Source organism: Phyllostomus discolor, chromosome 12 (genome assembly GCF_004126475.2).
Source record: "Phyllostomus discolor isolate MPI-MPIP mPhyDis1 chromosome 12, mPhyDis1.pri.v3, whole genome shotgun sequence".
NCBI lineage: Eukaryota > Metazoa > Chordata > Mammalia > Chiroptera > Phyllostomidae > Phyllostomus > Phyllostomus discolor.
The window spans coordinates 66,270,064-66,414,242 of NC_040914.2; the positions used below are offsets into that span (position 1 = coordinate 66,270,064).

The 144,179-nt window shown below is 41.1% G+C and overlaps 5 protein-coding genes across 7 annotated transcripts; 2 read left to right on the forward strand and 3 right to left on the reverse strand.

Annotated features, from left to right (window-relative positions):
- The first annotated feature begins 1,963 nt into the window (after positions 1-1,963).
- GABARAPL2 (GABA type A receptor associated protein like 2) lies at positions 1,964-12,263 on the forward strand. The gene is made up of 4 exons (XM_028501900.2): positions 1,964-2,129; positions 2,455-2,510; positions 3,690-3,862; positions 11,654-12,263. Exons 1-4 carry the CDS (start codon positions 2,096-2,098, stop codon positions 11,742-11,744), a joined length of 354 nt encoding a protein of 117 aa, XP_028357701.1. The 5' UTR covers positions 1,964-2,095; the 3' UTR covers positions 11,745-12,263.
- Positions 12,264-34,258: 21,995 nt separating this feature from the next.
- Positions 34,259-57,925, reverse strand: ADAT1 (adenosine deaminase tRNA specific 1). 2 transcript variants are annotated; one of them, XM_036012236.1, is made up of 10 exons: positions 57,844-57,925; positions 54,020-54,210; positions 53,642-53,710; positions 52,637-52,691; positions 52,044-52,174; positions 47,987-48,599; positions 45,895-46,040; positions 45,297-45,396; positions 38,000-38,086; positions 34,916-35,048 (listed from the first exon to the last, which is right to left on the reverse strand). In XM_036012236.1, exons 2-10 carry the CDS (start codon positions 54,186-54,188, stop codon positions 34,916-34,918), a joined length of 1,503 nt encoding a protein of 500 aa, XP_035868129.1. In that variant the 5' UTR covers positions 54,189-54,210; positions 57,844-57,925. The 2 variants fall into 2 exon arrangements, with proteins under 2 accessions (XP_028357933.1, XP_035868129.1); XM_028502132.2 differs by lacking the exon at positions 57,844-57,925 and having other exon boundaries at positions 34,259-35,048; positions 54,020-54,188.
- A 3,720-nt stretch (positions 57,926-61,645) lies between these two features.
- On the reverse strand, positions 61,646-76,094 carry KARS1 (lysyl-tRNA synthetase 1). 2 transcript variants are annotated; one of them, XM_028501740.2, is made up of 15 exons: positions 75,950-76,073; positions 72,838-73,017; positions 71,122-71,281; positions 70,082-70,247; positions 68,952-69,045; positions 68,188-68,374; positions 67,981-68,106; positions 66,237-66,356; positions 65,094-65,256; positions 64,817-64,990; positions 64,574-64,659; positions 64,218-64,303; positions 63,517-63,643; positions 62,486-62,629; positions 61,646-61,923 (listed from the first exon to the last, which is right to left on the reverse strand). In XM_028501740.2, exons 2-15 carry the CDS (start codon positions 72,981-72,983, stop codon positions 61,825-61,827), a joined length of 1,878 nt encoding a protein of 625 aa, XP_028357541.1. In that variant the 5' UTR covers positions 72,984-73,017; positions 75,950-76,073; the 3' UTR covers positions 61,646-61,824. The 2 variants fall into 2 exon arrangements, with proteins under 2 accessions (XP_028357541.1, XP_028357542.1); XM_028501741.2 differs by lacking the exon at positions 72,838-73,017 and having other exon boundaries at positions 75,950-76,094.
- LOC114488186 (TERF2 interacting protein) lies at positions 76,073-83,917 on the forward strand. Its single transcript, XM_028501855.2, has 3 exons — positions 76,073-76,899; positions 81,637-81,761; positions 82,675-83,917. Exons 1-3 carry the CDS (start codon positions 76,227-76,229, stop codon positions 83,068-83,070), a joined length of 1,194 nt encoding a protein of 397 aa, XP_028357656.1. The 5' UTR covers positions 76,073-76,226; the 3' UTR covers positions 83,071-83,917.
- A 56,918-nt stretch (positions 83,918-140,835) lies between these two features.
- LOC114488392 (DNA dC->dU-editing enzyme APOBEC-3F-like) lies at positions 140,836-141,908 on the reverse strand. The gene has a single exon (XM_028502100.2). The coding sequence runs from the start codon at positions 141,880-141,882 to the stop codon at positions 141,181-141,183; it is 702 nt and encodes a 233-aa protein (XP_028357901.1). The 5' UTR covers positions 141,883-141,908; the 3' UTR covers positions 140,836-141,180.
- Between the last annotated feature and the right edge of the window lie 2,271 nt (positions 141,909-144,179).

Here is a 144,179-nt window from a genome sequence, read left to right on the forward strand (position 1 = left end):
CATTTTTTACCTAGATTATCATACTAGCCTTTTACAAACTGATTTGAGAGAGAGAGAAAAGGGGAGACAGAGAGAGAAACATCAATTTTGTTGTTCCATTTATTTATGCATTCATTGGTTGATTCTTATATGCGCCTTGAACAGGACAGAACCCACAACCTTGGTGTATTAGGAAATGCTCTAACCAATTGAGCTCTCCAGCCAGGGCCTCATAATGGCCTAACGCTTCCTCTTGCTTCCATCCTCAACCCACTGTAGCCTACATCTATGCAGAAGCTAGCCTGATCACTTAAAAAGGAAAGTTGTATCACGTCACACCTCTGCTTAACATGGAATTAATTCAAACACTGTTCTATTCAAAACACAAAACACAAGATGTAGAACACAAAACAGTGTTCTAGATCTTTTAGTCTCATCTCCCCACTTACTCCCCCTTGTTTATTCAGCTCCAGCCACAAGGGGCTCCTTCCTGCTCCTGGAACATGCCAACCACTTCTTCAAATCAGCATTCTATCACACCCCACTAGTCACCAACACTGTTTTATTTTTCTAAGCAGCACCTATCATTACCTGACATTTATTTTTTTGTCTTATTTCACTAGAATGTAAACTCCATGACAGCTGTTTTTCTCAATACCTAGAGCAGTGTTCCTATATACAGCAACAATAATATTTGGTAGGACATTTTAAGGATTTTTGACTTCTTTAAAAACTAGCAAGCAAACAAAAAAGTTTGGGTTGCTCAGAAACACAATTTAAAAATAACAAAAATAATTTTAGAATGAAACTAAGTTCCACAGCATCCATGAGGAATTTCAACTGTAGGAAATGATGACTGCCAATGTTCAAACATCCAGGCTTTCAGGTGCATCAGAAGCACAGGCATGTGGCAAGGATCATGTGCCCAATTAGGTGAATATTCTTGTTACGTATTCACCAACTCATAAACATGTGATGACCTAGAGCAGACTGCCCCGATGACTTTGCTAAGAAGGAAGGAATGACATCACTGGAGATCCTGAAATCTCAGGCAGATGACACATACACACAGAGATTAGGCTGTGATTGCTGAATCTCACACTGACTGCCAAGGAATTCCCCAGCTACCTGGGGAATTCTCCAAGTTTGAGAGTCACCTCTAACTCTGCTGCCTATTAAGATTAAGGGGTCTCTTTGTGATCAGTGTGAGGTTACAGTTCTCAAATGCATATTTCTGATAACTTTTCTTAAATGTTTATTCAAACACATATTCATGAATAAAGGAAGGAAACTGGGTTTGTTTAAATTCAACTTCCAGGTCCAAGGCAACCTATCATACCTGTTACAGAACCCCCCGGATTGTCATCTGTACCTCTCCCCACCCTGTTACTCCACACAATACTCTCTAAACTGTCAATGCTCTACCAGGGGTGTCCAACCTGTGGCCCAGGGGCCACATGCAGCCCACGATGGCTGAGAATGCGGCCAAACACAAAATCGTAAATTTACTTAAAACATTAGGAGATTTTTTTTGTGGTTATATGTCACAATGTATTTAATGTGTGGTCCGAGACAACTCTTCTTTTAGTGTGGTGCAGAGATGCCGAAAGGACACGCCGCTTCACGGAACACACGCCATCAGTAGTCTCCAGAGACCCCTCCTCTGTCATACATAACTCCAAAATCCCCCCCTCTTGTCACTAACGCCCCAGTCAGACTTCCCTCCCGAACAGTCCTCTATAAGAACTCTATCCTATCAGCCAGACCCTCAAACTCCCCTTCCTGGTACCAACGTCCACCGAGACACTACTATTACAATTCCCGAATACCTCCTTCCCAGTCGCCAATTCCCTCACAGAAGCCTCTGACGCCTGCAGTTTACACCGCACATCTACCTCTCTAGACCAATCGCTCTGCGTGCTGCCTCTCCCTGCCCGCACCGCGTCGCTGGGAGCGCCGCCGGAAACCCCGCCCCCGCCAGTTGCTAGGCGCCGCCAGCCGGAAGTCCCGCCTGCTGTGTAGTCTCCGCTGTCGCTGCCGCTGTCGTTGTTGTTGTGGTTGGTGCTCTGAGCTCCGCGGCTCCGAGAGCCGGCTGAGTCCCTTCCCCGCTGTCGCCATGAAGTGGATGTTTAAGGAGGACCACTCTCTCGGTGAGCGTCGGGCCACTGGCCGGGCTGTGGGAGCCGGCGCGGCGGGTGGTCCCCTCCCCCACTTGGGCCGCTCTGGGCTGGGCCGGGCTGGGCGGATGCTGCTCCTTGGGTTAGCGTCTCCGAGGCCCCAGTCCCCAGACCTGTTCCCCACGGACCCCGTGCCGCCTTCGGGAGGCCTTTCCCGGAGCCAGGGGACCACGGACCGAGACAGCCGGGACTCTCGAATGAGGGCCCGGGGCGTGCGTAGGTCGCGGGGGGAGGGACGAAGTGGGGCCGAGAACAGGTCGGTGGCCAGGCGCGACTGTCATCCCGGTTTCTCCCACAGAACATAGATGCGTGGAATCTGCGAAGATCCGAGCGAAATATCCGGACCGGGTTCCGGTGAGTAAACTCCCCGCCCCTTCACCTCACTGTCACCTCTGTCTTCTAGTACTCCTGATAGGGCCCAGACCATTCAACAGTTGACAAGTTGAGGTACCAGTCCCGGTACAGCAGCAGCCGGGCCAGACTGGATTAAGGGTTGTCCGGGGCCCGAGCGTGGGGGGCTCAAGGTGGTGCTGTTTAGGATGCTTGAGCACTCAATCTCCCGATCTAGGCCAGTGAGCTGCCTGAGCCTCCAGGCTCCCTCGGCAATTATGTAAGGAACGATATTCTAGGACAGGGCAACAGGTCACTAGCACTTTGGGGAACAGTGGTGGAGGGAGACCATCACTTTGGTCTTGGAAGTGGTACTTGAGTCTCAGGACAGTCTCATCTTTAACTTTGAACCCCCATCTTTACCTGACTTCCAGCTCACTTTTCTCACCCTGACCCTGTCATCCTTTCCTGACCAAAAAAAAAAAAAAGAAAGAAAGAAAGAAAAAAGAAAAAGCTGAGAAGTCTCTGAAAACTCCTTCTCCCATGTTTTTTCTCAATCAGTATTAAATATGATCCTATATTTCTTGCATGGTAAGGGAGGTGGTTTCTGTAATCCTTATTGATTTTTAAAGGATGTCAGGCCTGTTATTGTAGCTCACTGCTTGTGAGCACTTCCTGTGGAGAGGGGGCAGGAGGGACAAATCTGAAACCTGGTTTAGAGAAAAGCAACAGGCCAAATGAAGAGCTGGGTTCCTGGCTGGCTGGGAGTGCCAGCGGTTCCCATTAGTCCATCCATTCTCATTTCCTGTGTTCCTAGGATCCTAATTCCCCTGTAGTGCAGATCCATTCTGGGGTCTTGGAATAACAAGGCTGCAGAGGAAACTCCCACAGATATTGCCCTATCTGCCCAGACAAAACACTGAAGAGCTTTGTATTAAAGGCTGTGTTTCTCTTAATGCATGCAGAGATCAGGGATAAGAAATATTAATAATTGACCACTGAAAAGCACTTACTGTTTCCCTATAATACATTTATATTGGTTCTTAACTCCAGAGTGTGTGGTTTAGTAAGGGCATATTTCTTCATGTTGTGCAACTCCCCACCCACCTCCTTGCCCACACACTATTTTTCTCAGTTCCCTGACAGTGCAAGTCCAGAGCCTCACATGAGAAATCCAGTCCTGACCACTCTTTGCTTTTCCAGGTGATTGTGGAAAAAGTGTCAGGCTCTCAGATTGTTGACATTGACAAACGGAAGTATCTGGTTCCATCTGACATCACTGTGGCTCAGTTCATGTGGATCATCAGGAAAAGGATCCAGCTTCCTTCTGAAAAGGCAATCTTCCTGTTTGTGGATAAGACAGTCCCACAGTCCAGGTGAGAGATATTTACTGGTATGGGCCATCTGCTTGGCTGTTTACAGAACTCAGAATTTTGGGGGTGTGAAAATTCTTACAGATCCTGGCTGGAAATCTAGATTTTGTGCTATCTAACATCAGGAACTGAATGAAAATAAGGTCCGCAATATATGGGAGTATACTTAGGGTTAAGAAAATAAAACCAGATCTCGACTTAAAAAGAAATGATGAAATCCAGCCTTAGACCCCCAAGAACCCTTTAAAACAAGTTGAGGGTTTAACTTAGGCTTGAGCCACTAGTAGAACTGTAGCCTGAAATGGTTTTCTCCAAATGACTCACCAACCGGGTCCTGTCATTCTCCACCAGGAGCTTGTATGCCTTGCTGAGGTGGAGCTTTAGCTAGTCACCATCGTGCTTGCTCTCCAAACTTAGCCAGCTCTGCAACTGTGCGAGTCTCTCTAGCTGCACCTGATCTTCAGTACGCTGGAATGGCTGCTCTTCAGCAAAGGGCTCTGAGGTCTCTCTACAGACTTAGCCTCCCTTACTGCCATCTGTTCTTACTGTCAGAGTCTGACTGTGGAAAGAGGGAAATGGACCGGCTCAGTCTAGTTCCCTGGTCCTTCTTTCCCTTACTGATTGAATACTTCTCTGCCCTCTGCCAGATGCTGGCCCCTCTTCCCTGAGTGTGAGTTCCTGGCTGCATCTCATCTTTGTGACCCAAACTAAGTTTCATTTATTGTCCCCTCTTAAAAGTAGTACTTCTAAAAGCTAAGGCTTTCAGAAGCCCTGGGAAATAGTGTAATGTAGCCAAAAGAATGTTCCTTCTGAAAATCCTTGAAAGCTCCAGAAGAGGCCTAAGCCATATTCTAGTCCTTTTCCTATGAAAGGTAGAAAGCTCTTTTTTGATCTTAAAGAGGTTAAATCTTCATTCATATCACCTGTAATTTCTGCAAGACTCGGTGGCTTCTTGAGTGGAAGTACGTGATGATGACCTGTGGCACTGAGTTTATTTCCTTGGATTCTGATCCTCTGATACTGGGAGGAAATGGAGCAGGTTTCTGTGGGCCATTAAGATTACTCTGATGACTCAGTGTTAATCTCACCATTAAAATGGTAGCAAATTTTAGCAACTGCCCCCTCCTCCCATTATCCCTGAGATATAAATAGAATTGGAAATGAGCCTTGCCTGGTGTGGCTCAGTAGATTGAGCGCTGGCCTGTGAACCAAGGGGCTGCCAGTTCAATTCCCAGTCTGGGGCACATGCCTGGGTTACAGGCCAGGTCCCCAGTTGGGGGCACACTAGAGGCAACCACACATTGATGTTTCTCCCCGTCTCTTTCTCCTTTCCTTCCCATCTCTACAAATAAATAAACTAAAAATATATATATAAATGGAAATGAAGAGTGATTCTCAGGGCAGCAGAGGCTACTTCAGGGCCATTTCCTCTCCAACCTGGTAAGAATCTGCCCTAAAGCAGATTTATACCAGTGATCAGGATTTTAGAGTCACTAATGAGGGCCCCTTTGTCCATGCCCTGAGGGCCTTTAGCCCCAGTTTCTGACTCCGTGCCCTACACTTAAAGCAGCAGTATTTTGTTTGGGGGTTTTATTCTTTTTTTTATTCTTTTTTTAAATTTTAATCATTGTTCCCGGGGTTTTATTCTTAAAGACACATTTGTTTATAAATAAGAGACCTGTGACATCATGGGACTTTATGCAAATACTGATCACCTGATAACACAAACAGAATTACCACAGGGTCTCCTTCCTAAAGCTGCTGTGTGACTCGTCTTCTCCACATCCTTCCCCAAGGCAGTTTAGCAGCCTTTTTCTCAGCTCTTTCCAGACTCCTTAGGGAAAAGTCCAGAGTCTGTCTCTCTCTTAGCCTTCAGTGCTTGCTGCCTTCCAAGAGACTCGGGAAATGAGTCGAGAAAGGATGAACCCAACCCTGCAGGAGCCCTTCCCCATCTAGTAACAGACAGGTCTGCACCTGATCACTCATACCTGAGGCTTCCATTATCCCTGCCTTGGAGCAGAACTTTGAGGGAGTGTTCTGAACACAGGTGATCACTCTGTAGAATGTCGTGATTATTGTTTAGTATTAAAATGTTGATTCTAGAAATAGAAGCAAGTCCCTCAGAGTTTTACTTCCTAAATTCTTTCTGAGTTCTGTTTTTTAAAAAGGGGGAATCTCAACAACCTTCTTGCATTTATCATTGGAAAGTTCAACCTGCCTAGGTTCCTGCATCCAGAATCAGGCCAAAAACAAAAAGAAAACTATGGGTGGGTACAGACAGAACTTGAGAAAGCACATCGGTGTATAAGTTTCCCAGTCACGTCATTGGAGGGGAACCCAGGCCTGGCAGTGGTACTACTTTTTGGTCTTTGTTTAGATTTAGAACACAGACAAGAGTCTCGTTAATCTTGTTTAAATATAAACAGGAGTATATTATTAACAAAAGTGTCTCTAGGATGTGATGATTTAAGAATGTTACATTGATAAACCTGTGCTGTTTAATACTATGGTGTTTAGTTGCTTCTGGATCTTAAGGAAGTACTAAGTAAAATGAAGTTGTGATGTCTTATAGTCCATTCAAACTCTATGTAGAAATGTGCTTAAATCAAGCACTTTTGACCATTTCTGGGTAAATACCTCTTCAATAATGGGGTTTATTTCAGCCAATAAATAAGTTTATTTGTATCAGAGAAAAATCTGATAAAAGGAACAAGCAGTGGTTAATTTTTATTTTTGAGACTCTCAGGAGCCCTCAGGGTCACACTGACTTTCACTTTGAGGCATTATCGTGCCAGGATCCACAGCAGGGTCCTCTGTCCTCCCACCTCACCCCACCTACCTTCCCCTGCTAGAAAAGAGATAAATGTAGGTCCAGTGGAAACACGCGTGCTTCCGAGCAGATGGGTAGCCAGGTGTGCCTATTGGTCCAGCTAATTCATGAGTCAGGCAGGATCCCACAGCCTCCATGACCTGACCTTGGTTGTGCGGCAAGAGAAGGTTCTGCAGGGAATGGGCGTCCACACAGTTGTAGGTCAGTCTGCTAGTTCATAGGCTGTTGAATAGCTTAAAACTAATGTTTGCCTGAGCAGCATGGCCATTCCTGGATATGGATTCTCCGAAAGGCTATTGGTTAGTTTGTTTGGATCTGTGACCCTGAATGGAGCAGTTAGAGACAAGGTTTTAAGGAGCAATCTAGGTTCGTTCCATTCAGTACTTCAGGGTTCCACCATACCTCAGATTGGCTCTGTAGCCTGAATCTGCCATTGGCTTTTCCCATGTCTTTCCCCATCAGATTCGGAGCTTGGAAGGTGGGAGTACCTCTCGTCCTCAGCAGCATCCTTCTAGGATGAGTGCATGTAGTACTTGATGCCCCTGTGGTATGCATTAGTATTAGACTGGAGGCCACCTTTGGGTGTCTTCTGCAACTGGTGACCTAGGCAGGAAGCCTTGGAGTTGTGCTGTTTGCCAGTTGTGAGGTTATCCAGCGAGCCTGTACAGCTTAGCCAGGCACACGCATCAGAGCTGCCTCTGTGCTTCAGAATCCTCAGGCGTTCCAGCAGCAGGCGGCTCACTGCTGTGTGGCTCGGACTCTGCGAATTCTGAGAGGGAAGGTCATCTTGGAGGCTATGGAACTTGTACTGACACAGCAGCCTTCTGCAATAGACTGCCTGCTGACTATTCTTTTAATGGGACTTAAAAACCTTTTTTAAAAAACTATTTGTGGCCCAGCTCTTTTTGGCTCCAGGCCAAGTTACTCTGACTGTATGTCTGTGGTCTGGCACTACAGTGCTGTTTTCAAATCATACTGTACGCATGTGCCAGTCTTCTTTCATGGTACCCAGAGAAGCTTTGAAATCAGGTGTTCAGTCGGGATGCTGGATGGGGTATTTAGCTCCTAGCATTGAGCATTGTCAGTTTTCAAGTTCTGCCCAAGGGGTACCCGGAGTGTAAGGACACAGTGCTACTGCCAGCTAAAGTTTCCACACAAAGCTGCATGACAGAAAAGGAGAACTGTGAGAGGACTCTTAAAGTCATTAGGCACAGCCCTGTCGTTGTCAAATTACAAGATCTGAAGGAGAGAGTGCTAAGAGCTGGATACTCAGTGTGTGATACAGAGGCTGGTAGTGGTGGCCTTACCTGGGACTTGTTAACAGTGTCATGGGCCCCACCTTGGCCTTCTGGTGATTATGTATGTTTGTGTGTTTGTGTGAGGAGCACTGTGCTAAGGAAGATCTCCATAGAAGGTATAGGGATGCTGACATTGAGGCTTTAGATCTAGCTGTGTATGCACTTGGAGGGAGCACAGCATGGTGGTAAGAATGTCTCCTGGCTTTGTGACCTGGGGTAAATTATTTGACCTCTCAGCTTCACTTACTGTATGTATGTATGAACTATCGATTATGATAGTACTTGCCTCATAAGATTGTTGTGAGGATAAAGGGTTAATGTGTGTAATGCACTTAGAACAGTGCTTGGCACATTGGTGTTTGCTGTTATAGTTACAATTTTTATGATCAGCCTCTGTAGCTGCTGTGGCACTGGTTTAGTGAATTAAAAAACCCAAGATTTACTGTGAAGACAATGGAATCTAAAGATAGAAGGTCCCGTGATTTTCCCCACCTCCCACCTGAGAGTCTCAGAGCCTGCCTTAGACTGCAGTGGTTTCAGTGGTCACTGTTCACTGCAGACAGACTAGAGTCTGGGGCGGGACACTAGTGTTTATAAAGCTACTGAAGTATTTCTAATTCAGCAGGTCTTCCAACCTGCCAGGAAAATAGCAGAACTTAGTCTGTCAGATGGAAGCAAACTTGCATAGGCACCAAGGGGTGGCTGGCTGCCTTTGAATTTCACACAGTATCTGTTACTTCTGTGTCTAAACCCCTGTGGTAATAGTAGTGGGGAGATGGTTGGTACAGGTCTCATCAGGGTCACCCTAGATACTTAAACAGAATGGGGCAAAAGGAGTTGTGGTCGTAGCTGTAGCTGTTTTCCTCCTAGCCTCATTCTGAGGAGTCTCAAAGAAAAGCAGAGTCCCTTGGGGCATTCCCAAACACCAGGGTAAAAATCTTGACACACTCAGCTACTTGTGCAGGCCCTTTGCTAGTTGCTGGCTCCTTGCTCCACTTCCTGTCATGTCACTCTGCTTCCTGATCACGTGGCTCTTAAAGATAAGCATCTTTAAAAAACAAACAAAGAAAAAGGACAAGCATCTAGCCCTAGCTGGCTAGCTCTGGTTGGTTAGAGCATCACCATACACTGAGGTTGCAGGTCAGTCCCCGATCAGGGCACATACAAGAATCAACTAATGAATGCATAAGTAAGTGGAACAACAAATCAGTTTCTTTCCCTTTCTCTCTCTCTCTCAAAAAATCAATTTAGAAAACTATATTTGAAAAAAGACAAGCATCTATCTTCCTTTGGCAAAGGGACTGGTTCTCAACCTGGATGCACATGAAATTATCTTTGGCATTTTAAACATGCGGCTGCCTGGGTCCTACATCTCCAGAGATTCAGATTTAATTAGTCTGGCGTGGGGCTTATGCACAGAGATGTTTTTAAAGCTCCCCATTGTTTCTGATGTGCAGCTAAGGTTGAGACCCACCATTCCAGGTGTTCTCATGAGCAAGGGTTCCTCCCGTTACGCACTGCTCCCCAAGTCCTCATGTGTTCCAGGGTAGTGCTATCGATAGGAATGACATTCGAGCTACATTTGTTATTTAAAATTTTTAATATTCATATTAAGAAAGCAATGTGAAATTAATTTTAATGTTTTATTTATCCAGTATATCCAGAGTGTCATCATTATAGCACGTAATCAAAATTTAAATATTTTACATCCTTTTTCCATACTAAGTCAGGCTTTGAAATCTTGTATATGTTTTGTACTTACAACACATCCCAATTCAGTGAGCCACATTGCAAGTGCTAAATGTAGTTAGTGGCTACTGATTGAACAGTAAAAATATGGGACATTTGTATCATAACAGAAATTTCTAGCAGACAGCGCTGTTCCAGGGAGTCCTCGTTTTACAGATTCCAGGTTAAGAGATCCTCACAAGGAGCACTGTTTCATTGCACAAGATGCTGATGACAGGCCATTTCGTATTCCTACTTATCCGCCCCCACTTTGTTACTTAATAATTCTTATCTACCCACACAGTCAGATGGGTTGAACTTGAAACTGGGTAGGAAGAGTAAGAAAGGAAAAACTCCCCTTTACAAATGTAGCCTGTGATGGAGGTCACACACAGCCTGCCAGGAGCACAGTAGCAGAGGGGGGCAGTCCTTGCTTCACCAGCTTGAGGCCCTGGACCCCTTGTTATGCACCCCCAGTGGCCCTTGTTTCACTGAGTCCTGCATTTGGTGTCTCTTGTGATCTGTCCAGGCTGGTGACCTCGATGTCTCTGGCTGGCTCTCGGATTGCTGCTGCTTTACTGCTGGTTCTGTTGACCTCACCACTTATGGTTACCCTGATGTTTTGCACATGTCTTTGACTCCTTCTCATCTCTAATACTACAGTCAGTAGCCAGAGCTCACCCAGGGTTCCATGTGTTACTAGTCTTAACTCTGGAGCCGGTACAGCTCAGTTTCATGGCAGAGAACTAGAGTAGTTCTCCTCCACTGCAGTCTGGTTTATGGCTTAGGGAAAGCCAGCTTTCCCAGCCACGTGTTTAGTTTGAGCGGTGTCTATTTCTGGAGGGTTCTTAAGAAGGTTGGCCAGGGCTTCTGTGGATCCCGGATATAATCTGAGAGATGTCTGTATTACATGTGAGGAAAATAACTTCTCTTTGATGATGCTGACACAGATCTCTGGAACACAGGGGTTTTGGTGGGGGAGCTTCCACAGAATGAACCCACTTGTATGTACATGTCAGGTACAAATTAGAAATAGTAATAAACCAGCCTGAGGCAGAAGAAAGCTCACGTACTCTTCCTTTCCTTAATCCTTCACCCACATGGGGATGGGCCTTCTAGGCTCTTAATTTTGCTTAGTTTTTTTCCCGCTTGCCCTTAGCATTCAGAAAGCATTCTGAATGTACTAACCAGCCTAGGCCACTCAAGGAGCTAGATGGAGTTGGCCTCTGAGGGATTAACTTATGTGAGGGTACTTGCAAACGGCATTGCCCTGGGTCAGGAGAATGGAGATTTGATTTCAGTCTTATGATTCCCAGAGGCTTCATTTACCTTAATCTTTTGTGGCTCCATTTACCTTCTTTACAACAGGAATGTAGTGCTACTGAGATCCGAATTTCTTTTTACCACTTACCACCAGAGGTGTGGGAGAGGGTCGTCACATTCCTTATCCCTAAGTCATCTTTCTGCCAACACCTAGACTCAGTAACCAGACCCACTTCTCAGTGTTGTTTTTTCTTTTTAAAAACTTCATTGCAACATAACTTTGCTTACAGAAATACACTCATAGAATGGTTAATAGAATGCAATTTAAGTTTAACTTATTTTACATGATTTGGACAAAAAACGTGGTGCATGGTTTAAACATCAAACAAAAAAAGATTTGCAACCATTTTATTTCCATCTATTACAAATGTATATAAAAGATCCTCCATCAAATGCTGCTAAGGCTGTGGCAAGAACCTTGAGAAATTAATCTTTGGTTTGTCTCTGAAAAATAACATGTATTGTACTGTAAAATTTTCTAAAATTAGTGTAACAAAATAGTGTTGCAGTGTTTCAATGCCAGTTTACAAAGTTCAGTAACTAATGGATGCTGAAAATGGTGGAGAGAGCCTATATATACGTGTTCAATGTTGTTTTTTGTTTTTCCTTTTCAAGCCTAACTATGGGACAACTTTACGAGAAGGAAAAAGATGAAGATGGATTCTTGTATGTGGCCTACAGTGGAGAGAACACGTTTGGCTTCTGAGAGCCAGTGCGGGGCTAGGTGTACTCTACCTGCTTGTGTATCTTGTAAATAGGCGGCCGTTTTCAGTTACTATTCCAGATCCTCTTCACCTTAGACCTATTAGTGCGTTTGTAACTGGATTGATTTCTTAATATATTGGGAGGTTTTTGTTTCCTTAGCCTAGTAAATTATCATACAGAGTTTTATTTTGAGTTTTCTTTTTGTGCACTGTCCTCATGGCTATACTCTCCAGAGGTCTTGCTCCTCTGGGAATCATATTTAATGAAGGTATTTCCATATTGACGTGAGATAGGTGGGGCATTAAAGGGAAAGGGAGGAAAATGATGCATTTATTCTGGATTATGTTTGAAGTGTTAGATGGCTAAGTATTAAAAGCATCCAAATTAAATCCTTAGCAATCAGAACACTTGCTTCACTAGATTTTGCCAACTGCCAATCGGTTGGACTGAGCTAATCTGTTCCTCTTTCTGAAACTATTAAGGTAAATAATTAACAATAAAACTTCCTCTTATAAAGGCATTGCAGTGTGACCATGTCCTTTATTCACCAGCTATTTCATCAGAGAAATAGTTCCTATGTCTGCCGGGCCAGGAGGAAGGTTTGTGGGGACACGACAGCACAGCTGCGGAGAAGGAGCAGTGGCCTGTGTCATGAAGGGGGACTTTTTTTAAAAGTGGTTAATATGTTCACATGGTTCCAATGTCAGACCTCTATAAAAAGGTATACACGGAGCTCCCCCCACTGTCTTCTGACTGCCCTCACCCTCGCCTGTGGCCAACTACTTTCACTGCCTTCTTGTTTCTTGTTAGTATTTGTTCTTGGAAGTACAATTAAATACAAATATATATCCTTATTTTATTTTTCTTGTACAAAAAATACATATACTTATGTATATTGCTTTTTTCATTTAACAATATATCCTGGTGGTCTTTCCATAACAGTCCATACATAGCCTTTCATTCATTTTTACAGCAAATTGTATTGTGCTGTGTGGACATATGATTATTACTTAACAAGTTTCCTCTAAATGGCATTTTGGTTGTTTGCCATCTTTTACATACAGCACATACTATATACTATGTAGTATGTTGGAATAACTATATACATACAGCCTTTATATATACCTGTACTTGTCTACGGTGCTGCTCTTCTGTACCTTCTTTCTAAAAATCGAGATTTAAATTTTTCCAGGCCCATGAGTTTCATGATATTCTAAGAGGAAATGCTTACTTTCTAAACCTTCCTCAGACTGTATTGGAGGCTAGAGCCTTACATAAATTATTAGAATAAAGAAACCAGGGATCACCCATCGATCTAAAGACATGTAGTTAAAATGACTGTCAAATTTCTACTGGGGAAGAAAAACAAAGATCTTTGGCTTCATCTTTACCAAATTATATAAGCAACCCGTCAAAGCTCTCTACTGATGTCAGCTTCCCAGTTGGGATCAGAAGAAATATTCTTGTCATAAGATCTTGTGGGTCTTTCCCGAACCTGACCCAATAAACTCTGTGGTCCTCTTTACTGGTCCTTTCAAACTAGGAACAGAAACTGACCTGTGAGTGAGCAAGGTAAAGGGAAAGGAACAAGTTGTGTGTTTCAAGCAGTCTTGTTGGCAGTAACATAACACCCAACTCAAACTGGCTTAAGCTCTAGAAAGGCAATTTATATTTCAACTCTCAAATAAGGGTGGTTTACTGACTTCAGGCATAGCTTGAACCAGAGATCCAGTGATAACATCAAAACTCTTCATCTCTTGGTTTTGTTTTCCTCTATGTTGACTTCATTCTCAGGCAGATTCCTTCCATGTTATGGCAAAGATAGCCTCACCAGCTTAGTGACTCCAGTAGAAGGAGGAGCATTTCTTCTGAGAACAATGTCAGAAGTCCCTGGGAGGATTCTGACCTTGCTTGATGTACTAAACAGCCCCTGCTTGGGGGAGGGGCTGATGTGAAGGAATGGTAATGCCCTTCTTAAGCGTGTGAACAGAATAGGGTTATACCGATGAAGCTTAACAAGAGCCTTTTGACTTGTTTGTTTCACAACCACAAACCACAAATGCAACTGAGAAGAAATAGAAGGAAGAAGAAAATCAAAAGGCAAGTGTCATTGAAGCCAACTGTGTTTTTCTTTCTTTTAAAGTAATTTATGCCCTGGCTGGTGTGGCTCAGAGAATTGAGTGCCAGCCTGTAAACCAAAGGGACTGGTTCACTTCCCAGTCAGGGCACATGCCTGGGTTGTAGGCCAGGTCCCCAGTAGGGGGCGCATGAGAGTCAACCACACACTGATGTTTCTCTCCCTCTCTTCCCCTCCCTAAAAGCAAATTAAATAAAATCTTTAAAAAAATAAAATAGCTTTTAAAAAGGTAATTTATAGTTAGCATTTGTTGAGCACTCAACTCCTGGATATGATGATTTACACACGTTACCACAGTTAGTCTTCAACAGCCCTCAGAAGACAGGCAGTGTTATTCCCACAGCCATACTGCTACCAAGTGGCAGAATGGAGACACCCAACTTGAGAGTAAGAGGGAAGACAATATTAGCAGGTTCATATTCATGATGTTTGGTTTTCTCTCTCTACAGTGTGCCCCATGCTATGCCAGACACTGGGGTACAGATATTAATAAAGCATTACCCCATCCTCTAGGAGCTTATGTTCTGGTGGTAAACCAACGCATGAATAATTACAGAGCAATGTTGTAAGTGCTATAATAGTATTACTGGAACAGAGGAAAGAATATTACCTATTAAAATTATTGAAAGATTTATTTGTAATATCAATAAAACTGGATTTGTCAATCTTGCCTTAAAATGCAACATCTGAGTGAAACGTTTTAAAAATTATATTAGTAAATAAAATTCAGCAGTATACTTAATCATCCCCAGGTAGAGCTTAGCCCAAGAATGGGTTACATAGTTCATCATTATGTCTATTAATAGGATATGCCATATTAACAAAGGAGAATATATGATACCATAGATGAAGGAAAAGCATGCAAAATAACTCAAAACCCTCTGTGCAGTCAAACCTCTCCACTAATGAACTCATAATTCCTCTTAGCAAATTAAGAAAAGGGGACTTTAACTTGTCAAAGGCAATTCATAAAAAATCTACAGCAAGTACAAATATTATATAAAGCTATGGCAAACAGGCAGTGTGGCACTGACACTGGGATAGCAAGGCCACTGATGGAACAAAACCCAGAAACAGATCTGTGCATAAAACATGTCAGAGGTGGCATGACAAATCACTATGGAGATGATGAACCAGTCAACAAATATAAATGGTACTGTGACAATTGGTTACTTATATGGTAAAATTTAAGAGGCTTTCCCATGACAAATAGGAACTAAAGAAGGAAGTCTGAAGGGTGAGCTTTACAGTATGTAAATTTCATTGCAATAAAGCTGTTAAAGTCTGTCGCTTTTTACTGAACACTGTTCTGGCATAAAACCAATACAACAAAAGAGGAAAAGTAAATGAGGAGCATAAAAATAAAAAGGGAAGACTAAATGTACTTACATGCAGACAGTGATAGTCTGCATAGAAAAATCCAAGAGAATCTATAAAAATCAGAACAAAGTTCAGCATTAATGCTGGATACCAGATCAGTTACAAATATTGATGATATTTCTATGTACCAGTTGTAATCAGTTGGGGAGTATGGTAAGAATAAAGATCTCATTCTTAATAGGAGAAAATTCTATGAGCATATGGAAATACATTTAATATGTTATTAAATGTATGTCCTTCAACGATGTCCTTCAACAATGTTAAAGGACCTAAAAGACCTAAAAGGAGAGGTATAGTAATATACCATATTTAAGGATGAGAACAACCAATATCGTAAAGATGTGTATTGTCCCCAGATTAATCCAAGTTTAATGCAAGAATCTGATAATGCCAGAAGCCATCCAGAACAGCAAAAGGCCAAGAATAACCAAGGAGTGTCAAGATAAACGAGCTAGGGAGACATGTATTTGCAGTAATTAAGACTGTGACATACAGGGGCCCCCACCCCCAGCCCCAGAGCAGCACTGGTCTGTGCCTGTTAGGAACTGGGTCGCACAGCAGGAAGGGAGCAGTGGGTAAGCAAGTGAAGCTTCATCTGAATTATAACCGCTCTTCATCGCTTGCATTACCGCCTGAGCTCTGCCTCCTGTCAGATCAGCGGCAGCATTAGTCTCGTAGGAGCATGAACCCTACTGTGAACTGTGTATGTGAGGGATCTAGATTTCATGCTTCTTAAGAGAACCTAATGCTTGATGATCTGAGGTGGAGCTGAGGCGGCGATGCTAACCCTGGAGAGCGGCTGCAAATACAGATTATCATTAGTGGAGAGGTTTGACTGCACAGAGACCATAATAAGTCAATTGCTTGCAAATTCATATCAAAACGCTACCAGTGAGTAGCAAGTGACAATAAAGCTGCATCTGGTGGCAGACTTTATAGTGGGAAGTGTGTTGATGTACTTCAATTGTCCAGCTGCATCTGGTGGCAGGTCTTAAGTCAGAATCTGACACTTACTTTAGTATGTGTGTGGCCCGCCCATGATTTTATTTATCACCTCCACCCGCATCTCTTTCCTGCACTGCACACTTGTCCCAGTCACAGTTTTGGTAAGCCCACAAGCTGGCCCTAGCCAAAATGAGTAAAAACCAAACGTCACTGGAGAGCTTCTTTGAAAAGGGGGTCTCTCCCAATGATGAGACAGCAGAAGACTCTAATAAGACTGTCAACAAAAAGGAAGCTGCATTTAAAAGAAAATATCAACTCCTACTTAAATTATGGGTTCATTGCAACAGATGATTCACATTCACCACACCCACTTGGTATAAGAGGTGGTGACTGGCTATCCAGTGAAGCCACGAAACCTTCAAAACTGCTTCACCACATAGAGATTTGCATTAGAAGACAAGCCTTTTGAGTTTTTCAAAAGAATAAAAACGTGAACACAAGGAACAGAAGCAATTATTGAAGGTCACCACTTCATCAAATGTGTCTGCACTGAGAGCATCATTGTTAGTGGCTGGCTGCATTGTTAAAGCTAAGAAGGCTTTTACTATTGGTGAAGAGTTGATCCTGCCTGCTGCTAATGACATTTGTCATGAACTGTTTGGAGAGGCTGCAGTTCAAGAGGTGGCATGTGCTCCTCCTTCAGCTAGCACCATAACTAGATGAAATAGCACAGGATATTGAGACACAATTGTTAGGATTAATGAGTCACCATGCTATGCAATCCAGGTCGATGAGTCTACTGATGTTGACAACAAGGCAATAATGCTTGTTTTTGTGCGATATATTTTTCAGGAGGATGTGCACGAGGATATGTGTTGTGCACTTTTGTTGCCAACCAACATCACAGCTGCAGAACTGTTCAAGTCTTTGCACGATTACGTATCAGGAAAACTAAGTTGGTCATTTTGCAGGATGATTAAAACTATCAACCACATTAAAGTACATGCCCTTAACTCACATCTGTTCATGTAACTCTGGTAAGAGGTAGACACAGAACACACACACCTTTTCTTATACACAGAAGTGAGATATATGGCTCTCTAACGGCAGATCACTGGCCAGAGTTTTTGGGTTACAAGAGCTGCTCCAGAGATTTCTTTTAGAAAAACAGCCGCCACTGGCAGCACATTTCAGTGACACAGAATGGGACACAAAAGTTGCTTACTTGTGTGACATACTCAACCTGCCCAACAAACTCAATCTGTCACTTCAGCAGAGAATGACAACTGTGTTCAAGTCGGTGGATAAAGTGACTTTATTCAAAGCCAAACTGGAATTGTGGGGGTGATGAGTAAACAATGGATTTTTTACATGTTTCAAACAGCACAGATTTTGAAAGAGACTGAGCCAGGGCCTTCTCTCTCCCAGCTGGTGATTGATCACCTATCTCAGCTTTCAAAAGAGTTTGAGCATTACTTCCCAACCACAAAAGGCCCCCAAACTGGGAAGGAAGGGATCTGTGACCCATTTGTGAATAAGCCAGGTGAAACGACTTTGTCTGTGCTAGAAGAGGATCAATTGCTGGAGATCGCAAATGACGGTGGCCTAAAAAATATGTCTGAGACAACTTCAAATCTCCATACATTCTGGATTAAATGTATCAAGGTGGAATATCCTGAGATTGCCACAAAAGCACTGAAATGCCTGCTTCCATTTCCAACATCCTATCTTTGTGAAGCAGGTTTTCTGCAGTGACAGCAACCAAAATGAAATTATGGAGTAGACTGGACAAAAGCAACAGACTTCAGGTGCCACTGTCTCCCATCACCCCCAGATGGGACCATCTAGTTGCAAGAACACAAACTCGGCACTTCACGTGGACTCCGACCAGCGGTGTCCGTGTGTTGTGGCTTCATTGAACAAATTCACATGGACTGCAGAAGTCCTATGGAGAAAAAGGGATGGCATGGCCACTCTATGAGTGAGAGAGCGCCCTGACCTTTGCCTGGACAGGCTTTCATTGCTTTTCTGGGCACATTACATCAAGGATGGTCCTCCTTTATTATGCATGGGTTTGCTTTAGGTGGTTACCTTTTATAGATAACAAAGGAAAGGATGTTGCTGATTACTTCAAAGAAAAGGATGTTGCAAATGCAAGGGGAAAAGTGGTCGAACTGGTTACACTCCATCCTTGGGAGGATTAGCACAGACTTTAGGAAGTTACTTTAAAGATATACAGTAAACATTTGTTGCTCCAATTCAGGGTGAGGGAGTTTTAGCAAAAGCAAGCCTCAAAGCAGCCTAGGTACAATGCAGGCCTGGTTCCCTATGGGAAAGATGATCTGTGGGCCTGGCTCCTGTGTGCCACCTCATGCCTGTCGGTTTTCTGAACAAGGGCTGAGCTGCATTCACCACTGCCATGAGGATTGGTTCCCTATAAGGGCTCCCACTGATTCTGCATTATGGTGAGTTATTATAGTTATTTTATTATACATTACAATGTAATAATAATAGAAATAAAGTGTATAATAAATGTCATACACTTGAATCATCCCCAAACCACCCTCCACCCTGGTCCATGGAAAAATCGTCTTCTACAAAACCTGTCCCTGGTGCCAAAAAAGTTGGGGACCACTGCCACATAGCATAGAGATAAATAAACTAGGGAACACAACAGAAACTCAGAAACAGACCCATGCTTAAAATATAACATTGGTGGTGTGAAAATCAAGGGGAAATGATGAACTAGTTAACCCATGATTCTATAATTGGTTATATATATGAAAAAATAGATTCCTATATTACATCATGCCTAAAATAAATTCAAGGTGAATTAAAGATCTAAATGTAGAAAATCAAAACTTAAAACATCTGGAAAGGCATGCCCTCCTTGGGGCATACCCAGTCAAATCTCTTTTTTCGAGTGAATTTTCTTTCTCCTAAATTCTAAGGAACCCTAAGAGACTTGCAACCACGGGGGAGCAATGGGCAGCAGCAGCTGGCCCCAGAGCTAATCTCGCGAACCTGTCTCCAAGGCCCCTTTCCTCTGACTTCCCAGTGAGCTGACAGCAGCCCCGCCTGGGCTCCCTTCTTTCCCGTCACATTTCTAGGGAGCTGAGGCAGCCCACCTAGTCCCTCTCCTGTTGCTTCTTCTCTCCTAGGCCCTTCCTCATTTAACTGTCCCCAACTTTAATAAACGTACTGTCAACATCTTTTAAAAATATAGAAAAAGTTAGAATATCTGTGACCTTGGAGGAGGGGGGTAGCTCTTACACAAAAATACAAAGAGTAAGGAAAAGATTGATAAATTTAAGTACATTAAAATTAAAAATCTTAGAGCAAAAAAAACCCCACTTTTGTATATAAAAAAGGAACTATAAACAAAATTATGGAAGGCCATAGACTGAGTGAGAATGTAACAGATATCAACCAAAAAAGAATATCCAAAACAGATTTTTAAAAACTCTTCCAATGAAAGATAACATAAAATCCTTAACTTCACTCAAAGCCACTGAATATATTGTACATTGCACCGACTTTAGAGTGTCTTTCACAAACACTACAATGTGAACAGTGCCCCCTAGAGTTGTGCACTGTACAAACTCTACATTAAAATATACAAGCTTACACTATAGTGTTGGTGGCCCTCTGAAAATGCAAAGGAAAGTGAACTATGGGATATTGTTTCATATTCATCAAATTGGTCAAGTTAAAAGTTTCAACCTATGAAACATTAGGGAGTACGTGAAGCACCTGGACTGCACATAAACTGATGCTGTGAGTGTAAACTAGTACCATCACACTGGGAAGCAGTTGGACAATATCCAGTAAAGCCGAGATCCAGGTAACCCATGTCCTAGGAAACTCCTTGCCCAGGTGTACACCTAGAAATATCCCTACCCATGTATAAAACATGTCTAAGAATGATCACTGCATCCTGGTTTGTATGAGCAAAAAATTGGAAACCAACTAAATGTCCATTAACAGGAGAATGGAGGCTAAATAGATGGCATATTCACACAAAGGAATACTATACAGCAGTTAAAAGAGATGCCCTAGTGCTACACATATCAACATAAATAAATCTCCAAAATGGTGCTGGTGAAAGAAAAAAGCAAGATGCAGAAATATACTCAGCATATCATTCCTATAAAGTTTTAAACCATGCAAAAAATGGTATGTATTGCTTACAGAAACAAACTTATGTAATAAAAATATAAGCCATGTAATTCAGGATGATGGTTACCTAATGGAGGGAGGGGAATAGTACCAGGGAGGGGTAAATGTGAGATTTCAAACACAACTAGTATGTTTTATTTCTCCAGAAGTAACAACCTGAGGCAAATGTAGCAAAATGTTTACTGTTACTGTTGGTGGCTGTTATTTTTTCTATTTGGAATATTTCATAACTTTTTACTCTTACATTACACAGTGATAATAGAGATTGGGTCCTTCTCAAAGAAGAGCACGTGGTGCCTCCGCTTCCTACCTCCCTTAACTCCTCAGCCAAGGAGAGGCTAGCTCCCACTTCCCTGCCCCTGCTGCATGTGCTGAGGTTACCACAAATATCCTTGTCCTCAAACAGGGGAGCAGAGGGACGACAAGGTTCTTCATTCTTACCTTCCTGATTTCTCTCTCTTTTACTGTATTCTACACTTTAGATTACTCTCTCCTTAACGCTCCTGTCTGCCTTTTTCCTGATTTTCCTTGGGCCTCTTTCCCGACCACACTCTTTCCTCTGCTCCTCTGCCTGCTCCTAAACTCTCCATACTCCCTAGGGTTCAGTCCAGGGTCCCTTTTTCTTCTCATTCTATACACATTTTCCCTGTATGATTTTACTCTAGTCCATGTCTTCAAAGACTTCCTATACATAGAGAATCCAAAATCTCTATCTCCAGCCCACTTCTCTCTCCTGAGCCCCAAACTGGGTACCTCCAAATGCCTCTTCTAGGTCCTTATCCCATGGTATCACAGAAATTCCGAAGTCCGAAACATCAACTCGTGCCCTGCCTGCATCTCCTAGCCCTCAAGACCAGCTCCTCTTCCTCTCTCCCCTTTCCTGATACATGCTACCACATTCCACCCTATCACCCACACAGATCTACAGCCAAAAGTCACCCTTGTTCTGCTAGACTAGCAGTTATGAATTGAAGGCCCATCTGTATGTGGCCCTTAGACATGTACATCAAAATCCAATTTTGTTATTTGTCCTGAAAAATTTTGGAAGATCTGACAGTATCAGATAGAATGAAACAATGGCTCCTCATTGGATAAGGAATACATTTCTCAGTTCATTTTGCCTCCTTTCTTCAAGTTTCCTCCTTCCAGAAATATTTGCATTTGCAACCTTTGCACCACAGTTTATGCACCATCCTTTATTTTGTAACAGAATTTCTCAAAATTATATACAAACAAAATACTAAGCCAGGCTGGCCCTCATCATTCATGAAAGAGGCAAACAGCTGGGCTGCATGATCTGCCTGTGTCAGCACTGGTGAGTGCCCAGTGTCGTCTGGAGTCTGGGATTGTGCGGCCACTCTATCGCCCCCATGACCTTGTTTCTCCTGCTGTCGGCTGATTCCTCAGCCCACTAGGTATTGCTATGCCAGGATAGAGGGCATTCACGATGGCACTAGATAAGTGAAGAACAGAAGTAAAGCATGAAAATACCAGCTGGAAAGGTACTCACTGGAGGTCAGGACCATTACAAGTGGCAGCAATAAAAAAGGTAGTTGAAATATTGGGGTGGCTGCTGAAATGCACATTGAGAAGAGCTCTTCTTTCTCCCAATTATTAGCATCTAATTCGATGAAAATGGGCAAACTAGATCATGTGTATCTATTGTTGGGCAAAGCTTGGGTTGCCAGCGGTGTCATTTCTCAGAGATTTCCTGAGAGGTTGCACATAAAGGTTTCGTTGTTGAACTGAAGATGCTGGGAAGGGGCTGTAGTCGGGATGGTTTCATCACCAAAGGGCCCACCGTGCCTCTCCCCATGGAGACGCTGTGGGTTTCAATGTGCTTTTCATTCTCCGGGCTGCCTGAGCAAACAGCCATCACTGTTTCCATTGTGAGCTCTTCTCCTGCTGGAGCCCAGCCCAAGTTCGGGGAACATGTGTTTGAGACTACCACTTGGCAGCCTGGCTCCTCACTTGGAGCGACTTTCTGCCTTTGCCTTTTCCCCATCAAAACACGTCCCTGCATTTGGAGGTTGAAAAGCAGTGCTAAACACGCTTAGTTCTAAAAGCTGGTTCCTAATCCTGCTGGCTCATTGGGAAGAGAGACCAAAAATCCACACCCGAATACAGAAGCTAGGTTACTAATCTATGAATTATTTCCATCCCTTCCTTGTTGCAGGCATTACTTGAGGCCATGTGTATCTCAAAGTGTTAATGGGCTCAGTTTCCTGAAGAAAATTTCTCTTGTCTTATCTACCCTATTAAGAATTTTTATGAGAAAACTTACTTCACAGTTGAAAAAAAATTAAGCATCCTAGTAGCCGGGGCCTTATTTTGTAGAACAGGTGACAGGTTAGAAGTCAGAGATTACTTTCCCTACACCTACACAGGTAGTGGCAGAGTTGGTACTAGAATACAATTACTTGAATACCCAGACTATAAGGGCTAGTTTCTATCCCCTTTGATCAGTTTTGGGGCCTCACGTTTAAGAAATGAAAATTGGCCCTGGCTAGTGTGGCTCAGCAGATTGAGCACCAGCCTGTGAAACAACGGGTTGCCAGTTTGATTCTCAGTCAGGGCACATGCCTGGGTTGCGGCCCAGGTCCCCAGTAGGGGGCACATGAGAGGCAACCACACACTGATGTTTCCCTCCCTCTCTTTCTCCCTCCCTTCCCCTCTGTCTAAAAATAAATATATAAAATCTTTAAAAAAAAGAAATGAAAGTTGAATTCATGCAACTTTTCCTACAGCCCTGAACTGTCTCTTTGCAGAATTTTCCTCCCAGTTTTGGACCACAAGTACTACTTAAGTTTTGTTTTAGATCCATCTGAAAAGCCTTCCAGGAAATCAGTCTTAGTCCCAGTATAGACCCATTTAGGTTTAAAGGAATTCACATTTATAGGTTACAAAGGCCAATTATGGTTCCTCAATATGCGGTAGAAAAAGAATTCTTCTTTCTGGACAAGAAAGTTGCTTTCTCCAAAACATCTGCCTTCTGGCCTCTTTCTGTATCCAACCACTCCTTCGGGATAACTGCCTTTGTTTCTATGCACGAATCGCTTGAGCCCTTGAAAGTGAGCACATGTGCACACATCTTTCTACTCGGAAGCCGTTTCCTGGTGTCAATAACCTTTCTGCGGCAGTGGGACTCCTTTTAACAGCTCTCACTTCCCCAGACATCACTAGAGGACAGTGGCGGCTGAAAACACAATAGCCAGCAAGGGAACTGAGAAACTGGAAAATGGGTCCTACAAACTGGAAAACTTTGAGTAAAGCTCGCTCAGAACATTGTCTTAAAGCCAAAAAATGTTGCCAAGGTCCGGGTGAAGGCAGCCTTCCTTCCACTAGCCACAGACACAACCAAATCACATGGGGTTTGCTCCTCTTCTAACTGGAGTGCTGGCAGCCAGACTGGGTCATTTTCTCCACAGAAGACTCGTCTCCCCAGACAGTGAGCTAATGCTTGGCACTGGCCAACTCCATTAAAAAAAGGCATTTAACTCCATGCTTTGAGGAATAAATGACTACATGGAATATATATATACACAAAATTAAAGCAAGCCAAGTTGTAAAAATTCTAAGGAAAAAGAATAAAAGTGATGTGAAGCACACAGTCACTGCATTAGAACCTACTTGTGAACACAGAACAAAGAAGCAATCCTGAAAGTGTCAACTTCCCCAGAGGAGCCAAATTCCAGATGACATTTTGTCGGTAAAGAGAAAATTCTGTGGAATTATAAGCTGAGCTGCTGAAAACATGTGGTGAGCCCTCCTTTCCTATACAAATGTCCCTTCTGCATATTGTCTGGTATTGTTACAGTTTAAAATAGGGAAATGTTTTCCCATTTTTAAATTTCTAGAATATATTTTTAAAGTAAGTATTATATTAACATGGTTCAAAATTTTTTATTTTTTAAAGATTTTATATTATTTATTTTTAGAGAGATGGGAAGGGAAAGAGAGAGGGAGAGAAACATCAACACGAGAGAGAAACAATGATTTGGTCCCACTCCAACTGGGACCAAACCTACAACCCAGTCATGTGCCCCGACTAGGAATTGAACTGGTGACTTTTCGCTTTGTGCAAAGATGCCCAACCTGAGCCACACTGGTCAGAGCAGTTAAAAAAAATTGTTTTAATGAACCATAACCCAATTAAAAAATGGGCAAAGGACCTGAATAGACACTTTTCCAAGGAGGACATACAGATGGCCCACAGACATATGAAAAAGGAATCAACATCTGTGGGGGAGCTTTCCCAGCAGAGCCCAGCAGCCATCATGGATGAGAATAAGTCCACCAAGACATGATCTTCATGGGGAGGAAAGGTGGCCAATCTCTCAAAGGAGAAGGGCCCTGAGCCTGTTCCTCAGTGGGCTTCTATTGGGTTCAATTCACACAGGAATACAGGTAAAGCTCATCAATTATTGTCAGGCAGTAATGATCAAACAATAGATACCATTCAAAGAACTATGAGGGTTTATTCTGAATCAGGGTCAGTTAGCTAAAGGGCAATAAAACTTTGGGGAATAAACTCATTTCATGCTTGGACCCTTATCAGAAAATTGAAGGCATTCTTAGCAAAGCAGGTTTCCTAGGTTTTTATGCCTTCTTTCTTAGGCCTGATTGCCCTGGGGAACCGCCTGTTCTTGCCAAGGGATGCACAGCCCTCCAGCATCCTTAAGTCAGGCAGGGGAAGTAAGGTAGCCAATAGATTAGGAGGCTTCTTGCAGACAGAATGAGGACTCACACTATGTCAAAGCCTAGGGGTGAAGGTCCATCACCCCCTTTTTCTATAGCCCCCCAAGACCTTCCCTGAGGGCCTCTTCACTACTGTGCTTGTCTCAGGTCATCCCTCCCTTGAGGAATCTTACCCATCATTCATTGGCTAACCAGTCATCCACCCAGGGGCTAAGCAGGGTGAAGTAAAAGGGGGCAGAGGCAGTGCCCTTGCTGGGAAGATAAGCTTTGTCTCCTTAGTGGCTTATGGTCCCAAGGTCTTTTATTCAGCCTTAGCCATGGGGGGTTACAGCTTCTGAAACCAGGCAGGGCAATTCCCAACAAATATCACTAGCCATCAGAGAGATGCAAATTAAAACCACAATGAGATACCACCTCACACCTGTCAGAATGGCTATCCTCAATAAATCAACAAACAAGTGCTGGCAAGGATGTGGAGAAAAGGGGACCTTAGTGCACCGTTGGTGGGAATGCAGACTGGTACAGCCACTGTGGAAAACAGTATGGAATTTCCTCAACAAATAAAAAGTGGAACTGCCTTATGATACAGTGATTCCACTGCTGGGAATATACCCTAAGAATCCTGAAACGTCAATTCAAAAGAACTTATGTACCCCTAAGGGTCATAACAGTGTTATCTGCAATAGCTAAGTGTTGGAAACAGCCCAAGTGCTGTTCCATCACCAGTGCTAATGGAAGTGCTAATCCATTCACCAGTAGATGAATGGATTAAAAAACTGTGGTACATTTACACAATGGAATACTATGCAGCAGAAACAAAGGAAGAATCCCTACCTTTTGTGACATCATGGATGGAACCGGAGACTATTATGCTGAGTGAAATAAACTAGTTAGTGAAAGACAAATACCACATGACCTCACTTATAACTGGAATCTAACAAACAAAATAAACTAACAAGAGAAGTAGAACCACAGACATGGGAACATGGAACAGACTGATAGCTGTAGGTGGGGAGGAGGGTGGGGGGAATGGTGGAAGGAAGGGGCAGGGACCAATCAAAGAACATGTGTGGATGACCCATGGACGCGGACAACAGGGAGAGCACTGACTGTGGGCTAGAGGGGTGGGCTGGGTGGAGGGCAGCAAAAGGGAAAAAATTGGGATGACTGTAACAGAATAAACAATAAAAAATTAAACTAAATATAAACATGAAATATAAAGGGTCTTCAGGGACAGGTGTCCTTCCTCTTCCTGGGCCCTAGCCATTTCCTTTCCTTCCCCATAGGCCTATGTTAGTGGTTTCTTGGTGCCTATCTCTTCAGAGATAGTTGAGCACATGTAAACAAAACATAGAGGTCTGTCCAGAAGGTATCCAGCCATGTACTGTGGAAAATAGAGACATTTATTGAAGAAGAGACAAGATACAAGAAACATGGTATATAAGACAATGACAGCTCCGTCTCCTTCAAATGGACACCTTGGGACCTCACATAGTTCTCCCTGTCGCCATCAGCTGTTCCATCATATTTTCCTGACTCTCACCAACAGTTTGAAATCTCTTCCCTTTTAAAGATGATTTTAGTTTTGGAAAAAGCCAGAAGTCACAAAATGCCAAGTCTGGGCTGTAGGGGAGCTGAGTCACCTGGGCGATTTGATGTTTCTCCAAAAAGCTCTTCATGAGATGTAATGTATGAGCGGGTGCATTGTGTGATGAAGCTGCCAATCACCAGTTACCCGTAGCTTCAGCCTTCTGGATCATCTGAATAGTTTCTGTGAGAAATGTTCAAGCTTAACACAAAATTTGATGCAGATTAGTGGTTCTATTCCCTCAGTCAATGGCCACACAGTGCATGTGCTCACTCAATGCCATCTACCAACCTCAACTGACTAGTACAGTGAAGTGGTCATTGTTTACACATGCACATTCCAGTCCATTCTCCTTGGCTGCCAGGTTACACTGATGTCGTGCAAACCATTCTCATTATACTGACAATGGCTGGAGTTTTTCCAGACAGGCCTGGGTATACCTTTCATTGTCTTTTTTTGTTTTATTGTTGTTCAATTACAGTTGTCTGCTTTTCCTCCTCACCACTCCCCCTGACCCCAGCCAAACCCACCTCCTTCCCTTGCTTCTACACTGCCACCTTGGTTTTGTCCTTGTGTCCTTTATAGTAGTTCCTGAAAACCCTTCCCCCCATTGTCCCCTCCCCACTCCACTCTGGTTACTGTCAGATTGTTCTTAATTTCAATGTGTCTGGTTATATTTTGCTTGCCTTTTTCTTTTGTTGATTAGGTCCAGTTATAGGTGAGATCATATGGTATTTGTCCCTCACTGCCTGGCTTATTTCACTTAACATAATGCTCTCCAATTCCATTCATGAGGTTGCAAAAGGTAGTATTCCATTGTGTAAATGTACCATAGTTTTTTGATCTATTCATTTACTGATGGGCACCTAGGCTGCTTCCAACACTTGGCTATTGTAAATTGTGCTGCTATGAACATTGGGGTGCATAGGTTCTTTTGGATTGGTGTTTCAGGGTTCTTAGGGTATAATCCCAGCAGTGGAATTGCTGGGTCAAAAGGCAGTTCCATTTTTAGTTTTCTGAGGAAATTCCATACTGTTTTCCACAGTGGCTGCACCAGTCTGCATTCCCACCAACAGTTCACTAGGGTCCCCTTTTCTCCACATCCTCTCCAGCACTTGTTCATTTGTTTATGATGACCATTCTCATCAGTGTGAAGTGGTATCTCATTGTGGTTTTAATTTGCATCCCTCTGATGGCTAATGATACTGAGCATCTTTTCATATGTCTCTGGGCCCTCTGTATGTCCTTCTTAGAGAAATATCTGCTCAAGTCTTTCACCCATTTTTTAATTGGGTTGTTTATTTTCCTGGAGTGGTTTTGTATGAATTCTTTGTACATTTTGGAGATCAAACCCTTTTCTGAGGTTATCATTGGCAAATACATTTTCATTTGTCTTTTTTTTTTAATCCTCGCCTAAGGACTTTTTTTTTCATTGCTTTGTATAGAAAAAGGAAGGGAGAGAGGAAGGGAGAGACAAAAACATTGATGCAAGAGAGAAGCATCAATTAGTTGCCTCTCTGATACACCTGAACTGGGGATTATATGTGTCCAGGCTAGGGGTCAAATGCGCCCAATCCAGGGATCAAACCCACAACCTAGGTATATGCCCTGACCAGGGAATGAACCCACAACTCTTCAGTTATGGGATGATGCTCCAACCAACTGAGCCACACCTGCCAATGCTCATTGTTCTTTTTTATAGAAATGAAGTATTATAATGCTGTTCTGCATTTTGCTTTTTTTGCACTTGTATTAAGAAACAGAACTTTGAAGATATATTTAAGTAAAGCAAAATTAAATGTTCAATGACCTTTGGACACAGCATATTCCACTTTGAAATCTATCCAAAAGATACACTAGCAAAAATAAAAATATTTTATGTATGTTATTCACATTGCCTTTCCAAAAGAAAGAGTGAAATGTCCACCAAAACGACCAAGAATAGTTATGCTAGGGGAAGGAAAAAACAGAGGGGAGAAGGTAGGATGGAAGACCTTTCTAAATGTACCATTTTTTTTCTTCTTGCATAATAACAGAAAACAAAATGAAACGAAATTAACTGTGTGTAGATTTGGAGCAATAAAAGAGAGGAACTATGTCAAGTGACTTTTACAACTCTCACAATCCTTAGACCAGGGTTTCTCAACCACAGCACTGTCGACACTTTGGGCCAGATGACTCCTTGTTGTGGGGGGTTGCCCTGTGCATCATAGGGCATTTAGTACCCAAAGATCAGGTGAGCTTCCTTGGTTGGCAACACTTTGAACGTACTGTTACACTTTGTTGCTGATAGAATTAAGTGCTGGGTGTGCCGACTCCACTGGAGAGTTGTAAAATGCAGGAGGAGGGGGCACGCTGTGGTACAGGGAGCAACACGGAGAAGCACAGGGAGCAAGAGCCATTAATGTGAAGGGGAAGGAAGGGGAGACCAGGTTGAGATTGGCTTGTTTGACTAATTTCAATTTGACTAATTTCCTAGTCAAATTAGGAAAAAACTAGGAAGCTGTTCCTAGTTTTCTGCTACCTGGCCCTGAGGTGATTAGGACAGGTGGAAGGTGGCCCAGGGTGTGAAGCCCCAGAAAGGAGATGGTTAGAGTATGGGCTCTGGGTTGGTTGGTTTGCATATGAAAGATGCGCTCACAAGTGAGTCATTTGCAATCTCTAGGGTTGGGTTAGTCCTGGGAGGGGCAGTCTCTCCCTGGCTGGAAAGGCCTCTTCTGTCAAAAGCATCAGAAGCACATGGTTAACACAGAGAGGACACCTAGAAGCTTGTACCTGCTTTCTCCAGGACTTCGCCCACGGATCTTCCCCTTTTGCTGACTTTAATTCTTTCACTGTAATAAATGGTAATTATAACAGCCTTTCTGGGTTCTGCGAGCCTGTCTAGTGAATCACAGAGCCTGTACATAGTCTTAGAGACTCCAACCCAGCTGCTAAAACCATGAGGTGAAAGGGTGATGGGGAACTTCATAATGGCATAGGTCAGGCTGATACCATCTCTTAGCAACGGAAAGTGGGACTACCAGATGCTATGTTCTTCTTGACGTAATGCAACAGAAGTACGCAGAATCACCTCAGAAGTATTCATGTCAAATTAACTGAATCTGAATATAAATCTAATCAGGTCTCTCCATATAACTGCAAATTTATAAGAAATATGGGGACCTAAGGAACCGTTATCAACACTGGAGGAAATATACAGCTAAACCAGGATGGGGGAGATTTCACAGAACAAATGACATATTTGTTCAACACATAAAAGGAGAGTGAACTGTTACAGATTTAATGATACAAAAGACAAATCATTCAAATGCATTGTGTAAACTTTGGATCCTAATTTAAACAAATCAACAGTCAAGACATTAAAAACATTTTTTGATGTATAGAATGGAATAAAGTTTCCATCTCTAGCTCATCTTAAGAGTTTTTTTTTTTCCCACTGCTCAAAGCATTCTTTTATGGAAGAACCTTCTACTAATCCTGTCAATATGAAACCCAAGCATTGCATTCTTGGAAACATCTCATGCATTGCTCTCCCTACTCCTCCTCGAGCGAGAGAATTGGAAGAGAACCCAGTCTGGTGAAACATCCTACCTAAATGTTGATTATTCCTTAACAATACCAGGAAGGAGTGTGTACAAGCTGTTTTAGGGTCATTGAAACCAACACCTTACACAGGCTCATTGATTTCAAGGACTGGGTAGATCTGCCCGTCAGGCAGTGAGCACATACTTGCTGAGTACCTTCTATGTGTGCATGCTGTGCTAGAAGTAGTGATGCATAAATGACTACGGAGAATAAAATACAGAGCCCAGAATTAAATCCTCACTTATATGGTCAATTAATCTATGACAAAGGAGGCAAGGTTGTACAATGGGGTAAAGACAGTCTCTTCAGTAACTAGCGTTTTCAAAACTGAACAGATACATTAAAAAAATTAAATTAGACCACGTTTTTACACCATATACAGAAAGAATTAAAAATGGATTAAAGACTTAAATGTTAGACCTGAAACCATAAAACCCCTAGAAGGAAACATAGTGGTAAACTTTTACATGTTGCAATATCTTTTTGGATATACTTTGCCAAACAAGGAAGCAAAAGGAAAAATAAGCAGATGAGACTACAACAAACTAAAATGTTTTTGCACAGTGAAGGATACCACCAACAAAATAAAAAGACAACCAACTGAATTGTATCCACAAATGATACATTGGATAGGGGTTAATATCCAGAATATACAAGGAACTCATACAACATCTAAAAGAAAGGAACAATCTGACTAAAAAATGGTCAGAGGACCTGAATAGACATTTCTCCCAAGAAGACATACAGATGGCCCACAGATGTATGAAAAGATGCCTAATGTCACTAATCAACAGGGAAATGAAAATTGAAACTCACCCCAGTCAGAATGGCTATCACCAATAAATCTGCAAATAACAAGTGTTGGCGGGGATGTGAAGAAAAGGGAATACTTGTACATTGTCGGTGAGATTGTAAATTGGTGCAGCCACTGTGAAAAATAGTATGGAGATTACTCAAAAAATTAAAAATAGAGCTGCTATTTGATCCAGCAACTCCACTTCTGGTTATTTATCTGGGTAGTGAACAAAAACACTAATTTGAAAAAAATATATCCACCCCTCTGTTCATTGTAGCACTACTAGTAATAGCTAAGATATGCAATCAACCTAGATGTCCATAAACAGGTGAATGGATGCAAAAGATACACACACACACACACACACACACACACACACACACAGAGGAATATTTTTCAGCTGTAAAAAAGAATGAAATCAGCCCTGGCTGGTGTAGCTCAGTGGATTGAGTGCGGGCTGCGAACCAAAGCATTGCAGGTTTGATTCCCAGTCAGGGCACATGCCTGGGTTGCAGGCCACAGCCCCCAGCAACCGCACATTGATGTTTCTCTCTCTCTCTCTTTCTCCCTCTCTAAAAATAAATAAATAAAATCTTTAAAAAAAAGAAATTGTCCCATTTGTGACAACATGGATGGACCTAGAGGATATTATGCTAAGTAAAAAAATTCAGACAGAAAAAGACAAATACCATATGATCTCACTTAAATGTGGAATCTACAAAAACAAAATAAATAAACAGAGACAAACAAACAAAACAGAAAGAGCCCCATAGATATAGAGAACAGGCTGATGTTTGCCAAAAGGGAGAGGGTGCAGGGATGGAAATAAAAAAATTAAAGGCTGTGATGGGCATCAAATTAATAATATATGTTAACTGGCAAATACTTTTTGATGACCTACTACATACCTAGGGCTGTGTTAGGCATGCAGATAAGGTATAAATAAGACAAAGTTCCCATCCTCAAGAAGTTTCTTGTCAAAAGAAATTTTTGAGACAACAGAAGAAAACTGAACACAAATTGCATATTAGATATTAAACATTTATTTTCAATTTTTGGGGTGAAATATGATGGTTAGGGTTTACTTTAAAATGCTCCAAGAAAAAAAACTGAAGGGGGGGGGGTGGGGAATAGATCAGAAAACAGGATAAAGCTGATGGTAGCCTGGGTGATGGGTACATGTAGGTTGTTTGGGTGATGGGTACATGTAGGTCTACTATTTTTAGTGTCTATTTAAAAATTTCTATTACAAGTTTTTTAAATAAAGATTTTATTTATTTTTAGAGAGGGGAAGGGGAGGAAAAAGAGAGGGAGAGAAACATCAATATGTGGTTGCTTCTAGTGTGCCCCCTACTGGGGACCTGGACCACAACCCAGACATGTGCCTTGACTGGGAATCAAACTGTCGACTCTTTGGTTTGCAGACCAGCAGTCAATCCACTGAGCCACACCAGCCAGGGCTACAAGTTTTTTAAAAAAGTATTTAAAGATTAGAAGTGGTTGTCAGTAAAAACCCATGATCTAATTGAACAGATGAAGTTTTAGAACCTGCCAATGTTGCAGAGATGTGGTGTTAAGGCACAGGTAAGATTCTAAACTTAGGTTTTAAAACAATAAAGTAAAATTAAAATGTAGAAATTTGATGTCTAATAACCACTCTCAGCTCTTGATAAAAAAGGCAGAGCCCACGGTGAAGCTGTCTTTCATCTCTAGCTCTCAGGATTTTCCCAGCCTCTGCTCTGAAGTCTAAATTTAGGGGTTTATATTTAGATTTTTTTGGTGCAAATTTGACAAACTTACCATAAAATTGAGGAATAAAAGTTACCCCCTTACATTCTCCTATTAATCTTTATCCTTTGAAATAGAATCTTATAACAGAGAGATGCATACTCTTCTGTGGCTAAAAGTTCCTGCCAGTCGAGGTATCCTAACTGCTATTATAACATGGGATTTAAGGTCCAGCAAAGGGTCTCTCCGATTAAAGCAGCATGTCAGAGCCTGGCCTTCAGGTAGGGAGTTTCTACCTTTCTTTCCTGCTATGTCACAGGATTTCTTATGAAAAAAAAAATCAAGGATAACTTGTTATGACAAACATATTACTTCTGTAATTTTATTTTATTTTTTCAATATTTTTAAAGATTTTATTATTTATTTATTTTTAGAGAGAGGGGAAGGGAGGGAGAAAAAGAGGGAGAGAAACATTGATGTGTGAGAGAGATATCCATTGGTTGCCTCTCACATGCACCCAACTAGGGCCCTGGCCTGCAACCCAGGCATGTGCGCTGACTGGGAATCAAACCAGAAACCTTTTGGTTCGCAGGCCGGCACTTAATCCACCAAGCCACACCAGCCAAGGCACTTCTGTAATTAATAAAAAAATGTAACAACACACACACAAACTTGCATGTGAATGTTCACAGCAGTACTATGCACAATAACCAAGAAGTGAAACAAATGCCCAAGAACTAATGACTGGATAAACAAAATGGGATATACACACATAACTGAATTTTATTTTTTATATCATGGTACCAATTCATGTTACAACATCATGAATCACAAAACATTATCACAGGCACAAAAGATCATGTATTGTATGACTCCATTACATGAAATACTCAGAACAGGCAAATCTAGAGACAGAAAGTGGACTGCTGCTCGCCTGGGGCTAAAGGGCTTGAAGGGGAACGGGAAGTTACTGCTGGTGTCCGCACGGAGTCGAATAGTGTCCCCCCACATTTAGAACAAAAAAAAGTTTAAAAGTTGATTGTGGTGAGGTTTGCACAACTTTTTGGATATACCAAAACCACGAACATGTATACTTTAAGTGGGTTAATTTTATGGTATGTGAATTATAACTCAACAAAACTTTTTATTAAAACATATTTAAAGCTATAAAGAAATGCTGAAGAGCTGACAAGGGCCTTGACTAATCTCAACAGGGCGAGCTTCTATCGTCAGGCAATAATTTAAGGTGTGAAGGGGTGAAGAGTTTAACATTAGATGTTAGTTAAACAGGCTTGATTGCTAAGTCTGTTGCTGATTTACTCTACGGACTTTTGGCTTTTTAGACCGAACACTTTCCATTGAAAGTCACAGAAAACCATCTCAAACAGGCCCACTCAAAACAGCAGGAATTTATGTCCTTTAATTGAAGTCCAGGGTGGGCACTGGCTTCAGGCATCTGTTTCATTTGTTGCTGCCTTCATTCTGAAGCCGACTGTCTCTATGTGGTAGGCAAGGTTCCAAGAATATGTGGCCCTCCCAGCTCCTGATACAAGAGGAGAGAGAATCTTTCCTGATAGCTCTATCAACAGTTCCAGGACTGTCCAGGGCTTGATAGCTCACATTCCTGGAGGCAGGAGTAAGGTTTGCTTCAACCAAGTCTCATGGCTACATGGTTTCCCACTGAGCAGGATGGGATGGCTCTTTGAAAGAAGAGAGACTGGGTATGCCAGGCAGACTTGCAGAGATTTAAACATCATTTCAGCCCAACATATACTTGCTGAATTAATGTAGGAACACACAAAACAGAGCATCACTTTTAAAGTACCATATTTCAAATTCTTATTCCATAATTTTGAGGAGTAATAAAACACAGGTTAGGACAGATGCCAAGGTCATTAGTGAGATGCCATTTTAGCAGAGAGCTACATCAATCAAGTATGGATTGTTCCATGTTCTGAGATTCCATCCCTCTTACAAAGAAGAGATATGCTGCTCCGGTAGATGGCAGACTTTTTGTCCTGATTCAGCCACAAGAAAATCTAACACTTGTCCAGCACAAAGGAAGAAGGTGGTCTAGCAGGAAGGGCTGGAAAACACCGTGCTACCAGTAAGCTCTTTGCAAACTGTCCCGTCTCATTTAAACTGGTGATAATCTGGTGGGTTTCTGATCCAGGATCCAAATGCATGCTTCCGGAGTGTGCTCCAGGCTTCCTGGTAGGCAGCTGCAGCCTCCTTGTACTCTTGATACGTCTCTAGCTTCTGCACCCTAATGCACACAACACCACCAAGCAGTTTCTCATTGAACAGCTCACCACCAGGGCCAACAAGACACAGGAGCAATCATCTGGACAGATTCATTACAAGAGACTTAGGAACAGGAGAATTTTGGTATGCTTGCTTTCCTAGAGAGATTCTATCTCCTTTGTAGCGAATTCACTACAAAATAACATGGATTAAAACAGGCAAGAATGAAAAGAATGCTAGTTTTGTCTGGTCCTGGTGAAATCAGTTAAAAACAAAAATAACTATCATTTTTTTTGGTTGAAAGTTTTCTAAGTGTGTATAATTTCCACCAGAGGATACAGCCATTAGAAACTCCTTGGCCTCATTTTCCCTCACAAAGCAAAGCACTTTCCATTTCATCCGTATTTGCCTCCTACCTACGGACAGCCAACACCCCTCCCAATCCCTTAGTTCTGACTGCTAAAAAATGGTTGATATGTTGAATAATATTTGCAATACTTGTATCTAGTTTTAAAAGATTTTCATTGTAACAAAGACTCTTTTGACCAAACTTGAGTCAAGCTCCTCCCAGCTCTCTTCTCCACTTGGACCTTGAGTTCTGTCCTTGTATCTTATAGTTGAAGAAACTGATACTCATGTCTTATTGATCCAATTTTATCCTGCTTCTTAGCTCACTTCAGCAAAGTTGCTATTTGCAGCAAAAATTGATTTCAGTTGTTTGATCAATTTCCTACAGCTTTTTGTTGGCTGATGGGTGGGACCTATACATATGACAATGTTAAACTTTACCTGAGCCCCAAGTTCCTAAAAAACAGCTATGGGTAAGGAATTGCCCTGCCACCCTTCTGTGTTCTGGGGCATAGCTGACTGCAAAGAACTGCCCTTCTCCGTGACTTAAATAAGACTCTTGGATGCCCCTTCCATTCACCTATCACAAAGCCAGACCCAGACCCTCCAAATTCCCATTCTTTGTCCCATAACGATTAGCTGAATCCACTGACCAATCTTGACAAAATACCTGCTAACTTGACCAAATATCAGGTGCACTTCTCTCCTTATCCCAGGCCCCAGAACTCTGATCCAGCCTCAGAATGTGTAACAACCCCTGAACAGCCAGCCCTCCTGAGGACCGACTGACAGCAAGAAAGGACATTTCCCTATTGGTTCAATTATCCTATCACACCACCTGCTCACCCCACTCCCCTGTTCCAGGTGCTGTTCAGCCTTCTTTACCTCTCTGTATAAAAGAAGACCCCTTTCCATGTGCCCTTTGGGAAGCTTGTAAAGCTTATGCTTGGAGTGTTCTTGCTATCGCATTAGTCCTCTCCTATCGTAATAGACTCCTTCTCTTGCTACAATAGTCCTTTTGAGTGAAGTTCTCTCCTTAACTAAGTCCAGATTATTTTTAATACACAGAATGTACAGAAACCCACCCAGGTCCAGTTTGATTCATTTTTCTGGACACGACACAAGCAAACCAACCACGAATGACTAGAGGGCATCGATACTAACCACAGTATGTATGATGGTGATAACAGTGGCTAGCCTCTTCATATAATAGTTTCTGGATGCTCCTCTGCTTCCCTACTGTATATAATAAAGATTTTGGCTGGTCTTTGTCACCAGTTCCTGGGAGGGAACCTCCACACCCTTAGAATTTCCCAGGGGATAGGACTGACTTTGTTATTCATGGTGGACCCCTCAGATCACACCTAAGTTCATGTTTAACAAGGTGACTCATGGTGAGCCCTGGCGAGTTGCAAGGATGGGGCAGGCCATGCCAGGAAGCCCAACCGTGAGACTGGAGACTTGGAGCACTGAGCCACCTGATAGCACTATTACCTCGTAGGGTGGGAAGGGGAGATAAGATTGAGTTCAATCACATTGTGTGAACTGCAATTCAATCAATCATTTTTATTAATAACCTGCCCCCCAAAACTCTGAAGCTCAAGTCAACTTTCTGGTTGGTGCTGAAAGGGTGATGCATCCTGAGGACATGGAAACTCTGAGTTTGGGACCCTCCCAGACCTCCCCCTACCTGTCCCTTCTTTTAGCTGGTCCTCACTTGTACTCTTCACAGCCAAAGGTAATTGTAACTACAGATGCTTTCCTGAATTCTATCCGTTTTTCTAGTGAATTGCTGAACCCGAGTAGGTAGTGGGAATCCTGAGTTTGTGGTCAATTGGTCAGGAGTGTGGGTGGCTGGGAGCCCCTAAGCTTGTGGCTAGCATCGGAAGTGAGGGCAGTTTCTAAGGACTGTGCCCTCTGTTCTCTAAAATTTGGCCCAACTCTGGGTAGTTAAGTGTCTGAATTGCACCCACCCACCTGAATTCTCTATGTTCCTGTTTGGAGAGTGATTTCAATCGTGGAGTTGCAGTTCACAACCAATGATGTGAACAAAAGAAGAAGAGACTTGAGCCCTGGCTGGAGTGGCTCAGTGGATTCAGCGTCAGCCTGTGAACTGAACTCAAACCAGTGGGTTAGACTCCTGCTCAGGGCACATGCCTGGGTTATGGGCCAGGTCCCCATCTGGGGACGTGCAAGAGGCAACCAATGGTTGTTTCTCTCCCTCTCTTCTTCCCTCCCTTCCCTGCTCTCTAAAAATAAATAATAAATGAAATCTTAAAAAAAAAGAAAAAGAAAGAGACTTGACATTCCTAATTATATTGCTCTCCAAGCACTCCTATTTTCACAATGCTTTCCATCTGAAGGTGAAATGAAAGGAGGGCCTGGAATGGTCCCAGACCCAACTCCACCCTTAGTCTCTTGTGACTTCGTTCTACCAAACTGCCCATCCTCCATACCTCACACGTATCTGCAAGCAGAGCCATGGGGATGGAAGAGCGTGTGGTCAGTGATAAGTGCCCACTGGCCTACTGAAACACCACTTCTGCTGAAGCTTCCTGGTACTCATAAGCCAGAAATAAACCAGAAGTCTTCCTAAATATGAAAAACATGGGTCAACAACATCACCTGAGGGAATCTGGCCACTTGTCCTCTGAAATACTGCTTAGCAGCTTCTGGAATGATCCGAAGAGTTCTACTTTGCTGATTCGAGATCTGTTTAGAAAAAGGCGAAGAGGATTTATTAAGTGTTTGCTATGTACCAGATCCCTACCAAAGTTACCAAGCTTCAAATGCTATTGGATGTGCCTGAGCCCCCATTTTCACCTGTACTGGTAAGGAGAAAATCTAGACCCAAGGGTCTGACTAGGTAGAGGCAAAGAAAGGAATCTCATCTTAAAAAATGACATCAGGGGGGTCCCTAGTGCACTGTTGGTGGGACTGCAGACTGGTACAACCATTATGGAAAGCAGTTTGGAACTTCCTCAGAGAACTAAAAATGGATCTGCCTTTTGACCCAGCAATTCCATTGCTGGGACTCTATCCTAAGAATACTAAAACACAGCCCTGGCTGGCGTAGCTCAGTGGATTGAGCGCGGGCTGGGAACCAAAGTGTCCCAGGTTCGATTCCCAGCCAGGGTAAATTCCTGGGTTGCAGGCCAGAACCCCCAGCAACCGCACATTGATGTCTCTCTCTCTCTCTCTCTCTCTCTCTCTCTCCCTCCCTTCCCTCTCTAAAAATAAATAAATAAAATCTTAAAAAAAAAAAAAAAAAGAATACTAAAACACCAATTCAAAAGAACCTTTGCATCCCGATGTTCATAGCAGCACAATTTGCAATAGCTAGGTGCTGGAAGCAACCTAGATGCCCATCAGTAAATGAATGGATCAAAAAACTATGGTACATTTACACAATGGAATTCTATGCAGCAGAAAGAAAGAAGGAGCTCATACCCTTTGCAACAGCATGGATGGAGCTGGAAAGCATTATGCTAAGTGAAACAAGCCAGGCAGTGAAAGACAAATACCACATGATATCACCTTTAACAGGAATCTAAACAACAAAACAAAACAAAACAAAAAACTAGCAAAATATAACCAAAGACACTGAAATAGGGGATAGTCTGACAGTGGCCAGAGGGGAGAGAAGAGGGAATTTCAGGGGGGAATGGGTAGGGATTACAGGAACAAATTTGGAGGACACATGGACAAAAACTAGGGGTGAGGGGTAATGGGGGGAAGGGGGGAGGGTTGGGTGGGTGGGCTGGAACGGGAGTAGGGGGGAGAAAACTGTACTTGAACAATGATTGAAAAAAAAATGACATCAGGCCCTGGCTGGTGTGGCTCAGTGGATCGAGTGCTGGCCTGCAAACCAAAGGGTCACTGGTTCGATTCCCAGTCAGGGCACATGCCTGGGTTGTGGGACAGGTCTCCAGTAGGGGGCGCTAGAGAGGCAACCACACATTAATGTTTCTATCTCACCCTTCCTCTCTCAAATACGTAAATAAATAAATAAATAAATACAATCTTTTTTTAAGATGTTATCAGCATGAAATCATCAAGGTGACAGGTTCAAAGGGGATAAAGGCAGAGATGAAATTACTAACTTCCCCCCAGGGTGCCTATCAGCCATGTTGGCTACCTCCTTTCAAGGGAGCTGGCCCCTTGGGTAATACTACTTACAAGAAATTGAAAGTTTTGTTTCAGAAACTTGAATGGTTCTACCTATTTCCATGAGCCACCTGAGGCAGAATCTCCAGATTCTCCCTTTGGGCATCAAAGGCTTTTGAAGGCCAACCTATTGCTTCAAACATCAAGCTTCACAGAAGTCGCAGTTGGAACAAGGAAGGAAGTGAGTGTGGATTCCTTCCCAGCCCACCTGTGCCTTCTTGGTTTGGCCCATCCAGTTTGGCTGTGGCCTGGACCATACAGGCCTCCTTCCTTCCTTCATATACACAATTCATGAGCTGATCTAGAAGTTGGGAACCATTGTGAGTGCCCACAATGTGTAGTCTCATGTTTACACACCATACCCTTCACTGTCTTCTCAAACTGTACCATCAACTTGGATACAGTGGCCGTACTGCTACCGATGATATAAGGGATTGCAGAGTCTGTCAAGAAACCACCTTTCCTGGCGGGGGGCCTAGCCTACGGAAGGAATCACTGCTTAAAGCAGAACCCTAAGCCCTCACAGGCTGCTCTTCCTGGGCCCAAACTGTGGTAAGTGGCTGTTTGCACTCAGGAACATAAAGCTGCTTTAACATTTAAAAACCTCCAAAGCCAAAAAAACTAATGGAACTCATGAACAGATTAAAGGAAAAAACATAACTATGGAAAATGTATAGAGAAAAATCATGCTAGAATTCAATATCAAATGATTTAAAACCTTTTACAAATGAGGACTAAGTAAGGTATTTAAATTCATAGAGGGTATCTATAAAAACCTACAGTAAATACATGTCCTTAAAATCAGGAATAAGACAAGGGTCTTGCTTTTACTGCTTTTATCCAACATTATACAGAAGGTTCTGGCCAGTAAGACAAGAAATAAAAGGAATAAGGATTGAAAAGCAAAACCCAAAGCCATTATTTACAGATGAGGGTAGTACTGTCAGTTCTAGCCAGCAGAGTAAGTCAAGAAATGAATGGAATGGAAGATTAAAACGAAATGCTATTTGCAAAATATTATCTATATTAAAAACTTCTGAAAGTATTCCCATATAAATCAGCAGAATAATAAGCATTAGTGAAGTTGCTGGATACAAACACTGGCTGCACATAGAGAAACAAAAAACTGGTTGCAACAGCAATGCTCAGAAAATGAAATAAAAATTACTTAAAATAGCATTGATAGTAGCCAACCTGTGAGACATTGATTCTTGCCTTCTGCAATTCATGCCTCTGTGCAATCCCCCTGTGCCCCCACACTGAGTAGGGCTGACCTGTATAACCATTGGGAGGTTGCAGGTGCAGTGTGACTTCTGAGGCTAGGTCATAAGAGACACTGTGGCTACTGCCTTGCTCTCTTGGATCCCATGTTCTGGGAAAGCCAGACCCTGTGTTGTGAAGATGAACACTGGTAGCCTTATGGAGAGATCCAAGTTGTGAGGAACTGAGGCCTCCTGCAGACAGCCAGCACTGACCTGTCAGCAACGTGAGTGAGACATTTTGGAACTGGATCCTTCAGATGCACTCAAGCCTTCAGGTGACTGCGCTCCTGGCTGACATAAGGGCCTGTAACCTCATGAGTCCCTGGGCCAGAATTACCACTAAGCTCCTCCTAAATTCCTGATGCATAGAAACTATGAAATAAATGTTAACTATTGTTTTAAGCCCCTAAGTTTTGGGGGATAACCTGTTATACAGCAAGAGATAACTAGTATAACATTTAAGGAATAACTCTAATAAAAGATGTGAAAGATTTATATGAAGAAAATCAAACTTTACTGAAAAAAATATGTACACACACATATACCTAGGAAAGCTATACATATATATGTAATTAAAACCCCCCATTTATTTATTTATTTATTTATTTATAGAGAGAAGGAAGGTAGTGAGAAAGAGAGAGAGGAACATCCATTGGTTGCTTCTTGTCTTCACCCTGATTGAGGACCAACCCAGAGCCCAGGCATGTGCCCTGACCAGGAATTCAACCGGTGACCTTTTGCTGTGTGGAATGACGCCCAACCAACTGAACCACATAGGTCAGGGCCATAATTTTTTTAAACGTTATACATTCACATTGATATTTTCAGTCTAGCACAATCTTTACTCTAACATACTTAGATATACTTAAATTTATTTTTAATCCCTTCATCTTTTCTTTTATAATCCAATGGGCCATATAGTAATTCTCTAGGTTGTTTGGTATCTGGACAAGGAGGGGAAGACAATTTTCTACTTTAGGGCAAAGGAATTTGCCTGTAACAGGCAGAATAAAATTAAGCTTCTTAAAAATAAGAGTCCTGTTATCTCATTATTGGTAACACACACACACACACACACACACACACACAGGATTTATACAAAATAGCTCCTGTAGTGTTGCACTAGTATATTAAATGTCTATAATGCCCCAGTCTGAGTTCATATTCCCTGAAGTTCTAAAGAGGTGGTCCCTGGATGCTGGCACTCAGGAATGAGCAATGAGAAAACCTGCTTTCTCTCCAGCAGTTGCTGGTCTTTAGAATAAAAGTAATGGACTCATAAATAATATGAAGCTTTCTTTGACAAATGAAGAGGAAATCAATCTTAACAAGATATCTCCTGCAAGCCCTGCACCACGTTAAAGGCTCTCTCGTTCAATTCTTACAACATTCCTGTGCAATAGGAACTCTTGGTTACCCTTGCTTTATTGCTGGGAAAACAGAGGTGCAGAGAGGTATTTTTTCCGGGTTCACACCTCCAGGGAGAAAGGGAACCAGAAACCACGAAGCGTCCACTCTTTCCACCATATCCTTCCTCTCTGTATGGAGTCTGCCTTCTAGATGGAAAGGCATCCACCACGTGTGAGATCTCAGATCATCTATTCCAACATCCTTGTTTTACAGATAGGAACACACTGAAGCCCAGAGAGCAAATGGACTTGTTTGAAGCCACCTGGATAGCTGGAGGCAGAGCAAGGGCGAGAGCAGGAGGCACTCCCAATCACAAGGAGAGCAATGATGTATTGGGAGGAGCTGGAGAACACTGCTATGGGGATTTAAAGAAAAGATGGTAATTTTGAGCCAGAAGGCAGCAGTGGCTGAGCTGAGTTTTTAAAATGAAAGAAGGTGTGGATTCATAGTGAAGAAGAGCATTTTAGACTTAAGGCAAGGCAGCAAACCGAAACCACAGACAGGTGGGTAGGGCCCGTATGTATGAGTTGCTCTAGCCTGTCAACACAGCTCAGCAGGAAACATGTGGTTCCTGTCCCTGTCCCTCGTGACCTGCTCTGCTCACACAGCCTCGGTCCCCTGAGAGGTGCTAATGGTGTTGTGAAGCCAGGAAGGCACATGCGGAAAAACGTCCAAAAGTCTCTACCCACAACAGGTTTGTAAATATTGCTCAAGTCAATATGCTGGGCAACCAGGAGACAGGCCAAGTCTGCCATTTAGGCTGTTTTAAAGCTGGTTAGTGGCTACAAAGAGCAAATTTTTTTTTAAAGTCTAATAAGATGTAAGTTGTTGTTGTTTGTGTTGAATCAGGCAAATAACCATGTCAAAAAAAAATCCACCTGTAAAATTTAATTATAACTCTATAAAGGCATAATACAAAAAAATGGAAAATCAACTTAGAGTGAAAAAGACGACCTGTGAATTGTGGGGGTCCTAAAGAGTCACTCAGCGCAGCTCAGCCCAGCCTGAGATGAAAATGCCTTTGGTGGGGAGGCCACCCCGCCACAACCCGTCCCACCCTCAGGCTATTGCAGAACACCTGTGGCTCAGTGGGAGGGAAAAACAGGGTAGATGAGACCAGCATGGCAGATGCATGAACCTCCAAACACTCAACAATGAAAACCATGTCATGTCCAGCAGCTCTTAAGCTCTACACTTCAGCAAAAGCCAATCTGAAGACACAGTTTTCCATGGTGCCCTTTTTGTCAATGCAGTCACCATGGAGCTTTATGAGTGATTCTTGGGCTCCAACCTTGACCTACTAAGCCAGAATCCCTAGTGGAAAAGCCCAAGCAAGTGTTCCTTTCAAAATCTCCCAGGGGAAAGAATAGTGTTTCCAAAAAATAGTGCGGGGACAACTGGATGCTGAAGAATGAAGATGGACCCCATCTCACACCTTATAGAAAAAGTAACTCAAGATGGATCAGTCAAAACATAAGAGCAAAAACTATAAAACTATTAGAAGAAAACATAGAGTAAATCTTTGGGACCTAGGATTAGGCAATGGTTTCTTAGGACACCAAAAGCACAAATTGTGGGAAAAAAAAAGATAAAATAGACATCAAAATTTTAAACTTTTAAAACACTCTCAAAAAGTGAAAAGACAACACACAGAATTGGAGAAAATATTTTTAAATGTATAGCTAATAAAGGACTAGTGTCTAGAATGCAGAAAGAAATCTTACAACTCAACCATAAAAGAGAAATAAAACAATTTTTAAAATGGGCTAAGGCGCTGGCTGGGTAGCTCAGTTGGTTAGAGCATCATCCCAATATGCCAAGGTTGTAGGTTCGACCTCCAGTCAGAAAACAAACCGGCAGCAACCAATGAATGCATAAATAACTGGAACAACAAATTGATGTTTTTCTCTCTCAAATCAGAAAATAAAATGTTTTAAAAATGGGCTAAGATCTGAATAAACATTGCTCTAAAGAAGATATACAAATGGCTAATGAGCATGTGAAAAGACACTCCACATCATTAGTTACAAGGAATGTGCAAATCCAAACCACAGTGAGACAGCACTTCACACCCACTAGAATGGCTTCAATAAAAACACAAAACAGACACTAACAAGTACTGTAAATGATGCAGGATAACTGAAACTCTCATACATTGCTGGGGGAAGTTTTAAAATGGTGTTGCTGTTATGGAAAACAGTTTAGCATATCCTCGAAAAGTGAAACCCGAGGTTATCACATGACCTAGGAGTCCCACTCCCAGGCATACACAAGAAAACTGAAAATGGGTCCAGGTGCTCTCCCTCCTGGGAGCACTCCCGCGCACCTCCCTTCCCCTTCTTCTTCCCCCACAGGCGTGCATCTCCTAAACTCTAAGGGATCAGACTTGCAACCACGGGGGAGCAATGGGCAGCAGCAGCTGGCCCCAGGGCTAATCCCACGAACCTGCAGCCAAGGCCCCTTTCCTCTGACTCTCCAGTGAGCTGACAGCAGCCCCGCCTTGGCTCCCGTCTTTCCTGTCACATTTCTAGGGAGCCAAGGCAGCCCCACCTTGGCCTGCTCCTGTTGCTTCTGCTCTCCTAGGCCCTTCCTTGTTACACTGTCTCCAACTTTAATAAATGTATCCTTAAAATAAAAAGAAAATGTCCACCTCAAATCTTGCATACAAATGTTCATAGCAGCAGTATTCACAACAGCCAAAAAGTAAATAACCCAAACATCCATCGGTGGATGAACAGATAAACAAAAGGTGATATATCCGCACCATAGCATATTATTGAGCCATAAAACGGAATGAAAGACTGATAAATGCTACAACATGGATGAACCTTGAGAACATGCTAGGTAATGAAGTTAGACATAACAGGCCACATAATGCATATTCCATTTATATGATATGCCCAGAATAGATACATCCATGGGGATAGAATATAAATTAGGGTTGCCGGGGATGGGGAGAGGGAAAGGTGAGGAGTGACTGCTAATGGGTATAGGGTTTTCTTCTGGGGTGATGAAAACATCCTGGAAGTAGTGGTGAGGAGTGAGCACATGGCCACCCCTCCATCTGCCCCGCTGCACTGTACCTGGCCTGAAGGCTCCCCATCCTCTTCTTCGTTGTGCCCTGTGGAAAGCCATTGGCGGTGACATCCAATGGCTGCTCAGGAACTGCACTCCAGCTGATGGCTATGAAAAGATAAGGTTCTAGAGTTAACACTCTTCGGTTTTCTGTAAGTTCCAGAGCTGTTTTAATAAAAATTTCTCCCTGTCTTTGCAGACCCATGAGTGCTAGATAGAACGTCAGGCACAATGACTGTCACTCTGGCAAAGAGTACACATGGTTTATTCATGATTAATCACCATCATTATCATCATCATCATAACAACTAACAATCACTGAGCATTTATGAAACAGAATTTCTCATTTAATTCTCATAACAATCCTGACAAATAAATGATATTTTTATCTGGAGATGAATAAATTGAGGCTGAGAGAGACTAAGCAGGTTGCCCAGGGTCACAGAGAACATGAACTTGACAGAGTATGGGTGTCTCCAAAGCCCACTCTATTGACCATTTGGGTGGTAAACTGCCTCCCCAGGCTGGGAGGATGTGGCCCACCCCAAGGCACTCCATGGTCTGGGGACAAGGCACTCCAGGGCAGGTGGAACCTGGATCCCTTACCTGCTCCGCAAGGAACGAGTCGGCCTGGCCCGTCAGCCCTTTTGGTCTGCACCGCACAGCGGCTCTGCTCGAACAGTAAATCCGACTGCTGTATTTTCACTTCTTGAACTCCGAAGCCTTTGGGTAAAGCTGAGATATTCTCACACCTAAATGGGAGGGGGAAATCATTCAGTTTAGGCACATTCTTCGAGAAAGAGAGTATCTAGGACTGTGGACCCCACTGCTGCCACTGTGTCTCAGTGGGAGGCAAAGGCCTTAGTGGGTGTGTGGACTGGGGTGTTTATGGGGAGGGAAGTCCAGGAGGGTGTGGGAGAATGGAAACGAAATCACACGAAACTTAGGGCTGGAGGAAGACCCCCCTCTCATTACTCTGAAGTGGTAACTATTTGAGTCACCACCCCTCAGTGATTTCGGTAACACTGAACTCTATTCCTGATATCACTTTGAAAGATTTGAAAACCGTAAGAGGAAACATGAATTTGTTGGCATCTGCTTCCTAGCAAATCCTTCAAACACACCAGAAACCAAAGTTATCCTATAATATAAAACTTCATTTGTTTCTCTTGTATCTTTCACATAAACTCAGTGCCAACAAGACATTGGTTTAGACCTACGCAGACAGCGATTTAAAAGTCTCAGGGTAAGGAAAACATGGAAAACACAGAAAACATCTTGGGCAGAGTGGTAGGGTCACTTTTATTTTTTTTTTAAGCATGTTTATTGGGATATAGTTTATATATCAAAAAATTTGCCCCTCTGCAGTATATAATTCAAAGGTTTTTTAGTATATTCACAGAATTGTGCAAGTATCACCACATTCTAAGTTTACAACATTTTCATCAGGCCAGTAAGAAACCCTGCACCATTTAGCAGTCACATCCTTTCCTCCAGCCCCTGGCACCACAAATCTACTTTATGTCTCTACAGATTGCCAATTTGGGGTATTTCATTATGTGAAATCATATATTACGTGGCTTCTTTCACTTGCCATAAGGTTTTCAAGGTTTATCCATGTTGCAACATGTATCAGTCCTTCATTTTTTGTGGCTGAGTAATATTCCACTGTATGGACATACCATATCTATCCATTCGTCAGCTGGTGGACCTTTGGGTTGTTTCACTTTGGGGCAATTATGACGAATGCTGCTGTGAGCATTCACGTACAAGTTTTTACGTGGATATGTGTTTTCATTTCTCTGGGGTATGTATCCAGAGGTGGAATTAGGGGGCCACATCCTGGGGCTGCTTCCTGGAGTTGGCTCCAGGAGCGGTTTGACACAGGCTCACAGGCTGCCACTGGCCAGGGCTTCACCCTGCCCACAGCTATCACAGCATTTACTGGGTCTGGCTGCCTTCTTTAGGAAGACCACACTTGACTGGTCATCCTTTGTCACTTATCCTTTCAAATATTAACACTAATGTTTGAAGGTTTTAAAAAAAATTAACAGTAATATTTGTATACTGTAGAAAAATTAGAAAACAGTAATCACAAAGAAGAAAAAACTACCCATAATACCATATCTCAGAGGTAATAACATTAATACCTTTGTGTATATCCTCCCGCAATTTTTCTATATGCATATATACTTGAAGACCAACATGAACTCATTTTATCTTCTAAATTGCCCTTTAGACTCATAGATAGAGAGAAGGATGGCAGCTATGGTGGGGGTTAGGGGGTGGAGGGATCTAGCAAAAAGGAAAAAGGACTCATGGGCATGGACAACAGTGTGGTGACTGCAAGGGAGAGGGGGTGTAAGGGGAATAAGTGGTAATGGAAAAAATAAAGAAAAATAAAATAAACTGCTCTTTAGACATAACAAGCATCTTACCATATTAAATTTCTTCTATAGGAGTCTTAACAAAAATCACTCGATCTATTGCTGGCCATTGTAGTGGTTTCATTTCTTAAAAATGACTACACACAAAGCTAAATGTTTGAACCTTTCCTTAATTACTTCTTTAGGGCAAATTCCTAGCAGTGGAACTGCTGGAGCAAAATGCATGGATATTTCGAGGCTCTTCAGACACACTCTCAGCCTGCTTCTTGGAAAGGCTGTTCCAGTGGAGCCCTCCCTCCCGGCCCCCTCACCTCCCAATTAGCGCTCTCCGCATGGCTTCCTGGCTGTACGGGCACTTCCCGATGACCACGGCTGACAGGTAGATGGGCTCTTCTAGGAAGTGCATCAGCAGTGACCCCTGGCATCCGAGGACGTTCCACCGTGCCAGCTTGTCGCTGCAGGACATGGAGCAAGTCCTGTCTCCCCGGCCTGGCTTCACTCGGAGCAGCCCCACCTGGTGGTACTCGGCACCAGGCTTTCCTGAGTCTCCAGCTTCCCCAGGCACACACTTAGCTCCGGTTCTATGAACATCCACCACTTTGGCACCACTGGGGGCTGGTCCAGTGGCCAGTTCCTCTGAGGGGAGATCAGAGCTGCTGGCTTTTGGTGGGACTGGGCCACTTTCCTGATTGCCAAAACGCTGATGGTCAGCCTCACCGTTGGCAACTTTTCTGGCAGGAGTCCTGGGCTCAAGCCTCATTTTTTTGGCCACAGGACTGTCCGGGTCTTCACGTTTTCTTTTATCTCCAGTGGCTTCCAGGTTACCACTGGCTCCTACTGATGGGTTATGGGCCCAATCTCTACTGACAGGACAGCAAGGCTGGTCTTCAAACTCAAGCATGGGAATGATGGAGGCATCCCCGCCTACAGGAGAAGAAACCTTCTCAAACCAGTGGTTCTTAGCAGTGAGACCACCCACACAGCAGCATCCCTTAGGAACCTGTTAGAAATGCAAATTTTGGGGACCCACACAAGACTGGCTGCCTCAGAAACTCTGGAGGTGGTATCCAACAGTCCGTGTACTAATCAACTCTCCAGGCTCTGATGCAAGCTCAAGTTTGAGAACCACTGCTTTAAACACAGCTTAATATGTCTACGGCCATACCACCCTGAACACAATTGGTCTCATCTAAACAAAGCTTAATATTATTCTCCCGGCTGACATGAGATGAATTAAGAACAGTTGCCCACATTCTCCTAATATGAATCATCTTGTTGATGACCCCGGTCCCTCTCCTAGACTCAGTGAGTTAGAATTTCTGGATGGGAGGGGTCTCGAAATGGAATATCTTAATAAAGATCCCAGGGAATTCCTAACAAAGGAAGTTTTGGAAATACTAGGGTTAGGGTTAGGGTTAGATACTAGTTTAGACCAGAGTTTCTTAACCTCCATGTTATTGACATTTTGGGCCAGATAATTCCTTGCTGTGGGGTCTGTCCTATAAATCACAGGATGTTTAGCAACCTCCCTGGTCTCTACTTACTAGGTTATTAGCAGTCTCTAGTCTGACCATCAAAAATGTCTCCAGATGTTGCCAAATGTCTCCTGGGGAACAAACAGTCCTAAATTGAGAACCACTGGTTTAAAATGAGCAGTTCCCACGTGCATTTTGTGGAATGTTATCCCACAAGATGTACTGGAAAACGAAAGTGGGTGGCTGATTCCATGGTTAAATATTGGGTTGGCCAAAATTTCTGTAAGATGGCTCTAGTAGCACTTAGTTGTCCTTAACTTCATTCAAAACAATTTTGCTTGATTATATTTTGACAGTTGTCATATCAGGGTACATTTTTCATGAGCAATAATCACACCTTAAATAAATCTCATTGGCTACAATACTGCCACTGCACAAAGCTTCAGTGTGCATTTAAAACAAAAAGTATCAAAATTGGTGAATTTTTGTGTAGCCGTTTTAATATTGAAGATGAAAGAAAATAAACAACACTTTCAGCATATTATGCTTTATTATTTCAAGAAAGGTAAAAATGCAACTGAAATGCAAAATAAGATTTGTGCCGTGTACGGAGAAGGTGCTGTGACTGATCAAATGTGTCAAAAGCGGTTTGTGAAGTTTTGAGCTGGAGGTTTCTCAGTGGATGATGATGCTCCACCGTCAGGTAAAGCAGCTGAAATTGATAGCGACCAAAATGAGACATTAATTGAGAACAATCAATGTACATTCTCAAAATATCCAAATCAATAAAGTTACTGGTGAAAATGAAAAATGTGTCTTTTGTTTTACAGAAGAACACTGTACAGACTTTTTGGCCAACCCAATAAGTTTGGCAAACAAAGCTTACAACTTCCCCATCTTAGAGATGCATGTGCATATCCTTAAACTCTGCAGTGACTTACACGGCTGGTGTTTCCCTGTGCTGGTTTGGGGATTTCTGACCTATTCTGCGCTTACAGGGAATCAAACAAACAAACAAAAAAACCCAGAGGTTAGTAAAAAGCACAGCTTCCTGTTGAGAAGAGAGCTACTGCTTCAGACACTAACCTAATGTGTGCTGCTTTTCTAGAATGTGTGAATAATGCATCTGCAGCCTTATACCCCAAGAGTGGGAAAGGCAAGAGATGGAGAAGTGGGAGTGTTGCCAGAGAGGCCGGCTGGCAGGCTTCCAGAGACCTCACAAGGTGACAGTGACTTTGAGAATTCACCAGGGCTCGCCTCCCACTCTGCAGGCTCAGAGATTTGATCTTGACAGATGCCTGAACTTGAGAGGCTGACTCAAGCTAATAAAACTCATAAGTAAGAGTCTGAAGTAGCTAACCCATGCACCAAATTATCAATTAGTAATGAGGAATAAATGTCAAGAGAGGCAGAAAGTCACACTCTCTATGTGGTGTTTTTTCTTTCTGCAGACAAACCATGGGTGGACAGCACATTTAAAAAATTTTTTTTAAATGAGCCAGGGAAGTTAGATCAGTGGTTCTAGATTTTGATTTCACGGACTAGTAAAATTTCCAGAGGATTTTCCAGAAGGTGGTCAACTTTTTATTCCATAAAGTAAGATCTTTAAAAATTCCAGCTAATTATTAAAAATGACTAAACTCTCATAAATCTTAAATGGAAAGAAATTGGCATTTAAAACAATTTATTACATAGTACTTGTTTTTCTTGTAGATCAGCACCCTCTCACAGAGCAGTACCAGCCTGTGGATGCGTCGGTTGATTAGGCAGTGGTCAGGCTAGTTTGATCCCCAGATGGTCTCTGTCTCCACAACAAAACTACTGAGTGAGCCAGGCCCTGGCTACTCAAAGTGTGGTCCACAGGCCAACACCACTGGCACCAACCATGAGTTGATTAGAAATGCAGAACCTCAGGCTCCACCCCAGAATCTGAACCTGCATGCATTTTAGCAAGATCCCTGGGTGATTCATACAGCATACTACAGTTTGAGAAGCACAGAGTTAGGAAGCATCCTTTGGCCCCTGGAGCAGAGCACTCACTACTGAGGACACTGTGGATGATCCCTGCCTACCTCTGTAACTCTTTTGTGTCTTAAGCTATATTATATTTTTGATTTATGATCAAGTCTTGACAGCTATTCTGTCTCTTAGAGTGATTACCTATCTCTGCCCTGATGTTTAAAGTTTAACTTAGTTTTAGTCTTAAAGTTTAATAGTCAGAGGATAATCTTATATCCTTATTTCAAAGTTTTTTGGGGTGAGAAAATTTTACTGCCATCCCTGAGTTGTTGTCTACAAAGGGCAGAAATTATTCTTAATTTTCAAGACAGGAAAACAGAGGATCAAAATGACTCTCTGCAGGCTAGGTCTGGTCTTCCTGCCTAATGCAACCACAGCACCTGAACACCCCCTTAAAATTCATGAAAATTTACCTTAACCAAAGGTGACTGTCAACATTCCCTAAAAGACTCTATGAGAGGAAGCAAGGGACTAGTCTTATTCCCTGCTATGTACCCAGTATGTCATGTCATATTGTCCCTGACAAGTAGTAGAAAATACATGTTTAATGAATGAATGAATGAATGAATGAATGAATCAAATGAGTTTGGACTTCTAAACCTCACTGCTGGTTTCAGGCCTGGTAGGGTTTCAGTTTTATGTTTCCCAGTCCTGACTGGGAACTGAAAAGTGAGTCCCTGCCACAACATCCCCAACCCTGCCTTTTCTTGGCAGAGAAATGATCAGGCATACTGGCCTGTTCACAAAGAGGCACTGTGGCCAGTTGTAGTTATACTTCAGCCAGAAGTGCTTTTGTGAGAAACGTATCTATGGATAAGGCGAATATAAGGAAGAAGACAACACAACATTAATCCGCAGGCTTGAATGTACTTACAGGGCGTATGGCTGGAGAAAAAGACAAACGACAGGTCTGGTTTGAGTTTCCACTGTCCTCTCTGAGTTCCTGGCACAAAGATGCTATCCTCTTTCAGGGCGGCCGCCAAGTAAAGTTGATGGAGAAGGTACCTAGTGGGCACAGGGTGTTATCAGAATGAACACCAGTCTCTATGGTAAAGGGGAAGATTCTGGCTGGGTGATTACTAAGAAAGAAAGATCTACTAAAGACCAGTGGGATGGACAGTGACTTAGAATTATGAGAATGACCTAGACCAGTGATTCTCAAAGTGTGGTCCTTGAACTGACAGTGTAAGCATCATCTGGAATTTGATAGAAATGCAACTTCTCAGGCTCCTCCCTTGACCTGCTGAATCAGAATCTCTGGGCGTGGGCCCAGCAATCTGGATTTTAGCAAACCCTTTAGGTGATTCTGATGCACACTCAAGCATGAGAACCACTGTATAGAGCAGTGCTATTCAAAGTTTAGTTCACAGCCTAACAAAATCAGTTTAACTCAGGAGCTTACTAGAAATGCAAATTCTGGGACCCCCAAACCTGGCTAAATCAAACTCTCTGGGGATGTGACTTTACCTTTGGAAACTCCTTCTGGCTATGACCTCAGCATGGCTATCATTGAGGATGTCTCCTGTGGCAAAGACAGGACAGCAATGAAGACATATGGAACCTGGAGAAGCTCTGGTGTTTGGAAGCAGACCACAGCAATTGCTCTCCTCCAGCACCCAGGATGGCCATGTAGCTCTGGAGGGCTTTGCCAGAAAGTATCACAATCACTGATGGCAATGCACTTGCAGAAGGGTTCCTCAACTCAGCACTACTGACATTTTGGACAGGAAAATTCTTTGTTGTGGGGTCTGTCTTGTGCACTGCAGGATGCTGAACAACACTGCTGGCAGGCCAGCAGCACATTCTCCTCCTGCTCTTGTGACAACCAAAAATGCCTCCAGACATTGCCAAAGTCCCTTGAAGGGCAAAATCTCCCCCCAGCTGAGAACTACTAATTTATAGGGAAATCTTTATCTGGGGGACAAGGGTCCAGATCGCTTGTGCCCCGCTGTCACCCTGGTGCTCATGGGGAAACAACCTCATGGAATTCAATCCATAGTGGTCCTGGAGCAGCTTCCTCATACACAGGAGGCGAAGCTAGGAAAATGGGGGAAGCCAACTCCAGGAGGCTCTGCTAACTGGAAGCAGAAGGTGAAGATGCCAGATCTCTAAGGAATTTCCATATTCTTTTTGGTGCCAAAGTCACCATTTAATTCCAGATTGCTTTCTGGGGCTTCAGTAAGATAATGTGGATTAGCTAAGCTCAGGAAACTTCTGGTTTGAGTGTGAAAATACTGGCCAACTTTCAATCCATTCAGAAAGCATGTTCCTGGCAGCCTCTGCTTCCACTGTTTATTTTCATTCTTTACGTGAGTTCTGTCCTTCCAACTGGAGCAATAGCAAGTGTGAATTGAAATGGCAGCCACCTCAGTAACATGACCCCTTTGCCCTGAAGAGGAGAGGAAAGAGCAACATGGACACAGTTTCCAAAGCTCTCTAGACACCCGCTGTTTAGGCCCCATGTGGGCTTACCGCTCTTCCTCATTTTGGACTGGCCTATGCATTTTGTTCCTGTTCCCATTGAGACAACTTCCTTTGTCACTGAGGGAGAAAAAACACAAATCGTTAAGTGAGCTTTCAGAAACTGAACGGTCCTCCGTCCTCAGGTTTAATAAGTCTGCACATTCCTCTAGACTAGAGCATTCCCCACAGGCTGACCCATCTGCGAAGACCACTGCAGTTCCAGCAGGGCTCTCCCCCACGACTTACATCACTGCTCCACCTGGTGGAGAGATGGGGAACATGCCCAACATCGCAGTTTGTACCTGGCGACAACGGCCCCTGTAGAGCCCCGTATATTCTACCATCTCTGACAAGGAGAGGGAGAGTTTCAAGGAGAAAAGGTCTCACCTTGCACCTGTTTGTCAGGGCAGTCATAGGTCTGGCCAGCTATTCGCTGTATCTTCACCACGGCTGCCAGTAACGTCCATTCACGATTGGGCTCTGGCTTCCCCTGCTTGGGCAGCCTAATCCTATAGTGCTGATAACACAGGCTTGCAATCTCATCCGGGGTCCACATGGTCTGGGCTGGTGCTGAGACCCTAATTAAAAGCCACAACCATCAGAAGTACAGGAGCCTTTCCCTTCCCCCTCGCCTTCCCCCACAGATGTGCATCTCCTAAACTCTAAGGTACAAGACTTGCAACCAGGGAGCAATGGGCAGTGGCAGCTCGTCCAGGGCTAAACCCCTGAACCTATCTCCAAGGCCCCCTTTTCTCTGACACTCCAGTGAGCTGACAGTAGCCCTGCCTCCACCCACTTCTTTCCCTTAGTAAGTGTACTCTCAAAATTAAAAAAAAAAAAAAAGACAGAAAGGACGGTCAATGCACAATGCTACACCCTGGCACCGTTGTGCTTCAACAGGCTTTCAACAGGTTTTCCAACCACGTTTGTACTTAGGTTTCTGTAGCTGAAACTCCATGGGGAATTTTCTCCCACTTCCCTGATGTTTTTCATCTTTAAGGAAAGATCAAAGTCCCAGATCCCACCAACACCAGAAGATACATTATTTCTTTAAGGTGTTTTTTAATCCTCTTTTTCAGGAATTTTATTTTTCTCTTTTCTCCCCCACACATTGATTCTTCACCTCCCTGTAGAAAATCTCCCACTGATCCCCTTATCAGGAAAGCAACCCTTTAATTTCTCTGATAATGTTTTTTCATGACGCAGAGGGGAAAAGTGATGAGCCCAGTGGTTTCTCAACAGTCAAGTGTTCTCATAGGAAATTTTGAAGGTTGTGGGCTTTAGAGTCACCCTTTCTGGGTTCCGATCATGGCTTTGCTTATATTACCTGTGTGGAATTGGATAAATGAGCCTGTGTCTGTTTCTTCAACTGCTAAAATAGGAATAACAGTAGTATTTAATCTATGAGGTTATTGTGAGGATTACATAATATTTATAAAAAGTAACTGTTGCCCTGGCTGGGTAGCTCAGTTAATTAGAGCATCGCCCCAGTAGGCCAGGGTTCTGGGTTTGATCCCCAGTCAGGGTACATACAAGAATCAACCATTAAATGCATAGATCAGTGGAACAAGTCAATATTTCTCTCTTCCTCTCTCTCTCGAATCAGTTTTTTGTTTTCGTTTTTCCTTTATTTTTTCTCTAAATTCAATTTAAAAAATTTTAAAAACTGCTCTAATATTGAGCATACTTACTGTCAACTGTGATTAATATTATTAAAAAGAAACTTTGATTTCCCTGATTGATTTGCCTTGAGCTCCTTGAAAGGGAGGGGAGCTGTAAGTGGGTACATAAAGGCACGAATAAAAAACATTCATCAGATCAGACCTAGGATAGAGGCCTGAAAGAGGCCTAGGATACTTCGCTAGATACTCTCCCACTCCTGACTATTGACTCTATCAATGAAGTCACTTGGACTCAAATATATGAAATCTTCTTTGTAGAAAATGGGATCATGTGGTGGCCAGGACAAAGCTAAACATTTAAAATGAAAAAAGACACTACTAGCCCTGGCTGCGGGTAGCTCAGTGGATTGAGCTCGGGCTGCGAACCAAAGTGTTGCAGGTTCAATTCCCAGCCAGGGCACATGCCTGGGTTGCAGGACATGCCCCCAGCAACCGCACATTGATGTTTCTCTCTCTCTCTCTATCTCCCTCCCTTCCCTCTCTAAAATAAATAAATAAATAAAATCTAAAAAAAAAAAAAAAAGACGTTACTGAGCCCCAATGGATACACTTCTGAAACTTGATGTTCTCCAATAAGCTCCTTAAATTAACTACATACGGAGGACCTTAGACCAGTGTGGCTCTAATGGCCATGGTGGATATGTAAGCAAACCAAGATCTAAGGCTGTAAATACTTCAAGGTATGGAGGAAAAAGGGGCCACATACTGAACCTGACAAGCTTAGGGGAGGCCTGCATGGCAGTCCTACAAACTCAGAGACCAAAAGTAGCTACATGGATGGTCTGTATACAAAAATTCCTAACTGAAGCCCTGACCAAAGTGGATCCTTTGGGCATTGCTCTGCAAAGCAAAATGTTGCCGGTTTGATTTTTGGTCAGGGTACATCCCCAGGTTGCTGATTCTGCCCCTGGTCAGGGTGAATACAAGAGGCAACTGATTGATGTTTCTCTCTCACACTGATGTTTTTCTCCTTTTCTTTTTTCCTTTCTTTCCTTCTCTCTAAAAATAAATCTAAAAAACCTTAAGAAAAAAAAGTTTAAAGAAATCCTAACTAAAAGTGAGTTATGGTGGGTAGTAACAACCTAGGCCTATAGCTTCCTTGACAAAATTCAATCTTTACCTTAAGTGAAACTGTCTATTGTCTTTCGAATCTAAGATAATGTACTTTTGAAATATCAGAGTAATCTTTTCCAGAACTCTCCTTGTTATCTTGTTCCCCATATACTAACTCTATGTGCTATAAGCGCTACTTATTAACTATCCTGTACCCACCAATGTAAAAACTATGTGTTCCTTTTGCCTTTATTATCCAATCCCAGAGATTTCCCTGCTTAGCTTTCTCCAGACCATTTAATCTACATGGATTTCATGTAACCCTCCTTACATCTCCTTTTATTCTAATATATAAAAGGAGCTGCAGAACTGCCATTTTCCAGACTATTTTTTCAGTCCATCATGATAGTGTTTCTTGGCAATTGTTAGTTTGGCTCAAATAAACTCGTAGTGATTTAAAACAAGGATCTGACAGGAACTGACAAATTGTTACTTTAAAGTCAGAAAACCAGCATAAATCTTGCATATATTGGAGCAAAAGAAAAGTTTGGGAGATGCTAAACTCCTCCATTCGGATTTCCCTCTCATTTCTGGGAGGGATGGAGGGTGGCTATCACAGGGCAGTATATTTTATGAAGGCAGATACTCAGGGAACCGACCTGTACTGAAACCAGATACATCACGAACCATTAATAGCAGACAAGGAAGACGGAACTTGCTAGAAGAAACGTTGACTCCCTGAGATGAAGCATCCCAGAACTATACCATCACCTCATTCACATAGTTAAGTCGGCTTGAGTGTGCACAATGGTTGAATGTTTTTGATGTACTGGGTCCACTAAAATTCAAATCCACTCTGTCCTAGATCTTGAATAGCGTCTTTCAGTTCAACAATAACTCAGTTAAACAGGCCTTCCCTCCGCCCCCCAGTACCCCGCCCCCCACAAAACCACTTGTTATGACAACTGCAAAAGGCTTAAGAACCCACTTCCTTTTCAAATAAAAATGAAGGTAGATCGGCTGCCTGCGGGGGGGGGGGGGGGTGGGCTGGCGTGGGGAGGTTTTAAGCGATGCCGGGAGGACCCTAAGCCTACTTCCCTCAGGCCCCCTCCTCAATACCCTAGGAGGCAGGCTGTCTTCTCTACTGGCCCTAGAGGCCCAGGCTGGGGCCCATTCGGCTGGCTACAAGAGCGACTCAAGGTTACGAGGTAGACTCCGGTCCAAGGAGCCGGGACAACGTGCGCTCCTGCCCCTTGGGTATCGCGGCAGGCGGCTGCGAGTGCACCATGCCCCGCGCTCGCTCTACACGCGGCGTAGGCTGGCACTTCCATGAAAAGCAGCTGCACTTTCCCCGTGCCTGCATCGTGGGTGGCACGGCTCTCAACTCCCCCCACCCCAGAAGCTCCAGAGTCCCCCAGCTCACTCCAGGTCCTTCCGGAGCGTAAACCCCCCACCTCACGGACGCTCCCCGCCCACCTTTAGGACGCACGCCCTGGAGGCAAGGAGCGGAACCCCGGTAGCGTTGGGAACGTGATGTCACAAAGAGGCTGTCCCCAAGGCCCCGCCCCAGAAGTGCGCGGTGAACGCTGGCTCCTGTAGTCCTTCGCTGGAGAGGCGAGGGGAGCCGTGCTTGGTGCTTAGAGCTCCGCGGCTTGCAGAGCTGTGCGGCGGTGCCTGTGAAATGAGCTGAAGGACGCTGACTGTGTGGTAAAACATGGTTCAAATAACTGTAGAATGATATTGTGTCTTGGAACACTAGTTTAAATTTCTGTATAAAACAGCGCTGCCCAGTAGAAATATAATTTGAGCCAGGTATGTAATTTAAAATGCTTTAGTAGATATATTTTAGATGAGGTCGGGCGCGTTCAGGGTGCTATGGTAGTACACAGTAGATATATTTTTAAAAGTCAAACGAAATAGGTAAAACTAATTTTAATAACATGTTTTATTTAACCCACTAAGTCCACATATTATTTCAACATGTAATCAATATGTTAAAAATATTGAGCTTTTTGCCTGGCTGGTGTAGTTCAGTGGATTGAATGTGGACTGCAAACCAAAGGGTCGCTGGTTGGATTCCCAGTCAGAGCACATGCCTGGGCTGCAGACCAGGTCCCCAGTAGGGGGCACATGAGAGGCAACCACACATTGATGTTTCTCTCCCTCTCTTTCTCCTTCCCTTCCCTTCTCTCTAAAAATAAATAAATAAAATCTTTAAAAAATATTGAGGTATTTTACACTACTTTTGTATGTAGGTTTAAGAAAGCTGGTGTGTATTTTACACTTAACAGTACATCTCAATTTGAACCAGCCACATTTAAATGCTCAAGAGCTAGTGGCTGCTGTATCGGTTAGCACAGGTCTAAAACCTTTAGAGTGCCAGAAATGGGCAGAATAAGCTGGACTGTTCAGGAGCCCATACAATCCTACAACTGTATACCTCAATTTCTGAAGATGAGAGAATTCACTTTTCTTCTTGTTAGCCCTCAAAAGTTAGACAGAAGTTCAATTTACTTGATCCCATCCTTCTCTCTAGTTCAGAGGACAAGGATCAGAGGCCTCCTCTGAGTCTAAAGACCCTGATCTTCTTTCTGTGTCTCCATCATCTTTAATCTGCATCGGACTTCCCCTTTCGTCTTTAAAAGAGAGCTGCTCGTAGCAGGGGAACTATCTTCTAGGGTTCTTTGCCTCAGGGATTGGTACCACCATCAATCTAGTCCCATAAGTTAAGAAGTGAGTCACCCTCCTTGTTATTTCCCCTCTCTTAACCCTAACTTTTACCTTCTCTTGCCAAACTCCAGTTCTTTCAGAGAAGCCAAAATGCGCACGGAATGTCATTCCCCTGCTTAAGTATTTCAGTGGCTTCCCAGCACTTGAAAAAAAAAAATCTAGTTTTCAGTTACAGTTGACATGCAATGTTATATTAGTTTCAGAAGTACAACATAGTGATTAGACAATTAGATACCTTATGAAGTAGTCACCACTATCCAGCACTCTTAACATACAAAATTCTACAGCAGGGCTCACAGTCCTGCATGACCAGCCCCCTCCTGCCTGATCTGGTGGTGTATTTCTTTGGGCATCTGTATTCTGCTGTCATTGCCTTCTCCATGCTCTTTCTTACTTCAGGGTCTTTGCACTAGTTGCCATGCCATGGAAAGCCCTTACTCTTGTTCTTTGATTATCTTCCTTCAGCTCTCTGATCTAATGTTCTCAGGGAAACCTTCCTTAACTAGGTCCGTGGACCTATCCTTCAAAGCATTTACCAGGGTTGCCATTTTACACATTTGTAATGTGTATTAAATGTCAATTTTCCTTACACCTCTAGAAGCTTGATGAAGCTTGCGACCATGCCTTTGTGTTCACCCCAGAATGGCAGTTAGCAAATTGTGGGCCTTCAACTGTTTAAGGAGGTAACGACTTTATAATCCTTCTAGCTTTCATCCTATTTGTCATTTTTCCTGACCCCACAAGCAGTAGTAGTTGTCTACTACTGCTTCAGTTCTGTCCCCAGCCTCCTTGAGGCCAGACAGCTGGCTTCTGCCCACAGCCTACTACTAAAAAGCTTTTTCATACTTGTGACCTCATTAATCCTTATTGTCTTTTCCAAAGGTGCACGATAATAGTACAATGTTGCCTGAAGTCCAGGCCCTTATCTTGACCCTACACCTTCTCCCTGGTGAGATGATTGTTTTCATTTTATTTAACCCCACCTTCGCTGAAGGATGTGTCAGGTGGAAGTGTTTCTTCTGAAGTGCCACCTGGTTACTATCGGTGCCAAGTTTTTCTGGAGCCTATGCTTAAATACATAACAGCAAGAGGGCCAGGTGCTCACCTCTCTCTGAAGTACCTCTCAGTTGGTAATTTTGCATGCTTACATCATTTTACCAGGTAAGGAGAAACCTGTGGAAGTAGAGTGGCACCTTCCTTCCACACCAGGATGCTTACTTGCTGTTTTCCTGAGGTACAGAAGACAAGTCCACTGTTGTATGACTGATTGGAAAAAAAAACAAACAAACCCAGCTGCCTCCCTATGTCAGGGATCGTGGACTCCATTAAAACAGCAGTCTCTCAGCCATACTCTTGTCATTCTTGAATTGAGCTGAAAATAAGAAAATTCTAGCCCTGGCCAAGTGGCTCGGGTGGAGTGTTGTTCCAGGCACTGAAGGGTTGCCTGTTGGATTCCCAGTCAGGGCACATGCCTAGGTTGTGGGTACAATCCCCAGTTAGGGCACATGTAGGAAGCAGATGAATCGATGTTTCTCTAAAAATCAAAGGAAACGTGTCCTCTGGTGTGGATTAAGGAAAATTAAAAAACTCTGGATTGACTATTTAACATGCTATTCCCATTCCATGTCTAACAGGCATGTCAATCTTAACCAAATGTTCAACCTTCCTTTTCAAACCTGGCCTTCCTCAGTTTTTTCCATCTCTGTTAAGTTAGGGCACCTTTCCAGTTTAGGCCCCAAACCTTGAAATCATCTTAGGCTCTTTCTCACAAGCCACTTACCATCAGCAAATTTTGCTGACCACAGGAACACAGGCAGAGCCCACTGACTTGTGTTACCTCACACCCCCCAAGTCTAAGCCAGCATGTCTCCAAACCCACTGCAATAGCCTGAGTCGTCTCTCTGCTTTCACTGTTGCCTTTCATACGCTCACTAGAACAATCCTTCAAAAAACACTCCTTTGCTGGAAACCTAATGGCGCTCCATCTCATTCATAATAAAATACTCCTTTGCATGGCTTACAGGCACCTGTGTGATCTGGCCTTTCACTGATTTTCATCCTCTCCTCATCACACCAGAACCTTTGTGCTTCCTCAAAAATGTGGTCCTCTAGTGTGGATTGCCCTTTTCTCTTAGATCTCTATCGCCAGATTCTTAGTTACCTACAAGGGGTCCTTGCCTGATCACATTTTTGAAGCAGCAGTGTCCCCACACACCTCTTTCTAAAACAGCACCCCATCTCCTTACTCTATTTTTCTTAGTATTTTTTTTCTTAGTATGTACCACTACCAGAAATAATATGTACTTACCTGTCTCATTTGTCTGCTCATCTGAACCTGCCCACCCACCCCCTCTGCCCCAATAATGGAAGTTCCACGAAAGCAGGGACTTGGCTGTTGTTCACTGCTGAGTCTCTAATCTCTTAGAACAATGCAAGGCATTAATATAAATTTGCTGAATAAAACGGTATAATCCTAAACCTTCATCAGGCCAGGAACCTGAGAAAAAAGTTGACATTCCACAAAGGTAAAAGAATGACAAGGCAGGAGTAGAGATAAATGGTTTATTTGGTAACAAGGAACAGAAGAATCCTTAATTCCCTTTTTCTCTATGGTGACTGAACCGCAATAGTCAAATGGAAAGCAATATACAAGAACCCTCTTGCAGTCCTTGATCTTTTGCAGAAGCGCAAAGGTGCCTGAGTGATGTGACTTGCAATTAACGTTTTCTAGACAGAAGTGCCAGCTGTTGTGCTTTCCAGTGTATTAGCAGTGGCTACATTTTCCTTCTTGTCCTCAGGTTTCATGGCAGGAAACAGAAGTACTTCCTACAAGAGATAAATGCATTTTGAAGCAAGAAACACCATTTTTTTCACAGCTGTCCACCCATTCCTTTTGCCTCTGGTTATTGTTACAACAAAAACCCAGAGATTTGTACATCCCAGCTGGAAAGACAGATGTGTTCTTTAATTCAACTCAGTTCCTTTCAATTACGGAGGATGGAAAAGAACACATGCACAGCACTGCCCAGGGGCAGAGTGTCAAAACAATCAATACACATAGGGGTTCTCTGAAAATTTGGCTCCCTCATCTATAAAACTAGGATTAACAACTGTCTGTACACCTCAAAGGGTGGCCTTCAATGAGATAATGCATATAGAGAACTTAACATATTTCTTGAATCCTCAAGAAATGCAAGCACTTAGTATTCCTTCTGCCTCAAATCCTATAAAGTTAGATGCTCTGATCTTCTGCCCGTGGCATTGCATATAAACTCCTTTGCCGCTCCTCCCTCCAGCCCAAAGCCTGCTCCTACTGTTCAGGCCCACCAAGTCCCCTGTCCAACACAGTGGAACTCTTCAGGGCAGTGTGCATGCAGGGCTGCTGTACCTTGATGTTATTGGAATCGGTGAGAAACATGGTGACTCGGTCAATGCCCATGCCCCAGCCAGCTGTGGGGGGCAGCCCGTATTCCAGGGCAGTACAGAAGTTTTCGTCTATGAACATGGCCTCATCATCACCAGCGGCCTTGGCCTAGAAGAGAAGGACCAAACAGAACACCATTCTGGGTTGCATCATCTCTCAGGGTCTGAGTCATCACGTTAAAACACTCAGAGGGATAACCGTGCTTTGGACACCCAGCAATCGCTGGGAATTGGGTTTCCTCGTAACTCTAGGATGGAGCCTGGAGGTCAGGACACATGCAAATTTCTCTGAAATGAAAACAGCTCCACTGCGTGGGGCTCTGTGAGCCCAGTGAGACTGATTTCAGACTCTGATGATTCTCAAGTGTCCTATCCATTTCCTGAAACCACCTGTCAGTGACAGTGTTAGTGCAGGATGTCTATGCGGGCTTTGTCTTCATTTTTTTTTTTTTAGATTTTACTTATATATTTTTTAGAGAGGGGAAGGTAGGGAGAAAAAGAGGGAGAGAAACATCAATACATGGTTGCCTCTTGCATACCCCCCACTGGGGACCTGACCCACAACCCAGGCATGTGCCCTAGACTGGGAATCGAACCAGCGATCCTTTGATTTGCAGGCCAGCACTCAACGACTGAGCCACACCAGCTAGGGCTGTCTTCATTAATTTTTATCTGCCTCTCACCCCTGCCCCCAAAGCCACTTCAATAAATGTACCATCTGAGAAAAATAATGCTCTTGTTAGGCAAACGTATTTTCAAGACAAATGTCACACTCCCCATACAGATGATCAAGCCTGAAGTTCTTATGTGGAAATTCTAGGGCCAAACTAGTCCAGCTCTCAATCCTGAAATGTGAATTCCTCCAGTGAAGCCAGTGGCTTTACCCTTCACTTCTGTTGAAGTCACCGAGATGCAGACAATGACACAGGCCAGGGTTCAAGCTAGTGAGTACAGCCAACGATGAAATACGTGCCTTTGCTCACTCTCCTTCCTTACCTTGGCCTGTTCTTCGAAAAGCTGCCGCTGCCTCATGGGGTCATTCAGCTCAGTGTAGGCATTGCATATTTCCTTCTTCATGACAAAAAGCTCAAAGCGCTCAGTCAGACCCTCTTTAGAGCGGTGCCTGGGGACAAGAGAGTAAAGGGGAGGTTCACTAATAACCTAACATCTGGTGAAAACATAAGAGTTCCTGAATTTCAGCTGACTCAAAAGTGTTACTGAAGCCTGCATGCATTCTCAGCACCAAAGTATTTGGTACAATAGTGAGGAGGGTTAGACAGAGAGACAAGGAACTTCTAATTATCTTCACAAGAAGCCTGTGTGGTCGACTGTTACAATGAACCACACCTCCTGCAGTCATGCCTTCTGTAGTCCCTGTCACAGGTACCGTGGGTTGCCCATATGACTTGCTCTGGACAATGGGACATTGGCAGAGGCTTGATATGTTTGCACACTAGGGTTTATCCTTGTGGAATTGCTTCCTCCTAGAACCCATCTGCTACATAAGAGAGCCCAGGCTATGCTGTCAGAGGCACATGCGGAGGAGACAAAGGTGCCTGGGCAGAGTTCCCAGCTGAAAGAAGCCACCTGAGTTAACGTAGCCAACACTATGCAGAGCAGAGAGACTACTTTTATGCTACCAACTTCTGGGTCGGTTATGCAGCAATGGGTAACGGACACACCATGCTTTATCTTACCATTTTGCCAAAGGGCTCATTATCTGCGGGTGATCACAGATGAATGTAGGATTGATGCACGTCACTTCCAGGAAGTCCCCTACGAGCTTAGTGAGAAAGAAAAACAGAGCTAGAGATCCTTCCAGAATAGCAGTTCGATTGTTTCAGCCTAGGCGGAAGAGGATCAGCTTCCCCTCAAACCTGAAGCTGGGCAGGGAGGGTTTATCATAACCCCCTCAGGATTATATGAGGTAACGTCCATAAGTATTTTACACAGCAAAGATTGTTTATTCTCTTATCTCTAGTTCACCTTCTTAAGGAGCAGGGGGCTGGTTGCCACCGGATGAGGGCATGTACTAAAGTGCATGGCTTTGTACCTTATCAAGGAGCCTGGCTGTGGTTCGAGGTGGAGGGCATTCAACAGCTTTTGCCACACAGATATCATCAAGGATTTTGCGAGTTTCTGTAATATAAATGTACAGGTTAGAAGGGAAGACATTACACTACTTCAGCAAAAAAGTATACAAAGACAACAGTGGGGGAAATGCTAGCCCTGACATAATCTAATCCAGAGCTCAACAGGGAAGGGGGGCATACAACAGAGGAGTGTGTCACTTTACCTTCAGTTTCAAAGAGCTTGGTTTCCGGCAGCTTCACCCCCAGGGCTTTCTCAAGCTCTTCTACCATGCTGATTTTCCGGAAGGGTGGGGTGAAATCAATCTCGTAGGCTTGGCCCTCTGGCCCATCTGGATGGTAGGTGACTTTGTAACTGCCTGTAATGTGCTTTACCATACCTGGGAAAGACATATCATTTAAACAGGACCCACAGGAAGTCCTGAAAGAAGCACACCAGTCCCTGAAACTCCTGTGAAAGACAAAGGAAGCAGGAGGGGTCACCTGAAATCATCTTCTCCGTGATTTCCATGAGATCGTGATAGTCTGCGTAGGCCATGTAGAACTCACAGGTGGTGAACTCAGGATTGTGAGTCATGTCGATTCCTTCATTCCGGAACTGGCGCCCAATTTCATACACCCGGTCAATGCCACCAACCACCAGCATCTAATAACAACACAGGGCATGGTCACGGTGGCTCATCTTAATGGCTCTAGAGAGCTTTCATCTATAAAAACTACAACTTGGTTTTTAAGGCTCAGGCACAATCTCAGGTCCTGACCTAAATGCCAAGTACCTTACTCTCTTTAGGCCTTTGCAGTGGATGGCCATCACTTATTTTGGCTGCCTAGGACCTCTGAAGACAGTTTCTTCCCATCTTGTGAGTGAGCCTCCCCAAGAAAGAAACCTCTATTGGGCGTAGACGCAAGCACACAACTAAAGCTCCCCACCAATCAGACACAACTGTGAGACTGCAATAGGAAGCTACTGAGAGATGCAGACTTTGCACAGAACTCCTCCTGACCAAGGGGGCCAGAGCAATCTAGCTTTTAGAGGCAGTAACTACAGAGGTCCTAAGGGCAGTGACCTGTGCCTAGTGCCAGGGTTATGAGCATGGTAACTGTGTCTAGTGGAAAAGACACTGGGTTCTCCATGGGATGATCTTAGAGCAACTCAGAACCCTCATGATCTCCAAGCCTGATTGTTTGATCCTCCTGGAAACTGAATTTCCTCATATATTTTAATATTTTTCTTTTGCTTAAACTAGCTATAATAGATTTTGTTGTCTGCAACTAAGAATCTTGAATGATAGTCTTTAATATTTACTCTGGTAATCTGAAGGTAGTTATTTCGAACTTCTAGACACAGGTTATTTAAGAACTATAAAGTATAATGGGAACTAAGGCATGTTAGAAGAATCTGTAAGATTCTTCCTAAGAAGGACACTCCCTTTGCCCTCTGACCTGCAACACTGCTGATCTTGTAGAGAAATTCTGTCAGTCTTAACACCCACAAGCCTGACAAAAGTAGGACATTCTCCTGGCTGTTCTACCCTCACTATTCCTCTTATTGCTGACTGCACCTGTCTAACCAATGGTTTCCCAGCATTCTGCTGTTCTAAGGGAACAGGGCATCTTCTTGATTACCTTATGGTAGAGTTCCGGAGCGATTCTCATATACAAATTCATGTCCAGCTCATTGTGGTAGGTGATAAACGGCCTGGCCACAGCTCCCCCCGGGATGATGTTCATCATGGGAGTTTCAATCTAAAGGACAGGGGGAAACATTTCTTAAAGGTACTCACATTAGAGGCCTTGAGGAAAGCTCATGTTATATCCCCAAGTAAAGGTGAAGTTCAAAAGTAACGTGCAAGTACTTGACAAAAAAGTAGAGATAGCTTGATTTTCCAAAATAGTTTCAACTTCTATTAAGACCAAACACCATTACCATAGTACCACAGTTCCTTGCCATAAGAACTCTTGTTTTTTATCAATTAGCTTATGGTAAAATTGATCTTATATGTAGTTTCGCTTTAAGTCACAGAATCTATTGATGATGTTAAGGAAGGATTTACTATACCATAAACTTTCATTAGCTCTAAGTGGGAATTTAAATGGGGAAAAGCTTTTCTCGAGTGCAATTTATTACCTTTTCAGTATTTATTAAAAATTTAACTGCTTATATCCTTTGACTTACTCTACTTCTAGAAATTTGTCCTACAGAAACACTTGCACACGGGCACAAAGATGTTCATTAAAATATTATCAGAAAATCAGCAGCTTAGAGAGACACATGCAAAGGTTTCAGAACATATTAGGTGGGAACCCCCCCCCCCCAAACAGGTCCATCATAATATATATATGTGACTTAATTTGTGTGTATAATTTTTTTTAATTTATTGATTTTTAGAAAGAGGAAGAGAGAAAGAGAGGTTGGGGGACACAGAGAGAGAGAAGAAGGGAAGGAGTGGGGGAGAGAGACACACACACATATCAGTATGTTCTTCCACTTTTTTTTATGCATTCACTACTTATTGTATGTACCCCGACCAGGGATTGAACCCGCAATCCTGGTGTATCAGGACGATGTTCTAACCAATTGAGCTACCTGGCCAGGGCCATGACTTCATTTATATTTAAAGAAAATAAAACCCTTCCAAAATGTGTACCCCATCTACAACATGCATTGGCATATATGTAAACATGCATAGTAAATGGAGAGGAAGGATACATATCAAGTGCAAGTTTGGGGAAGAAAGTTGGTTGGGAGAAATAAAAAGGGGACTTCCAGTTTTGGTTCTACTTACTTCTTTACTTTTTGAATTTATTCTACAGTAACATACATTCATCTTTCTCATATAATTAAAAAATATTTTTCAAAAATGTTTTTCCTGCTTTGGCTAGCATGGCTGAGTGGATTGAGCATCAGCCACAAACTGAAAGGCCACCGGTTTGATTCTCAGTCAGGGTACATGCCTGGACTGCGGGCCAGGTCCCCAGTTGGGGGAGTGTGAGAGGCAACTAATTGATGTTTCTTTCTCTCTCACACTGATGTTTAAGAGAAAAAAAAAGTTTTTCCTAAAAAATATATTTTTTAGTTTAAATAAATTCAAAAATTTTTTAATGCTACCGGAAAGCAAAATGAGTTGATTACACATTGCATGTGGTATCATTACAGTATGGATGGCCTTACCCTGCCTTTATCTTAGAAGTCTGCCTTCCTAATCAGGATACTACATAAACAAGGTGGTATGTAATGCTGGCAAGAAAGGGGACTTTTCATTGAGCATGAAGGATACTGACACAGGACATGCCTTAAAAAAGGGAAGGGAAGGAACAGTAAGAGGCAAGCATAGCAAGGCAGTCTATCATGTCGGGAACTCTCCATCACCTCTAGGAATCCCAATTCATCCAAGAAACTTCTTATATACGTGATGATCTTTGAGCGGATGATAAATTTCTGCCTCACAAAGTCATTCAGGATCAAGTCCAAGTATCTCTGACGGTATCGTGTTTCCTAAACCAAAAGCAACAGAGATCACTAACACATCTGATTCAATGGTATGATAAACCACACCGGAAGGTCACGAGAGCTTACCTTGTCTTTGAGGCCAAAGTGAAGATGAGGTAACATATGCAAGCAAGGAGACAGCAGTGTGATCTCATAGGGAATGATGCTCAGCTCGCCCTTCTTGGTTTTCCCAGGATTTCCCCGAACTCCAATTATGTCTCCCCGACGCAGTTTGTTATTGATATGAATAAATTCTTCTTCTGATTTATAATTCCTGAGTAAAAGGAAAATGTAATTCAGTATACAACATTCTTAGTTAAAACTAACCACTGGTTTACTCTGGAACCTTCACTAAACTGTTAATGTCTAGTTAATGCGAGCCCAAGAAAAATCTCAGATTCAATATCAACTATTAAAAAGTAGTATCTGCCTGGCTGGCGTAGCTCAGTGGATTGAGCACGAGCTGTGAACCAAAGTGTCCCAGGTTCGATTCCCAGCCAGGGTACATGCCTGGGTTGCAGGCCAGGTCCCTAGTGGGGGCCATGTGAGAGGCAAACCACACACTGATATTTCTCTCCCTCTCTTTATCCCGCCTGTCCCCTCTCTAAAACTAAATAAATAAAATCTTAAAAAAAAGTAGTATCTTTCATTTTTAATTGCTACACAAGACAAAAACAGTCATTATTCTCCAGGTGACCACATGGCCTTCTCTCTCTTCAGCTTTACCCAACCATATCCCACTTCTTCTAACCTTAAATACCAAGAGGAAAAGAAGACCACACAGAACTTTTTCCTCAACTTCATTGTTCTAGTCCAACCCAGAAACTATATAATTGGATACTTCTATATACCTGGAATTGGCCATGACTTGCAACTTGACCCCCTCTCCCCGAAGGTCATAGAAGATGAGCTTTCCCCCAGATGCTCTTTTGGCATGGATTCTACCTAGAAAAAGAACAGCAAAAATACTAAGTGCCAAAAAGGTTCCCTCTATATTTTTTTTGTATCTGGCACAACATATACTGGAACTATTTGATTTTAGACAGAGGCCTGAGCCCTGCCTTTGTCTTTATGACAATGCTGGATCCCCATTCCAACCAGTTAAAGATGTTCACTGGATTCCGACAAGATGACACTGTGGTGGCGGCATGGATATTTTTGGATCTCCTATAATTCTCACATAAAAATAGGAAGTAGAACTAGACAGGCAAGGCCAAAAAGCCACTGACAGAATTTATAACAAAATTATGTGGAAAAATATTTCCAAGAATCCCAAAATATAAGCAATGGGGCAAATCACCGCCAATGGAGCAACAGAGTCCCCACATCTCTATGTGGGAGCAACGGGGGGTGTCCAGTGGGTCTGAGAACTGGAAATCTCCCAAATACCCACAGGTATTCACTGGAAAATGTGGCAGGAAGACAGCAGCCAATACTGGGAGGGGATCTGCCTACTGCCTATGAGTGAGTATAATGGGCTGCATTAAGGTCGAGGGGATGAAGCCCTTTAGTGTAGCCTGCAGGAACTCTCTGTTTAACAGCCAAGGATCCCTTCTAGGACAAAGCCCCACAAAATTGAATAAAACCAGGGAAACACACAAAGGAAAGAAAAGGTCCAGCAAAAATGAAGGGGAAAGGGAATCTGGAAATCTCAGAAAGCAAACTGCTGTATTTCTGAACATTTCACTAAAACAAGAGAAGAGAGCCCTGGCTGGCGTAGCTCAGTGGATTGAGCTCGGGCTGCGAACCAAAGCATCGCAGGTTCGATTTCCAGTCAGGGCACATGCCTGGGTTGTAGGCCACGGCCCCCAGCAACCGCATATTGATGTTTCTCTCTCTCTCTCTCTCTCTCCCTTCCCTCTCTAAAAATAAATAAAATCTTTAAAAAAAAATAAAAATAATAAAATCATTAAAAAAACCAACCAACCAACCAAGCAAAAACAACAGACAAAAGAGGTCAGTGAAGTTGGAGTCTTCCTACCTGCTACCTTTAAGGTAATGTCACTCAGGTGGTCGCCAGGCTGCAGGTGACTGTATTCTTGGATGAAGTGAGTCAGCGAGATGTCTACATGGAACTTGTGTGGGTATGGGTCTTCCCCATTGACCTTTAGTTGCTGGACTGCTTGGCTGCGGATCTTGTAGTATTGCTATTTAAATATAAGAACAAAAATGAAAATGCCTTTGAGAAGCTGAACCTGGTCAGACCAGTGGCCCATCTAGCAGAGTACTGTATTCTGCCTCGAGTGCCCCCAATACACTAAGGTTTCTTTCACTGCCCCACCCCAATAACCTTGAAATCACAAAATTGGATATGGAGTGAGATTTGCACCTAAAAGCAAGATTCAACAAACAGGAAAAGTGGAGTTCTATCTAAAATAATAAGCCTGATTGGTACAGGTGGCCTTATTTACCAGTTTTGTGGACACATCTGCGTGGTGAGTCACTTCTTTCCCACTTTCTCACTCACATCAGACTTTTCCCTAAGGCAGGCCCATAGGGCTTGGAGGATTGTAGAAAAAGAATATTATGTAATGGGGGGTCAGCAAACATTTTCTGATGTAGCTCTTCAACTCTGCAACTTCAGACATTTGTTAAAAAGTAGGCATGGCTGTGTTCTAATGCAATTTTATTTACAACACCAGGGAGGAGGGATGAGGGGGAGTGGACCTGGCCTGCAGACCAGCTTACCAATCTCTGGTCTAAAGTATACCCTAGCCCATCTTTAGGGAGACACTTTCTCTGGGGCTGCATCGAGGCCCAGCAAATTCCAAGAGGAAGATTAATCAGTCACTCTGAAGTACTAGATTCTTCTAAGTGCTTGCTGACATCTGATGAGAAAGGGCTTGTGTTTTTAATCAGATGGAGGGGCAGGCTCTCCCTGATCCTATGGTCCAGTAACTTATGGTCCAGTGCCTATTCCAGTCCTTATTTTATCTTCTTAGTCATTGGTTCCCAGGGATTTGCAGAAGCCCCATCAAAAGCCTCCCTATGCCCGTCAGGGTGGTGGTCCAGGGGACTCACGTTTGGGTCCAGGCCCTCTTCCTCGGCACCCACATCATTGTCAGTGGTGTGGTTGGTGGCAGCAGCATTGGCCTGACTTAGTTGTTTCTCACTGAGCTCCTTCTGCTTGGCTTCCTTCTCTGCTATTTTCTTTTCAGCTTTCAGGCGTCTCTTGAGCTCACTGTTGGGAAGATGAAAATGTTCAATGTGATAGCTGCCTGAAGGGCCCTCTACTATGTTCTGCCCCATAGCCCCTTGTCAAAAATATGAACAGCCTGGGGGAAATGCTCTTGCTCAGTTTTCCAACCTCACTTCTAGTCTCTTGGTTGCTAAATTCTATACATGAGAGAGATAATCTACTTTCCAGTCTGAGGTCCATGGTAAAAAAACAACAACAAACCACTCCTACATATTAGCTTACAAGCTAATTAGGCTAGGGAGTCCCTCAAAGCTAGGTCATCCCCCAAGTCAGTGGTAGAAGGCATTTTAGTTGTCTGGTATCTATCCTTTGTAGAATATGAAGTTCCTTGAGTACCAGACCTGATATGATAAGGCACAATCTCCAGTTTGCCACTCCTCCCTACCACTCCAAGGAGTGGGCTAGTGTGAAGTGGGAAAGGGTGGCTTTTCAGAGTTCAGGGAGACACTCCACTGATACTCTCTCCCTGAGAACTGAAGGAGAGATTAGGCCATTGACAACAGCCTTCAGTATTCATTAGTCCCACTCTGCCCACTGAAGCCTGGCTCTGACAACAAACTGGATAGAACAGTATACAAAGTGGCATAGCATAGGGGGTAATATACCATCTTTAGAGTTAGACTTCCTGAAACTAAATTCTGACAGACCTACCTGTCAATTATGCAACCTTGGACAAGTGACTTAACTTCCCTCCACCTTGTAAAATGGGTAATAGACAACCCCTACTCCTCCAAATGTTATTGTGAGGATTGAGATAATGTATGTAAAGAGATGACCCTGTCCCTAACATACAGCAAGCATGCAAAAGTGAGCTATTACAGGTATCCCTCACTATCTTAACCCTTTATTCTCTGTATGCAGGACAGAAACCGTACAGATTTGGTCAAACTCTTGGTACTTGTCATCTGAGAATCAAAAAGTAAAGCAATTAGCATAACTTGGTATTTCTTATGATCTGACACCTTGCTATGTGAACCCAGAAATCAAGTAGATTTGGGTGGAGAGGGACCTCCTCATTAGTCAAATAAAATTGATCATTCTTTTAAACCACCAATGATAATAGTGTGTTGGGCCTATTGTACTATAATTCAGTCAGGGACCAGGTAGTCCTGGTTCTCCCTAGCATTAATATAATAAACCCATTCAACTATGTGTTGCTCTTTAAATCAAATCAATCCTAAGGAGAATCCAAAAAGGTTCTGAGGCTAGAAATAAGACTGCAAGCCAAATTAATCTCATCAGCAAACAAATTCCAGAAAGACAGGAAAGGGAAAACAAGTTGAACTAGAAATTCTTTATTTATACAAGGGTTTTGTTTCAGCACTGTTCTAGAATAAGAAACACAAGTCATCTCAAGAATTTAAGGACAGAAAATGGGAATTTATTAAAGAGAAAATGAGAAAGGACTATTTTTTGGTAGTAAGGTTTTATTTCCTTAGCAACAAGGCCAAAGACTTAGCCAGAGGCTTAACAGAAAGGACCTAAGTAAGGGGAGGACTTTTGCTCCCAGAACAATAAAGAAGGTAATGGGCACCAACCTTCTTTTATTAGAAAGTGGCTTGTCCTTGTGAAGCGCTGTTAAAGGAGCAAGTAGACCCAGTCGCAGCTCCCTCTGCCCCCACTGTGCCCAGGAGGTTTGGCGCAGGGACCCCCTAACAAGCCTTATAGCAGCTTGCGTCAACATGGCAGAACACTTTGGAACTAACGATTACCACCACCTAACAGGAAACACAGAGATGTGGTGTCAGATGGGACAGACAGTATACATAAATGCAACCAGCACTCCTACTCCTATGGGTTGGGGGAGGGGGAGGCTGCAAAACTTTTTTGTGTCCCATTTTACTTATGTAACAGCAGCCTTTACTCTGCTGCTACTGGACCTGACAGTGTTCTCAATCCTGTCTATGGTAAATACAGGCATAACTGGGGTCAAAAGTCAACAGCAAGTCAATCAATGGCTCACAGGTATAAATGATCACAACATTCTAGAAAATGGGAGACAGGATCTAAAGCAGTGTTTCTGAAGCCCCTGACGTGGTTTCTCTTTTGGCAGTGGAAAGCACATAAAATGCCACTGTCAACTGCAAACTCTAGATGAAGCTAAAAGCAAGCCACACAAAAGCATCTGAGTCAAGGATAAGACTTGTTTAAAGCTCTAGGAATAGGAGGAAGGGAGAATTTCAAGAAGGGACTTAAACTGCATTATGTTTATATGTTAACACTGGACAGCAACAGAATTACAGGGATCATGTTCGTAACTGCATTCAAACAAATTTGGCCATTCATTTGGAAATGAGTCACCTGTCAGGCAGCCCATCTGTTTTTTAAAGTTGGAGAAAGTAACTGGCACGGAATGATGCTCACTAAAGATTTAAACCAAGAAAGTTGCAAAAAGAATAAGAATAAAAAAAGTTTGCATAGTTCCAGCACAGTGCCTGACACACACAAGTTGCTTTAAAAAGTGGTAGCTATGATTAATCTAAGCAAAGTCAGTAGATAGGAACTGGCCAGTTTCCTCAATTTATCTTTAAATCATACTTTCAACTGGAGACCTTGCTTAGGAAGTATCTGTGATTTACAACCCTAAAGTTCAATTGCTGAAGTAACAGATCAAAGTCCAGTCAATCTTCCCAAAGTCAAGTCCAAGACCAGGTTCCGAACATTGGAGATCCATCAGGCACTCCCAGGACAACATATTAGGGTGTTATCAGACCATAAACTGAGGTATTTCCTTTTTCATTTTTCTAGAATATTTAAATAAACTCAAAGGACACAAAACCCCCCCCATCAATTTTTACTAGTTGAGTGCAATTCCATCAGGGCTCAGAAGAGAATTGAGCCTTAATGCACTAAAGCAGCCATTACATGTAATGAATGTTTTACATGTAATGTATTAGGAGAGAATACTTCTCTCCTAATGCTTCTGGAATGGTTCTATTTTATTTTAGAGAGGGATAGGGAGGGAGCAAAACATTAGTGTGCAGTTGCCTCTCACGTACCTGCTACTGAGGACCTGGCCTGCGACCCAGGCATGTGCTTGACTGGGAATCAAACCGGTGACCCTTTGGTTTGCAGGCTGGTACTCAATCCACTGAGCCACACCAGCCAGGGCTGGAATGGTTCTATTTATTTTATGTCCCATTCTTGGGAATATTGAGAAAAGTCACTCAAATCGTTATCTGTGTTCTGTGAAGAACCCTGGTTAAGAGGGAGTGTGTGTATGTAGAGAATACAAGACAGTTAAAAAGGATGGCTCATCTGGATTTATTTATATTTACCTTTACACTCCAAGGATTTGGGGTGATTAACAAAGTTATACTCAGCAGCTTGGTGTGCCTAGTTGAATAAGACAGTCCCCACTGCAAGACATTGGTCATCCCCTCAATACTCACAGGCCCTTTGAATAACCCCTGTGGGTAGGATAGAACTGAATACTTTAACATTGGGTTAGCTAGAAAGCTTGTTTAGTTTTTTTCCATACAATGGTTCTACTAGTGCTTAGTTGTCTTTAACTTTATCTGAAACAATTTTTTGTATTGTGACAGCTGTAGTATCAGCATGCATTAAAAAAATTGGTGAATTTTTGTGCAGCCATTTTAATACTGAAGATGGAAGGAAATCAGCAATATTTTCAGTGTATTATACTTTATTACCTCAAGAAAGGTAAAAACCCAACTGAAATGCAAAAAAAGTTATGCAGTGTATGGAGAAGGTGCCGTGACTGATGGAACATGTCAAAAGTGGTTTGCAAGGTTTTGGTACTATTGACATTTTGGCCAAATAATTTTTTGCTGTTTTACGCACTGGAAGACGTTTAGCAGTACCCCTTTCTTAGCAGTAAGAAGCTAAGAGCGGGAAGCCCAGATTCAAAATATCCAAATCAATAAAGTTACTGATGAAAATGAAAAATGCCTTTTATTTTACAGAAAAAAACTAAACGGACTTTTGGGCCAACATACGGTTCAGAATGGCCTAGTGAGGCCAAGGAAAATTAAGATCTTACTGAAAAGGTAGAGTAATTAGCCCTGGTTGGTGTGGATGGAGCGCTCTCCTGCGAACCAAGGGGTTGCTGGATTCCCAGTCTCTACATGCCTGGGAGGCGGACCAGCTGGGGCGGGGAGAGCACGAGAGGCAATCACACAGTGATGTTTTTCTCCGTGTCTTCCTCCCTCCCTTTCCCTTTCTAAAAGTGAATAAATAAAATTAAAAAAAGGGAAAAGCTAGTGTATTTAAACCAACATTTCTCCGGCCTTCTTATTGGAGCGTAGCTCAATAGTAAAAGCCTTTCTCAGGACCAAGTTTCGCTTTCTAACCACCTTTCAGTTCTCCGCCTTCTCTTTTTTTTTTATTGTTGTTCAATTACATTGTTGTTACATTGTTCAATTACATTTATTTTTGTCCCCATTTCCTCCCCATCGGCCCTTTCTTATTCCAGGAGTCCGACAGGTGGGGGGGACCTTACCAGCCCCAAGTCCCATAGCAAGCTGGGGCGTGTAGTTTCGGGGCGTACCCGCTAAGTTCCTAGCGAGCCCGCGCACAAGAGAACCAGCAGGAAGGCCCCAGGCAACACCGCTTCGGCCGGAGCCTAGAGACACTTCCTAGTCCAGACGTTCCGGCTGCAAAGGCCTTAGTGACCGCAGCGACACTTACTTTTTGCTCAGTTTTTCCTCGCCGCGGTCCGCGTTCACGTCAGGTCCCTGCAACGTAGCCATGCCTCCGCTGGCCGGAACTGAAAAGAACGAAGAGCACGGCGCAATTTGTAGGTCACGACCGGAAGCCCCGCCTCTTCCGGGGAGAGGGGGCGGTGCTCTGTGCGCTGCCGCCTGGCGGGGGCGGTGAAGGGTTTCGCAGCTGCCGCCGGGTCGGAGTAGCACCTCAGGTCTGTGAGTTTTCGGGGCGCTAGTTCTTCTGGCTCCTGGCGTCAGCTATGGCGGAGGCGATGGATCTGGGCAAAGACGTCAACGGGCCTACTCATTCCTCGACTCTGTTCGTGAGGGAAGATGGCAGCTCCATGTCGTTCTACGTGCGTCCCAGCCCGGCAAAACGCCGGCTCTCGACGCTCATCCTGCACGGCGGTGGTACCCTGTGCCGGGTGCAGGAGCCCGGGGCCGTGCTGCTGGCCCAGCCCGGGGAGGCGGCTGCCGAGGCCTCGGGAGACTTCATCTCCACGCAATACATTCTGGACTGCGTGGAGCGCAACGAGAGGCTCGAGTTGGAGGCCTATCGGCTGGGCCTGGCCCCGGTAGCCGACCAGGCACCGGAAACGAAGCCGGGTGCTCAGGCTGAGGGCGCTGCCCCCGAGTCGGAGCGGCAGCCGCCCACGGGGCGGGTAGCCTTCACCGATGCGGACGACGTGGCCATCTTGACCTACGTAAAGGAAAATGCCCGCTCGACCAGCTCTGTCACGGGCAACGCCTTGTGGAAAGCGATGGAGAAAAGCGCGCTCACTCAGCACACGTGGCAGTCCCTAAAGGACCGTTACTTAAAGCACCTGCGGGGCCAGGAACATAAGTACATGTTGGGGGATGCCCCAGTGAGCCCGTCCTCCCAGAAACTCAAGCGGAAGGCGGAGGAAGACCCGGAGGCTGCCGATAGCGGGGGTGAGGCCTGCTGCCGCGAACGTGCGGTCCCTCTGCCTGCACTTGTGCTGGTCGTGGCGGGTCGTCTCACACCCTTCCTGTCTGGCGTCCATTTTCGCTCCTTTGGTATCACCCGCCGGCCCCTCCCTCTTTGACATCGGGGTGCAATTGCACTGTTTCCTAATTTCAGTTTCCTTTTCCAATAACTGAGATATTGCCATGGTCTGATAGTCAAATAGTACAAAAAAGTACCATAAAGTTCTCCCCTTCTAACCACCATTTAGCTGTCCAGTTTTCTTTCCCAGAGGCAATTTGGGGAACCAGCTTCTTGGGTATGTTTTAAGAGATATTTTAAAGACTCATCCTGTTTTGTTTTAGTAAGTCTAGTCATCATACAAAATGATTATTACTTCTAGGGAACAGGAGGGAGGGAGAGAAACATGGAAGAGTTGCCTCTCCCACGGAGCGGGTGGCAAGATTACACCTGCAACCTAGGCTTGTGCCCTGATTGGGAATCTAACCTGTGATTTTATCTGCGACCATCTGCGGGTTTCAACCAACTGAGCCACACTGGCCAGGGCCAGTTATAATACTGACTATATTGTCTATGATAGCGATTTTCAACCCTTGTGGGCATACGGTGTTCAGCAAGAATTTTTAGAACAATTTGTGACTAGTCAGGAACACTGACGTCTTTTTCCCTTAGATTGTGAAATTAAAAAATGACAATAGCCAATACAACGATAGCCAGTGAGTGTGAATGAATCAAAATTATACCTACTTTTTGGTCAGATTGGCAAAAAATAAGTTTTTTGGCGTGCCGCAGAATTTTAGTAATTAGTTTACGTATGGCATGAGATGAGAATGGTTGAAAATTGCTGCCCTGTGCTGTACAGGACATCCTGGCAACTGACTTTTGAACCTCTCAATCTCCCTTACCTATTTTGCCTGTGTCTCCCATTCCACTCCTTTCTGGCAACCACCAATTTAAAAACATTTCTCTTGTGGTCAGGTAGATTCAGTATAAATTATTTTAAAGGCATGCCAGATTAGTTTATTTTCTTGTTTTTGTTTTAATTGGTATTCGCACAAGAGGGTTCTGGTCAATTGGAAGTTATTTCCTGGTCTCATGGGTGAAATGAGTTTCTAACACGGTTGAAAACGTTAAGATTCAGGTGTGGTTTGTACTCAGTGCAAAACTTTGAAGATACTTCCTTTTATGTAATTATGGCTATTGACATTTCAAATTGATAGACCCCCTTTTTTTTTAAAGAGGCATGCTCCCCCCCACTTTCCTTCTCTTCCTAATATGACTATTCCTTGTAACAGTTGAAGTCTGGGGAGTCAAAGTCTGTTTCTCCTGTTCAGTATGCTTTAGTAGGAATTTTGTTTTTGGTAAAAGTGACATTTCAGATTTATTCATTCAACAGATATTTGAGTGCCAGACACTGTTATCCTGCTGGGATGTAACAATAAGTAAAAGTCCCTGTGGTCATGGAGCTTAACATGCTAGCTGGGAAGTGGTAAGTGCTATAGAGAAAAATCAGGGTAAAAGTTGGGGAGGAGGTCACTTTCTGTAGGGTGTTAGGGAAGGTGTTACTTGATAAGCTGTTACTTGAGCAAAGACAAATAAGGAAATGAAAGTAAGCCAGGTGGTTATCTGAGAAAGTGTTCCAGATAAAGTGAGTAAGTGCAGAGGTCTTGAGGTGGAGATAGGTTCTTGGAGAAACAAAGAGATAAGTGTGGCTGGAATGGAGTAAGCAAGAGGGGGAATTCTAGGAGAGGACAGGCCTAGGTGTAGGGGTGAAGTAGATCATGTAGGGACTACTGGCAAGCCATTTGTGACTTGGGACAAAATTAGCCTGGATCCACCCAATTCAAAATGGTGTTTTGATGATAAGATATGTAAATATAAAAATTAAAATCCTAAGATGACTAAGTGAATTTACTTTTTAATATTAGCATAGTGATAATCCTGAAACCAAGAAGACTAAGAAAAAGTTTTCTATTAATTATTTAAAATTAAAAGCTTCTCATGATAAAGTCAGAGGACAAACTGGAAAAATAGTCCCAATACATTGCAACAGAGTTAGTTTCCTTAATGTCCAAAGAGCAGAACTTAGTAACTAAAAGAAAAAAATAGTAGAAAAATGAGCTAAAGAAATGGAACAAGAAGTTTCCAGAAAAGGAAATAAGTAAATGCCAATAAACAAACACAGAAATGCTGTTATTAAATAAATGTAAACTAGACCCTGAACAGAGGACCAGATAACTGATGCCTGGACTTCTGACCCATGGAAACTGGAATAATTAATGTGTCTTGTTTTTGTCTTTTTGTTTGTCTTTTTTTAAAAACAAAAGTAAACCAGAACAAGGAAATGTCATATTTTATGAATCAAATTGGCAAAAATTAACAAAATGGGTAATATTCAAAGTTAGTGAGGTATATGAAAACAAGTTCACACATACATTAATAGAAGGAAATTGGTACTATTTCTTTGGAGGGCGTTTTGAAAACATCTGACATTTAAATTGTATGTTCCCTTAAACATGGCAATATTGCTTCTAGGAATTTGCCCTACATGTATACTCTGTACATAGAAAAAGGGTACACAGTGAAAAGTCTCCCTGCTACACACCCTTTCCCCTAGTTCCCCTCCCAGAGGCAACCACCACTCCTATCCTTGTTATGTGTCCTTTTTGCTCATAATGGTGCTAATACACTAGAAGTCAGTTTTTCAATTTGCTTTTTATTTTAAAGACTTTATGTATATATTTTTAGGGAGAGGGGAAGGGAAGGAGAAAGAGAGGGAGAGAATGCATGGTTGCCCCTCATGTGCCCCCAACTGGGGACCTGGCCCAAAACCCAGGCATGTTCTCTGACTGGGAATCGAACCAGTGACCCTTTGGTTGGCAGGCCTGCGCTCAATCCACCGAGCTATACCAGGCAGGGCTGCTTTTTTTAACTTAATGGTATATCTTGAAGTCTTTGTGTCTGTGCATTGCTTTGACTTATTCTTTCCCTGTTGATTTCATTACATTATGTGAATGAACCATAATTTGTTCATTTATTATAGAAAATTTCAAACATTTACAAAAGTGGTATAAAACCGTATGTTCCCATTACCTAACTTCACCTGATTATAGCTGATGGTCAGATTTTAAAAAATATTTATTCCTTTCAATCTAGACTTTTGGGATTATTTTGAAGCAAATGCCAGGCATTATACCGTTTTATCTATTTGAGCATATAGCTCTAAAAGATAGGTGTTTGTTTTTTTAATTACTATTACAAGATTTATATAAAAGAAAATTGACTTATTTTTGTGTAGAGTTCATACATTTAAAAATTTATTTTACTTTTTTTATTGTGGTAAAATATACATTACATAAAACTTACCATTTAGCCAGTTTTAGGTGTTCAGGTACATTCATATTGCCAGGCAGCCATCACCACCATCCATTTCCAGAACTTTTTGATTTTCCAAAACTGAAACTCTTTATCCATTAAACACTTTCCTCCATTTTTCCCTCTTCCCAGCCCCTGACAAATAGCATTCTGCTTTTTGTCTATGAATTTGATCTCTCTAGGTACCTTACATAAGTGGAATCAAACAACATTTGTCTTTTTGCATCTGGCTTATTTCACTTAGTACAATGTGTCAGAATTTCATTCCTTTTTAAGACAAAAATATTCCAGTGTATATCTATACCACTTTTCATTTGTTCATTGATGGATGGACAATTGGGTTTGTTTCTGTCTTATGGCCATTGTGAATAATGTTGCCATGAATATGAGTATAGTAGTATTTGTCTGAGACCCTGCTTTCAATTTTGGGGGTAAAAACCCAGAAGTGGGATTGCTGATTTATAGGGTAATCTTGTTTAATATTTGGGGGAATTGCCATACCATTTTCCAATTATGTGTTTTAATACATGTGTAAATTTATATAAAAAAATCAGGATACAGAACTGTTCCATTACAAAAACCTCCCTCATTCTGCTCCTTAGTATTTTTATTAAGTGGAAAAGAGCTTAGTAAAATCCTTGGAGAACAAAGAATAAAGGTGAATCAGGAGGAGGTTTAGCTTTAGGGGGCTCTCCTTTGTGTTGATGGTATGGTAGATTGTGGTGCACCCCTTCTGTCCAGCTCTGTCTTCAGTGGCTGGGAGAGCTGCCTTGCCCAAAGTCCTGTCATTTGAGGGCGACTAGTATCCAGTGACTGATCTATATACAGCTGTAAAATCTTGGCTTCCTTGCCCCAACTGGTCAACTTTGAAGGGCCTTCCTAGCTTCAGTTGGGGCCTTGGTATTCTTTCAGAGCTCAACTTTTCTCTGCCCATCCTGCTTTCTTCTCTTCAGTGGGGGGTCTTCCCAGGTACACTCCCTAATGAAACCTTATGTAGTAACCTTAATCTTGGGATCTGCTTCCTAGAGAACCCAGTTTATTCCACAGTTAATTTGCAAATTCATCAATATAAGACAAAAATGAGTTAAGCTTGAAGAATATTTTTATTTTACATACCAGAACCTGGAAAAATTATTATTGGATAGTACAACTTTTCAGAAGCAAGAGTAGAAATTATTGAGCATGCATATATTGTGTTTTTCTTATCTTTTTGATCAGAAACAGATGTCTTCTAATGGAAAAAAAAGTACAGGCTCACTTTTGATCAAAAGCTCACAAAGTATGCACTATATTTTTGTTTTCTGTAAAAGAGACCCATTCTAATCTAGTGCTATTCTTCTCTGTAATAGAACCACAGAATAAGAGAACTCCAGATTTGCCTGAAGAAGAATTTGTAAAGGAAGAGATCAAGGAGAATGAAGAAGCAGTCAAAAAGATGCTTGTAGAAGCCACCCGGGAGTTTGAGGAGGTTGTGGTATGTTAACTAGATTTAACTTGTTTTTTCTGTACCTCCATTCTTCTTTGAAATTGTTCACCCAATCTACCCTTTTTATACACCCAACTCCTGAAAGGTAAGAGAAGTTCAAGATGGAAGAAGAAAGTGGAAATTGGGACTGACCTATGTTCTAGGCATGTAGATTTTAATTTTTGGCAGGAGAAATTGAGGGGGAGAGTTAGAAAAGTTGGGGAGGAGGATTCTGAAACAGTATAAAGCATTCCATTTTGAGTACTTTGATCTCAGTATAAGTTTTTCAAAGTTAAGAATGGATTTATCTTTTAAAAATGTTTTTATGCTTCTTTTAAAAGATTAATTTTTTTAACCAAACAAATTTAGCTTTTTGTGTGTTTAGAGCTTCGTGGGAAATTTTTAGCTCTTCCATATTCAGTCTAGCTTCTAATACTCTGTTGGAATCCCATATTTAACCACTGTTATAGAGAAAGACAGGAGCCTTGAGTAAAATAATGAGTAATTGGAAAAAAAGCCAAATTATATGTGCATATCTTCTCCAAGGAAAAAGATATGCATATACATATATTTTTTCATATTCACTGTAGCTTCTAATGTTCTATTGGAACATCATAGTTATTTATACATATACACACGCAAAAATGCACATATGCACCCCACCTGCACACACACTCTTCCTTACCCTATCACATGCATGCATACATACATATATACACACATCCAAGATAAGAATAAAGATAAGAAGGAACATAAGATAAAGAATAAACATAAGAAAGAACATGGCATGTTAGAGGAACCGAAGGAAGTCTAGTGTGATTGGAGTGCAAAGGGCATGGAGGCGGTAGGTGGGAGAGACCAGATATTGCAAGAGTGTTTGTAACTGGGTAGTTAGACTGGTTTTGTTTATCACTTTCTTTAGGTGGAGGAAAGCCCTGATTTTGAAATACACATAACAATGTGTGATGATGATCCACCAACACCTGAGGAAGACTCAGAAACACAGCCTGATGAAGAAGAAGAAGAAGAAAAAGTTTCTCCACCAGAGGTGGGAGCTGCCATTAAGGTTATCCGACAATTAATGGAAAAGTTTAACTTGGATCTATCAACAGTTACACAGGCCTTCTTAAAAAATAGTGGTGAGCTGGAGTCTACAACATCTTTTTTAGAGTCTGGTCAGAGGGCTGATGGGTATCCTATTTGGTCCAGACAGGATGACTTAGATTTGCAAAAAGATGATGAGGATGTCCGAAATGCATTGGTGAAAAAATTTGGTGCTCAGAATGTAGCTCGGAGGATTGAATTTCGAAAGAAATAATTCACAAGACAATGAGAAAAGAGAAAAGATGTGGCAGATGAGGTGGTAAAAAAATTTTTGTGACCATTGAACTTTAGAGATTCTTATATTGGAACTGACAGTTGTCTTCTGACCAATGCTGTCATTACTCTGTGAGTCCTAGATTTTGCAGCTACACAGAGTTGTGTAGGAGGATAAAAATAAAAGATACTAGATGTATTTAGAGCTGTCCTTGGCAGTATCAGTGTGTTTCTGAAAGGAAAATATAAACCAGAGAGAGGCTGGTCAACATAGTAATCTTTTTTTTGGAATGGAACCTGTATTATATTGGTGACAGGAGCTAGTGACCAAGTCAGAGGAGAATAAGGAGACAGGTCTTTTCTGGAAGTGTGAATAAAGAGCCTCCTGTCCTTTGGCAGATGCTCCTCTAGATTGTGACAGATTCTAAATCAAGAACCTAGAAATATGGAAGGATTTCATTACCAGGCCTTGAACATGGGCCATCCCATACCCTTGCATCTTTTAGTGAGCTTGGGTTTCTAAACTGCTTTGAAAACCCCATGGGTTTTTTTTTTTTTTTTTTTTGCTGACAATATTTGGGGACCCTGTTCCTTGACGGTTCTTTTCTTTGAGTCCTATCAGTCAAGTGTCTAGCTTGTGTTTCTTCACTTACTATCTGGTTTTGTTTAAAATACAAAACAAGAGTCTCAAGAATAGTCTTACTTGGGTATTAGTAATAAGTTTTTATTTATTGAGGGTAGTTTTGTGCTAAGGCTGTGTTAGATTTAAAAATTAGTGGACTAATTCCTCTTTGTTGTGTTGTTTTTTATTATTGAAAATAAATGGAACTTTGTATTTGAGTCTCCAACAAGTGTTTGATTGTATTCACAAAAACTTTAAAGGAACTTCATAAAGGAACTGACATTTTTGCTTGTTAATTAGATGAATAATCAATAAAGTGCTTCTATTTTGGAACTAATAGACCATTAGAAACATGCTAGTTCTTCTGGATGGAGCAATGAGAAGACCTGTGTCAAGGACTGTGAAAGATGGCAAAATAAGGTAAATTGCTGAGAGAAGCCAATCAGGAATAATCAGGAACCATCAGGTGTATAATAGGTGGTGTCATTGTGCCACCCACATCCTCTTTCATGCACATGTACCAACAGGTGGCATGTTACCAACAGGAGTCCTGCAGGCACCTGCTTGAGGCTCTCTCTGCTTGAAGTGCTGTGGATTAGTTGGCTTTCAGCTAGTGGTACGTGAGAATTTAAGGATGTATACCCAGCTTCCTTGCTGACTAGAAAAATGACACAACTGAATACGTATTGGAGCAATACCCCATGAGTTGGATAATGGTTTTCATGCCATCTTTCAAAGGTCCCCAGTAGAAATACATAGTTTCTCACAGTGGTAATTGGGTTATGAATTCATCCTACATAGGCGTCCTTCCCTTGTCTCACATCCCCTCTCCCTCCTAGTATATCCTTGAAACACACAAATTCTGTCTTTAGAGTCTGCTTCTGGGGGATCTCAGCCCAAATCAACATGCTTAACCTTTCCCTGTTCCTCAGTCTGTTGGAAGGTAAACCACTCCCAGTAGTAACTACTTTGCTACTGTGTTAATTCTTCAGTGGGGAGGGTGATGGGCATTTGATGTCATCTAGGATATCTATACTATAGTAAAGCTACCACAGCCTATTGACTTCACAGGACAAGCAATTCTAGTTTCGTCAAAGGCGAAAAAGCGTCTGGTTTATTATAACCACACTCAAGAGACATATTTAAACAAAACACATACCAACTTACAGTGCTTCTAATAAACAACTAACTTTCAAAATATCTGGTTTTACAATTTTTCTGGTTTCATTTCTTGGACTGGGAGATACATGTGGGAAAAAGTTATGAGAAATATTTTTGGCAACACAGATTTAAGCAAGGAAACTTAGTTGGATCTTAATGGTTAATGGCATTGACTCCAAAGATAAGCTGTTCAAGTCCTGAAGTTGGGATATCTCTCCCTTGAGTTGGGTTTTCTTTTCTCGACTTCATGAACCTGGCCTCACTTTTCTGCTTGTGCCTTGGGTGACATCATTTCTTTCTTACTGTAGCCCTTAAATTTTGGGCCTTACTGTTCCTCCCCCACCATTCCACCACCTGACCCCATACTTTAGCCTTTGAAATTTTCTAGGCCTTAAATAACTTGTACAACTTTATTAGTGGTAGGAACATTTCCTTTCTGCCCCTTTTTTTCCTGCAGCAATGGGTTTTGCTCCTGGTAGTTTTCCTCTTTCTTTTTCCCCTATTCCTTTTAAGCAGAAGCAGTTGAGTTTTAATGCTGCGGCTCTGGCCAGGTAGCTCTGTTGATTTGAGCGTTGTCCCTGTATGCCAAACCTGCAGATTCGATTCCGGGTCAGGGAACACACAAGAATCAACCAATGAATGCATAAATGAATGGAACAATGAATTGATGTTTCTCTCTTTTTCCCTTACTCTCTTTCTAAAATAAATAAATAAAATAAAAAGTGTAAGTTGTTGCTTGAACTGTTCTGATCCTCTCTTATTTTTGGTCTAATGTTATTTGCTGGATCATATGCCCACTTGCCCATGTGAGTAAGATGTATTTAGTTGCATGTAACAGAAAACAACCCAAAGGACTTTAAACAATAAGGGGATTTATATCCTGTGTGTAAATACACAAGATATAAGAAGTCCTGGGGTAGGGTGGCTTTGGGGTTCTTTTTTTTCTACTTTGTCATTTTTAGCTTATCCTGTGGGTTGTTCCCCCTCGCAGTTGAAAGGTGACTGCTACAGTTCCAACAGCAGAACAGGATTTCCTCCAGGTATTTTCTTGTATTGGTGGGCAACTTTTCCCAGAAGTCCTCTTAGACTTCTCATTGGCTAGAATTATGGTACATACCCCTTCATAACTGTTCCTAAATGAAATGGACTTGATAGATGTAGATTAGTCAAGGTCTATTCTCCTTGGGCTACTTGTGTAACCTTTCCTGAGAGAGTGGCCTGAAAGGGGAGGGGGAGTACCCAAACAAGTCAGGGAATTAAGGTTTTTATTTTGTTTTTTAAGCATATTTTCTTATAGCAAGTACAGTTTATGCTTCTCTATCAATAATAATCATCACCTTGAAACTTACTCTGCTTATCTTCCTGGTCTTTTCCTCTGCGGGTCTGCAGCTACCACTGTAGTCGTGTCTGTCAATAGGGAGAGTTTTCCCTAGTAGTTCTTTTGATTTTTCTACCTGCAGCTTTCAGTTTTGATAATTTACTGGCACTAGGATCTTTCTGGGGAATATATCAAGTTGTTTTCTGAGCGTATCACTTGCCACCTGGGGCTGCCTCAGGAATGAGGTTATAAGTTGGTGTACAAAGATTTGAAGAGCTCATCTGGGCTCTGCAGAGAAGTTTGCTGATGACTATTCTGTCTGATGGTTTATGTATTTAATTGAAAGCTGTTGTCCACAGTGCAGAATTAAGTAAGCCATATTATCTTCTAACATTTTAAAGTAGGCAGTGGAGGCCCTGGCTGGGTATCTCAGTTGATTAGAGTGTCGTCCCAATACACCAAGGTTGCGGGTTCAATCTCCAGTCAGGGCACATACAAGAAGCAACCAGTGAATGCATAAATAAGTGGAACAACACATCGATGTTTTCCTCTCTCAAATTAATAAGTAAAAATAAGTAAATAAATGGGCAGTAAATAAATAAATGGGAAACTTTTTGAAAATAGTTTCTTAATATGTGTTAAGAGTAGTTAAACAAGGAAGCCATTAGACTGGGGTGGCTTTGGTACCTTCATAAAACCTAAGCCAAGGCCACTGCACTTGAATCAAGAAAAGGAAATTCAAGAGAAGGAAATTTGGATACATCAACAGGCACTCCAGTAGACGTGTACACAGAGGAAAGACCATTTAAGGACACAGGAGAAGACGGCCATCAGCATAGCAAAGAGAGGCTTCAGAAGAAACCAAACCTGTAGACACTTTGAGCTTGGAATTCCATTCTTGAGAAGTGTGAGAAAATAAGTTTCTGTTGTTTAAGTTGCCCAACTGTGCATGGTATCAAATCAGTACTGTCAAGTAATTACAGATATTTTTGAGGGCGGTTGGGGTGGGGTGAGATTTGTGCCACTATATGTGTCTGTGTACATATGCATGTGAGTTTTAATCCCCTGGGTGATAAAGAAAGGACAGCTAATACTAGGGAAAACAACTTATGCTGAGTGTAATTTGACCACAGCTATTGATGTTGGAGTATTCTGGCACTTGTGTTTCAACCTAGAGACACTCTTGCACATAATGCACTAGTAAGAATATCTACATGTGTGTGTATTGAACTCATTCCATACCATCATGTAGGAAGTAAATAAACCAATAAGACAAAACAATGCACATTGATAAAGTGAAGAAAGAAGAAATGTTTTTCAAAGATACTTTTATTGTACTCAAGTAAACCCAAATATACCTTCATACACCAAAATCTATTTTTAGAAGTTACTATTTCAAAAGAAGAGAAAAGAGTGAGGACTTCCAGTCAAGATGGAGGCATAGGTTGTCTTCTCACACAACCACATCAAAATTACAGCTAAACTACATAATCACCATCACTTGGAATCATCACAGATTGAGTTGAATGGAAGTTTGACAACTACAGAATTAAAGAAACTACATCCAGACCAGTAGGAGGGGCAGAGATGTGGAGACATGGAACAAGCTGGTCCCACACCCACATGTGGTGGTAAGACTAGGGAGGGATATTTCGGGATTGAGGAATCCCAGCGCCAACCCAGGCTCCCCCAGCCCAGGGTTCCAGTGCCAGGAAGGTAAGTCCCCCTAACTTCTGGATGGAAAAACCAGCAGGGATTGAGTCAGTGGAAGAAGTCCCAAGCTGGAATCCCAAGCAGTTCCTCTTAAAGAACCCACACGTGGACTTACACAAACTCACTTTCTCTGAGCTCCAGCACCAGGGTAGCAGCTTGAAAGGCACCAGTGCCATATGGGAAAGAACTGGAGTGTTTGGCACTGAGGCGAGAACTGGGGTACAGTTTTCTCCCAGACAGAAAAGCAGGCAGGGGGCCATTGTACTTTTCCTGAGCCTTCCCTCCATAGCCTGGAATCCCCAGGTGTTATGTCTGAGACTCCATCAACCTGACTAACACTTTGCTCCACCCTGGAGATCCTCTGAATCTCTGCCCCTCCGAATCTCTGCCCCTCCCAACTTTTGGGTCCACCCAAGCTGTTAATAGTGGCTTTTCCATGTAAATAGCCTGTCTAGGCTCATGCTTCACAACTTAAATTCTCTCAAGCAACATCCAGCCTCAGCCAGCCCACAGGCCTTGTACCTCTTGCTAATGGCCCCAAGCCTGGCACTAGCAGCAGCCAGCCTAGGTTTACAGCTTGGCTTTGCCTGGGAACTGCCAAGCCCAACACAAGTAGCAGCCATCTGCAGATTGCTCTGTAGCTCATGTAGGGTGGCCCTGGGCAGAACTTGGGTGGGGGCTGAACTTGGCCTGCACCACCCAGGAAACCCCAGAGCCTGTCTACCCAGAGAACAGCTACAGACCATGTTGGAGTGACACCACCTTGCACCTGCACAGCTGATCCACAGAATGGGGAGGTTGGTGGTCAGTGGTTACAGCCAGTCCTTGGAGCTGACTGGCCTGGGTAAATCCCTCCTATTGACCTGCCCACAGCAATCAAGGCTCAATTACAACAGGGTTTACTCAGCCTGCACAGAGGGTGTACCTCGAGTACCCAGCTTCAGTGATAGGGGAGGCTGTGTCACTGGACCCTGCAGGATACCTACTACAGTAGGCCATGCTACCAAGGCAGGGGGTCATAGAAGCTCTACCTAATACATAGAAACAAATACATGGAGGCTGGCAAAATGAGACAAACATAGCCCAAATGAAAGATCAGATCGAAACTCCAGAAAAAGAGCTAAACAAAATGGAGATAAGCAATCTATCAGATTCAGAATTCAAAACACTGGTTGTAAGGATGCTCAAGGAAATTAGTGAGGACCTCAACAGCATAGAAAAGGTCTAGTCAGAAATGAAGTATACGCTAACTGAAATCAAGAATGAACAATTTACAGGGAAACAACAGTAGAATGGATGAAGCTGAGAGTCAAATCAGTGATTTGGAACATAAGAAAGCAAAAAACCAATCAGAACAACAAGAATAAAAAATCCAAAAAGACAACCCCTCCAAACCCCCCCCCCCCCATGTATAGTGTAAGCAGCCTCTGAGACAAGTTCAAGAGGTCCAACATACACATCATAGGGGGGCCAGAAGGAGAAGAAAAAGAGCAAGAAATTGGAAATCTATTTGAAAAAAATAATGAAAGAAAACTTCCTTAGTTTGGTGAAGGAAATAGACATGGAAGTTCAGGAAGCACAGAGAGTCCCACACAAGATGGATGTAAAGAGGCCCACTCCAAGATATAATTAAAATGCCAAAGGTTAAGGATAAAGAGAGAATCTTAAAAGCAGCAAGAGAAAAAAGTTAGTTACATACAGGGGAGTTCTCATAAGACTGTCAGCTGATTTCTCAAACTTTGCAGGCCAGAAGGGATTGGCAAGAAATATTCAAAGACATTAAAAGTGAAGAACTACAGCCAAGATTGCTCTATGCAGAAAAGATGTTTAGAATTGAAGGGCAGATAAAGAGCTTCCCAGACAAGAAAAAAACTAAGGGAGTTTATTACAACCATTATTATATGAAATGTTAAAGGGACTTACTTTAAGAAAAAGAAAGATTAAAACTATGAACATTAAAATGGCAATAAATGCATATCTATCAACAACTGAACCTGAAAAACAAACTAAGCAAAGAAGAACAGAAACAGACTCCCGGCCAAGATGGAGGCATAGATAGACACACTGTGCCTCCTTGCACAACCAAGATAGGGACAACAACAATTTAGAAACAGAATAACAACCAGAACTGACAGAAAATTGAGCTGTAAGGAAGTCGGACAACCAAGAAGTTAAAATAGACCCATTCATTGAGACCGGTAGGAGGGTCGGAGTCGGGCAGCCGGTCGCGGTGTGGAGAGCAGAGAGCTTGGGACCGGGTGTGTAAGGCATCTGGGGTGTGTAAGACCGCAGCGGGTGGACCCTGAGTGCGCAAGCTGCAGCTGGCAGACTCCGGCCGAGGGGTGGCAAATGGCAGACCCAGTGAGGTGAGAATTGTGAAGCAAGACACTGTGCGCAACCCAGGATCACAGCGCTGGGAAATAGAGCCTCGGGACATTGATTGAAAACACCTGTGGGGGTTGAGGTGCAGGGAGAGACTCCCAGCCTCACAGGAGAGGTCCTTAGAAAGTTCCACAGGGTGCACAAGCCCACCCACACAGGAATCGGCACCAGAGGGGCCCAGTTTGCTCAGGGGAAGCGGCGGAAGGGACTGAGGTCCGATGGAGAGCGGAGCAAGCACCATCTCCCTCTCAGACCCTGCCCCCACATACAACATCACAACCCAGCGACTGGGGTGCCCCGCCCTGGTGAACACCTAAGGCTCCGCCCCTCATACGTAACAGGCACAACCAGACCAAAGGGGAGGAAAAAGATGGCTCAAAGAGAATTTAAAGCCTTACAACCAGTACCTTTTTAACATTTTTTTTTTGATTTTTTCCCAGTTGGCTTTTTCTAATTTATTTTAATTTTATTTATTTTTAGAGAGGGAAGGGAGGGGGAGAGAGAGAGAGAGAAACATCAATGTGTGGTTGCTGGGGGCCATGGCCTGTAACCCAGGTATGTGCCCTGACTGGGAATTGAACCTGCAATGCTTTGGTTCGCAGCCTGCGCTCAATCCACTGAGCTACGCCAGCCAGGGCTCACAACCAGCACTTTTCAGTGACCGAGAGATAGCCAACCTATCAGATGCACAGTTCAAAGCACTGGTAATCAAGATGCTCACAGAATTGGTTGATTTTAGTCACAAATTAGATGAACAAATGCAGGCTACAATAAGAGAAATGAAGGAAAATGCACAGGGAACCAATAGTGATGAAAAAGAAACTGGGACTCAAAACAACAGAGTGGATCAGAAGAAAGAAAGAAACAATCAAACAGAAAAGAATGGAGAAATAAGAATTCAAACAAATGAGAAGAAGCTCCAGGACATCTTTAAATGTCCCAACATCTGAATTGTAGGGGTACCAGAAGAAGAGGAAAAGCAACAAGTGGAAAAGTTATTTGAACAAATAATAAAGGAGAACTTCCCCATTCTGGCAAAGGAAATAGACTCCTAGGAAGTCCAGGAAGCTGAGAGAGTCCCAAAGAAGTTGGACCCAAGAAGGAACACACCGAGGCACATCATAATTACTTAGCCCAGGTAAAAATGAAGGAGAGAATCCTAGAAGCAGCAAGAGATAAGGAGACAGTAACTTACAAAGGAATTCCCATCAGACTGTCAGCTGATTTCTCAAAAGAGACCTTGCAGGCAAGAAGGGGCTGGAAAGAAATATTCCAAGTCATGAAAGGCAAGGACCTACATCCAGGATTGCTCTACCCAGCAAAGCCTTCATTTAGAATGGAAGGGCAGATAAAGTGCTTCTCAGATAAGGTCAAGTTAAAGGAGTTCATTATCACCAAGCCCTTATTTTATGAAATGTTAAAGGGACTTATCTAAGAAAAAGAAGATAAAAAAATGTATAGTAAAATGACAGCAAACTCACAATTATTAACAACCACACCTAAAACAAAAACAAAAACAAAAACTAACTAAGCAAAGAACTAGAACAGGAACAGACCCACAGAAATGAAGATCACATGGAGGGTTAGCAACAAGGGAGTGGGAGGAAAAGAGAGGGGGGAAAAGGTATGGAGAATAAGTAGCATAGACGGTAGGTAGAAAATAGATAGGGGGAGGGTAAGAATAGTACGGGAAATGTAGAAGCTAAAGAACTTGTGACACATGGACATGAACTAAAGCGGGGAATGTGGGTGGGAGAGGGTGTGCAGGGTGGAGGGGAATGAAGGGGGGTAATGGGACAACTGTAATAGCATAATCAATAAAATATATTTATTTTTTAATTTTAATCAATAAAATATATTAAAAAAAGAAGAACAGAAACAGAATCATGGATACAGAGATCATTTCAATGATTGCCAGATGAGGGTAGGATAGGGGAATGAGTGAATAGATGAAGGTATTAAGAAGTACAAATAGGTAGTTGCAGAATAGCCATGGTGATATAAAATACGGTATAGGAAATGGAGTAGCCAAAGAAGTTATATGCATGACCCATGGACATGAACAAAGGTGTGGGGATTGCCTGAGGGAATGGGGGGTGCTGGGTGGAGAGGGGCAAAAGGGAAAAAATTGGGACACCTGTAATAGCATAATCAATACATATAATTAAAAAATAGGATGGTTTCCAAGTTTTTAGATTAACCTATTATTTATAATAAAGTGAATTTTATGTATGTGTATATACATATGAAAAACCTAAAAATCTCAAATATGAGCATTAGACTACATCAATGAGTATGTGGTGTTTGTATATATTTCCTTATAATTTGGCATATTTAATGAGTGAAAGGAAAAATATGCATGAAAAATACTCAGTATTATGGACCTATCCTATCACGTAATCATTCCTTTTTCATGGACACTGAGGTAGTTTTTAGTTCCCAATCAAACCCTCAGAGCTTCAGGAAAAAGCTCAATTTTATGAATTTACAGCATTAGGAAATACAGCATTTCTTCATTTTCTATGTGACAAAGTTATTTTAAGTTTGCCTTCCCATCTTGCTAAAAGGGAAAGAAGTGCCGATGTGTCCCTTGTAGACCTGTTCTCACTTGACTTCAGTTACAGTTTGTAGATTTTCCAGATGCTGGAGGACATGGTGATTACAGAGAAGAGGTCATATTTGTCAGTAAAATGCTTTTGTTCAATAGGATTCAGTAGACGTGTCCACTGCCTAATGCCCGTGGTGCTTGGAAACAATCCTTTATTCAGTGAAGTGAGTACAGAAAATAACCACTGTCCACAACACAGAGTAATACCTTTATTTGGGTTTCCAAGTGGTCTCTCCTCCCCCCTGCATTAGTCTTGTCTTGAACAGGATGACTCCATTATTTATCATCCTTTTAAATTGCACTGATCCTGCCTCCAAAGAAAAGAGGTCTGGACCCAGTTCTGTGAGAATGATGTCATCTTCCTTCTGAAAGTGAGCTTTGCGTCATGTGGAGCAGAGCCAAAAATCTTCAATGAGACACATCTGGGATCCTGGAGTGTCCTTTTCCTGTGATTAGGACTCAAAAAAGGTTGTAACTTTTCCTGAAAATTTTAGGGTCTGTAGGAGTTGGCCTAAAGGCTTGAGGTTTCTGAGAGTGACCAGAGGGGAGGGAGGAGGGGGATAACGGGGGAAAAAAGGGTAAGGGTCTAGTCAAGGAACATGTATAAAGGACCCATGGACAAGGACAGTGGCAGGGGAGGGATTGAATCTGGGGGTGGGTGGGTAGGGCAGGGAAGAGTAATGGTGGAAAAATGGGGACAACTGTAACTGAACAATAAAAAAAAAATAAAGGCTTGAGGTTTCTACATACTGTTGGTGCAACTGGCCAAGGAAATAAGATGGTTTCCCAGCTGACCTTGTGTGGTGTGTGGCTCAGCGTGTTTCTTTTTGAGGGCCTCATTCTGCAATCAGAATCTGGCAGCACTCATTCCATCATTGCATAATGTAAGATATGTCCATCTGATCCAGATCCTGTGATTGATGTTTTTTTTGTGTACAGGATGATGCTGAGAATAGTCTTTCAGCTGTAGTACTTCTGTGGCAGTGTGTTCTTTGTGATTCTGGCATTTGTCTTTGCTTTGGGGCCAGAAAGTAGCGTGAATATTGGAGAGGCCCCCTCCTGGAGACAGTGTTATCGGCAAGTAGTTTGCAAGTGTCAAAGTATAGGGAGAATTCTGTCCTCCCACACAGCCTGCAGGCTTACTTCTGCTGTACTGTGGGTATAGAGATGTTTGGTTCTGAAACCATATGTATTCGAGGAAAAGGGGGGACATGGACATCCTAAGACAAGCAATTCTGGCTGTTTCCCATACTGTGTAAGACAAAGGGAGTATTAATATAGGCCTTAATGTCAGCTTAATATCAGGATGGTTATATATATATATAAACATACAAACCAATTGAGGTCATAACACATTCAGCAATAGATTAATTGAAACTGGCTAAAAACACACATGTTCCAGAATCCTCCTTTTAATTACAATACTGGGTTAACAAAGGAGTTCTCTTGACCAGGGTGACATTTTTCTCTTCTTTGATGATCTATGCATAAGAATAGAATATAAGAATCTTATATATACCTGTATAAATCTGAGCAAAGGTTAGAAGTCTTTGAGGATTTCTATGCTGACAAACCTATGAATGTGCTTCCTAGTATGAGCATTTAACATACATTAATTAAACAACTATCGCCATAAATTAGAAGGAGCTCAATGGGGGTGACTTTGTTTCTCAACTGAAGACATTTGACATGTTTATAGATTTTTGGGGGATGTCACAAATGGTGGGAGGGTAAGTGGGCAGGGCATCTAGTTGGTAGAGGCCAGGAATGCTGAAAAATATTCTACTAGGCACAGGACAGCCCAATATAGTAAGAATTTTCTGGCCCAACATGACAACAGTGCTATGGTGTAAAAAACCTGACAGTGTTTTTAAAATAGGTATCAACTTTCACATTTTCCCACATTTTTGCTGCTGGTGATTTTAAATGGACATGCCACTGACAATTTGATGTGAGAATTCTTCCTTTTGTCTTTACTATCCCATGCTTTTGCCCCAAGATGACTGATAATTCAAATTAGATCAACTCTTTTCCAGCAGCCTTTGAGGGGGCAATATCATAGATATTTAGTGCCACAGACAGAACTTACTTGGATTCTCAATTCCTGAATGCCTGTTTGTTTAGCCAGTACTTTCCTGGTTTCAGTATCAGGAAATTGGTTCCTGTCTATGGCTTGAACTAGGATGTTTGATTGAGACCTTGTGATGGATGTCTGGTTTTATCTGACTCCTTTTGGTAAGTCTTCTAAAGAATAATGCAGGAACAAAAGGCAGCTTCTAGGACAGTTTTCACATTTGAACTGGAAACTCAAATTTGAGAAGATAAAGCTGACCATACTCCCTCTGAATCCCCCTGGGATGACACCATACTTAGAGCAGCAGGGCCAAAGGCCCAGAGATTTGCTTGCTAAGAACTTGCCTGTCCCAGCCAACTGTGGGACCACATTTATATTTGACACTAGGGTGCCTAGAACAAACTGTAACTAGGTCCTAAGATAAGGAGTTTTAGTGGAGAATTTAGACACAACGTGAGGAATCATTTTTACTCTCGACAGGACCCGCTGAAGAAATGCATTTGGATCTGTGGGTTATTACCTTGACTGGGAGGCTGATGCTGGCACTGTTCTTGGGCTTGGTCTTTTTTAAAGGACCATTCAGATCCCAGTTTTCTCTGTTTTGCTCTGTGGTTTTTTTTAGAACTTATTATTTTTTAAAGATTTTATTTATTTATTTTTAGACAGAGGGGGAGGAAGGGAGAAAGAAAGGGAGAGAAACATCAGTGTGTGGCTGCCTCTCACATACTCCACACACTGGGGGCCTGGCCCGCAACCCAGGTATGGGTCCTGACTGGGAATCGAACTGGCAACCCTTTGATTCACAGGCTGGCACTCAATCCACTGAGCCACACCAGCCAGGGCCATGTCTTGTTTTGAAGAATTCTCCCATGCCTTTCTTCAAAGGGTACATTCTCTCTAAATCAGGTATCTGGTGAAAATTATTTTTTTCCTCATATAGTTCAAGGAGGACTTGACGTTTCCCCTGAAGCTGTGGCGCCTCCCTTTCTAGCTGTACCTTTATCTGACTGCAGTGAAACTTGCCCAGTTTGGAGATGCTTCATATTCCTCCTTTCAGTTCCTATGAGATTGGTTTCTTTTTTTCTTCAAGAATTTTTAAATAAGCACTTAACTTAGCTACCTCAGTCATTGTCTTTAAAACTCCCTTTGTTTCATCTTCCACGTGGTCTCTGCTTTTTGGTGAATTCATTACATCCAATTCTAAGCTCCCACCATCCATGTGTTTCTCCAGGAGCAGAAGTCTGATCTTTCATATTTCACAATGTTAATCCAGAAGTTTGATCTGGCTTTTTTATTGGAGTTTTGTAATATTCTTTTATTCTGTATGTAAATATATTCCCTCTTGTTTATTCATTTTCTTGATGGATTTTGAAGGATCAGCTACAGTAGCAGCTACTTGACTTTGGATGTCCTCTGACTATACCTTCTATAAATTTAGCTCCTAAAATTGGTCTATAATATAACTTGAGCTAAATTTTGTATATGTTGTACACATATATTTTATTGTCTCAGTACCATTTGTTGAAAGATTATCTTTTTCCCATCAAACGTTCTTGGTGGAAAATCAATTTATATGTATGAGTCCATTTCTGCATTCTGTTCTGTTGATCTATTTATTTATCTTTATCCCAATTGTATTGTTTTGGTCACTGTGACTTTATATTAAATCTTGAAATCAGATAGGTTAAGTTCTCCAACTTTGTTCTTCCTTTTTAAAACCAGTTGGACATAAAACAGGCATTTCTCAACCTTGGCTCTGTTGACATTTTGTACAAGATCACTCTCTATGGGAGCTGTCTAGACCATGTAGGATGTTTAGCAGCATCCTGTTCTCTATCTACTAGATGCCAGTAGCATCCTTCCCTGCCATTACAATTAAAAATGTTGAGAATGTCAGCATCATGGCTGTGAAAGATGTCCCTTGTTTTAGTCCTTCCAAACGATAAAAATTTGGCACACATCCATGGGCAAAAGTGCCTTTGTGGGAGCTGTGGGATCTGGCACCATATGCTAAGGGACTCAGGAGGAGTCTCACACAACTGTGCATCAGGTAATAGGCAGACTGACTGTGGTCCTGTTGTGGACATTGCAGTGGCCTGTGAAGCAGCCCCAGTTCCTCTTGGCTGCAGTCCAGGTGCCTCTGAAAACACTATGAGAGAGCCTTTGTGGAAATCCAAGCTTCCAGAGCAGAAGTTCCAGCACACTATTGGAACAAAAGATAAAAATATTTATAAGTTTGGATGCACTGGAGTGGATAAGAATAGCTTGACTTTACCCATATCACTCCTTCCCCAAGGCAGCAGTTTAGGGCCAAGAGATTTTTGTTAGGCCTGTGCTTTCTCCCATGGGGAAAAAGGAGGGTGTATGAGTGAGCACTTGCTTCTCCAGCTGTGTGAGATGTTTCCAAAGAGGCTCATTCTCTCCTGCCCCATCCAGAGGACAAAATCATAAGCCAAGTGAATGGGAGGCGGAAAGAGTCTGGGAGAGAGGCAGATGGGACTCCCGGAGGGGATTAAAGGGATGCGGATCTCATAACTACATCCCAGACTACATCTACAGGCCCGACCATGAGCTGCTAGAAACACCTCACCACAGATCCCCCGTGGCTGGCCCAGGTGGACCCCCAGTGCTCTGCATGCCTTGCCCACACACACTATGCAGAGCAGTTTTAGGTTTATGGAAAAACGGAGCATAAAGTACAAAGAGTTTTTGTAAACACACAGTTTATAACATACAGTTTCCCCTATAATTGACCTCTTGCATTAGAGTGGTACATTTCTTAAAAATGATGAGCAAATATTGACACATGATCAATAATGAGTCCACTAGCTCCCCCACATTCCTTTCCTTGCACTGTGGCCAGGGATGTCTTTGAAGGCAGTAATCTGGAGACAATTGTAGGGCTGACCTTGCTTGTTTCCTGTTTCACAGAACCACTTTTCTTTATTGTCTGTTTTCCACTGTCTTTCATACCACTGTGTGGTTATTGTGTCCATTTTTTTTTTCCTGGTGGGTGGGAAAATTGGTTCCCTGCTATTTATTCCATCATGGCCAGAAGTTAAGGTCCTGTTCCCTAACAGGATTATTTTGTTACCGTATTTTGAGATCTACCACTAGGTGGCAGTATTATACAGCAAAGATGCTGTTTAGAAAAGGCACTGCACAAAACATTTCTAGGTTCTTTTAAAAGATATATGAAGTTATATATTTGGGGAAGATGGCGTCCCCCAAACTGAATGGGCAACCACAGCGGCTTGGGAAAGTGAATTTCATAACCAGAAGGGGAAGCTGGAGAACTGAGCATGTTAATGCAACCCTGGACCTGATGAAGGGCAGTATGACTGACTGTACAACAAAGAAGATTTTTCATCCATGTGTCATCGTTAGGGTCAGAGATCTAATAAAACTATTAATAATGAGTGTTTCATTTGAATAGTATGAAATCATCAGGATGATGTTGCATGTGACATCAATAAAATAGGTTCGCCAAAACCTTAATCATTATATTTTCTCAACTCTTGTTTAATCATTAAGGTTTTTCTTAAAAAGATTTTAAATTTATTTTTAGAGAGAGAGGCAGGAAAGGAGAAAGAGAGGAAGAGAAACATCAATGTGTGGTTGCCTCTGACTGGGAATCAAACTGGAGACCCATTGGTTTGCAGCCCATGCTCAATCCACTGAATTACACCAGCCAGGGCTAATCATTAAGTTTTTAGTATTATAAATTGATGAATATTCTCCATAGTATCTAGGACTATTTTTCAAACCTCTTTTAAGCCTCCAAAAGGCCCAATGACTGAAACTGTGTTTCCCTGAAACATAATGTAAGTTTGTTTAGAGTACCAATGCTTTCAATGTAGATCTTTTGGGACCAGTAAGCCATTGTCTTCTTTGTACAAATCTGTCTTTATTTCTTACTAAAGAACCTGTTTTAATGATGTCACATGTAACATCATCTGGAAGAATTTATACTGTTCAAATGAAATACTCCCCTTGTGCACTGTTGGTGGGAATGCAAATTGGTGTAGCCACTGTGGAAAACAGTATGTAGTTTCATCAAAAAACCAAAAATGGAACTGCCTTATGGCCCAGTGATTCCACTTCTGAGAATATATCTGAAAGAATGTATGCACCTTTATGTTCATTGCAGTGTTATTTACAGTAGCCAAGATTTGGAAGCAGCCCAAGTGCCCAACAGTAGAGGAGTGGTTAAAAAAAAAGTTGTGGTACATTTATACAATGGAGTACTACTCAGCTGTAAGAGGAAGGAAATCTTACCCTTTCTGACAGTATAAATGGACCTAGAGGGTATTATGCTAAGTGAAATAAGCCAGAGAAAGACAAATATCATGTGATTTCACTTATATTTGGAATCTAATGACCAAAATAAATGAACAAACAAGATAAAAACAGACTCACAGATACAGAAACAAACTGACAGCTGTCAGAAGGGTGGGGGTAGAGGGGCTGGGTGAAAAAGGTGAAAAGATTAAGCAAAAAATGGTGATTACCAGAGAGAAAGGTAGGAGAGGATAAAGGAGGGACAAATGGTGATAGAAGGAGGCCTCACTTAGGATGATGAATATGCAATATAATATACAGATGATGAGTTATAGAATTGTACCCCTGAAACCTATATAATTTTGTTAAACAATGTTGCCCCAACACATTCAATAAAAGAAAAAAGCCAAAAAACAATAATAAATAAATAGATAGATAAGTATTAAATGATGTTTTATTTTTAATATGCTCTGAGTCTGGCCCTAAAAGAAATATAATTAATTTCTAAAATTTATTTATTTATTTATTATTTTCAAAAGTTTTATTTATTTATTTTTAGAGAGAGAGGAAGGGAGGAAGAGAGGGAGAAAAACATCTATAGTTGGTTGCCTCTTGTGCACCCCCTACTGGGGACCCCACCCACAACTTGGACATGTACAACAACTGAGAATCGAACCAGTGACTCTTTGGATTGCAGGCCGGTACTCAATTCACTGAGCCACACCAGCCAGGGCTATTTCTAAATTTTAATAAACTCAAAATAACACATAAAATATTAGCTCAGTGTGCCCTCCCTGGGGGGAGCATTTCTCAGCCTTTCCCTTTTCCGTCTTCCCTGCTCTAGGTGCGAATCCTTCTCCTTTCTGTCTCCTAAGCTGCAAGGGTCCTTCTTTTCCTTTTGTAATTTTTTTTCTGAGCCTGTGCTGTCCAGCTGGCTCATTTCTACTACCTCTGTAACTTTCAAAATAAACTTTCTCCTATAATTTGAAAAAAAATGGTCTAGTCATGAATACTTTCTGAAGACAAGTCAAAAGTAGCGACAGAAAGTGGAAGCAATAATGACTAAACAAGCAGAAGCTTTCACTAAGAGACAAGAAGAAAGAAACAAAGCTTTTATTCCACCTCAAGAAAAACCAGTTGTGAAATCTAAGGAATCTTCTGCTGAAACTAAAATTGATATGGCTGCCACCAAGAAAACGATTAATAAAGCAAAAAATAAGAAACTGGGGGCTCTTAAAGCTGAAGAAGTTAAGCTTAAAAAGGAAGCAGAACAAAAGAAAAAACAAGTAATACACACATGCATAAACTGCCCCCTCTTTGCTGAACTAGAACTTACTAAGCTATCTCCTTTTGTTAAGGATTTTGAAATACTAGGGCATTAGTTGCCTAATGTGTAAGATGTAATACTCTACTTATTTTTTTCTGAGTTTGTTATTCTTTTTTAAATTAATTTTTTAAGTTTTTTTGTTTTATTCTTTATAAAAGTGTTTATGTACATATATATGGCGGTTCTTTATAAATTATTATATTCTCCATGTGTTTTTTGAAAAGATTTGTACTAGAGAATGGTATACATGTCTTTCTGTACATTGCTCCTAACCTATTCCAGGCAGCCAGGCTTTGTCTAGCATGATTTTAGGAGTAACTTTAGATTGTTTATGTAAAGATTTGTGAAATGTGGCTATTGTAGATAATTATCCATCAAATTGAATGTCTGATGCCATTGGTTAGTCTTTAAATACAACTATGTCCCAGCATTTAGTTTTGAGGAAAATGAATGCAGATTTTTCATGCTCTATTTACTGATAATAACAACAACAGACATGATATATTTGGTATTAGTTTGGGCACATCAGTCTGTTTTGTTGAGTTCCACTTTATCACTATATATGTTAATGTGGAATTTTTATTTCAGTGTAAAAGTTATGAAGATGTTTTGCCTAAAATAATACATGCTATAGATTGAAGTGATTTATGATATTCTCCTAACCTAGGACCCTGTAGTAGAAATAAAATGAATTTTAGTGTATTTACGAGGGCACTGATTAACATTCACACATGTCTGGTACATAAGACCTATACAGAGAAGAATGATAATATGTGTCCTCTGCCTCAGAGGGCTCCTGTCTTTGTCGGGAGAAACAGATGTGGACCCCCAATGACAGCACAAGTAATGTTTTTTGTAACTCTGTTGGGGGTGTCTGGAGGGGAGTCTTGGGGGCAGCTTCACAGAGCAGGTGACTGTTTATCAGTGTTTGAAAGATGTGTAGAAATTTTCCACTCGAGGAAGAGGCCAATAACAGCTCATCCCCAACAGTGCAAATATCATGTAGAAGGAGACAAATAGGTACCCAAAATGTATGGTTACCAGGAATAAGAAGAATGGCAGGAAACAAGGGTAAGGAAGGGGTTGGGGCCACATTGTGAAGGGCCAAATTTGCCCCCAGTAAGAATTTGGACAATACTTTGTAGTCAGTGAAGATTAAATGATTGTTTTCAATTAAGTGATTGATGTGATCAAAATATTTTAGAGTCTCAAAACTATTTTGACCACACAGGCTTTATAATAAAATGCTGTTCTAGTAACTATCCAATATATTTACATCTAGTTATTTATAAATTATAATATGTAGTACTATTCCAATATATTATGTAGATTACAAAATATACAAAACTGTGAAGTTTGTGGTAATAAAGAAACAGCGTTGACAAGTTTGAATTTTTTGCAAATTATATGCCACAGGAGACCGTTCTGCGTGGTGTGGGCCCAGCTCCCACTTGGAGATGCACAGGACCCACGCCCATGGATAGGTTCTCCCATGGGGAATCAGGCCTGCCATGTGCCTAGGCTGCGTTGAATCTTGCTCTTGCTAAAAAAACTCCCTCACCCTGAATTGAGGACATTTACTGCAAAGCAACTTCCTAAAATCCATGCTAAACCTTCCAAGGATGAGTATAACCAGTTCAACCACTTTTGCTTTTTCATTTGCAAATATCCCTCTTCTGTGATGTGATTAGTGATTGGCTCCTTTGTTTTCTGTAAAAGGTAACCACCTAAGCTGAACCTGTGCATAGTAAATGAGGACCATCGTGTAATAATGTTCAGAGAAGGGAAATAAAGGACTGTCATGGCGAAGGCTGCGGCTTTTGCTCCCCTTGAGAGAGAAGCCATGCTGTCCCTTTTCCTCCACTGGACTCGGTAGTCCATGTGAATGTCTCATTTCATCCATAATGACCTGGACACTGAGGGCCAGTGTCTGCATCATGCCACATTTGATTAGATGACTGTTTTATGTCATAATGGAGCCGATTTGAGTGGAATAGAAAATATTTTAGTCTGGGTATTTTCTTGTTCAAGAAATGTGAGCATCTCAGTGAACCTCCGCTATTTCTTTAAGCCCTTAGTCCTTCAAATGAATGTGCCTTCTTCACTCAGTATGCTGAGTTTCCTAAGTGTAGCATGGAGTATCACATGGTTGGCTTCACTTTTGCAGATACATTTATTGTGTGAATTTATAAATTACTATTTCTAAAATATTACATAAATTCAATGAAGGTTTGTCTCCTACTATTAAATGAAGTATTAAAATAGGTATCTTTAATGTAATGGTTATAAATAATTTATTTAGGCCATTTGCAGCTAATTTTTCCTTCCCAAATTGCATTTTGGCCTTGTTAATTTGTTGGTTGGAAAATCACATCCTTTTCCTTACTTCTAAGTGTGATGGTGATTATCAGCAGTTCAGTGGGATATTTCAGGATTCACAGTTCTTGAATTCTATCTTCCAGACAATGTTGAAAGTGTGCTTTTTTTCCATTGCGAAATATCAGAATTGTGGCCAGTGCTTAGGTGAATACCTTTCATGGGCTGAAATAGGTTTGAGCTACCATGTGTATAAAGGTGAGCTCACTGAATCTAATGGGAGTCTTATCAAAGCAGATCCCAGTGAAACCTGTTGTGAGTTGAATGTTTTTATTGGCATGCTGCTTTCTTACCTGGCCTTCAAACATCTGTTACTGGAATATTTCATGTTCCCACGGTATCAACAGTATAGGAGCTTTACTGATCTTCGTAGATTTTGAATGGGTGACCCACTCTCTTTGTGCACATTAGTAAATTGTCCTGCCCTGTCACTTCCTATCTCATAATTAACTGTATTTTCTCCATGGTATTTACCTGTATTTGAAGTGATCTTATTCTCTTATGCTATGTTTGCTTCCTCTTTCTTTTCATGAAAATGCAAACCTACATGAGTTCAGAGGCCTCGTTTTTCTTGCTCATCATCCTGTCACCAGTGCCAAGACAGAGCCTGGCACAAATTGCATAATCAGTACAAAATTATTTATTATATGAATAGATGAACATGTGTAATAGTACCTGATACTATGTCCATTGTCACCATCATCAATACCATGAAGCATAGAGTTAATAATACAGAAATGTACTGTTTAAAATATGTTAAGAGGATAGATCTCATATTGCATTCTTACCAGCTCCCCCACCAAAAAAAAAGCAACAAACAAACCCCACAAAAGAATATAGGAAAAGTTTTGCAGGTAATGGACATGTTCAATACCTTGGTTGTGGTGATGGTATCATGGGTATATATATATGCACATATCCAAATTCATCAAAATGTCTACATTAAATGTGTACAGTTTTAGAAATATATCATTTATATCTCAACAAGGTTTTCTTTTTAAAAAGAAAGATTTGTTAAGCAGGACCACAGCGTTGTGCAACCTCAGTGGGTTCTGTGCGTATGTCAACAATCAGGCCCCGCACAAAACAGACTGAAGCCGGGAGGGACCTGAGTAAACATAAACTCGTCATCAGAGTTGCTCCTCGATAATACACCAGTGGGTTCCTGTATATTTGGAGTCGTAAGGAGGATCCCTGGAGTAGTTCACTAAACAAGCCCTCAGGGTGAAGGTACCACGGAGTACTTAGTGCAAACACTGCTTTATGATAAACAGCATTCCAGGTACAGAGCTCAGCAGCCCTTTCATTCTCTAAGATTCATAACCCCAGTAAGCAACTTTTTTTCAAAGAAACAAATATATACACAAAGTCATTTTTTAATCAAATTTGGATTAAGTGCAATCTAACACTAATTTACAGAGATAGTTAAATTTAATTGACTGATTTGGGTAGGATAAAATGAAAATAATTGTTGGACGTGGCATTTAAATTTCATTACCTGAACTTCTTATTGCTTCTTTTCACATGGGAAGTGTATTTGCAAATATGACATAACAGAATGCTTTTCAAAAAGCTTTTACTTGCATTTTCTCTGTGAGGGGTATTGGTGTTCTGTTCAAGGATTGGTGACTTGGGAGGGCATAATGAGATGACTGTGCCTCAACCTTAGAAGTGTCTCCAGCCACTGACTTTTTTTCTTCCCCTCAGGCTGAGCGAGGTGAATATAGAATATCTTGCAGTTGAATAATCTGGATTGCTTTTAGGCCAGAATTTTTGCAATGTTATAAAAATTGAGATCTAAAAGGAAACTTAACCTTCAGTTCATTCTTTTGATGTATTTTGCCTGAAGCATGGTGCTAGGACTTGTTATCTCAAATAGGCAATATAAAAATATCTTTCTAATTCACGCCTACAGTTGAAACATCCTCATGGACTGAAATTACTGTGATCTATCAGAATTTACTATGGTGTGGAAATAAAATAAAATCACATGTCAGGCCAGGAATGATGACAACAATGGACCAGCTTATTATGAGGCTTAAAAGGAAAATGCTTTATTGGCAACACGGTTGGACTTTTGAGAGATTGAGAGCATGTGTCAAAATCAGAGAAGCCACAGTGCTGGTGTGCTTTCTCATTGATGTGGCTTGTTTTCCCGTAGGAAAGCCCAAGCTTTTGGAATCAGTGGCAATAGTTAGTTTAAATGCACATCTTTTGTGTTGTTGTTGAGGTCCAATTTGCATGCCATAAAACTATCATTTTAAAGTATACATTTCAGTGGTTTTGAGTACATTTATCAGTCCAAAAAGATGAAATCCTCAATGTAGTTTCTGTCTCTGTGGATGTGCCTATTTTGGAAATTTCATATAAACTAAGTCATATAATTTTTCTCTTTTGCATTTGAGTTCTTTCACTTAGCAAAACTTTTTAAGATTCATCCATGTTACAGCAAGTATCAGTAGTTCACTCTCTTTTATGGATGAATCATATCCTGTTGTATGGCTGTACCACATTTTATTTATCCATTTACAAGTTGAGAATTTGCTTTGTTTCCACTTTTTGTCTATTATGAATAATGCTGCTATGAACACTTGTATTCAAGTTTTTGTGTGAACATATGTTTTCATTTCTGGAGTATATACCTAGGAGTGAAATTGCTGAGTCATATGATAACTATGTTTAACTTTATGAGGAATAGCCAAACTGCTTCCCACAGCAGCTGTGCCATTTTTCATCCTCATCAGCCATATATGAGGATTCGAATTTCTTCACATCCTTGTGAACACTTGCTACTTTTCATTTTTTAAAATTATAGCCATTTTAGTGGGTGTGAAGTGGTACCACATGTGGTTTTTTATAAAAAGATTTTTTTTATTTATTTAAGAGAGAGGGGAAAGGAAGGAGAAAGAGAGGGAGAGAAACACCAGTGGGTTCCTCTTGCATGCACCCCAGCTGGGGACTGAACCTGCAATCCATACATGTTCCCTGACCGTGAATCAAACCAGCAACCTTTCACTTTGCAGTCTGATGCCCAACTGACTGAGCCAACCAGTCAGGGCCCATGTGGTTTTGATTTTCATTTCCCTAGTGAATGATGCTGAGCACCTTCTTATGTGCTTATTTTATCTATCTATCTATCTATCTATCTATCTATCTATCTATCATCTATGGAAATGCCTATCTGAACCCCTCCCCATTTTAAAATGTGTTATTTATCTTTTTATTTTGAACTGTAATAATTCTTTATATATTTTGGGTACTACATGCTTATTGGCTCTATGATTTGCAGATATCTTCTCCCTTCTGTGGGTTGTATTTCTTCGTTCTTCCTGGCACCAGGTATGCAGGCTGTTGGTGTCCAAGGCTCCTGACGAGATGGCGGATGGTACTAGGGTAAATTGAAACACCACAGACCTTGCTGCTTTTAGGACTTTTAAGCCATTTTAATTTCTTGAATAAATGCTCCTTTGATTACTACATTTCTTTGGTTAATATCTGGAGCTCTGACAAAGGTGACTCTGATAATTTTTGCCAGTTTTTTTCCCATTGCTTTTATGTGGAGGTAAATTGTTGGAGGTTCTTATTCTGACATTTTCAGTGATATCACTTCAATTTCATGTCGTATTACAGTGAGATGACTGCTTTGCCTTTTTTTTTTTTTTTTCACGTAGCCTTGTCCAGTCATGGAAAGCTTCCTTTAAGTCCATTGTCAAACAGTTTCTCATTGGATATCATCCTCTTCTACTTTTATAATTTATAAATTGGCTAATGGATTGATTCACACATGAGAAAACTGGCACCCCTTGTGAAGTAAGGCAAATTGCTTGGCTTCTTCCTTTAGCTGATAGTTGATCCTGGGGCAGAATTGAAGTTTTCCGACTGTAGATTAGAGCTGTAACAGAAATACCTAGTATGAGTTCTTGTTTGCAATTTTCCTGAGTTTTATCCCCTGGCCTTCTATACATCATTTCCTTTTTTTTTTTTTCTTGCCTGGGCATATGGGCCAGTCCCTATGAGACTTTGGAAATGATGAGATATCATAAGGCCCATGCACAGTCCCACATATATTCTTATGGATTTGCTTTTAACTGTGGTATGATTTGAGGATTAAAAAGATTCCTAGTTTCTAAGAAGCAGCCAGGAGTTTGAGCTGTGTGAAACCTGTGGTAGCAGACACACTTCTGTCTAACTTTCCCTGGTCTGTACTGCACCATGCTTAGTCAGACAGCCTCAAGAATGGCTTCTGTATAGTCAAAGAGAAAACAATGATTTCAAAATAAAAATTTGTGCTGAAAATAGTTACATGAATTCTATACATTGGAAGCCCTTGTTTTTAAGGTCCTAAGGGACTATTTTCTGATTGGTGTTTGTATTAGTTTGCTAGGGCTGCCATACAAAGTACCGCAGACCGAGAGGCTTAAACAACAGAAATTAATTTTCTCAGGATTCTGGAGCGTAAAACTCTGAGATCAAGGCATTGGAAATGTTGGTTTCTTCCAAGGGGTCTTTCCTTGGCTTGTAAATGATCATCTTCTCCCTGTGTATTCCCATTGTCTTCTTTCTGTAACTGTCCGTGTCCTAATTTCCTCTTCTTATGAGGACATTAGTCGTACTGGATTTTGGTCCACCATAATGACCTCATTTTAACTTAATTACTTCTTTAAAGGCCTTGTCTCCAAACAGAGCCACATTCTGAGATTCTGGGGGTTAGGACTTCAGTATGTGAATTTGAAATCTATAAGTCATTTTTTCATAAAAAATAAATAGGGTACTAGTAAAGCAAATAACATACTCTCTCCACTCAGACTTGTTACAGATACTAACTATTAGAGCCAATTGTTAAATATTCAGGAAGTTTGCAAGCCTGTTGGTAAACTGTTGGTAGTCTGGAATTGGCCATCATTGGAGTAGTTGCACCACGGAAATCAGCAAAACCTACATTGCTGATTTTGATCACCCACCCTCCTGCTTAAAGCTGGTTTTCAAATATACCACTGCTTGAATGCTACATATATTTTTGTAGGTTAGGTCACCTTGAGAAATAAACAAGCTTTTTCTGAAGGAATGAGAGCTAGGATTGCTATGAGTTGGTAGCAAGAATATATTTAGCTCTGGCTGGTGTGGCTCAGTGGATTGAGCACATGCTTGAGAACTGATAGGTTACTGGTTCAATTCCCAGTCAGGGCACATGTCTGGGTTGCAGGCCAGGTCCTCAGTTGGAGATGTGTGAGAGGCAACCAATTGATGTTTCTCTCTCACACTGATGTTTCTCTCCCCCTCTTTCTCCCTCCCTTCCCTTTTCTCTAAAAATAAATAAAAATCTAAAAAAAGAAACAACATATTCATGTAAAAATTAAAAATCACATGTGAAGACTCTGGTTCCAGATACAATATGTAAAGAGCTTGCAATTCATCATCCCATCTTCACTACAAGAAACAAATTAATCAAATAGAAAAATCAATGACTTTTCTTAGATCCACCAGAGGATAGAGATCATAGGGAAAATCATAACCCCCTAAAACTGGATGACCAGATGAATGCAGAGAATCACAGACAGTATCAGCTTAAAGGAAGTAGAAGCTACTGGAGCCAGTAACTGGTAGGAACACTTAGTAATTGACGAATTACTTAGAGGCTGAGTGTGGAGTAGCCCAGGGAGCCAGGCACACTTTTGTGGGTTTTACCTCCTGGCACCCAACCAGGTTCTCACAGTGAAGACTGTAGAGAAGTTCTCTGGTGGTTCATGAAGGGAGAGAGTAAAAGCGATCATTTTGAAATACACCCAGAGCATTTTTTTTAACGAGTTTTGTCTTGAAGGGAGACTACTTTATCAGAGCCTTGTTTGTCTCGAGGGCAGGCAGATAACTCCAGGCTCCTGTAGTCTTCTCATCCCACACAAAGTGAGAAAAAAATACTAAGAAATACTTCTGTCAGTCTCAGCTCAGGAACTTAGACCCCCAAAACACAAAAAAATTTATCGTAAGATTATAGAATTTTTTCCCTCCCCCCAACACCACCACATCAATAGGGCTCCAGTATGCTAACAGTGGATCACAACTATAGAGCTTCAAGACAAGACACACACCCCATTTAAGAAGGAGCTTTTAGGAAAATATGAAATAGTAAGGAAGGAGAAGTAGAAAACAGAACAGAACAAGGAAACCAGAGGAAAGGAAGCCTCTGACACACACACAGCTACAGCAAACATTAAACCTAGACCGACTCCTAGGCAGGTTAATCTAAAATCTCTCCCTAAAAGCCTGATTACCTCAATTCTAATGACCAAATACATCATATTCTGCTTTCAACAACAACAAAAAATTACAAGGCATACAAAAAGGCAAGACAAATCAGAGCCTGAATGGGGAAAGCGAGGATCAGAACCAGACTCACATATGACACAGATTTTGGAATTATCAGATAGGAAATTAAAAACAACTATAATTAATATGTTAAGGGATCTGATTGAAAAAGAAGACTACGTGCAACAACAGATGGAAAATAGAATTCCTGTGAGGAGCACATGACTGAGGAAAGAATCAGTCAGAGCTTGAAGTAACAGAAGCTTCCCAAACTGAAATGTAAAGGAAAAAAAGAATGAAAAACTGGAGCAGACTATCCTAGAAATTTCCAGAAATGTGGGATAGTTACAAAAGGGGCAGTATACAAATAATCAGGATAACAGAAAAAAAGTGAACAAGAAGCAGAAGAAATGAAGTAACAATGCTGAAAAATTTGCAAATTGATGATAGGCACCAAATGACAGAACCAAGAAGCTTAGATAACACAAGCAGGATGAATACCAAAAAATCTACACCTACATAAGTCATGTTCAAACTACAGAAAATCAAAAACAAAGAGAAAGAAGTAAAGAGGGTGGAGGATTTTAGCTATAAAGGAACTTGTATAAAAATTATGTTGGACTTCTCAGAAACCATGCAAACAAGCAGAAAATATAGTGAAGTATATATTACCCCCCCAACCTAGGATTCTGTAGCCAGGTAACTTATCCTTTAAAAAAAAAAGAGAAATAAAAACACTCTTGGGTAAAAACAAACACACAAAAAAGTGAGGAAAATTATTGTCAGTGGGCTTGATTTATAAGAAATTTAAAAAAGTTCCTTAGAGAATAATAATGATATAGGTCAGAAACTCAGCTATATATACAGAAGGGAAGAAGATCAGAGAAGGAATAAATGAAGGTGAATTAAGATCTTTTATTTTTCTTATTCTTAATTGGCCTAATAGATAACTATTTGTTCAAGTAGTAGCAACAATGTATTGGGTGATTATAAGCATAGGTAAGTGAAATGAGAAACAGCAGTACTATAAAGAATGGGAGGGAAAAATTGGGAATATTCTGTTATAAGATACCTGCACTATTCATGAAGTGGTATTGTATCTGAAAGTGTATTTGAATTTGTTGTAAATAAATATTGCAGCACTCAGGAAAATAATTTAAGTGTAATTGATATATTAGAGGGCAGAGGGAATAGAATCATATAAGATGCTAAAGTAGAATCAGAGAGGCAGAAAAAGAAGGGAAGATTAAAACAAAGGAACAAGAAAAGTTCAACCAATAGAAAAGTTATAGCATGATAGATTTTAATTCAACTGTATCAATAATTACTTTAAATGTGAATGATCTAAATATACAGATTAAATGACTGTCAGAGTGGATAAAAAGGAGGGTCCAACTACATATTGTCTAAGGAAAGCACTTTAAATGTAAAGACACAGGTTGATAAAGAGTAAGGGGTATAGAAAGTTATACCATCCTAACATCAATCAAAACAAAACTGCAATAACTATATTGGTTTTAGGCAAAGCAGACTTCAGAACAAGAAAAATGATCAGGGGTAAAGAGAGATATTACATAATAAAAACAGAGTCAATTCTTTAAGAATTCTTCTTTTTAAATACAATTTTAAAATTACTTATTTTTAGAGCAAGGGGAAAGGGAGGGAGAGCAACATTTATTGGTTGCTTCTATTTTTATTTTTATTGTTTTAAATTCTAATCATTGTTCAAGTACAGTTTTCTGCCTTTTACTCCCATTCCAGCCCACCCACCCATCCCTCCCCACCTCCCTCCCATTACCCACCCCCCCGCCCAGTGATTGGATGCTTCTTGAATACACCCCAAAACTGCACCCCAAACATGTGCCCTGACTGGGAATCAAACAGGTGACCGTTTGCTTTGCAGGACGACACTCAACCAACTGAGCCACATTGGTCAGGGTTCTTCAAGAATTCTTTTTTTAAAAGATTTTATTTATTTTTAGAGAGAGAAGGGATAGAGAAAGAGCAAGAGACACATCAATTAGTTGCTCTTTTGCATGTCCCCAACCAGGGACCCAGCCTGCAACCCTGCCATGTGCCCCATCTGGAAATCAAACTGGTGACCTGTTGGTTCATAGGCCAGCACTCAGTCCATTGAGACACGCCAGCCAGGGCAAGAATTCTTAACAATGCCTGATATGCATGTTCCTAATAATAGAGCATCAAAATTCAAAGTAAGAAACTGATAGGACTGATCACTACACCTCTCATGAACAATAAAAAGATAATAAAGGAGTATTATGTAGAATGCTGTGCTCACAAATTTGATAACTTACTTAAATTAAACTAATTGGACAGAAATGACCAAAGCCCAAATGAGAAGGAATAGATAATCTGAATAGGACTATATCTATTAAAGATTTTGAGTCAATTTTTAAATACATTTCCAAAAATAAACAACAGTTCTAGGTGATTTAACTGATGGATTTTTACCAATCATTTAAGGAAGAAATGACATCTAATCCCTACAACCTTTTCAGAAAAAAAAATCAGAGGGGACACTTTCTAACACATCATAGGAGAATAGCATTGCATTAACACCAAAAAACCATATAAAGACATTATAAGAAAGGAAAACATCAAACCAATATATTTTCTGAACATACACACAAAAGTTCTAAGCAAAATATTAGCAAATTGAATCTAACAATGAATAAAAAATTATTCACCATGACCAAGAAAGATTCATTCCAGATATTCATGGCTAATATTAAAAAAACTTACAATACTAAAAGCTGGTGAGGATGTGAAATAACAGGAACTCTAATTCATTGCTGGTGAGAATGCAAAATGGTGCAATCATTTTGGAAGAAAGTTTGACAGTTTCTTAAAAAGCTAAACATAGTTTTACCATATGATCTAGCAATCACAGTCCTTGGTAATTAACAAAATGAGTTGAAAATGTCCACACACACACACAAATCTGCACATAAATGTTTATACCAGTTTTATTCATAGTTGCCCAAACTGGAAGCAATGAAGATGTTCATCAGTAGGGAATGGGTAAACAAATTCATACATCTATACAACAGAATATTATTCAGTAACAAAAAGAAATGAATTATCAAACCACAAAATGATATGGAAGACTCTTAAGTGCATATTGCTAAGTGAAAAAAGCCAGTCTGAAATAGATTTATATTTTATTATTCTACTACACTTTACTCTGGAAAACTATAGAGACATAAAAAACTATACAGACAGTAAAAAAAGACCAGCGGTTACAGGGGTTTGGGGGAAAGGAGAAAGGATGAAGATGTAAAGCATGGGAACTTTTAGAGCAGCAACACTATTCTCTATGGTACTATAATGGTGGATTTGTGTTGGTTGTACAGAAATGTAGAACATTATTGTAAACCATGGACTTTAGTTAATAATAATTTAATATTGTTTCATTAATTTAACAAATTTACCCCCCTCATACAAGTAGTTAATAATAGAGGAAACTGTGTGGAGGAGTATTTGAGAACTTTGTATTTTCTGCTTAATTTTCCTGTGAACCTAAAACTGCTCTAAAAGTAAACTCAATTACAAAAAACAAAAATATAAAAAATAATGTGTTTGATGTCAGTTTTCCTATAGTATACTCAGAAATATTTCGCTGAAACAAATTTAGTTTTGAAATAATCAGTTTGTCCAAAAGAGGGTGCCAAAGACTTACAAAGATATCTTTTTTGGTTATGCAAAAGACAGTTAAATAATAGAATTAATAGACTGAAGAAACAGAAGGCCCTAATATACATCAACATGCATGACAGTTATCTACATCTTGCCTATGCCTGCTGTCTGCCTTCCTCAGGACTCAGATCTATTCATTGCCTTTGCTCTTTGGTGCTGTTTCTTTGCTGCCTTTGAGGGTGTAATTCACCTTGATGATGTGTAGCAGTGACTTGGATTCCAAAGAGATCTGCAGGAAACTGGGCTGGCACAAATACATTTAGACCCTATTTTAAGACCCTATAGACAGACAGAGGCTTGTATAAACTGGATTTAAATGGGAGTCTTACAAGTTTGTAACTTTTTTCCAATTTATAATACTTGCAGTGAATTGTAAATTTAGAGACATTTTTCTCTTATTACTGTTGGGTATTCCAATAACAGTAAGTAGCCTTTAAGACTTCAATCTTGAATTTCTCTGTTCTTAGGACCCTGTAATCTGTAACTAAATGCATGGACACAATTCATTGTTTAAGTTATCCTTTGGTGAATAATTTTGTCAAGGAGAAAGTCTCTTTGTTCGGGTAATAATATCATGAGTAAACTAAGTTTTTTTTTGTTACATTGCTTTTATATTTTCAAAGCATCTTCATTTTTTTGTTGGTTGTAGAAGTGTAAAAAAATGATGTAAAAATAGATTTATAAAATAATTAATGCACAAAATCCAAAGTGACTTTGTTACTTAATCTCACAGAGATAAAACTATTAATGATTTGTTATTCAGCTTTCTAAACATTTCCATATATGTCTAGAATGTAAGTGGCTCACATTAAGCACATTCTCTAGTGATGGACTTTCTATGCTTAACCACGAGTGCTTGTTCTGTATAACATCATTTCTTCTTCACAATGGATGTCTATGATTCCATTTTATGGATATATTTTATCCCTACGTATTTAGCCAATACTCTATGTATGCAATTTAGTTTAGTTTTTTCTTTTTGTTTCTGCTATTAAGAGTATTGATTTAATATAAAAACCCTTATAAACACATGTTTATATATTTGTGTTATTATCTCTGTTCAATTAATTCTCAATTGAAATTCCAAGTTACAACGTATATTTTCATTTTGATAGGTCTCACCATCCACTGCCTGATAAATTTTATAAATGTAAAGACCCACACACATGAGCGTTCCTCTAGAGTTTTTTTTAAAAGCAGGGACAGCTACATGTGAGAATGAGCCTTTGAGTTCAGTGCTGTCCAGGATGGACACATCCCATGGCCAGGCATCATCTAGAATAGCATTTCTCTTTTGGTAAATGTTACAAAATAATTCCCCCAGTATCACCAATAACTTTCCTTTTAGGTATTTCTATTTTAATGGAGATGTCCTTTGACTAATGGCTGAAAATATTTCTTGAAGCTATCAGAGCCAGCTACATGTTATGGTTCAGCTCCACTCTGGTGATTTGGTGATATGAGTTTTCTGATCTTGAGCTGTCATCTATGGTGCCCTGTTAGTGGCTGCATCTTTAATTTCAGGAAGGCTCTCTTCTCTGTATATAGCCATTTTCCCAAGGTGCTTTAATTTTTAATTAAAAAAATAACCTTTACTTATATTTACAGAGCAAAACCTGGGTGCTAGTGGTGTCTAGAGCTACTGTGTTGATCTTTGTTTCTAGATTTTTTTTTACTGGACAACTCTTAAATTTATTTGACAACAATCATCAACTAGTTTTTCCTTGATGCCCATGCAGTAGAGGCATATCATGAGTTATATATTATCTTCATTGATGTTAATGCTTTATGCCAATTTACCAAGGTACTAATAAGATTTACATATTGTGGTTGGTCAAGACCACTGTAGATTCAGAAAAGAGCATGAACGAAACCACAGTCTGACAAAAGCAAGACATTCTATTTGGATAGAGTTGTACAGGTAGGAGAGTGGTGGATATCAGGGCTAGGAAAGTGGGGTGGCATCAGGTTGGGAGGTGGGAAGAGGTGTCAAACTTTGCCCAGTAGAGAGCATAGATAGAGCTGCATATTTAAATTAAGAAACCAAAGAACTGTTAATGGATCCCCCAGAATATAATGGGCAGTAGATAATATGATATGATAGCATTAGAATCAGACAACTTAGGTTGGAATTCTAGCTTTGCCACTTACTGGACAAGCAATAGATTAAATTTATTTATTTATTTTTTGGAGAGAGGAGAAGGGAGACAGAGAAACATTGATCCGTTGCCTCTTCACACTCCCAACTGGGGACCAGTCCTGCAACCCAGGCATCTGCCCTGACTGAGTATTGAATTGGTGACCTTTAGGTCTGTAGGCTGGTGCTCAACCCACTGAGCCACACCAGCCAGGGCAATAGCTTAAATTTATGAATGTGTTGGTGAACCACATGAAAACATCGGACTAAACAAAAGCTAAATGTGTTCCCAGCTACCACAACCTTACTTCCTTTTACCTGGATTTCAAAAGTGCCCATGGTCACTCCACCAGCACTTTAACAAAGGGAAGTAAAAGGCAGGGAAATCAAAGTGGAAAGAAACAAAAGTCACTTAGTGATGAATAAAATAATTTACATTTGCAAACATTATAACATTGAATCACCTGGACAAATTGCTGGAGTTCTCTCAAATAAGTGGCCCTGAAAGACAGATGTCATTAGTTTCATGGAAAATCAATTCTGAGGATGAGGAAAGTGAAAGAACATGGAATTCTGCATGAGTCAATTTTTTAAGTGAGGGCAGCAGAAATCCTGGATCATCTGAGACAGCCTTTGAAAATAAAGAGAGGCTCCTTCCTGGAGGAGGAAGAAGGGTTCTACGAGGCTTTCTGGCCCTTTGTTGCTTCTCAATTGCACAAAAACAAGGAAAAACATATCTACCCTATACATTTTCTTAGCCCTAAATCCATAAAGAGAAAAACCTAGTGATCATGATTCTGTATGCAGATGCATACAGAGAAGGTCCACTTTAGACCTCATCTTAATAGAATTGTAGTAGGGATGGCATATTTTCTCTTAACTCTTTAGTGACTGACTAAGATGTGCTCATCTTTGTGTTTGGTTCTTTGGGTTTCACAGACAGATGACCAAAGAGATAATGAGAATTTTAGAGCAAGAAGAAACAAAGACAAATCCCTCATGTCACAGATGAGGATAGTGAAGCCCCAAGAAATTTACAGTCTTATTTAAGAGGGTTAAAAAATAAAACTTTAAATAATTAAATAGTAATATGCAAGAGTAGAAGAGTAAGTTCTCTTTTTATATGGATTATAGAGCTAGAGTAATACAAAGAGAGGAGAGATCCATTGCAGTAGAAATGGAAAGAGATAAGAGCCTTGCATGTGCTGAAGCCTTGCATGTGTATAAAGTGTGCAAGGGGCTTTATCTGTATGATCTTTGGTCTAATACTTGCCCAGGAGATTAAAAATAGGAGGAAAGTGGTTCATTGAACTGAGGAGGTCCAAAAACTGCTCAAAAGTAGAAATTATAACTTGTCTGGAAAATGGTGGTAGGAGCGTTGGGAAGCCCATTTAGACAGAAGAGAAGCAAACCAGTGAGGATGAGAATGGACCTTGATTCCCAGAAATGTTAAGCAACCACTGGATTGACAGGTTAAATTTGTATTTTAGAAAGAATAGCTCAGTAATTATAAATTATACTGCAGCCACTGATTACTGTACCCTTGAAATGCTTCAGATTCTGCAATATAAGGGTTAGTTATTGATTCTCTTTTTTTAGCATGCTTGAATATTGGAGGAATCTTTTAAAATTTTCTGTGCTTTAATATCTATGAAATATCTGCCATTGTGGCAGAGTAACTTAAATGTATTTTAATTAACAATAATAATATATAGCTTCACCCTCAAGAACAAGAATAATAGCCTAACATGTATTGAGTGTCTTCTATGTGCCAAGCACTGTTCTGAGCTTTCTGCTTCCACTATTGCATGAAGCATGGAGAGGATATACGGCCCCTACGGAGTCACATGGCTAGTAAGTGCCAAGGCCTGGACCCAAACCTGAGTTACTATCTTCCTAATTTCAAAGCCTAATGTTCTTAAACTTAAGCCTGTGTAATAGTACCCCTGCCTTCATGTTGCTAAATGATTTGGGAAAGTTATGCTTACAAGTGTTCAAACATTTTGAGATTATCACATTATTTAACTTGCTTAGTTTCTAGTACATTTTACAATTTTTCTGATATTCTTCTGCAAAATTTTGTCAGTAAGTATATTACTATTTTACAGATTACTTACTGGTCCATTTCATATGCACTGGGAATTCATATCGTATGTAGTGTTGTATTTGTGTCAGGACTTTATGATTTCCATATTTATTAGATTAGGATATAACGCTGCTGCCACTTGTTCATCCACCCTTCTGTCCATTCACCCACCCAATCCATCTGTCCATCCACATTTACTGAGTGCCTTTGGGACTAGGTATTGGTTGGTACATGTGTTGTCACTTTTTTGTCAGTATTGTTTCCACTATCTAATGAAACAAAAAAACCCCCAGATCTCAGTAATTTCCCACTTACACCCTATATTTATGTGAATCTCCCCTAAGCTGTGACTTTGCATCTCTGAAGACCTCCTTAGTGCCTTCCATTGGATCCTTTGTGTTTAATTGGCCATGTAGTGAAGGCGGGGAGAGTAGAGGATTGAACATCCAGCACCTAACAAACATCTGAGCCCCAAAGTGACACACATCAAGCTCACACTCTGTCAGTGAGAACTAGTCATATGGCCCCTGTTATGGGCACTCCTTTCCACCAACAACTTTAGACCACGAAAGAGAAGCATAGATTTCTGTTGGTCAGCCCATAGTCTTTGTTCGGTCACTGTCAATGCCAAAGAATGTATATGGAGGTATTTGGTAAGCTGTGAAGTGCTTTTCAATTTTTTTTGTATTGTTATTTCACAAATATGAATGAATTAAAGTAGAAAATAAATTTATTGGGACTGACCTAACACATGGTAAAAGAATACCTATAATATATCACCTAATCTTTTTTCAAACTTGTTAGATTACCAGGATTGTCTGGGATCTATGTCCATGGCCAAACTCCACTGAAGGCCACCCTTGCAGGGATGGGGGAAGGGGAAGTGGGACCCCTGTCAAATTCCTCTTACTCTATTTTTAAAGGAGCCAAGGTGTGTGAGGACAGGGGCTGTGATATATAATTTAAATTTCCACATTTTCAAATTGCAATGCAAAGCAATGTTTCAATGCAAATGCCAGTGATTTTAGTATGAGTCCCTCATTCATGTTATGAACTTGGATCAATTTTGTTTTTCTGGAACTCAGGGTTTTTGTAGTTTAACTCTTATTTTTCTGACCAACAGAAAACAATGGTTCCTCCTAGCTTTAACATTCTCAAATTATATTAAATATATCAAATGGGTATGCTTATTACAAAGAAGTTTTTTCTTCCTTAAGTAAAATGGTAAATTGGGAATGTAAATTTTGTGGTTGCTTAAGGAACATTCTGGTGCTGTACCTTCTTCAGGATCGACTCCACATACACTGCCCTGGAGTTTCAGTGCAACCTGACTGGAGAAAATATTATCTTTTCTTGTCTCTTTAGGTTAGTGGCATGTTCATTTCAGCTGCCATTTCAATGAACTGGTATAATCCTGTACTGGACACTGAGATGCCTGGACCTGCGGGCCCAGAAGTGGTAAGGTGAGATGCACTGATGGAATGTCTAATGAGGTTGAGAATAGAAAAAAAGGAAAAAAAAGTGAATGAAGTTGACTATATTGCCTTGGAGATAACAGTTGACTTATTCCTATTATAAAAATTGAAATATTGATAATATTAACATTATCAAAATACCATGAACAAAACCACTTAACAGATCTTGCTTGGCCTTGTCCCCAGAGAACTTACATCTCAGAGATCACAAAAACAGCCTAACTTAACTATTAAGAGACATTAAAAAATAACGTGCTAGTTGTGTGTTAATACAAAATTTAAATGGTTATGCTATAATTAGTGGGCAGAATGTTCACTGATCAGCTATTGACATTCTAATTTAAATCTTTTTAAAATTTACTTTTATTTATTTTTTAAAAATACTTTTTATTTCAGCCCTGGCTGGTGTAGCTCAGTGGATTGAGCGCAGGCTGGGAACCAAAGTGTCCCAGGTTCGATTCCCAGTCAGGGTACATTCCTGGGTTGCAGGCCATAACCCCCAGCAACCGCACATTGATGTTTCTCTCTCTCTCTCTCTCTCTCCCCCTCCCTTCCCTCCCTAAAAATAAAGAAATAAAAATTAAAAAAAAACTTTTTATTTTAATTGTTGTTAACAATTTTCGTTTACTCCCATCCTCACCCACCCACCCAGTAATTTAAATCTTAATATAAAAATTTTTGTTCTGATGTTTCAAAATGTAGTCAGAGTTTATAATCATTATTATGTATATTAATATATTTATGTACATTTTAAGAACAATTCACAGATATTGTATGTTTTAAGGATTATCAGTGATCCTTTTAGATTGTTAATGCCTGATAAGAGATACTAACATGTTGATTGTTTCTGCTATTTATCTCCCAAATATTAAAATAAAAAGACGTCCATCAGTTTTAATTGTATATGGCAGTCTGTTGTAGCACACTGTTAATATATGTTTTCCTCGAGCTCTAAGGACTATCTTACACTCTCAACAATGTGAGCTAGCCCATATTTTTCCTTATTGTATGGGTCTGTGAGTGATACGATGCTCTTGGCTTATGAGTGCCCTACTATTTTATATAGAGGGTGTGGTTTTCTAGCTGATGTTAAGAGATGTTTACCACAATAGTGACTTTTCTGCAATTTATTGTGTGTCCTAGTGAACACTTTTAACCCCAAAAGACTGGCAAAATTGTGCAAATGATAGAAGTAAACTTGTCCCGAAAGAAACAAAGGATATTATTGTGCACATTCGGTAGAGTATATAATGACCGACAGACATTAGGGACTAGTGGAAATCTTTATGGAGGTCATGATAAACATCAGGATTAGGATTAGGTCACAATTTGGACAGGTACCTGGAAGAATCTATGACAAGAGGCATGACATATTTCCAGGTAACTTGAGTGGGTCTTTGTTAAAGGTCCACTCCATAAGTGCATCTCCATGGGAAATGCACCATGGGAAATTAGCCACATCTTAGCTACCATGGTAGGGCTACAAGTAGAGCCGGGACTGAATTTGGAAGAAGTGCTGAGCCTGTGAGAGAGAGCTTGGCACAGTCCAGTGCTCATTCTAGCCTTTCATATTCAATCTTTATAAAGAAGAAAACATGTCCCTCCAGGAGTCCTGTAATGAGTGTGTTTACAGACTAAAATTGAGTGGTAACAGTCCCTCTTCCCCAATAAGAGGAGCCGAGAGAGATGATTTTACAGTATTTTCTCTCATCAAAGTAACACAGGCTTGTCTCTAGCTTCCTGACACAGAAAATTGCATTTTGTCACCCATTTGTCAGTTCTTAGAGATTTTAAGATAATTAAAGAACATTATAGCAGGTGACAGCTGTTGCCGAATGCCGTGTTGCTAGTTCTTCTGCTTGCTGGATGCCCATGAATCTCAGATGATGATAGCTTGGTGCTCCAGGTTTAATTAGCTGGTTGTTTTGAATCTGTCTGGGCTTTCAGGTGTGGGGTTAGCAGGCTTGCAGCTTGTTGAATCGGAGCTGTGCTCATCACTGACTGGAGGACTTGGGTCTGGCCGACTCATAGAAGGTACCCTGGCTCTTGTCAGACAAGAGCACCAAAGGGATAAGGATGCAGCTTTCTAGGTGAGGCTGCTAAGAGAAGTGTTGATTGGTTTCTTGATGTTCTCGCACTAAAGCATGCTTCTGACTTTGAAATTTATTTTCTGATTAAATCTTCTTCAAGGTCGTCTCTTCTATTATACAGCATGGCAATCGTAATCCATTTGGATTTATTTCTAAGTTAGTTTACCAAAAATTTCCTGAACTGAAGGAGAGAGATCTAAATGGTCTTGACTCTGGCTTTCAGTAGTATAGAATATTTTCTTCCTTTTCCTGGAGGATTTGAATGCCATTACACCACTTCAGAGAAAATATAAACCCAGCTGGAAGCTCCCTGCTTCCTTTCTCTTTTAGTCTCCCTAGGTGGGAGTGAGTTTCTATGTATCTCCACAGTTTGTTCATAAAAATGTATGTTAAAACCCCCCACACGGTTTTATTTATTTATTTTTTAAAAATATTTTATTTATTTTTAGAGTGAGGGGAAAAGAGGTAGAAAGAGAGGGAGAGAAACATGGATCAACTGCCTCTTGCACACCGCTAACTGGGGACCTGGCCCATAGCTCAGGCATGAGCCCTGACTGGGAATTGAACCAGTGACGTTTTGGTTTGCAGACTGGTACTAAACCCTCTGAGCCACACCAGCCAGGGAGCATGTGATCTTAAATTTATTTCCCAAATCATACTTGTTTTTCACTAATCTTACAGCAAAAAAGAGGTTTCAGGTATAATTTTCAGGATCATCCTTAACTCATAGAGAAAAGTTCATATCCAACAGCATACTCCGAATCATTAAAATTAATAAGTAGCAGTGCATCTATTTCTACTTCAGAACCATCATAAAAGCCTTCTGTTTATGGAAACTACTTTGAGCCCCTCAGACCAGACATATTCTTTCACACTTTTTGTTATACAAAATTATGCCCTTAAATCTTTTCTTTTATTTGTATACAGGTTAAATTCCTTCTTATTTTTCAAGTTTTGGCACAGAGGCCACATCTTCTCAATTTGAATCTGCTTAGCAGATCTCAGGCCCTCTTCCTTGAGTCCTGCTTCCTCTGCTCTTTGCACGCGTGTACACTGAGAATCGAAACCATCTCAGTAGCTTACTGTTTACATTAACATAACTTTATTATTCCATTGTCTTCAACATAACTCTAGTGTTTTGTGAGACTCCTTCCCAGGAAGATGCAAGTTGCATATTACTCACCTTTTTATTCTAAGGACTTCCAGAGAGTCCCAACAACTCATTTATAGAAAGCATCAGTAGACAGTTTATACCAGACTTTTTGAACCTCTTGCCTGAAAATTCTTACATTGCTGTGTCTACTAATCCTAAACTACTATGTCACAATCCCTACCCAATAGTAATCAAGGCTTTACATCGAAAGACCTGTCTTAAAGCAGACTTTGAATTCTCAACAAACATCCCAACTTTGTCTTTCCTTTTCCAGGTAATTACTAAGATTCCATTGACCTGGTGTTCTCACTTACCCTGGTAAGCAATTGCCTGAGCTTTGTTATATTAACAGGTAGCTTGGTGATAGTTTGGGGAACAAGTATTTGACAAGATTATAGACCAAGTTACTTTATCTTATATTTGATAAAATACAAGGGTTCAGTTTACTATGAACTCCTGAGGACAATAATTATTTCTTCGCTACCCTGCCTGTCCTGGGGTCTTATGTCTAACACAGTACGAGAAAGAAATATGCATCTTTTGGAAAAGTAGGCTTAGTGAATGGAGGGGAAGTTAAAATCTTGGCACCCCAAAAACATCTTGCTTGACCAGACTTAAGCTTTCCTGGTGCTTTTCCAAGTCATCCTCAGCCTGGTTTAATGATCCCCATGCTCTGGCCCAAGTCCATCCATCTGACTGTATTTGCTGCACACTCTCCACTCTAATAGAACTGCTCTTCTCGTTGGTCCATGCTCTTATGCACCTGCAGGTATTCCTATATTCTGTTCCCTGTGCCAGGAATGCCTTTCTCCTTGCCCAAAACTAAGGCTGAATTAGTTCTAAACTCGCCATGTAGTCTTTTCCAACTTTTTCACTACATTCTATTCTCTCTTTCCTTTCAACTTTTATAGTACTTGTATAGTCAGCATCTCACTATTTTTTGCATGATTCCTTTGTAACTGAGTTGTATTTTTTTTAAAGATTTTATTCATTTATTTTCTGAGAGAGAGGGAGGGAGGAAGAAAGAGAGGGAGAGAAACATTGGTATGTGAGAGATACATCAATTGGTTGCCTCTCACATGCCCACAACCAGGGACCTGGCCTGCAACCCAGGCAGGTGCACTGACCAGGAATGGAACTGGTGACCTTTGGGTTTGCAGACTGGCACTCAGTCCACTAAGCCACACTAACCAGGGCTTATTCTATTATTTTTGATGACTTGAATTAAAGCACAAGACCGTAGATTCATTCATTCAGTTATTTATTCAACTAATGTTCTAGAAACCTACTATGGCAATGTAGTATGATAGATACTGGAGATGTAGGAATATTAACACAGAGTGACTGTATGCATTTTTTTTGACCTCCAAGTTTTTAAACACAGGGTAAAGTGAAGCATTAGTGCGTGGCTAATTCTTTTAGTTCCTTGGTATCCCTCCAGGACTTCTTTACATTCATCAAAGCATTCACAGACCCATAGAGAAGCCGGCTCAGAATTTTGTGCCCAGTTTTATTGTATTATTCTATCAATCCTGCTTTAAAAAAGCTTACTGTAGAGAAACCTAACATCAGTTCTCAGCTATTACTATAATTCCTAACAAATTTTGATTATCTGGAGTAAGAAACAATGACAAAAAGAAGACATTAAATCAACCTAAATATATATAATCTGTTATAAGACTCTGAACATTGCCTGATGGGGGTTGCTGAGAGAACAAGGAAAAGGAAAGGGGTAGTTAATGGAGAGACTGAAGGTCAAGGTGTCTTCAAATTAAGTAGCCAAGTCTCTAAAACATTGCCCATCAGGAAAAGGATGAAGAGAGCAGAGTCCTAACCAGCTATGGCATTCCATGGGGCTGCTTTGTTTGGATCTCTAGGTGGTAGAAATAATTGTAGTAAGTGGATGGTGCAAACAGATTTCTTAGGGGTGTGTCTTCTCTGAAATAGTGGGTGATGTTACAGGTGCAAATTCTGTTCCCTTGGAGAAGGGAGCAGGCAAGGGTGGGAGAAGGAGCTGGCTGGGTGGGTTGTTGACAATCTATCCACATGAGAGCAAGAGTGAGGAGGATTCTAGAATCCCCAGGCAAGACAGAGTATCAGTCAGGAAAAGAATGTAGAGCTGTATTCCTTAGAAGAAATTCATTCGGAGGGGATGGAGGGAATGCTCAGTAAGTGTACTATATCCAGGCTTTTCTTGTATTGGGGGAAGCAAGACTATTGGCGACCTCACAGGCACTGTGCTGGTGCACGTTTGTGTCCATGTATACATCAGGCCCCCCAGCACTGGCTGTCTCTGAGTAGGGCAGAAATAGAGCGGCATGTCAAGAGCTTTTCATACCCAGGGGCAGTGCTGGAGGAAGTAGATGCAGCTGGGTCAGCTGGCACTGACATTCAGAACAACAGGTCAGTCCCTTTCAATTTTTCCTCTGTGGACACTACTGGAAAAGCTTACATTAATATGTCTTTCTTCTCACTGGGAAGGTAGAGAAATTAATTAGCTGTGAAATACCTCAAGGCAGATACAAAGATCAAATATGAAGAAAAAGTAAGATTAATAAATACATATGGGTAGCCAATTCCTGAAGGTTCAAGGCAAAAATAATCACAGGAATTATTTTAAAAATGACATGGCATATTAATAAAAGATCAGGTGGTTTCACCAGAATTGGGATTAGTCTTTATGCGTGTCTCCTCCCCCACCCACTTACAAAGAGAATTATTTAATTTAAGGAAAAATAATACATAGTGAGGATCAATATACAATCATTGAAGCAGAAATTATTGAAGGAAAACAGTGTGAATTGGAGTATTCAGAAGAAAATCAGTATAACAATTCGCCTACCACTGTATATGAACCTATTAAAATATAATTTGCAACTTTCATCTGCTAGAATATTGTTTCTTCTCACAAACAGGTATTGGCATAAATTCAGACACATTAACTATGTTCCAAATAGTGTTAATTTATTTTTTCTCATATTCCCAATTACTACAGTATATTCATTTTGATTTAAAAACCCAGAGCACAGCTTAATTTAAGCAATTAATTTAATTTAAAATAACTATTTACTGAATTCTACTAAATTGTATTTTTTCCCATAGAGTATTGCCATATAGTGTTGAATTGTCAAACTTTGCTTGCTATTATTTCTAGCCTTTTCCCTCTAGGACTTTTTCACTCTTTGATCTGAAAGAAGCAACTGCTCTTCAATTTCCTTATTAAACTTCTTTTTACCTGTAACTGATCAGAACACAGTCATTCCAGCAGTAGATTTATTTAGAAGACAGATACTAATTTAGTCACTGAGAAACTGAACTGATGAATCAGTTCTTAATCCTGAAAAGTCTTTTTTTCCCCAAATTATAAGAGAAAGCTTATTTAGAAAGTTATAGAGGTAGAAGTGAGCCAGCTGCCTGCACAGGTTCAGGAAACAAGTTACAGAAGCAAAAGAAGGGCCCTTGGAGCTTAGGAGAGGGAGAGGCGAAGGTAAGGTGCCTGAGGGAAAGAAACAGGACTGGGAAAGGCACAGGCGTGCTCCCGAGAGGGAAAGCACCTAAAATCTTTGTTTTAACCTGTGTTGATCATGTCTGTAAATTTTTAAATTCTTGAGTTCATGTATGTTGTCCACATCTACACTATCTCTTTTCCTTTAGTGGAGGTAGACTCTGATCAGGGGAAATAGAAGGCATCCCTGGAGAGACTATGTTCTAGGCACAACGCAGAAGACTGGCCTTTGAAAGCCCTTCCTTGTATTTTTGGCCGATGGCTCTGAGATCCAGAAAGAGTAAGAGCTATTGTGACTTGATTTCTCCAGTTCTTTAGAAAGGGGTTTGACGTGTATCACAATCCATTTTGCACTGATAGAAATTTGAAGATAATTTGCGAGAGTTAATTGACAATTTCTGTAGAAATTGTTCTCAAATTTTGATGAAGATTTTCTATTTTAAAATTGTACCTTGTTCTCAGATAATGAAATTGGGATCTTAAAGTGGGCTTGAGTGCTAAGCTTATTTTTGTAAGATAAAAAAACCACATAGTGTACACTTACTATAACTGTAAAAATAAAATTTTGTTCAAGAGAATATTTTTCTGTGCCTAAATGGAAAAGAGGCTTTTCAAAATGACTAGTAGAATAATTATTACCTTTTTTGAGCTCATATCACTGGAGTGCTGTTGTGGTATAAAATGAAAAAAATATGGCAAATGCAATAATCATTTATGCTTCCAATAATCAATCTAACAAAAATTTTACTGTTAGAGTAAGCTGCTTTAACATCAATTTTATTTCCATTGCTCTTATTATAATAACAGAACATGCATTAAATAAAACATTAAATTTGGCATATTCTAGGTTCATTCTCTGGCTGGTGAAAAATGACTCTTCTAACACAACTGGGTCATAATTGTGGACAGGCATAGGAGTGTATCCTTGCTTCTAGTTATTGGAGGATACCATGGGCTCCCTTTGCATAGGTTAGTGCCCCAGTATTTTGGAGTGTAAAAGAAGAGTGTGGATTACTACTAGGTTGGTCTTAGAGTAGATTTATCCATTGGTATGAAAATGGAATAGGTAACCTGCCAAACAAAATCCATTGCAATGTTGGTATCCTAGGATTCTAGCCTTTTTTGGAAATTAATTCATAGATTTGATTCCTGTACCCTAGGACTTTATTCTCTATAGTGGACACAAGAGATATGAACACCTAAGAGTTCACCCAGGTAACCTACTATGTTTTCATCAATGCCTGGGTACTTGTGCTGCTGCTTTGAACAACACCCAAGTAAAAAACAAGTCTTGTCTATGTTGGTCTATTGCCATAGTCTGTGTGTACTGCAAACATGGCTGCTTTGCTACTCTGTGTATAATGTGAGCAGGGGAAGGCTCAAATTCTATCTGTGTGGTGGGAGGCAAGAAGGGAGAGCCAGGTCTTTGACAGTGGCACAAGCAATAGCTATAAAACCCGTGATCACTCTGTCCTAGTCCTGATTAAATTGAGTGTTGATGGGTTGATTAAGGTCTCTTCTAAACTTTAAGGACATCTGCTGCCACCAAATGTTAGTCTCAAAAACATTAGGAAATAATAGAAAATAGAAAAGTTAAACTCTTTATTTTATATCTGTGAAGAGCAAGCAAATTTTAAGTTTTTTGCCTCCTACCTGTAAACATCATTAAATGCTATCTTGAAAAGGGCTTTTATTCATTTGACACCATTACTAGGATACAATATGGGGTCAAATATCAATAGGTCAGGTCAATAAATTAAAAAAGTTTTACTCCTCTTTACCTCATAAAGCTAATAACTGACAGCACTGAAGTGGTATGGTGGAAGGAGAGAGGCTTTTAAAGGAGGTGGATGTTGTTTAGACTCTGTCTGCCACTTACTAAATGGAAGGAAGACCTCGTGGAGTTAGTCATCCTGAGTCTCAGTTTTCTCAATTATAAAGTAAGGATACTAATACATCATTTATAGTGTTGCTATACCTGACACACAGGCGGTAGCTAATGGTATAGAATGGAGTTTTGGGGATTTGACCTTAGACAATTGAGAGATTGTGTTAAAAAGTTTGTGTGCAGTTATGGCTCCTGTGTTGGAGGCTGCAGCTTGAAGCCAGCAGAATAGGCAGTTAGGAGGAACGAGGGGCAAGCAGTAGGGGAGGGTAAGCAGAAACTGGAATTGCAGGGATGATCTGAAGCCCCTTGTAGATGAAATGGAACCCACATGGCCCTCTTACTGCTTCCAAGTCTCCAACCTGAATGGAGTGGATGGCCTATAAGGGCAGCTGGCACCTTTCATCACAGAGCAAAAGAGGCACCTAGCCCAGGAGGGGAAGAAACTGAAGGAGGGGATCTGACAGTTTCTGGAGGAGTTTGGACTGGTTATAAAATTTCTTTGTGGCTCACATATATCTAGAACTATACAGAAAAGGGGATTCTGGAAAACACAGTGTCTGAGCTAAGCTGATATGGAACAAAGCCACCACAGTATCTATTGTTACTAAGAATTCTTTCCAGAAGTCTTTCAATCACCCAGTGCATTGTAAAACCTAGTGTGCAGTTACCACTCAATTTCTTGTAATATTCAAAGCTCCCGCAGTGAAATTCTCTCTTCTTAAATATATCTCTGTATCAGTGGTTCTCAACCAAGGCCATTTTGCCCCCAGACCAAGTCTGGAGATATTTGGAGCTGATGGGGGAGAGTCCTGATGGGGGAGAGTGCTACTGACATCTACTGGTCAGGGATGTTAAATGTCCTAAAATGCAAGACAGCCCTCCCACAATAATTATTCAGCCCAAAATGTCAAAAGTGTTAAGACTGAGAAACCCTGGTGTACAGTGACCTTCTCCTCCAACCCTATGATATCTGAGGACGAAATACTTCTTGCCAAAGTCAGTTCCTTTACCTTTGCTTTTTGTTCACATCATTCCTAACCTTCAAGAACTCCATTTTCTCACTTCTCCCTACATTTTTACCTCATAGGTTTAACAGAGTAAACGGATTGAAACAATTATATTTGCTTTCCTCTTAGATCTTGAAAATCACCATGCACTTACTATATCTTTCTTTAATTTTTTTATTTATTGATTTTTAGAGAGAGAGAGGAAGGAGTAGAGAGAGGGGAAGGGAGAAAGGGAGGAAGAGGGATTTCCATTTCTGTGGTTCTGTTCCTGTTCTACTTATTTATGCGTTCATTGGTTGTTTCTGTTTTAAAATATATTTTATTGATTGTACTGTTACAGTTGTCCCAATTTTTCCTCCTTTGCCCTTCTCTGCCCAGTACCCCCATTCCCTTCAGCAATCCACTCCCTTAGTTCATGGTCATGGGTCATACATATGAGTTCTTTGGCTTCTCCATTTCCTATACTGTTCTTAACATCCCTTTGTCTATTTTGTACCTACCAGTTTGTACTTCTTAATCCCTGCATCTTTTCCCCTGTTCTCTCTCTTCTCCATCCCAGCTGATAACCTTCCAAATGATCTCCATATCTATGATTCTGTTCCTGTTCTGCTTGTTTGCTTTGTTTTTTTAGAGTCAATTGTTGATAGATATGTACTTACCGCCATTTTGTTATTCATAGTTTTGATCGTTTTCTTATATAGTTCCCACTAACATTTTATATAATGATAGCTTGGTGCTGATCAATTCCTTTAGTTTTACCTTGTCTGGGAAGCACTTTATCTGCCCTTCAATTCTAAGGGCAGATAGCTTTGGATAGAGTAATCTAGGTTGTATATTTTTGCTTTTTATCACTTTGAATACTTTTTGCCAGTCCCTTCTAGCCTGCAAAGTTTTTTTTGAGAAATCAGCTGACAGTCTTATGGGAACCCCTTTGTAAGTAACTCTGCTTTTCTATTGCTGTTTTTAAGATTCTCTCTTTATCTTTAAACTTTAGCGTTTAAATTATAATGTGTCTTGGTGTGGTCCTCTTTGGGTTCAAATTGTTTGGGATTGTCTGTGCTTCCTGGACTTGTACGTGTATTTCCTTCACAAAATTTAGGAAGTTTTCTTTCATTACTTTTTCAAATAAGTTTTCAATTTCTTGCTCTTCCTCTTATCCTTCTGGCACCCCTATGATTCAGATGTTGGTATGTCTGCAGATGTCCCAGAGGCTCCTTATTCTGTTTTTTAAAAATATATTTTATTGATTATGCTATTACAGTTGTTCTGTTTCTCCCCCTTCATTCCCCTCCACCCTGCACATCCTCTCTCACCCACATTCCCGCCTTTAGTCCATGTCCATGTGTCATAAATTATTCAGCTTCTACATTTCCCCTACTATGCTTGCCCTCCCCTATCTATTTTCTACCTACCATCTATGCTACTTATTCTCTGTACCTTTCCCCCCCTCTCTCCCTCTCCCACTCCCTTGTTGCTAACCCTCCATGTGATCTCCATTTCTGTGGTTCTGTTCCTGTCCTAGTTGTTTGCTTAGTTTGTTTTTGTTTTAGGTGTGGTTGTTAATAACTGTGATGAGTTTGCTGTCATTTTATTGTACATGTTTTTATCTTCTTTTTCTTAGATAAGTCCCTTTAACATTTCATAAAATAAGGGCTTGGTGATAATGAACTCCTTTAACTTGACCTTATCTGAGAAGCATTTTATCTGCCCTTCCATTCTAAATGAAAGCTTTGCTGGATAGAACAATCTTGGATGTAGGGCCTTGCCTTTCATGACTTGGAATACTTCTTTCCAGCCCCTTCTTGCCTGCAAGGTCTCTTTTGAGAAATCAGCTGACAGTCTGATGGGAACTCCTTTGTAGGTTATTGTCTCCTTTTCTCCTGCTGCTTCTAGGATTCTCTCCTTCATTTTAATCTTGGCTAATGTAATTATGATGTGCCTTGGTGTGTTCCTCCTTGGGTCCAACTTCTTTGGGACTCTCTGAGCTTCCTGGATTTCCTGGGAGTGTATTTCCTTTGCCAGATTGGGGAAGTTCTCCTTTATTATTTGTTTAAATAACTTTTCCACTTATTGCTCTTCCTCTTCCCCTTCTGGTACCCCTATAATTCAGATGTCCTGAAGGTTCCTAAACCTCTCCTCATTTTTTGGAATTCTTGTTTCTTCATTCTTTTCTGTTTGGTTTTTTCTTTCTTCCTTCTGGTCCACTCCATTGATTTGAGTCCCAGTTTTCTTCCTATCATTATTGGTTCCCTGTGCATTTTCCTTCATTTCACTTAACATAGCCTTCATTTTTTCATCTAATTTGTGACCAAATTTAACCAATTCTGTGAGCACCCTGATCACCAGTGATTTGAACTGTGCACCTGATAGGCTGGCTATCTCTTGGTTGCTTAGTTGTATTTGCTGTGGAGCTTTGATCTGTTCTTCCGTTTGGGCCATTTTTTTTAATGTCTTGTCGCACTCGTTACATATGAGGGGCAGAGCCTTAGGTGTTCACCAGGGCGGGGCAACCCTGTAACTGAGTTGTGACATTTATGTGGGGGTGGGGTTTGAGAGGGAACAAAGGCACTTGCTTTGCTCTCTGCCAGATTTCAGTCACTTCTGCTGCTTCCCCCAAACAAATTGGGCCCTTCTGGTGCTGATTCCCATGTGGGTGGGTTTGTATATGTTCTAGGACCCTGTGAGTCTCTCCAATGAACTCTCCTGTAAGGCTGGGAGTCTCTCCTGGCACCTCAGCCCCCACAGGTGTTTTCAACTGGTGTTTCAAGACCTTATTTCCCAGTGCTGGGACCCTGGGTTGCACAGTCTGTATCACTCCCCAATTTTGCCTGGTTTATCTGCGTGCGAATGTGGGACCTTGTGGTTAGCCAGCCACCTTATGCACTGCACCCTGCTCCACAATTGCCACCTCGCTGGGCCTTCTTGCTGCCACCCTGCCTCTGGGGTCTGCCAGCCACCGCCTGTGTGTCCAGGGTCTACCTGCTGCGGTCTTGTGTGCCCAGGGTGCTTTGCGTGCCTGGTGCCACTGCTTTTTTTGTGGTGACCCCTCTCTGCCCAGCTGTCAACTCCACCCCTCCTACCTGTCTAGATGAATATGTCTATTTTAACTCCTTGGTTGTTGGACTTCCATACAGTTCAATTTTCTATCAGTTCTGGTTGTTATTTTGTTTCTAAGTTGTTGTTGTCCTTATTTTGGTTGTATGGGGAGGCACAATGTGTCTACCTACGACTCCATCTTGGCTGGAAGAGGCTCCTTATTCGTATTCTCCTTTTTTAAAATTCTTTTTCTTTCTCTTGATATTCTAATTGAATGCTTTTTTTCTTCCTTGTTAGTACCCTGTAGATTTTTCTTTATTTCACTTAATGCAACCTTCATTTCTGCCTGGGTCTTTTTTATGCTGTTGCAGTGCCCAATAATTTCTTTGAGTATTCTGATAACTAGTGGTTTGAACTCTGCATTTAATAAGATGCTTATTTCCATTTCATTTAGTTCTTTTCCTGGAGTTCTGTTATGTTTTTTCATTTGGGCTTTGTCTCCTCAATTTGGCAGCCTCCCTGTGTTTGTTTCTGTGTATTATGTAGAGCTGCTTTGACTCCCTGTCTTAGTAGCGTGGCCTATTGTAGAAAAGGCACCAGTATATTGTGTGGGGCAGAGCCTTAGGTAATTGCCAGTGCTGGGCAACCTCTTTCATTGCCTTTTGGCTCTGTGTGGAGGAGTGCTCAGAGAGGGGACAATGCCACTGCCTGGCCTCTGGAGATTGCCTGGGAGGAAGCTGTCTCCCAGTACTTGCCCTGTTGCCAGTCACCTCACTTTGTCTCCTTCCCCCATGTATGTCACCTGTGCCCTTCCAGCTGTTGCTCTGGTGCTGAATCCCAGAGGGGTTGGGTTTCTGTGAGTCCTAAATCTGTTGTGGGCTTTTTAAGAGGAGTCTCTTTAGAATTCCAGCTTCTTCCGCCTCCCTAAACCCCACCGATTTTTACAGCCAGAAGTTATGGGGATTTATCTTCCTGGCACTGGAACCCTGGTCTGGGGCTGGGATCGCTTGCTTCCGAGGTATCCCTCCCAATTTTTATCTGCAACATGTGAATGTGGAACCACCTGTTCTGTTGCCTCTCTGCATCTCTCTGTGCCTGTCCATGTCTCCACCCCTCCTACCTGTCTGGATGATTGTGGCTTCTTTAAATCCTTGGTTGTCCAACTTCCATTCAGCTTGATTTTCAGACAAATCTGGGTGTTATTTTTTTGTAGTCATTGTAATTTTTGCTGTAGTTGTGCATGGAAGCAAAGTGTGTTTACTTATACCTTTGTCTTGACTAGAAATTGGTTGCTTCTTGTATGTACCCTGACCAGAGATTGAACCCATAACCTTGGCATGTTAGGATGACTACCTCTTTCTTTAATTAGAAAACTCTGTAATTAAATGATCCATGTTGGTTACTCATTTTCTTTATACCTTTAGCCATCTGGTGCCTCTTAGCAAAACTTTTCTCTTTTAACTTAGTAATGAGCTTATTCTGGCCAAATTTGCGGATGTTTTAAAAGCAAATTAATTGACTTTGAAGTCAATTTAATTTCATTTCCTAGTTATACTGTCTTTAAATTCTCTCTCTCTTTTTAAATTTTAATTGTTGTTGCAGTACAATTTTCTATCTTTTACTCCCATCCCAACCCACCCAACCAGCCCTCCCCTCCTCCCTCCCATTTCCACCCGCCCCTAGTTTTTATCCATGTGTCCTTTATACTTGTTCCTATAAACCCTTCCCCCTTTCCCCTGAAATTACCCTTTTATCTCTGACTGAAGTCATCATGCTGCACTTCTATCCCAACAGTATAACAAAACTCTGGCCAACCACTCCAAGGACTTCCAGGTTGCTAAATCCTATGGATAATTCCAGTCCTCTTCTTTCTCACCTTCTCAGCAGTATCTGACACTTTTGATCATGTCTCCTTTGAAACACTTTCTTCACTTGGGTTAGCAGAACTCCACACCCCTGGTTTTTCTGTAACTACAGTCCTTCTCAGCTTCCTCTGCTGCTCCCCACTTTTCTCCTATACCTTTTAAATTTGGAGGCTCCCATGACTCAGCTTTTGAACTTCTTATTTTGTGTCTCCAATCTCTTCCTGATGCTCATCTTTCTGTCTTACCACTTTAGATTTTATCTCTATACTGATGTCCCTAAATTTATAGCTATAGACTGGACTGAGATGTTGACCTCTGGATTCCTATGTGCAATTATTTTTTTCCAAAATCTCCACTTGCTTTTTACAATGGAAATATCAATCTATTCTGTTAGAAATCGGGCTCCTGGTATTTTCTTGTTAACTTACTCAGGAAATGTCCAGTCCATCCTTCCACACCTGATGCTTTGGAATAATGCTCACAAAGTATACGTAATAAATCAGAAAATACCATCAGTTCTGCCTTCCATATGTACCCAGAACCCAAACACTTTTTATCACCTATAGTGCTGGACCACCACATTTTCGTTCTGGCTAATGCACTGTTACTGTTCACCTAGATTGCTCCAGCCCCCCAACTGTGATCCCTTTGCTCATGCTTAATCTCTTCAGCACTGACAAAGATTCTCCAGCCATACCTTTGGCCTTCTCTCCAGAGCATGCTTTCATAACAGGGAATATCCTAATTTTAGCATCTCTTGCAATATGGACCATCTGGGAGTTTCCCAAATCAAGTCCTGGGTCCATTTTGGTTAAAAATTCTTTCCTCAAGTTATCTTTTTCTCTAGCACTGTAGTGTAAGTGGCAAGAAGAAACCAGGCTGTGTCTTAAGTGCCTTGCTTGGAAATCTTCTCAGATAAATACTCAAAGTCGTCACTTACAAGTGCTGTTTCTCGCACAGTGCTTGGTCACAATTCATTGAAGCTCTCTGCCACTGTATTACAAGGACTGCCTTTCTTCCATTTTCCAATGGTATGTTTCTTATTTCTTTCTGAGCCCCTGAGCAGCACCTGTGATGTTCATATTTCTACCAATATTCAGTTTATGGCAATATATATATTCTCCAAGGTGATATAGGCTTCCTCTATCATACTTCTTACTTCTTTCTGAACTCTTACCAGCATTGTTTTCAATGTTCATATTTCTACCAATCATATGTTTAAAGAAATCTAGACTTTATTAGGTGCCTCAAAATTCTTTCAGCCTTTGTCCATTGTCAATTCCAAAGCCACTTCCGCATTGTTAGGTACTTTTACAGCAGCACCCCACTTCTTGATACCAAAATCTGCGTTGCTTTCCTGTGGTTGCCATAATAAATTATCACAAACTTGGTGGCTTTAAATGGCAGAAATTTATTTCTTGTAGTTCTGGTGGCCAGAAAGCCAGAAATTGATATTGCTGAGTCAAAATCAAGGTGTCAGCAGGGCTGCGCCCACTTTGGAGGGACTAGGAGAGAGTACTTTTCTTGTCTCTTGCAGCATACAGTGGATACCAGCATTCCTTAGCTTGTGGCTTCATTACTACAGTCCTCAAGGCCGGGATCTTCAAATCCCTCTCTGCTTTATTTTAACATTGCTTTCTCCTCTCTGTGTGTAAGATCTCCCTCTGTCTTTCTTTTCTTTTGGGTAAGGCCAGTTAGCAAACAGAGATGATCTATGATATTCTCCAACCCAGCTTTCAAAAACTCTTCTGCCCATTGTTTCAGTGGAGTTGAGTTCATACTGGTTTTTCTTCCCTATTGCAATAGCCTTGAATAAAGTCTTCCTTACCTGTTTAACTTTGGTGGTGGAATTTTTGCTTTGACAATGGTTTCATATACTATTACCCTTTAATCATTTCCATCAAGACTCTCCAACATGAATGTAAAAGTGTTATTACTTTTACAGAAAATTATTAAGTAACTCTCCATTTTTAGTCCTACTAAATTATAGCATGTTTATACTTAGAAAAGCATGAGAGAGTGTGAACAAGACTCTTGATGTCCTCTTGCTGGATTTGTCCTCTTTTATCATCTCATTTTTAAAAACTCTCCAATCAATACCACAGTTATGCTTATATATTTCCCTCATTTGAAGTTGTTGGATGATAATTAAAAAATATTTTATTTCACTCATGAATTAATGAGGGAATTAAATAGATGTAGATGTTTAACAGGTTCAAAAGAAAATCCTGGCTTCTCCATGGTGGGGAAAGGAGGTCAAGTGAGTTTTTGGACAGGGAAGATTTGTATTTCTATGGATAAAAATTATTTGTCATTGCTATCAGTTATCTATAATTTACAGAGATGTAATGTAGCTGCCATAGAGTCATAAACCAGTAACAGGGAGAAATGTTATAAACAATACATTGTTTTCCTTTGAAGCACAATTTTCTCCCTACAGAGCCTTGATTCACTTTTTACTACTGACACAGAGTTGCAGGATGAAAGTGTTAGAGGCCATAAGAATTTCTCAGGGTTTAGATAACTGTGTTATTCATAATAAGAAAAGAATATAAGGTTAGAGTATTTTCAATAGAAGCAATCAATGAGCCTGAGAAAGGATTTACTGAAAGGACTGTTACATTAAATAATGAAGTTCAGAATCTCAAGATGGAAGGAGCTTCAGCTTTTGTGCTGCTGATGGGTAAGGTGGGAGAAAATGTCAATTTGACCAGAGTACAAAAGATTTTTAAAATTTGAAATAGAATTGGCCTGATGGATAACCCGTGAGTCCTTTGAACCTCTGAAGTATGATTCTGCTAAGGACAAAGATAACTGAGCCAGACAGCCCTGGATGAATCTGTAAGAGCTTGGGCAGGAGGCTTGCTCAAAAGGGAAATTCTGTGACCATGACATGAAAGGGTGTTAAACTGCCTGGTGGGTTCATCGTGACCCCGAAAGTCCTCAATGCCAAGTTTAATCAGCCCTGAATGATCTTTGCTCTCAATGTGGTGTGCAGCGTCTTGTGGCATACAGTATTGTTAAATGTCCTCACATTTTAGGGACAATAGGAACAATATGCAAATTAACCATGGGTAATGTTCCTGGCAATGTACAATTATGGGCATTTAAAATTTTTAGATGCAAATTAAACCTAAAATTCCTTGTAAGTGGTGCCAATTTGCCTCCAAATAACATGTTGCAGATATAGAATAATTTACCATAAATGCCTGTACCAACAACAGTAGCTGGCACATATATAGATTCTATTCTATAAGTATGTGTGATATTGACTGACTGGAAAAACATCTAAGAAGAGTTTCCATTTTTCTATGTTAAAAAAATTTAATACTCAGTTATTGAAATACAAGTGGCTGACTTCAAGCAGAGTGGTGGTGTGGCATTGTGCTACTAATATGCATGCTAACTATACTTTGATTTTTCTTACTGTTCCTATATAGTAATGATACTTAAATCCTCTCCTTACTCCCGGGGCACCAAAACAGAATCCAGGAACACATTGGCAGTGTCGGTGTAAATAAACATACAGACTTCATGAAAACAATCCAGCCTCGGGAAATCTTTTTGCATATTGGAGATGAAAGGTTACCTAGAACCTCATTGTCTCCTCATGTGTTTGTAGTTATTCACTATATGTATAATGTGTCTTGCTTGCCAAGTAACAGGCTTATTGAGTTGAACAATATGGAAATAAAGTGTAGTGACTTCTTTGATTACATTAACACTTTATTAACTACTTCCCCTATAAATTTTGAGGGTGTTCAGCACAGGGGTTTCACAGTTGATACTCTGCCGTGCTTCTGCTCCTCCTCCTCCTTTTCCTTTTTTTGCATGCCAGTAGCTGGTGAAAAGCTGAATGGGAGACAGCACAATACATAATACTAAAAAAGAACACCCCAAGCTGAAGGCAATGTGAAATATTGAAAGGAAATATTTTAAACATGCAAAAGATGATTTATCTGAATTTGAACCAAAATGAATAAACAAATTCTTCAGAAAAGAGGGATGCATGAAGGTGCATTTTGAACACAAGGCTAGAAAATTATGTATCAAATTCTGCTCATGGTCTTCTCTGGGTGGTAACTTTTGTTTTCTTTTAAATAATTTATTGTAATTTACTTTAAAAATTACTAAAAAACATTTTCTTTTTGTTAAAATGGACATTTATTATTTCTATAATGAGGAACAAATAGCTATTCACTTATGTATAATATAGAATATGTTTATATAACTGAAATATATATGCAGATGCAGTCATGTGTGTACATGTATATATACTTTCTCCATCTGTTAATAGACATTTAGTTTGACTTAAATATATTCCATTTAGAGTAAACATTACATAGAATGAAGAAACACTATGTTATTATTCAGTATACAAGTTATTTTTCACTTATTCAAATATGTACTTTCAGATAGTCATCAGAATTTTTACTTTCATAAGGCATGCATTCTGCTTTATTCATAAGTAATAAAAAATTCTTGAACATTTTCTGAATAAGTAATCTATTGACTTATGTCACCTTAGAAGAAAACAGTGATACTTCTCTCATATACTCTATTATTTTCTTTTATTTTTAAAAATTTTTGTTAGTTTATTTTGTTCATTAGATTCCACATATGAGTGAAATCGTGTGGAACTTCTCTTTCTCTGACTGTCTTTTATCACTTAGCATAATACTCTCCAGGTCCATCCATGCTGTTGCAAAGGGTAAGATTTCCTTCCTTTTTAAAAAGAAATTCTCACATGAAGATATGTTTGTTGATTGTAGGGGGAGAAGAATGGAAAGAGAAAAGAGAAACATCCAACTCGTTGCCTCCCATATGTGCCCTGACTGGGGACTGAACCCACAACATTTTGGTGTAGAGGACAATGCTCCAACCAGCTGAGCCACCTGGCTGGGGCAAGATTCCCTTCTTTTTTGTGGTTGGCAGTGTTCCATTGTATAAGTGTACCACAGCTTTTTTATCCACTTATCTACTGATGAGCACTTGGGCTGCTTCCAAATCTTGGCTATTGTAAATAATGCTGCAGTGAACATAGGAGTGCATGTATTCTTTCAAATTAGTGTTTTGGGTTTCTTCAGATATATTCCCAGAAGTGGAATTGCTGGGTCATAAGGAAGTTCCATTTTCTATTATTTTTGATTTTTGTTAATCATACTCCCATCTAGATCATTTGGAACTTATCATTTAACTGCTATTTTAAAATTAAATTCATTGCATTTTTTCTCAAAATTTTTATAAGGTTGGTACATATCTCAGCTTTGTGCCTCTTTAGCTTTTGCTAGAAAATATAAGAGGGTGATGGCAAGGACAGTTGGTCTGTTTATTACAGGACCTTTAGGAAAGCACATCATGAAAGGTAAAAGAACCAGCAATCTGAACTCTGGTTTCTAAGCCAAACTTCATTCTGTCAGACAGAAAGCCCCTGTGCACAGCAAGAAATATATCTGATGAATCAGCGGTAGAGCTGAAATGTGACTTATATAGATTAACTCTTTGAGGCAGCTCTTTATTAGCCTTCCTGTTTAGTAGTGGCAATATGGGACGCCTATACTCAATGACTCATCCTAAATATAGGCTTGCCTTTTATATAGTTGAGACAAGAAAAAACAGAGATTCTTTTTTTCAACCCCCACTTGAGGATATGCTTTACTGATTTTAGAGAGAGAGGAGAGGTGGTGAAAAGGAGAGAGAGAGAGAGAGAGAGAGAGAAACTTCGATTGGCTGCCTCCTGTAGGCATCCCGACTGGGAATCGAACCCACGATCATTTTGATATGTGGGACGATGCTTTAACAAACTGAGCACCCAGCAAGGGCCAGAAATTTTTAAGGTAGGAAGTCTATCCTAGCGGGAAGTCTCCAGTTCCTTGAAAACTTGTAAGAAGTACATTTAAATTCATGGGGAACTTCCTCATCCCCATACAGACCATTGAATTTAATGAGCCATTAGACTTCTTTTGGAAATAAAGGAATATCCATTCCCCCTTTCAAAGCTTCTGCAGAAACTCCTTTCCTATATTTCCACATCTTATGGCAATCCAGACTTGTGATTCAGATAGGAATGTTACTTCCCTGGGTGATCAGAGTTTCACTGCTTTTTATAACTCTGGAAGTTTTCTGCTTCCTCCCTGAAGGCAGCATTCTTGTTTGGCAGACCACATGTTGGCAATTGACAGGCACCTTTAAAGGCTTACTTGACATATTTGACGGAAATCATATCAACTCTTTGGTAGACAGAAGGGGAAAGTCATTCTAGCAAGAAAATGACAGTTATTTTGATCAGGGGCTTGGTGTTTGATCTCTGCATGTATCTGCTTGGATCTGAAGAGGAGAAAGTGTAAGATGGGAGTGATGGGAAATCAAAAGTCCAAAGATTGTAGATACTCCTCTTCAATTATTAGTAAACTATGTTTTACTGACAATTAAAATGATTTAAGCATAAAGAACTGAAGTCCCAGATACAAAACGTGTCTCTTTCATAGACCACCTTTGTGTTCTGTGGAGCCACAGTTAACACTGTGGTGTTCAAGACTGAGGAATGAAGTTCTTTTCCTCTTAGAATTAGTAATGTAGATAGTGTATTTAAAATTTTAATGCAATTGTGGGTTACAGGGTTTGAGGGGCGCAGACATTCTTTCATACTAGGAAGAGAGTTTTGCAATATCCCCAGAATATAGGAACACCACCAAACTTCACTGAATAACTCAGAGAATGTAAAAGAATATCAATGTAAACCTGAGATCTAATGTAGAAGAACTACATTTGTCTGTCAAATAAATTAGATGAGGTCATCTTAAATTCTTAACGAAAACATATTTTTGTGAGTGAAGCCAAAGAGAAAGTCTATTCACAAAAATAACAAGGTCACACAATGCTATTTATCTCCCTTTGTCTAGTGGAATATTTTAATTCATCCTGTGAAATTTTCTCTTATCCAATATGAAGAATTATAATAAAGTGTCCAAGTAGGAAAATGAATACAATTATTAAGTTTAATTATCTTTTGCTCAATAAGAAGTAAATTATCATCATACTTGATGCTATGTCAGTTTGATTTCTAAAAAGCAACCTGAAGCTTCCTTTAATTGAAGAAGTATATAGAAATGCACCTCTTTCAGTCTCTCTCACTATGAAAAACAAAATCTAGAAGCATATTGTATGAAATCCAGAATTTCCAAAATTTTCATTAACAAGTAGTTAACAATCATCCAAGAAGAAAAGGGTGATGTATTTTCAGTGTGTCCTCTATGGAGAGTTTCAGAAGAAAATAAATAGTTGACTGAATTTTATTGTATTCAGTTTTCAATTTTAAGTGGCATTTCAAATTTAATGTTAAAAAATTAAAGGGTTACTTTGAATATGGTGTCCTCTAATGGTGGTGTTATTTGGGAGAGAACAGACAGTATAGGGGACATGTTTATTAATCAGTTACTATTTTGATAATCATGAAATGATTAATATTGAGTCTGTCCACTGGAGTCCCGAAAGTTACTTATAATACATAATAAAAAATGAAATACCATAGGAGCATGCTTGGAAAACATAATATAATTTGAGTAGGAAGATTATTTTCTTACATTAGAAATTAATAAACTAGTTCTGTCCAGTCGAACTTTCTATGATGATGGAAATATTCTTTTTTTTTTTTGCCCATTGGCAGGTGTTTATTGAACTCTTTGGACTTCATGATACATGTACAAAGGGAAAAACATTTTGTGGAAGATTTTCGGTCCTTCATTTTATTGCTTTGTATTTAAAATCCATGGAAATAAGCATTTCCCTAAAAATCAAAAATGGTTCTGGTAGTACTGAGTAGAATCTTACTGGTGTGTACTTGGAACATATCATAGATTTAAAATAAAAAGTAAATCAATAGGAAATTTTAAAAACAAATTTCGTAGGAGCTCATTGACTTTTTCTGATGTCTTTGGATCAGTTTGGAGATGGTGGGAAAGTGTTTTCTCATCTTGAAGAAGGTGTTTCACTCAGTCTCCAGAAGACTCCGGTTGTTCAAAGAGGTTGAGGCCGTCTTCAGTTGCTCTGAATCCAGAAGAATGTCTTCCAGCATCTTTGATAGTTTCTCACTGTTTTTATTCAGTTTAGACCAGGTTAGACCAGGGCTCAAAACCAGGTCATCCGGGTTACTCCGGGGTGGGAAAAATGCTTCCTCGGGGTCCACAAAGGTTGTCCAGCAGCACGTCAAGTCCTCTGGAGACATTACGGCGAGCTCGGCCTGGGCGCCGGCAAGACTATGAAGCCCCTGCCGGTATTCCTGCTTATTGCCGTGGTAGAGGCGTAAGAAAGTGATGCGCAGCCACACGTGTTTGTGCGTGTTCAGGAACTCGGCCACCTGCTTCGCACACTCCACACAGGGGCTCCAGGACATGTACCAGGTGATGTCGTATTGTTCCCCAGGGCCCCGGGTCTGCTCCAAGATTACCTGCTTGAACCAGTTCAGGAAGCAGATTTCTGCGTGGACTCTCTTCTTTGGATAGAACTGGTTTTCAAAGACCCCTTTGGAGATAGGTGAGTGGTTTCTTTGCACTTCGTAGCAGATGTAGCAGCCATTTCGACCTTTGGGGGTGAGCTGGTTTGTGAAGTGAAAGTTGAAATAGTCCGCATACAACTTCTGCATCGGGTTACTGGGCCAGCCTTTCTTCCAGGTGAGTTTCCTTCTCGCCATTGTCTCCAGGACTGGCTCTGCCTTTCTGCTCCGCAGGCTCCTGGTTCAGGAAAGTCCCTCGTCTGAGGCCTTCCGCCTTCTCAGCTCGGAAATATTCTATAATACAATGGCCACTGAGCACTTGAAATGAGAATAATAAAACTAAGGAAGCGAACTGTATTTTATTTTTTAACTTTTGGGTAACATAAGTTTAAATGTAAATAGCTACCATATTAGAAAACACAGGTATACATTATAAAATTAAGATACTAAAAAATGATGTGAACATGAGAGGTTTAGAAGAGTATTTACAAATTGTCATTATACATGGCCAGAATGCATTGATGAGAGCATAAATAAGGCTGATGAATGATGACATCATTAAATTTTTTTTATAGCTTCTCAAGGCAATTCCCATTTTTAAAGGATTTTATTTATTTATTTTTAGAGAGGTAAGGGAGGGAGAGAGAGAGAGAGAGAGAGAGAAACATCAATGTGTGGTTGCTGGGGGTCATGGCTTGCAACCCAGGCATGTACCCTGACTGGGAATCAAACCCGCGACACTTTGGTTCACAGCCTGCGCTCAATCCACTGAGCTACACCAGCCAGGGCCACATAATTCAGTTTTAAAAAGCATCTTAGCACAGAATCTGTATGTTATTTCATAATTATTAAGTCTCAGACTGTCAGCCGAGAAGCACATGCTATGCAAACATTTTAAGCCATAGAAATTATAGACATGGTATCAATGCCTCTCTCAGTGTTCCTTTTCCAATTCTTTTTTAAAAATACATTTTATTGATTATGCTATTACAGTTGTCTCATTTTTTTCTCCCCTTTATTCCCCTCTTCCCTGTACCCACCTCCCACCATCATTCCCCCACCTTAGTTCATGTCTATGGGTTATACATATAAGTTCTTTGGGTTCTCCATTTCCCATACTATTCTTAACCTCCCCCTGTCTATTTTTTACCTACCATTTATTCTTCTTATTTCATGTATGTTTTCCCCATCCTCCTCTCTCCCCCTCCCTACTGATAATCCTCCATGTGATCTCTATTTCTGTGAACCTGTTCCTGTTCCAGTTGTTCACTTAGTTCATTTTTGTTTTTGTTTTTGTTTTTTTTTTAGGTTCAGTTGTTAATAGCTGTGAGTTTGTTGTCATTTTACTGTTCATATTTTTTATCTCCTTTTTCTTAGATAAGTCCCTTTAACATTTTATGTAATAAGGGCTTGGTGATGACAAACTCCTTTAACTTGACCTTACCTGGGAAGCACTTTATCTGCCCTTCCATTCTAAATGATAGCTTTGCTGGATAGAGCAATCTTGGATGTAGGTCCTTGCCTTTGAGTAGGACCTCAAATACTTCTTCCCAGCCCCTTCTTGCCTGCAAGATTGCTTTTGAGAAATCAGCTGACAGTCTGATGGGAACTCCTTTGTAGATAGCTGTCTCCTTTTCTCTTGTTGCTTTTAAGATTCTCTCCTTATTTTTAATCTTGGGTAATGTAATTATGATGTGCCTTGGTGTGTGCTTCCTTGGGTCCAACTTCTTTGGAACTCTCTGAGCTTCCTGGACTTCTCAAAAGTCTATTTCCTTTGCCAGATTGGGGAAGTTCTCCTTCATTATGTTTTTAAATAAGTTTTCAATTTCTTGTTCTTCCTCTTCTCCTTCTGGCACCCCTAAGAGTCAGATGTTGGAATATTTATAAAGTTGTCCTGGAGGTTCCTAAGCCTCTCCTCATTTTTTTGAATTCTTGTTTTTTCATTCTGTTTTGGTTGAATGTTTCTTCCTTCTGCTCCAAACTGTTGATACAAGTCCCGGTTTCCTTCTCATCATTGCTGGTTTCGCTGTACATTTTCCTTTATTTCACTTTTCATTACCTTCATTTTTTTTTCTGTTTTGCAACCATACTCAACCATTTCTGTGAGCATCCTGATTACCAGTATTTTGAACTGTGCATCTGATAGGTTGGCTATCTCTTCATCACTTAGTTGTATTTTTTCTGGAACTTTGAACTGTTCTTTCATTTGGGCCATATTTTTTTGTCTTGGAGCACCTGTTATTGTAAGGGGTGGAGCCTTAGGTATTCACCAGGGTGGGGGAAACCCACTTGGCAGCATTGTGGCTGTGTTGTGGCACTTCCGCTTGGGGAAGGGGTCTGAGAGGGAACAATGCCACTTGTTTAGCTCTCCACTGGTTTTCAGTCAGTTCTCTCGCTACCCACAATCAAATTGGGCCCTTCTGGTGCTGATTCCCAGGTGGGTGGTTTTGTCTATGTTCCAGGACCCTGTGGGTCTCTCCATTGAACTCTCCTGT

Coding starts and splice junctions, on each gene's coding strand:
- LOC114488186 (XM_028501855.2), top strand. CDS start 76,227: ATGGCGGAGGCGATGGATCTGGGCAAAGACGTCAACGGGCCTACTCAT. Junction 76,900..81,636: donor GGAGGCTGCCGATAGCGGGG/GTGAGGCCTGCT, acceptor TCTCTGTAATAG/AACCACAGAATAAGAGAACT. Junction 81,762..82,674: donor GGGAGTTTGAGGAGGTTGTG/GTATGTTAACTA, acceptor CACTTTCTTTAG/GTGGAGGAAAGCCCTGATTT.
- KARS1 (XM_028501740.2), bottom strand. CDS start 72,983: ATGTTGACGCAAGCTGCTATAAGGCTTGTTAGGGGGTCCCTGCGCCAA. Junction 70,248..71,121: donor AAGAGGGCCTGGACCCAAAC/GTGAGTCCCCTG, acceptor ATATTTAAATAG/CAATACTACAAGATCCGCAG. Junction 64,660..64,816: donor CAAGCTCTTTGAAACTGAAG/GTAAAGTGACAC, acceptor TTTATATTACAG/AAACTCGCAAAATCCTTGAT.
- ADAT1 (XM_028502132.2), bottom strand. CDS start 54,188: ATGTGGACCCCGGATGAGATTGCAAGCCTGTGTTATCAGCACTATAGG. Junction 52,692..53,641: donor GTCCAAAATGAGGAAGAGCG/GTAAGCCCACAT, acceptor TCTTTGCCACAG/GAGACATCCTCAATGATAGC. Junction 46,041..47,986: donor CGGAGAGCGCTAATTGGGAG/GTGAGGGGGCCG, acceptor CCTCCCATTTAG/GTGTGAGAATATCTCAGCTT.
- GABARAPL2 (XM_028501900.2), top strand. CDS start 2,096: ATGAAGTGGATGTTTAAGGAGGACCACTCTCTCG. Junction 2,511..3,689: donor AATATCCGGACCGGGTTCCG/GTGAGTAAACTC, acceptor TTGCTTTTCCAG/GTGATTGTGGAAAAAGTGTC. Junction 3,863..11,653: donor AAGACAGTCCCACAGTCCAG/GTGAGAGATATT, acceptor TTCCTTTTCAAG/CCTAACTATGGGACAACTTT.
- LOC114488392 (XM_028502100.2), bottom strand. CDS start 141,882: ATGGCGAGAAGGAAACTCACCTGGAAGAAAGGCTGGCCCAGTAACCCG.